The sequence below is a fragment of the Argentina anserina genome, chromosome 3, assembly GCF_933775445.1.
Source record: "Argentina anserina chromosome 3, drPotAnse1.1, whole genome shotgun sequence".
Lineage (NCBI taxonomy): Eukaryota > Viridiplantae > Streptophyta > Magnoliopsida > Rosales > Rosaceae > Argentina > Argentina anserina.
The window spans coordinates 10369446-10512212 of record NC_065874.1 but is presented as its reverse complement, the minus strand read 5'-3'; the positions used below and the strand labels follow the sequence as shown (position 1 = coordinate 10512212).

Here is a 142767-nt window from a genome sequence, read left to right as displayed (position 1 = left end):
TACTATATATTTATATCTAAAAATAATAATTATATAAAACAAAAAATTAATTACTAAAATATTATAAAAAACAATATAATAGAAAATTAGCCCAATAAACATTTTGTAATGGCCTAGAATAAACAACACAAACACTTGAATAACTAACATGATACTAGTAGTGTAGCTAACCACAAATGATGCGCATCACCTTTCAGTTAATCCATCATACACTTGACGAACTCTTTAATCACACTGACCAAGTGTGTGAAATCAAAAATGTATGTATCTACATTTTACAATGAGCGGCGCACCCTAAAGTTGAATGACTTTGCTCTCTCTCTCTCTCTCTGAGCTTCATCTTAGTCTAGCCCAAAAATCTACAACATTGATTTTTCACTCATCTAGTTTCAATCAGTATCTTTCTCCAAATCAAACTCATGTATAATCTTATATGCCATTGTTGTCTCACACAAAACTAAAAGCTCAATTAAATCCTCAAATCTCATTCAACTTGCTTGAACGACGCTTCAACTGTATGTTTTCTGGGTTTTCATTCAATTCTAGATATTGATTTATCTTCATGAATTATCGAGTCCTTAGAATATGGAGATTTGAAGAGAGATTTATATTAGAGCTGGAAAAAAGAGAAGAAAACTATAAAAACTCAACAAATCTCGCGCTTCCACGACGCTTCCAAAATCTTCTTTTTCAGAACCGCGCTTCCAAGCACTTCCGGGCACTTCCGCTTCCGATTCCGAAGCGGGAATCAGACCTCCAGTGAAGTTTCTGTGCATCGTAGCCACCAACTGCTTCTATAGCTTCAACGATATCAAGGCCACTAGTTGCACCACCTAGTTCTCGAGTGACATGAACTGTGCAAGCTTCTACTCCTACTACCTCAAGGCTTCAAGCAATGCCATTGCAACTTCTAAGAGAGCTAAAAAAAGTTCAGCAATTGGAGATGGCAAGTAGAAGTAAAAGATGGAATTAGTGCAGCCATAGAACATCCTTATTGTCCAACCTTATGTTGTATAACTTTGGTTGATGATCTGTTGTTTTTGATAGAATGATTAAAACTATTTTGTTGATGTTGAAGATGTAATGGTGAATGGTTCGTTGTGGAATTATTATTCAATTTTATGATTGAAAAAATGCTCCAATAAATTTGTCCAATTTGATGTATCAAATTTCAATTTCAGCGTATAAATGATGAATAGTTTCACTGACATATTGGCTTAATTAGCACATTTTAGAGCTAATATATAGACCTTTGAGTCATTTTGGCAGGAAAAAAAAAGATGATGAAGGGGGAAACAGAGGCAGGGATATATTCGGCAATTTATGCTGACATGGTAGGTAAGAGCTGAGTTGGAATTGCAGGCTTTGCCATATCAACCACTTAATGGTCAATTTTAACAGTCAACTGACGGAATGGACAAATCTGTCGTCGAAAAAGAGTTAAAAGATATTCCAATTAAAATTGAAAGTTGAAGGACAAAACTGTTCTTCAGAGTAAAGTTTTAGATGTCACAAGTATTTAATCCTTAGATAAACTAGAAGGAATTTGAACAACTCTAGTCCAAGATTCATTCAGCCCATATTCTTACATCACCCGTATCGTAATTGCAATACCTGTTTGAGATCTATGACTCTCATCAATATACCGATAAGAGGAAAATATAGTTGTCAATAGTTTTCCCAATTCGAAGTTGCTTTGGTCCAAATATTGGGAGGTGGCAGCTCTTGAAATTTCTCCTCCGCTAGATCAAAAGAGATTATTTTGAAGCTTGACCGAAGGTCCTCTAGCAAATGTAGAGCTCCATTCACAAAGCATCCTTCCCCTCTAACAAACCTTCCAACTAGGGCCGGCCTTGTATTTATGAAGACTTAAGGCGAAAAATATTTCGAGACCCCAAAATAAATATTTAAAAAAACTGTAAATATAAAAATAAAATAAATTCATTTATCACATGTGAGCTATTAATAAGTCACAAGTTTAAATTTCGACGAATTACGATTATTTTATGATCTCTTGCATGCTATAAGAAAAAAATTGAAAATGAATAAAAAGTTACACTTTCTTTTTATTACAATCTCATGCATCTCACTTGTTTAGTTGATATAATGGTAACTTTTAATTATATTCAATAGCAATTAGTCTTTTTAATTCATTTTTTCCTCATTTGAGGCTCCCTTAAATGTAGGGCTCTAGGCTTGAGCCTACTTGCTCTTGCCCCAGGGCCGACAATGCTTCCAACTAGAGCTGTTAACTCCGACGCGACCCGATAACACGACTTGAAACCCGCAAGAAATAAAACGGGTTAAATTCGCACGATTAAAATGCGGGTCAGCGATGGGTCAACCCGCAATGACCCGTTTAATAAATGGGTCGATGACGGATTAACCCACTAACACGAAATGAACCTGCATGACATGTGACCCGATAACACGACACGAAACCCATACGAAATAAAGCGGGTTAAATTCACACGATTAAAAACCGGGTCAGCGATGGGTAAACCCGCAATGACCCGTTTAATAAACGGGTCGACGACGGGTTAACCCGCTAACACGAAATGAACATGCATGCATGTTTAATAAAAGGGTCGAATTAAATTCTATATAAAATATGTGTATACAAGCTATTTAAAATGGTAACATTATATGTATATAAGAATTAAGTAAGTCTTTTCTTATTTTGAACTAGAACTTTGGGTAATACATTGAATTTTTTGTTTGGTTCTTGCTTTAGTTGGTTATCTTATCTAACATGTCACACCCCGGGACCATTTCAGGTCCCGAAATGCAGCAGTAATGTAACGATCCCAAAATTTCGAGTATAAAAACTCAAAATTTCAAAGTCGTTAAACACCAAACAATCTCAATGAAATCGAAATCATTTAAATGCACAAAGGATCATTACTGAGTTCACAATACAATTCAGACAACCAATTATTACAAACCCAATTTATAATTCATCATTTCATAAGATGGAAATGTATAATACTCACAAGAAAATCGCACAAAAATCCTCACACAAGCTGGAACTAAATATCTTTAAGTCCTCTGAGCGGTCCGTCAATTCCCGCTAATCCACACCTGCGGAGTATCCACTACACCATCGAATTGGTGCACCGGGATTGTAAACACAAACCCGGTAAGCTTTACAGCTTGTATGAGTAAAAACAACAATAAAATTCGCATATCAATATATACGGAAATCTACAAAACATCAAATATAAATACACTCATGAATCGATGGACGGCCCGTCTGGTTGTCCAAAAAATATATGAAATGAAGTGCTCATGAGAAATTGGGCAACCCTTCTAGTTACCCAAATACATTTATAATACGGGTACAATGAACGCTGGTACACATCTGTTACCTCTCATGTAGTACACCGCTGATATTGGGTAACCACCTGCTACCCAACATCAAAACAATATTTGTACTCAAGAGCAGATAACCACCTGTTACCTCTCATGCAGTACTCTGGTAATATTGGGCAACCACCTGCTACCCAACATCATAACAATATGAGTACTCATGAGCAGATAACCACTCGTTACCTCTCATGCAGTACTCCGGCAGACAGACTAGAACTCTAACTGTATCGTAACTTTCGCCCGGCCAAATGCTAGGTTCCGACTTGCCAAACACGTACAATAATCTCACATCATATTGTACCAAAAATCAAGTCCGAAGACAAGTCAACATTCTAACAATCTCCATGTTAAAATCACGTACAATAATCACACATCATATTGTACAATTCAAAATTACATGCTCGATATAATCACGATAAAATCATAACAGTATATTATATAGCAAACTATATATATTTGTACTTATTTACCATTTATACAATATATATATAATCCACTATATCCTATACATGTCATATTTCATAAACACGTCCGAAGACAAAACGTTTTAACAAACTCCATGTTAAAATCACGTACAATAATCTCACATCATATTGTACAAAAATCAAGTCCAAAGACAAATCAACATTTTAACAAACACCATGTTAAAACCACGTACAATAATCACACCTCATATTGTACAATTTAAATCACATGCTCAATAAAATTCTTGTCATCGAAATGACCTATTCACAATGAATTCATAACAGTATATAATATAGCAAACTATATATATAAGTACTTATTTACCATTTATACAAATATATATATATATATATTCCACTATATCATATACATGTCGTATTTCAATATTTAAAACTCTTGCAAAAATCTTGAATTCACCGCAACGGTAGATTCGTAAATATGTGAGATTTTACTCACATTCCTTCCTGCTTGCAACTTCCACGACACTGAAAGTAATTTATTCACTTGTTTCGTCAGTCACCTAATAGCATGATAAATGCTTAGAAAATGATACTTAAAATATCAGGTGACGATTTCAGCACAGCTAAATGTTGTTCATAAAACATTGTTCACAGAACCCTGTTCATGTTAACTAATCACTGTTTTTACTAAACCACTGTTCACATTTACTGTTTTACCAAAACACTGTTCACAGTTACTGTTTTACCATGCACTGTTCACATTTACTGTTATAGATCACTATTCACATTTACTATGCATGCGGCGTCACTGTTCACATTTACTGTTAAAAATCACTATTCGCAGTTACTATTCATGTGGCGTCACTGTTCACCGACCGCCACCAATCATCACTAAATTTCACCTCCACAACCTAAACAATATTTCCAACAACTTTCTAGTTGACACCAAGGTCTAAATCCGAGTCTAAACAGTCCAAACAACGAAGAACATAAAATTCGGCACTATTCACAAACCCTAGAAATTGAAATTTTGATTCGGGTACTTACACTTCGATTTGGCTCGATTCCTTTTGTGGGAATGTTGCTGGGACTGAGACAAGCAAAACTCCTCAAGAATCTCGAGCTATGGTGGCCAGAGGAGGCGGCGCCGACACAGCAATAACTTCCGACGGTTGCTGCACCGTGTGTGGTTGTTGCCGGAGTGCAAGGGGTATCCCAAAAGATGGAGATCGTCGAGCCCGTCAGTTTGATAGGTGGCACGACACGACACGAGGCGACGTCGGATGGTGGAGAAATCGGCTGGAGAAGATTGTTGGGTCGGGTGAACAGTACCCGAGCTCGGGTGAACAGTATCCGAGCTGATTTTTGGAAAAAAAAAGCTGATTTTCTGATTTTTAATCTCTTCTCCTTCCTTTATACTATTTCCAAAATCGGAAACCAAACTTCCGTTACTAATAACTTCCACATACGACATCCGATTAAAGCGTGCTGCGCGTCTACGAATTCGTATTGACGAATTCTACGACTTTCGTGAAGGAAGTTTCTTTAAAAGAGTGACGGATTAAAAGTCAACTCTTGGGTCAAATAAACTTAATCGAATAACACACATTTGGCTCTCGAAACCAATTTCTACTTCGAATGACAAAAGAAAAGGCGTAAATGTGAATTAAATCAAATTACCATTCCCTTAATTTCTGATAAATTAAAAGAAATGGTATTGAAAATTTGTGTTATTACAAGTAATGGCCGTATTTCTAAGTTAGTACCAATCGATACAAGATCATACACATCGACATCGCCAACTTACGACTATAAGGCTATGGGGATAAGTAAATAGTAGTAAATTCAGGATAAAAGTAAATGAAGCTCAATTTCCTGAATAAATACGAATAAGCGGAATGTAGGAAATAAAATGAAACTTCAAGTATGACAAGAGAAAAGCACATCATCACAATAAATGTGGGCCAAAGGGAATAACATCACGACTGATATGCAAAATAACAGAGTACGCGTCGTGCGATTGTTGAAGTAGAAACGAAGATCGGGTAAATAAGAAATCACACCGGAAGCTGGTCCTTGGTATCGAAAGTGAACCACAAGAGCTAATAATGTACTACGGTGCCAGACGTTAGGACAGTTATCACCGTAATAATAAGTCACACGGTGTCGGATATCAGGACAATGAAATCACCGTGGATGGTGCCCGGATATCAGGACGTGAGATTAAGCATATAATAATAATACATGCGGTGCCAGACATCAGTACACGAAATCAACAACTTATAATCATGCATAAAATAAAAAGTCAGTCTCGAGACATAACAACCAAATAAAAGTGCAAATAAATGCAAGCATGCGATAATGACATATAACATATACATTTTATATATAGAAAACCACTAACCCGGAAGGTCCCGGCTCACCTTACTTGATCTAATAATGCCGAAGTTCGTGCCTCAAGTCTCGCTCCGAGTAGACTCACGTCCCTCAAACTTGTCTTGTAGCTAAACAATAACGAAAAAATGGGAAAGTAAGGTCCACGCCGTTTTTAATCAATTTAGTAATTGAACGTCAGTTTGACTAGTTTAACTACTTGAGTCAAGGTCTCGGGATGATTGGTTGACTTTTCTAAAGATGAGTGTGAATTTGTTTTATAGATATTTGTATCTTAGATTTAAGACGCAAATGATTGATAAATAAAAATCTTAAATTTATTATTCTGACACTAAAATCTCTCATGCTTAAGTGTTCCTCGATTTTCAATCCGGGTGGAAATCGAGTTTAAGGTTTAACCATAAAGTTAAAACTATGTTTTAGCGAAATGTTACTAATTTTCCTTAATCCAATTTAAATCGAGAAGCCTAAAAGTAAACATATTGAAATGAAATATAAGTAAAAAGTAAATTAATTACTGTTTGGGTAACACAATAACATTTCAACTTATTTACTGCTAGGGGGCAACATTATAATTATAGAAAGTCAACAGGGGTAGTAAGGTCATTCATAGGGACAGTAAAATAGTAAAAGGATAACTTTAGAAACAGTAAACCAGGGTTTTTACCCATTTTCCTCCGATCAATGTTTTCGGTGAAGATCTTTGCCTAAACTCAACCAAATTCGACATGCAACCAAATCAGACGAATCAAAACAACATTACAATTGCAACAATATTAAAGTGAAAGAGATTGGAGCTCGTTTGATACCTCTATGAAGCACCCGAACGAAACCGGTCGACATTGCACTCCTCAGCTCCCAATCCAGGCTGCAGCTATTTCTCTGTGGCTTCCACCTAACTTCTATGGCTGCTTTGATCATTCTAGAATCACTCCTAGCTCACCTAGGCCGCTAGCTCGATGAAACACGATCACCGGAACTTGAAGCTCCACGGCGGAAAAAACAAAAGAAGATGATGGAGTTTAGAAGTTTGGGTGTGACAGATCGACAATGAAATGGAACAAAAAAGACTAATGGAAGGACTGAGCTTACCAAATAGTGGCTAGGAAACTCGCCGGAGTTTGATAGCTGCGTCGGTGTGCCTCAGAATCTCGATCGGCTTCACAATCAACCTCACCGGAAACTTATTTGCATGCGACGTCTACGGATATGGGCAGGTAGATGAGAATGAGGAGGACATTTTGGTGGTGGTCCGCCGACCCATTTTGGCCGGACGGCGGCAGCGTGACTGGTCAAAGGAAATATCTTTTCTGGGTTTTAGAGAGATGAACATAGAAGGTGCGGGGAGGAAGAAGAAAGAAGGGAGAGAAGAGAGGAAAAAAAAAGAGGGAGAGAGAATTGTGTGTGGGAGAGCTTAGGGTGGGCTCTCTCCATTTAAGGAAATCAATGGCCCAGATTTCACGAAGAAGATTAAGGGCCAAGATTTAAAAATGTAAGAAATGTAATTTTTGAAAGTATAATTTAAAAACTGTTAACTTCGTAAATGCGTAGAAAAATAACTGAACGTCGGAAAAATATTTCGTGAATACTCCCGCGCTCGTGACGACGTGTAGTTCAACACGAAAATATTAATGTACATTTTGACATTTTAGAAAAATGTCGATTAGCGTAACAACTATACCAGAAAGATAAAGAAAATTTTCAATGGCTCGCATAAAACGACAAGATATATTTATTAAATGATTTAACGGGTAACCTGTTTAATAAATAAGTTGGGTTTGAGTTTAAATTTTTGACACAATTATTAAATGGGTTAGGTTTGAGTTTACATTTTATGACACGGAAGACACTTTAACCTGACACAAACCCAACCCGACACGACCTATTCACAGGCATACTTCCAACGTTCTCAAGGCCCACTATAACCTTGTAATCTTCATTTGTAGAATCATAGCCGAAACAATGGTCTAAATAGCGGTTATCGGCATCGTATCGGTTTTGTAAAATAATGATATAACGGGGATATATCGAATTATATCGGATTATATCAGATTTATCGTTTTTGTTAATTTTTAATTTAAATTTAATATAATTATAAACATATACTTCAAAATATACCAAATAATATTAAGTACTAAGTACTAATTGAACAAAAATAGGTGCACAAAAGATAGATTGAGATATTGATTATGCATTCATGCATTATAAACTCTCTCATCATCGGAATCAAAGTCAAACTCATATTCTCCATTATCTTCATCCTCATCTTTTAAGATAAAATCATCTTCATAAAACTCTCTTACCTCTCGGACTTCCCTCAAAGGTGGTACCACACTACTCACTTCGGACACTTGTTTATCTATTGTCAAATCTTCAATGACATTACCTTCAACAAGCCATTTTTGTGCTTCCCTAGCTTCTTTGGCAAGTACATCTTTTCCCTTATCCTTCCTTCGATTTTTGTTGATGATTTTGGCATTGAATTGAACATATACCAACTTGCTCATTCTTGCGGTATCTAGCATATTCCTCTTCTTTGTGTGTATCCCTTGAAATGTGCTCAAATTTCTCTCACGCTCGGATGAGCTTGTGGTTGCGTTGAAAGATCAAAACGACATCGTTTCTTTAAAAAAAAATCATCGAAAAAAACGTAACCGAAAAATAAGTCAACAAACAAAAGTCACCAAAAAAAAGTCAACGAAAAAATTAATTGAAAAAAAGTCCACAAAAAAAAATCCACCGAAATATCGGGTCAAACTCGGTTGGACCCGATATATCGCATGTTGACCCGATATATTGAGGCGATATGACATTTATCCTATCGGTTTCTAAATATCGCTGATATATCCCGACATTTAGAATACTTGAGATATATACCTGCCCTATTTGATTCGAGCCACAAGGACCACTAGTCGTTCCTCTTGAATTATATCGAATTATAAGTATTCGCGCGCTTGTGGTTTATTTTTCTCATGAATTCGAATATTGCTACCTAGACGAGTAGCTTTATCGATGTGACGATGTCCAGTGGTGAATTGGTGATATATATTTGATTTATATTTTTTAATTTTCTAATGGTGAGAAACAGTTATATGATCATCGAGAGAAGCTGTTAAATCTAAAGACACACAGACAACACAATAGGGGTGGACACGGGTCCATTCGGTTCGGTTTCGGACAAAACCCATAACCCAACCCAAATTTTAAATTCGGTTCGGTTCGGTTCGGTTTTTCTATTTTAGAGACTGTAACCCACAACCCAACCCAACCCGTACGGTTCGGTTCGGTTCGGTTTTTTTTCGGTTTTACCCGTATGTAAAATACGTAATATTATATATATTAATTTATCTAATTCAGACCTCATTTGACCGTCAGAATTTTCGGTAAATTGAAAACCACTATTATGCCCTAAGGGAGGATCCATTACAAAGATGCGAACGCCGAAAGCCGTTTGCATATTTGAAGTCAACTAATTTTGTTACCTATCGTGCGCGGTCGCACTGAAGAAATCTATTTGGCAAAACCCCGGTCAATGAGGTTTTATTATGTGAAAACACCTCTTTTTTGGTTGACCGTAAGTCCGAACGGTCAAATCATGTCCAAAACGGACGAAATTTTTACGGGGTCCCTAAATATATATACCGATCACATCTGCTGGTGTCGATCGACCATATTTCGAATTAGAGTTGACGATCACCTAAGTGTCAACTAATGCATCATAACCTTTATATTAGGTTTAAAATAAAACTATCGCATTATGAAACGACTATATGAAGAAAACTTCTAGGGGTCGATCGACACCAGCTGATGTGATCGGTATATATATTTAGTGACCCTATACAAATTTCATCCAATTCAGACCTCATTTAACCGTTGGAATTTTCGGTAAATTGAAAACACCACTATTATGCCCTAAGGGAGGATTCATTACAAAGATGCGAACTCCGTAAGCCATTTACATATCTGAAGTCACCTAATTTTTGTTACATATCGTGTGTGGTCTCACTGAAGAAATCACTTTGGCAAAACCCCAGTCAATGAGGTTTTATTATGTGAAAATGCCTCTTTTTTGGTTGACCGTAGGTATGAACGATCAAACCATGTCCAAAATGGACGAAATTTTTACGGGGTCCCTAAATATATATACCGATCACATCTGCTGGTGTCGATCGACCATATTTCGAATTAGAGTTGACGATCACCTAAGTGTCAACTAATGTATCATAACCTTTATATTAGGTTTAAAATAAAACTATCGCATTATGAAGCGACTATATGAAGAAAACTTCTAGGGATCAATCGACACCAGCTGATGTGATCGGTATATATATTTAGTGACCCTATAAAAATTTCATCAAGTTCAGACCTCATTTGACCGTCGGAATGTTTGGTAAATCGAAAACACCACTATTATGCCCTAAGGGATGACCTATTACAAAAATGCGAACGCCGAAAGCCGTTTGCATATTTGAAGTCAACTCATTTTTGTTACCTATCGTGCGCGGTCGCACTGAAGAAATCTATTTGGCAAAACCCCGGTCAATGAGGTTTTATTATGTGAAAACGCCTCTTTTTTGGTTGACCGTAGGTATGAACGATCAAACCATGTCCAAAATGGATGAAATTTTTACGGGGTCCCTAAATATATATACCGATCACATCTGCTGGTGTCGATCGACCATATTTCGAATTAGAGTTGACGATCACCTAAGTGTCAACTAATGTATCATAACCTTTATATTAGGTTTAAAATAAAACTATCGCATTATGAAGCGACTATATGAAGAAAACTTCTAGGGATCAATCGACACCAGCTGATGTGATCGGTATATATATTTAGTGACCCTATAAAAATTTCATCAAGTTCAGACCTCATTTGACCGTCGGAATTTTCGGTAAATCGAAAACACCACTATTATGCCCTAAGGGATGACCTATTACAAAAATGCGAACGCCGAAAGCCGTTTGCATATTTGAAGTCAACTCATTTTTGTTACCTATCGTGCGCGGTCGCACTGAAGAAATCTATTTGGCAAAACCCCGGTCAATGAGGTTTTATTATGTGAAAACGCATCTTTTTTGGTTGACTGTAAGCCCGAACGGTCAAACCATGTCCAAAACGGACGAAATTTTTACGGGGTCCCTAAATATATATACCGATCATATCTGCTGGTGTCGATCGACCATATTTTGAATTAGAGTTGATGATCACCTAAGTGTCAACTAATGTATCATAACCTTTATATTAGGTTTAAAATAAAACTATCGCATTATGAAGCGACTATATGAAGAAAATTTATAGGGATCGATCGACAATAGCTGATGTGATCGGTATATATATTTAGTGACCCTATAAAAATATCATCCAATTCAGACCTCATTTGACCGTCGGAATTTTCTGTAAATCGAAAACACCACTATTATGCCCTAAGGGAGGACCTATTACAAATATGCGAACGCCGAAAGTTGTTTGCATATCTGAAATCACCTAATTTTTATTACCTATCGTGCGCGGTCGCAGAAAAGAAATCTATTTGGCAAAACCCCGGTCAATGAGGTTTCAATATGTCAAAACGCCTCTTTTTTAGTTAACCGTAGGTACGAATGGTCAAACCATGTCCAAAATGGATGAAATTTTTACGTGGTCCCTAGATATATATAACGATCACATCTGATAGTGTCGATCGACCATATTTCGAATTAGAGTTGGCGATTGCCTAAGTGTCAACTAATATATCATAACCTTTATATTAATTTTAAAATAAAACTATCACATTATGAAGCGACTATATGAAGGAAGCAAGACGGCTAAATAATATGCCTCTTATACATTAGGTCAATTAAGTTAGAAATTAAGTGCGGCTATGAGGCCGACTACACTATTTTTTATTAAAAAAATAATAATAATGTAAAATTATAAATATGACAAAATGATGTCGTTTTGTAACGTTGACCATTGACTTCGGGTTTTTCGGGTCGGTTCGGTTTCTAAGGGACTGAACCCAAAACCCAACCCAAACAGATTCGGTTCGGTTCGGTTTTTTTATTTTCGGTTCGGTTTTATTCGGGTTTCGGTTTTTTCGGGTTCGGTTTGCGTTCGGGTCCGGTTTTTTTTCGGTTTTCGAGTCAGTTTGTCCACCCCTACAACACAATACGTACATCCTCCCACTTCAATCAAACATGACCGTTTTTCGGTTTTTTTTCCTGAACAAGAAATCACATGATCATATATAATCAGACGCTTCAATGCAAAGTATGTATTGAATCAGGCGCTTCATTACAAGTATGTTCATATTATTCTCAGTCAGATCGAGTTTGTAACCTCCTATTATATTGCAAGTTGGAAAGATTATTATATGTACCCGGTAAATAGTATACCTATCTTATCTTTATAAAGTTATTAGTCCATTTTTTACTGTGTTTGTTTCTTCTTGGTTACTTATAATTAAATAATATTTTTCTCTTTCATTGCGTGCATGTTTATATAATAATATAATTAACTGGGTACACCACATAATAATGTCACGTGTTGTTTCGAATACACAGAATAATTAATCTGCAAGTTGGGTTTTAGATGTCTTATCTACTCTAAGTACCGGTTATGACAGCTTTCATATAACATATGTGATTATAGTCCTTTTCCTTTTCATTTTGAGTACTCTTTCCTTTTCATTTTCTTCCCTCTTCATTTCGACGTTCCACCACATAGCTAGTTAAGCCATATAGAAATTTCATGGTTTCATGCATGCTTACGCACAATTTTTAATAAGTTTTTGGTTGATTAAATGAATGAGCTAATGAGATAAGTTTAATTAACAAAAACATTGAGCCAATATGAAGCAGTACGTGCAGCATATTACAGCTAGCCATCCCACATGAATCATAAGCTGCGCTCCACTTTTGTTAAATTATTATAACCACACATGCACATTATTAGAGGACCCATAATCTGGGATCGGATCGATCATCCTCTTCATACCAATCCTCTTTCTTCACTAAAGTAGTAACTTGAAAAAGACTTTCAAATTCAAGGTAGTGGGTTACAACCTACCCAGCCATCCTCTCCAAATAATGAAATGATAAATCAACATTTCAACAGAACGTACGAAACTATATACTGGTCAGTTGTATTTTGATCATCAAGCACATTGATTGAGAATCTTCATTAACGTACTACTTAATCATTTCAGTCCAAGTCTTGCTGCTTGTTTATTGATAAATTACCTTTAAAAAAGAGAGAGAGAGAAGAAGATATAATTAAACAGTGTATAGGTATGAACTATGAAGAGTGAATCAACAGTAAACCCTAGAAACAAATTAATTAAGTACCACTGTACCAGCCAGGTCGCTTTGTAGACCAAGTCATGTTCACAAACTAAATCAACGGTCAAAGTCATTGGTTAATCTTTGATTGTGTCAAAGACTGGAAAGTCTTGCAGATACTGTTTGAAATATTAGCTGAATCATCGATCATGTCAATAATACTTTGGTTTAATAATAATACTCATCACGAGGCTAGGTCCTTATAGATACTCAATGAACATGAACCAGACAAAAAATAAGTGGCGGACAGAGTCTCCCTTCCGGCCATCCTTGTCAAATTTGGACTACCATCTCCCATCGATTTTTAAGCAAATGATACTTGTACATTATTACCAAATCTCCTGCTCTAAAAAATTACCATACACAAACGGCACAAAGTAAAGGACCTAAGGAAATTACCTGCATGCATATATTACTCGTATCCAATGCGAAAAATACTTGACATTTGCTAACCTAAGGTATTATGGGGTTTGGCTGCTGTGCAGCGCTGCATATCATACATACCGAATCAGACGGTGGATAGAGGGTGTCTTGAAATGCACGTGGGGTCTGTGGGGTGTATGGAATGTAAATTAGGGGCGTTGCACGCATACAGCGCTGCACCAAAGAATTTTCCGGTATTATGCACATAATACTCTCTAACGCGATAATAGAAGAAGAGACAAAACGGAATCGCTCATCAACTTGACATATTCTATGGGCCAAAGAGGAATAACGATAACTTAAGAAAGAGATGGGAAATAGAGCGGAATGTAGAGTACGACTTGCATTATTGCGGCACTAGTACAGAAGCCATGCAAAAATTGCATAATCAGAAGTACTTAGCCTACTAGTTCTCGCTCCCCTGATCGGCTTCCCCCTTTATAAATATAACCTATTAGACTTGAACGATCGCCATAGAATCATTATCTGCATCACTTTTCTCTAAGAAAGAAGCCTAGTTTCTTTCTTCTTTCAAACATATCGATCATTCTGCTAATCAATATGGCTCTAGCTATGCGTGGCTTCACTCTTGGCGCTCCAAAACCGAGCAGCATCCAAATTCCCAGTTGCAAGTCCTATCAACAAAAGGCCATGATGACTATGTAAGTGAACATGGTCATCCTTCTGTTTCCTAGATTTACGAGAGCTTTGTGAGTTTTTGTTTATATTGGATCAGCTTAAAAAAGAGTTCCCAGCTGGAAACTGAACTCCAAGTTCTCGTTGCCCAAACACACATACATGTTCGTCTAACTTTTATCTATTCTCTATGTTTTGCAGGCTGCAGACGCAGAACCAAGGTCTTAAACATGCCGGGAAGATTAGTCGGTCCATTATGTAAGTTGCTGAAGACAAAAAATTCTATATATAATTATATATTAGGCTCTTCTTCAGTTATCCAGATGCCTTACATTTTGGAGTTCTAGTCTTTCTGTTTTCATTTCTTGACCGCAATTAGTCGATATACCAGATCAAGATTTCCCTATCGAAGAGGTTCAAATGCATTTACTAAATCTATCATGAACATGAATATTCGTAAAGCATCTTGGAGTCTTATATGTTGGCAGGAAATTAGTTAGTATATTCTTTTTCGTTTTGGTTAATTATTAAGTACATGTTGACCTGAAATTTGGATCATATATACGATTGCAGCACATTTGCTAAGAAACCCATCGGTACAGGGAGTGGTCCAAAAATTAATCAGACAACTTCATCTGAGCAACTTTCGGCTTCGAATGCTGGCAGCTCAAACTCTGAGAGGACCGGCAAGAAAAGTAAAGAAGCCAACGCTACTCCAAAGAAGAGCAAATAATATCAGCAAAAGTATAATAAGCTAGCTAGAATCTGAATATATGTATCTTGTAATGCGATAATATGAATCAAGTCGATCAGTCTTCCATAGAGTTAATGAAGTATTGTAGAGAGTTTGGTTTTAGTAGTACTGTGTTTAGTTGTGATGTACGATTTTCAATAGTTCAGTATGAACTCTGAAATGTTGTCTCTCTGTATTTCTCGAATTATTACTTATTGCATTCGAATGTATAAATTCTTTGCTAATTGTGAAATGGTGTCTCTGTATTGTTCGAGTAATTACTTTGTTTATCGATTGCACATATTTTATGCTTGTCACTCTTGGTTAATCTCTTATAAAAAACAGTTCTCAAATCTAGGTTACACCAACAAGAACAAAACGAATCAAATATAGGTTACACAAAAAAGAACAAAACACGAGAGGTACGTAGCTGACTTGAAAATGAAGTTCTGATAATGATGGTCTGCAGCTGATGGACTAATTAACAAGATACTACTAATCAGCTAGCAGAATATGAAAACCTAGCTTAAAAAATTAATTTGACTTTATAATATATATATATATATATATACAGTTTTTATCCAGAGTGAAGGTTCACTCTGGAATTTCAGAGTGAAGTTCCAATTTTGACACACTTTTCGGTCAAATTTTTTCACCATAAACGATTCAATATTTAGGTATGCTATTCAAGATCATCTTTATAAAGTTTCATCCAATTTGACAATGGTTTGAGCTTTCAAAATTGATATTTACACGAACGGTTCATGTTAAACAGTTTTAATTCATTCATTGATTTAATCTAATTTCAATACCTTAACGATGTCCGAATTAGATGATCTTGAATAACATACCTAAATATTGAATCGCTTATGGTGAAAAAATTTGAACGAAAAGTGTGTCAAAATTAGAACTTTACTCTGAATATGGACTATATATATATATATATATAAGCGTCCGGTACAATTTATAGTTAATACCAGTAGATTATGTAGTTCGTAGTAAGTAACCCTATTCTTTTTTTTCCAGATCGATCATACTGTTCATGGCGCGGATTAACTTAACCTAGCTAGGAGCCTAGGACGTCATAATTAAGGTCCTGCCAAAGTGTCTGGTGTACTAAATTCCTTGTTGCTTGTAGTATGACAAGCTAGTACGTCTTTGCGCTATCAGGTAAAGATGAAAAAGAACACAGTTTGCTAGATTATAGTTTGCTACATTAGTGTTTGATAGATCTCGCGGCTATAGCTATCGAGTTTTGGAGCAATATTGATGCAATGTCAGATTCTGAAAGATGGAATAAGAACACAGTTTGCTAGATAAACTATTGATAATTTCCACATTGGTTTATTTGACTAAATCAGGTAAAGAGGTCGAGGAGACGACGACACGGGTATGGGACGACTATACGATAGAGCTTAATTGGGACACTGACCAATCAAAACGATACTGTATGGGTTTGTACAACATATCTCCGCACCTTTTGATATTGACATTGTGAAATTTTAATAAAAACTCACAAGCGCACCAATTAATTATCGTTAGTATAATGTGAAAGTACAAAGTCGTTCTAATTAGAGATTAAGAATCGATTTAATTTTAACTTAATTGATCTAAATCAAGAACATAAATTTTAGATTTTCAAATAACAAATTATAAAAGAAACAAACAAGATAGAACCTAGGGTATAAGAATCAACCACAAAATAACATATTTATGTATCAATGCAATTAATGGATTTTTTTTGTCTCTCTAGATGACAATTCTCATATCTAAGTCCAGGTACGACACTTAAACCATAGTTTTCCTTAAGTGTATGGTACTCTCCAGGTATGGCTGAGGTCGTATATCTTAGCATGCAGTCTATCTAGGTATTACATAAATTTAACATTAATGACTCATTACATTTTAGTAAACAAGATAATAATGCAAACCATTACTTTATGTATGACAATAATGTAATTCACAACTCTTAATGTAATATCCCGGAAATTTATAATTATTTTATAATTATTGTTTGGAGATAATTAAATCGGTGGTGATCAGATTATATAGTACGAGGTAATATCCCAGAAACGTTATCGTGAGGGGTTAAGAGTTGACTTTTTATCCGTTAGGAATCTCAAAAAATTTCATTCATGAAAGTCGTAGAGTTCATCAATACGAGTTCGTAGATGCGCAATACGCTTTAATCGGATGTCGTATGTGAAAGTTGTTAGCAACAAAAGTTTGGTTTTCGATTTTGGGATGAGTATAATAGGAAAGAGATAAGATTAAAAATCAGAAAATCAGTTTTTTTTTCTTCTCAAAATCAGCTCGGTTAATGTTCACCTGAGCTCGAGTACTGTTCACGCGATTTATCCATATTTGTTGCTGAATCTTTCTCTAGCCATATCTCCGTCGTCCGGTGACGGAATTGAGTTAGACCAGTGGCGTTGGAACCGTCTATTCGTCCCCTACCGATCTGGATTAGTGTTTGGGAGAGATTCAAGCTGTTTGAAGCTTATAAATGAAGAAACAATACAACTATTTCGTTTGAAGAAGTTAGGAGAACTCCCTCCTTCAGCAACTAATCAAGGTGATTCTTCTTGTGTTTTAAAGCTTGTAGTATGTATATCAACCCTCTAAAACAGTTTTATCTATTTCGAAACACAAAATGAGATTGACGATTTCTTTTTCTAGGGTCAGTAAATAGTGCTGATTTTATGTTATTCATTGATTGGACTATTTAGGTTTCGATTTAGACTTTGGTGTCAAGTAGGAAGTTGTTGTTTATATTGTGGTGGTAAATTTTGGTGAACAGTGTTTCATGAACATTGTTTTGTTAACAACGTTCAGCTGTAATGAATCGTCACCTGAAATTTTACGTATCGTTTTCTAAGCACTTTATCATGCTATTAGATGACCGACGAAACGAGTGAGAAAATCGCTCTCGGTGTCATGGAAGTTGCATGCAGGAAATAAGGTGAGTAAACCTCACAATGATCATCATGATCGAAATTAGGGCTGGGCAAAAAGCCCGAAAAAGAAAAAAAACCCGGACCGGACCGCCGGGCCCGTCCGGGCGGGCCGGGTTTTTTGCCGGGCTCATATGTTGTCATGTGATAAACGGGCCGGGCTTTGTTATGTCCGGGCCGGTCCCGGGCCTTCAAATTTTTAAACAAAAAAACCCGGAAACCCGGGACATTAGGTGTTATTATGTAATTGGCTTTTCGTAAGTGATCCTAAACTTATAGAATAGATACAATGACACTTGAACATAACCAAATAACCTTAAACTTAACTAATTCCAATCTCATGATTCCCATTGTCATCGCCTCGCACTGCCGATTCGCCGCAAACTAGCCAAAAACAGAGTTAGGCCCGGAAAACCGGGCGGGCTCGGCCCGGATGTTACCGGTCCGAGTTTTACCCGGGCCCTGATTTTTTTTAAAAAAAACCCGGCCCGTCACACTACAACCGGGCCGAGCCCGGGCCCTGAAAAAAAAATCTCGGGCCGGGCCCGTGCCCAGCCCTAATCGAAATAGTGTTATAATTATTGAATTTAGTTTGAGTTGTTAACATAGTCATTGCATCACTAGCTTATAAAAATTGTTCTAAAAATATGTTTTGGTTTAAATTACATGAACTTGATCATCTACGGTTTATGGGTAAGTGAAACGCTATTTTAATAAATGATTTTAAAAGGTTTTAGTAATTATAAACTATGGTGAATGTGAGTAAATCTCACTATGACAAGTTTACCCTTGGCGGTAACTTATATGTTTGAATTATTAATAATAGTGAACGGTGACATTTATTTAATATAGTGGGTTGTGTATGTGTACGAAAATGATAAATACGATATATATATATATGGGTTACTGTATTATATAATGTTACGGTTTCTATTTAAATTATGAGATGGTAATGTTATTGATTAATTATGGCGGATGAGACCGGAAGGGAGATAACATACCTTCCTGTATAATAGATTATTAGGGTGACTATATAAATATTGTTGTGCAAGAGTCGCTTGGTTGTAGTACAATACCATGTGTGGATTGTTATATTGTACGTGGTTTTAACATTGAGTCTTGTTAAAATGTTTTCTGGTCTTCGGATGTTGTTGGCAGTAATCAAAACCAAGCCATGGTTGGGTGTCGGTTACGATTCAGTTAGAGCTTTAGTCTGTCTGTCTGTGTACTGCATGAGGGGTAACAAATAAGTTACCTGGGTCTCATGGGTACCCATGTTTTGAGTGATATTGGGTAACAGATGAGTTACCAAATGTTTGTCGGTGTACTGCATGAGGGGTAACATATGGGTACCTGGGTCTCATGAGTACCCATGTTTGAAATCATTTTGGGTAAGAGATGATGTAATAACCCAATTTTTCAGAAAATACATATTTGAATTTTTATAATTTAATAAGTTTGTAAAATTTATTAAAACGCATTGGTTTCGCGTCGCAACGTTGTAGAATCAAAAAACGAAACAGTTTTCAGAAATCTGAATCAGAAAAACATTACGTTTTCGTGACGCGGGAGTTGACTTTTACTCCGTCGCTCGTTTCCGAAAACGTCCTTCACAGACGTCGTGCGAGAAAGCTATTAACGACGGAATTTAGCCACCCACGACGAGATTGGAGCTCGATTCGCCCCTCGCCCTCGTCGCTGCTCTATTTCGTCGTCGCGGAGATTCAAGCACCTCTGGCGATCTTTCCGGTAGTTCTCAAGCCCTATCGAGGTAAAGGTTCGTTTGATTGGTTGTATTGTCTGTGGTTTGGGTGGATTTGTGGGTGAATCGGAGGTGACTCGGAGGAGGAGGAGGAGGATAGGGAGTAACGGCTCCTTAGGCGGCGCGTGAGGGGAGGTGAGGTGGCCCATAGGCGGCAGGAGGCTGTGGAAGAAAGGAGGAGGAGGAAAGGAAGGTTTTGGGCGACGGTGGGCTTGCTACGCGCTGGTTTTGGTGTCGGCGTGTGGGCCCCACGCACTGCCACAGTGCGCTGTCGCCGGAGGTGGCGCGTGTACCCCCACACGCCACGTGGCGGCGCATGAACAGTGATGTTGAAATAGTTACTTTTTGTAAAATTATTTTTACGTACGGTGAATGTAAATTATTTTACAAACAGTAAATGTAAAAAGTAAATTACGTACCATAAATGTAAATGTAATTTATTTACCGTAATTGTTAAAGTAATTTCCGAAGGTAAATCGGTAATTATTATTTACTGAGACTGTGTGTACGATTGAATAGTACTTAGATGTACAAGAATACGTAAATAGTATGTACTCGTATAAAAATACGTAAATAGTATATACTCGTACATGAATACATAATTAATATGTATTTGTACAGTAATATGTGAATAGTAATTACCTGAACAGTAATTTCGTAAAAACCATAAATTACTGAACAATAAAACATTATTACTGTTTCGGCATTTAAGGTTTTACGTAACGCTTCTAAATTCAATTCTTATCTATTTTAAGTGATCGACACAACAAGTAACGGATTCGAGATTCGAATCGTGGAAATTACGCTAAGGATATAAGGTGAGTAAAATCTCACAATGACGAATATACCCTTGCAGAGATTCATAATTACGCTTTATTAAAAAGAATGAACTATGATATGTATATAATATAGTAGATTGTGTATGTGTATAATTGGTAAAATAGGTACATATATATGGTTTATTTATTTGAGCATGTCAATTTGATTTGTACAATATCATGTGATGATTGTTTGTACGTGGTTTTAACTTGAGTTATGTTCAAACATTTTTATGGTCTATGGACCTGTCTTCGGACGTGTTGGCATGTCGGAACCTAGCCTTGGCCGGGTGACAGTTACGATTCAGTTAGAGCTCTAATCTGTCTGCCAGGTACTAACATAAGGGGTTACAGAGGTGTGCCAGCGCTCATGAGTACCCATATTTTTGGATATTGGGTGGGCGAGAGGTTGCCTAATGTCGGGTGGCGTACTAACATGAGGGCTAACAGAGGTGTACCAGCGCTCATGAGTACCCATATTATAAATACATTTGGGTAAACATAGGGGTTGCCCGATTTCTCATGAGTATATATATTTTCAGTTAATATTGAACAACCAGATGGGTCGTCCAATGACTCATGAGTGCATTTATGATTGATGGTTTATGTATTTTCGTATATATCTTTATGAGAGTTATATTGTTGTTTTACTCATATGAGTTGCAAAGCTTACCGGGTTTGTGTTTACAATCCCGGTGCACCTATTCAATGGTGTAAGGGATAATTCTGCAAATGTGGATTAGCGGAATTGACGGACAACACTGAAGACTTTGAAGTTGTTTTATTTTATCTTGTGGTGAGGATTGAGAGGATTTTTACATTTCCATTTGATATAATGCATCAATTATAAATTTGGTTGGTAATAATCAATTAAACTGAGTTGTACTATGAACTCAGTTTTGATCCGATATGACTTTAATATGATTTCTATTTATTGAGTTTGTTTTAGAGTTTTTCATGGATTCAAAATTTGAGTTTCATACTTGAAATTTCAGGGTCGTGACAGATAAGTTGCCCAGTGTCTCATGATTACACATATTTTTAAATGATATTGGGTAACAGATGGGTTGCCCAGTGTCACATGAGTACGTTTGTCTTTAAATGTTATTTGTCATATTTCCTTTGTATGCTATGTATGTTATACTGTTGGTTTACTCATACGGGCTAAAAAGCTTACCAGGTTTGTGTTTCCAATCTCGGTGCACCAATTCGATGGTATATGAGATAGTTATGCAGGTGGGGATTAGCAGATTCGGAGGGCTTACTCTGAAGATTTCTATCTTCTGTTTGTGGTGAGGATTGGTGATTTTTACATTTCTATTGGTTATAATATTGAGGTATAAACTGGTTATGTATTATTCAAGTCGACTGAGTCGTGCTGTGGACTCAGTTTTGATACACTGTTATTATAAGATGATTTCAATATATTTGAGATTGTTTTAGTGTTTTCATGGCTTCAAATTCAAATTTTTATCATTCGAAATTTCGAGGCTATGACACTTAATCACAAGAAGCTAAATTGAATTATATTGCAGGTACACCTCAAATTCGTCTTCTAATTAGTAGATGCAAAGCCCTAAGGTGATTAATCAATGAACTTAAACATAAAGCATCAATTCAAATAGTGACTAAAAATTCATCATAAAAAAAACTATAGATCTATCAATTAAACATCAAACTAGATAAACAATCTTGAAATGGCATCATCCTAACTCTAGAAAGAGGTTTAACAACTATAACCAAGGAAAACAAAACAAAAACATAAAAGAATGAAATGAGGAGGATGAATGGATGGTCTATGCTCTTTTAGCGTCTACATTGTGTTATGGAGATCCCCTCTTATATGAAATTCGTGCTCCTTTGTATACGGAAGATTTTTGCTCATCTTTGACTTCAGTTTCCTTGTAAGACTTGGTTTAAGACTCCTAACTTCATATAGAATGAGAAAACCTTGAAATATCTTTTTTAGAAATAGGAATCCATGTACTCTTTGCATCTTCATCTTAACCATTAACCTTGATGTATTAAAATTGATGCATTTGTGCCATGCAACTTGAGTTCTCCATGAATGTTGTGAACTCGGGTAGGTTTCAGCTCTGACCTCTCGTCACTCAAACGATTATAACTTTTTCTCAGAATATCGAAATTAAGATCCGTAAAATCCTACAGAAAATAGACATCCGTATTTTTTCAATGGTATAAGGCTCATGGTCTAATTCAAAGTGGACTCTCACAGTAGCTCGGCAAAGTTGGACGTTCTACACATGCAGATTATGACAATGAAGAACATAATCACCATTTAATCTTTATCAGCTCATTTTAGCATATTTTCTTCTTTTTTTGACACTAACTTTTTTTTTGTCTGAAACACACTAAAATAACATCAATCAATCATAAATTAGAGAACTAAACAAACTAAGAATATGATACATATAAATATAGAATAATACGAGCACATCATATATCAATTGGTCTGACAGACTGACCAAGGTAGCCAATATTTATGTTAATATAAAACCAGTCCAATATATGAAACTTAATTTTTTTTTTCTCCTATGATCTATAGTCAAGCTTTCCTACTAAGTAGAATGTGGACCATGCGGTGTCATCATTTATAAGAGAAAAATAGTAATTCTAGAGTGATTGCTAACAAACACTTGCATAAATGATTGATCGACATGACGACGTCTCATAGTTGATATATATAAATCCATGCAACATTTTTTTGCCTTTGTGGTAGATAAATTTCGGAATCAAATACAATAAAATCTATGAAGCCAGACGTCATTATTGTTTCTAAGACATAGTATATACTTTACTACGCTGTTTGGCAATTGTTATATATATGTTTACTCAGATAATCGAATACATTTTTCATGAGTAACAGAAATGAAGTAATATCTATTAAAAATGATGTAATATATATAAGAAAATATCTCAGTCATAGAAGCAATTAATATTCTAGCTAGTCTTGATATATAAATAGCTACTTCCTTCTGGTTCTAGCGAAAGCGGTTTAGCAGTTCCAAACGGGTTCTGAGTCAGTCCGGAGTTGAAGACCATGTCTAAGCTAGTGATGGTTTAGTTTCATCTGCTTTGGTTTTAATAGTCGGCTAATTAGAATTACTAGAGCCACAGAAGGATCTATTCTGAACCGGACGAGCAGTCGAAGATACTTGAGCGCTCTCAATCCTCTAGTATGCTTTTAAAAAATGTTGCCAATTTTTTTTAAAGGTTTGTGAAGTAGATTATCAGGAACTCGAGCTCACTTTTGTCAGCGTAAGCTCGTGACTTTACAATGACAACATTATTTTCCTTTTTTACTTTGTTTACTTAACAGTCCGAAGGCAAACAGACAGCAGAGAAGAGGAAGAGGAACCAGAATATATTTTTTGTTTGATCTGTGGAACCGATCGTGATCATGAAACTATAGATTGCCCGGACAAAGCAGAGGCATATGTAACCCTTTGTAGGATTTGTGATGATGGTCCGTGTGAAAATGAGGATGATCCAAACCACAAGGAAGAACATTATGAGTTTCTAATGCGTTGTGAGAAATGTGGCGCTATCGCTAAACACTGGGCCGGGTAGATACCTGCTCGTTTGATTCCGATAACGACGATGGATTATTTTGAATTCAGATATTATACAATTTAAGTTCGAACTTTTAATTTGTGGCGCTACGAGTAAACACTAGCCTTGGGAGATATGTATACCTGCCCTATTTGATTCGAGCGACAAGGAGCACTAGTCGTTCCTCCTCTTGAATTATATCGAATTATAAGTATTCGCCCGCTTGTGGTTTATTTTTCTCATGAATTCGAATACTGCTACCTAGACGAGTAGCTGTATCGATGTGACGCTGTCCAGTGGTGAACTGGTGATATATATTTGATTTATATTTTTTACTCTTCAAATGGCGAGAAAGAGTTATATGATCATCGAGAGAAGCTATTAAATCTAAAGACACACACACAATACAGTACGTACACCCTACCACTTCAATCAAACATGACCGTTTTTTCGGTTTTTTTTCCTGAAAAAGAAATCACATGATCATATATAATCAGACGCTTCAATGCAAAGTATGTATTGAATCAGGCGCTTCAATAGAAGTATGTTCATAATATTCTCAGTCAGATCGAGTTTGTAACCTCCTATTATATTGCAAGTTGGAAAGATTATTATATGTACCCGGTAGATAGTCTATATAATGTACATTTTTAAAATTATTGATTCATTTTTTATTGTGTTTGTTTTTTATTAATTACTTATATTTTAATAATATTTTTATCTTTCACCGCGTGCATATTTATTACATCATATAGTAATATAATTGGTTAGATAAATCACATAGTAGTGCCACGTGGTGTTCCTAGTACACATAATAATTACTCAGCAAGTTGGGTTTTAGATGTCTTATCCTACTCTAAGGTACAAGTTATGACAGCTTTCATATAACATATGTGATTATAGTAATTTTCCTTTTCCTTTTCCTTTTGAGTACTCTTTCCTTTTCATTTTCTTCCCTCTTCATTTCGACGTTTCACCACATAGCTAGTTAAGCCATATAGAAATTTCATGGTTTCATGCATGCTTACGCACAATCTTTAACAAGTTTTTGGTTGATTACATGAATGAGCTAATGAGATAGGTTTAATTAACATTGAGCCAATATGAAGCAGTACGTGCAGCAGATTACAGCTAGCCATCCCACATGAATCATAAGCTTCGCTCCACTTTTGTTAAATTATTATAACCACACATGCACATTATTAGAGGGCCCATAATCTGGGATCGGATCGATCATCCTCTTCATACCAATCCTCTTTCTTCACTAAAGTAGTAACTTGAAAAAGACTTCCAAATTCAAGGTAGTGGGTTACAACCTACCCAGCCATCCTCTCCAAATAATGAAATGATAAATCAACATTTCAACAGAACGTACGAAACTATATATTGGTCAGTTGTGTTTTGATCATCAAGCTCATTGATTGAGAATCTTCATTAACGTACTACTTAATCATTTCAGTCCAAGTCTTGCTGCTTGTTAATTGATAAAATTACCTTTAAAAAAACAGAGAGATAAGAAGATATAATTAAACAGTGTATAGGTATGAACTATGAAGAGTGAGTCAACAGTAAACCCTAGAAACAAATTAATTAAGTACCACTGTACCAGCCAGGTCGCTTTGTAGACCAAGTCATGTTCACAAACTAAATCAACGGTCAAAGTCATTGGTTAATCTTTGATTGTGTCAAAGACTGGAAAGTCTTGCACATACTGTTTGAAATATTAGCTGAATGATCGATCATGTCAATAATACTTTGGTTTAATAATAATACTCATGACGAGGCTAGGTCCTTATAGATACTCAATGAACATGAACCAGACAAAAAATAAGTGGTAGACAGAGTCTCCCTTCCGGCCAACCTCGTCAAATTTGGACTACCATCTCCCATCGATTTTTAAGCAAATGATACTTGTACATTATTACCAAATCTCCTGCTCTAAAAAATTACCATACACAAACGGCACAAAGTAAAGGACCTAAGGAAATTACCTGCATGCATATATTACTCGTATCCAATGCGAAAAATACTTGACATTTGCTAACCTAAGGTATCATGCACGTATAATACTCTCTAACTCGATAATAGAAGAAAAGACAAAACGGAATCGCTCATCAACTTGACATATTCTATGGGCCAAAGGGGGAAAACGATAAATTAAGAAAGAGATGGGAAGTAGAGCGGAATGTAGAGTACGACTTGCATTATTGCGGCACTAGTACAGAAGCCATGCAAAAATTGCATAATCAGAAGTACTTAGCCTACTAGTTCTCGCTCCCCTGATCGGCTTCCCCTTTATAAATATAACCTATTAGACTTGAACGATTGCCATAGAATCATTATCTGCATCACTTTTCTCTAACAAAGAAGCCTAGTTTCTTTCTTCTTTCAAACATATCGATCATTCTGCTAATCAATATGGCTCTAGCTATGCGTGGCTTCACTCTTGGCGCTCCAAAACCGAGCAGCATCCAAATTCCCAGTTGCAAGTCCTATCAACAAAAAGCCATGATGACTATGTAAGTGAACATGGTCATCCTTCTGTTTCCTAGATTTACGAGAGCTTTGTGAGTTTTTGTTTATATTGGATCAGCTTAAAAAAGAGTTCCCAGCTGGAAACTGAACTCCAAGTTCTCGTTGCCCAAACACACATACATGTTCGTCTAACTTTTATCTATTCTCTATGTTTTGCAGGCTGCAGACGCAGAACCAAGGTCTTAAACATGCCGGGAAGATTAGTCGGTCCATTATGTAAGTTGCTGAAGACAAAAAATTCTATATATAATTATATATTAGGCTCTTCTTCAGTTATCCAGATGCCTTACATTTTGGAGTTCTAGTCTTTCTGTTTTCATTTCTTGACCGCAATTAGTCGATATACCAGATCAAGATTTCCCTATCGAAGAGGTTCAAATGCATTTACTAAATCTATCATGAACATGAATATTCGTAAAGCATCTTGGAGTCTTATATGTTGGCAGGAAATTAGTTAGTATATTCTTTTTCGTTTTGGTTAATTATTAAGTACATGTTGACCTGAAATTTGGATCATATATACGATTGCAGCACATTTGCTAAGAAACCCATCGGTACAGGGAGTGGTCCAAAAATTAATCAGACAACTTCATCTGAGCAACTTTCGGCTTCGAATGCTGGCAGCTCAAACTCTGAGAGGACCGGCAAGAAAAGTAAAGAAGCCAACGCTACTCCAAAGAAGAGCAAATAATATCAGCAAAAGTATAATAAGCTAGCTAGAATCTGAATATATGTATCTTGTAATGCGATAATATGAATCAAGTCGATCAGTCTTCCATAGAGTTAATGAAGTATTGTAGAGAGTTTGGTTTTAGTAGTACTGTGTTTAGTTGTGATGTACGATTTTCAATAGTTCAGTATGAACTCTGAAATGTTGTCTCTCTGTATTTCTCGAATTATTACTTATTGCATTCGAATGTATAAATTCTTTGCTAATTGTGAAATGGTGTCTCTGTATTGTTCGAGTAATTACTTTGTTTATCGATTGCACATATTTTATGCTTGTCACTCTTGGTTAATCTCTTATAAAAAACAGTTCTCAAATCTAGGTTACACCAACAAGAACAAAACGAATCAAATATAGGTTACACAAAAAAGAACAAAACACGAGAGGTACGTAGCTGACTTGAAAATGAAGTTCTGATAATGATGGTCTGCAGCTGATGGACTAATTAACAAGATACTACTAATCAGCTAGCAGAATATGAAAACCTAGCTTAAAAAATTAATTTGACTTTATAATATATATATATATATCTACGCGTACGGTACAATTTATAGTTAATACAAGTAGATTATCTAGTTGTTCGTAGTATGTAACCCTATTCCTTTTTTTCCCCAGATCGATCATACTGTTCATGGCGCGGATTAACTTAACCTAGCTAGGAGCCTAGGACGTCATAATTAAGGTCCTGCCAAAGTGTCTGGTGTACTAAATTCCTTGTTGCTTGTTAGTGTATGACAAGCTAGTACGTCTTTGCGCTATCAGGTAAAGATGAAAAAGAACACAGTTTGCTAGATCATAGTTTGCTACATTAGTGTTAGATAGATCTCGCGGCTATAGCTATCGAGTTTTGGAGCAATATTGATGCAATGTCAGATTCTGAAAGATGGAATAAGAACACAGTTTGCTAGATAAACTATTGATAATTTCCACATTGGTTTATTTGACTAAATCAGGTAAAGAGGTCGAGGAGACGACGACACGGGTATGGGACGACTATACGATAGAGCTTAATTGGGACACTGACCAATCAAAACGATACTGTATGGCTTTGTACAACATATCTTCCACACCTTTTGATATTCACATTGTTGTGAAATTTTAATTAAAACTCGCAAGCGCACTAATTATCGTTAGTATAATGTGCAAGTATAAAGTCGTTTTAATTAGAGATTAATAATCGATTTAATCCAAACTTAATTGATCTAAATTAAGATCATAAATTTTAGGTTTTTAAATAACAAATAATAAAAGAAACAAACAAGATAGAATCTAGGGTATAACAATCAACGACTAAATAACATATTTATGTATCAATGTAATTAATGAATTTTTTTGTCTCTCTAGATGACAATTTCCGTATCTAAGTCCAGGTACGACACGTAGACCATAGTTTTCCTTAAGTGTATGGTACTCTCCAGGTACGGCTGAGGTCGTATATCCTAGCATGCAGTTTATCTAGGTACAACATAAATTTAACATTAATGACTCATTACGTTTTAATAAACAAGATAATCATGCAAACCATTACTTTATGTATGACAATAAAGTAATTCACAACTCTTAATGTAATATCCCGGAAATTTATAATTATTTTCTAATTATTGTTCGGAGATAATTAAATTGGTGGTGATCCGATTATATAGTACGAGGTAATATCCCAGAAACGTTATCGTGAGGGGTTAAGAGTTGACTTTTTATCCGTTAGGAATCTCAGAAAATTTCATTCATGAAAGTCATAGAGTTCGTAGATGCGCAACACGCTTTAATCGGATGTCGTATGTGAAAGTTGTTAGCAACAAAAGTTTGGTTTTCGATTTTGAGATGAGTATAATAGGAAAGAGATGAAATTAAAAATTAGAAAATCAGTTTTTTGTTTTCTTCTCAAAATCAGCTTGGTTAATGTTCACCCGAGCTCATGTACTGTTCATGCGATTTTTCCATCTTTGTTGCCGAATCTTTCTCTGGCCATATCTCCATCGTCCGACGACGGAATTGAGTCAGACCAGTGACGTTGGAACCGTCTATTCGTCCCCTACCGATCTGAATTAGTGTTTGGGAGAGATTCGAGTTGTTTGAAGCTCACACATGAAGAAACAATACGACTGTTTTGTTTGAAGAAGTTAGGAGAACTCCCTCCCCCGACAACTAATCAAGGTGATTCTTCTTTTGTTTTAAAGCTTGTAGGATGTATATCAACCCTCTAAAAAAGTTTTATCTATTTTGAAACACACAAGGAGAATCGACGATTTCTTTTTCTAGGGTCAGTGAATAGTGCTGATTTTATGTTCTTCGTCGATTGGACTGTTTAGGTTTCGATTTAGACTTTGGTGTCAACTAGGAAGTTGTTGTTTATATTGTGGTGGTAAATTTTGGTGATCATCGGTAGTCACCGGAACGGTGGCGGCGCTTGAACAGTGTTTCATGAATAGTGTTTTGTTAAGAACGTTCAGTTGTAATGAATCATCACCTGAGATTTTACGTATCGTTTTCTAAGCACTTTATCATGCTATTAGATTACTGACAAAATAAGTGAGAGAATCGCTCTCGGTGTCGTGGAAGTTGCACGCAGGAAATAAGGTGAGTAAACCTCACAATGATCATCATGATCGAAATAGTGTTATAATTATTGAATTTAGTTTGAGTTGTTAACATAGTGATTGCATCACTAGCTTATAAAATTATTCTAAAAATATGTTTTGGTTTAAATTACATGAACTTGATCATCTACGGTTCATGGGTAAGTGAAACGCTATTTTAATAAATGATTTTAAAAGGTTTTAGTGATTATGGACTATGGTGAATGTAAGTAAATCTCATTATGACAAGTTTACCCGTGGCAGTAACTTATATGTTTAAATTATTAAAAATAGTGAACTGTGACATTTGTATAATATAATGGGTTGTGTATGTATACGAAAATAGTAAATACAATATATATATGGGTTGTTGTATTATATAATGTTACGGTTTCTATTTAAATTATGAGATGGTAATGTTCTTGATTAATTATGGCGGATAACATGTCTTCCTGTATAATTGATTATTAGGGTGACTATATAAATATTGTTGTGCAAGAGTGCTTGGTTGTAGTACAACAACATGTGTGGATTTTTATATTGTACGTGGTTTTAACATTGTGTCTTGTTAAAACGTTTTCTGGTCTTCGGATATTGTTGGCAGTAATCAGAACCAAGCCATGATTGGGTGTCGGTTACGATTCAATTAGAGCTTTAGTCTGTGTTTCGGTGTACTGCATGAGGGGTAACAAACGAGTTGCCTGGGTCTCATGAGTACCCGTGTTTTGAGTGATATTGGGTAACAGATGAGTTACCCAATGTCTGTCGGTGTACTGCATGAGGGGTAACATATGGGTATCTAGGTCTCATGAGTACCCATTTTTTAAATGATTTTGGGTAAGAGATGAGTTGCCCAGTGTCTCATGATTACACATATTTTTAAATGATATTGGGTAACAGATGGGTTGCTCAGTGTCACATGAGTACGTTTGACTTTCAATGTTATTTGTCATATTTCTTTTGTATGCTATGTATGTTATACTGTTGGTTTACTCATACGGGCTGAAAAGCTTACCGGGTTTGGGTTTACAATCTCGGTGCACCAATTCGATGGTATATGAGATAGTTCTACAAGTGGGGATTAGCAGATTCGGAGGGCTTACTCTGAAGATTTATTTCTTCTGTTTGTGGTGAGGATTGGTAATTTTTACATTTCCATTGGTTATAATACTGAGGTATAAACTGGTTATGTATTATTCAAGTCGACTGAGTCGTGCTGTGGGTTCAGTTTCGATACACTGTTATTATTAGATGATTTCAATAAAATTGAGATTGTTTTAGAGTTTTCATGGCTTCGAATTCGAAATTTTATCATTCGAAATTTCGGGACTGTGACACTTAATCACAAGAAGCTAAATTGAATTATATTGCAGGTACACCTCAAATTCATCTTCTAATTAGTAGATGTAAAGCCCTAAGGTGATTAATCAATGAACTTAAACATAAAACATCAATTCAAATAGTGACTAAGAATTCATCATAAAGAAACTATAGATCCAACAATTAAACATCAAACTAGATAAACAATCTTGAAAGGGCATCATCCTAACTCTAGAAAAAGGTTTAACAAACTATAACCAAGGAAAACAAAACAAAAACACAAAAGAATGGAATGGGGAGGATGAATGGATGGTCTATGCTCTTTTGGCGTCTACTTTGTGTGCTGGAGATCTCCTCTTATATGAAATTCGTGCTCCTTTATATAGGGAATATTCTTGCTCATCTTTAACTTCAGTTTCCTTGTAAGACTTGGTTTAAGACTCCTAATTTGATATAGAATGAGAAAACCTTGAAATATCTTTTTTAGAAGTAGGAATCCATGTACTCTTTGCATCTTCATCTTAATCATTGACCTTGATGTATTAAAATTGATGCATTTGTGCCATGGAACTTGAGTTCCCCATGAATGCTGTGAACTCGGGTAGGTTTCAGCTCTAACATCTCGTCACTCAAACGATTATAACTTCTTCTCAGAGTATCGAAATTAAGATCCGTAAAATTCTACAGAAAATAGACATATGTATCTTTTCAATGGTATACGGCTCATGGTCTGATTCAAAGTGGACTCTCATAGTAGCTCGGCAAAGTTGGACGTTCTACACATGCAGATTATGACAATGAAGAACATACTCGCCATTTAATCTTTATCAGTTCATTTTAGTCTATTTTCTTCTTTTTTTGACACACTTTTTTTTTGTCTGAAACACACTAAAATAACATCCATCAATCTTAAATTAGAGAACTAAACAAACTAAGGATATGATGCATATAAATATAGAATAATACGAGCACACCATACGTCAATTGGTCTGACCGACTGACCAAGGTAGCCAATATTTATGTTAATATAAAACCAGTCCAATATATGAAACATAATTTTTTTTTCTCCTATGATCTATAGTCAAGCTTTCCTACTAAGTAGAATGTGGACCATGCGGTGTCATCATTTATAAGAGAAAAATAGTAATTCTAGAGTGATTGTTAACAAACACTTGCATAGATGATTGATCGACATGACGACGTCTCATAGTTGATATATATAAATCCATGCAACATTTTTTTGCCTTTGTGGTAGATAAATTTCGTAATCAAATACAATAAAATCTATGAAGCCAGACGTCATTATTGTTTCTAAGACATAGTATATACTTTACTACGCTGTTTGGCAATTGTTATATATATGTTTGCTCAGATAATCGAATACATTTTTCATGAGTAACAGAAATGAAGTAATATCTATTAAAAATGATGTAATATATATAAGAAAATTTCTCAGTCATAGAGCAATTAATATTCTAGCTAGTCTTGATATATAAATAGCTACTTCCTTCTGGTTCTAGCAAAAGCGGTTTAGCAGTTCCAAACGGGTTCTGAGTCAGTCCGGAGTTGAAGACCATGTCTAAGCTAGTGATGGTTTAGTTTCATCTGCTTTGGTTTTAATAGTCGGCTAATTAGAAATACTAGAGCGACCATTGTTGCAACTAATAGCCTATAAATCATCTAGTTCTGTCCAGTTGACACAAAGATCAAATCTTAAAGATTTAGACTTCTTACTCTTAAGGAAAAAAAAAGTGAGAGTTTCTTCTAAGCTAGCTGCAATGGCCGTTGTTAGATCCTTCATGTGTAAGCTCATGCCTCGAGTACCCATACTGAAGATCACGCATTGGAGAATTACTTCTCTGTAAGTTTTTCGGTACAGAATTTTTATATTTGGTCGTTGGTTAAGTAAATCTTTTCCCCATACGTACAAGCTAGCTCTCTGGGGTCTTGAGAAACATCATGATCTATTGAAGATTTCCATCTTGCTCTGAAATGTTACCTCATGCAATAATTCATCCAAATAATGTCTCAAATGGTTTCATTCACGTACCTCTGTAGTGTTCTTGCTGCTTGTTCTAATTGGAATACAATTTCTGCTATCTGGAGATATGACATGCATGACTTCCTTTCTGCAAAACTATACAGTAATTACTGATAGTTCTTCGATTCTACTAGTCGATGCATGCACGCATGTTAAATTGAATGTTGGATTTTATTGCTCACGGGTTTGTTTGTTTGTTTGTTTGTTTATAAAGTCGATGTGCTTCTGGACCCGCACGGCCGGGTCTTGGTACAGGAAGTGGTCCGCAGATCAACTTCATCCCTCAAGGTGACACCATTACAGATGAAGACGATCATGAGCTGCAGAATGGCGCCAACATATCAAATAACATAAATATCATCAATGAAGATGACATCGTAAAGGAGCAAGTTCCAGCACAAGTCGATGATTATAATAGCACAGATGAGTCTCCAATCGCGATTGGTAAGACTATCAATTAAAAATACGGGACTACCCATCACGTAATAGGTTTATCAAGATATTTGTTTTTGGGTTGCCATCCCCCTCGCATATTGAATTTATGAATGCTTTAGATTTGGGAATAAAGTTTGTGCTTGATGACCTTCGATGAGGTCTACTGAGGTTGATCGAAATAATTATCGTTACAAACTTACAATTGCATAAACAGGTTCATATCTCCCATTCTGAGACAACAAAATTAGCGATCCCTGAATAGTTGAACTTATGCACACATGCACATATCGTACGAAACGGTAACAGGGCATCAGGTTGTGAGAGTACGTACAGAGTTTCCAGACTTCCCCTACGTACCCTAATATACTCTAGTTTACTATGAGTGGCTTACAATTCTCCAACTACAATTTACAAGGAATCGAAACATATATATGTATCCACCGGCTAAGGAAATGTGTACATATGAGTCATCACCTCGCGTCTGATTTTCCTTTCATTGTCTCAGCTTTACTTTCGAAGAAAGTGTATATAGCTACATATAATTTTATCCTAGTACGCGCAATCAAAACTTCAACGCTGATTAAAACTTCAGCTCTGTCTCTTTACTTACCATTTGTTAGGACACAATATTATTCGGAAGCTTACCGGCCTGTGTGACATTATACTCTTACTGTGATCGATATAACGAAATGGAGGAAGCGAGTCCTTAAATTGAAATCATATACTTTGATCTCTTGAATGTAAACATTCTTAGCCATTCATCAAAATTATAAGAATCTCAACATGTGCTAGGTATCGTTAGCGTGATTTATGGCAGAAATCACGAATGTGATTTGTGGGATTTGTAGAATGTTTATTAGGTTATATATAGATCATGATGTAAATAGCAAGCAATTCAATCAAGTATATATCATTTTCAGTTGGTATCAGAGCCGAGCCTCTGTTTTTTCTGGGTTTTTTGGCCGTGGAAGAACTTCCACCGAGCCCTCCTTTTTTTTCTGCCTCTGTATTGCCGACGCTGAGTTTGCCGTCGACGCCAACACGACGACTCTTTCCAACGCCGAGGTTGCTGCGTCAACGAGATCCACCTGCTACGGCCGTCGACGAGCTCTCCGCTCCGGCGAAGCCCACCGGTGGTTTCTTGGTCTCTGCACAGTCACGCGACGTCGTCCTCTTCTCCACTGTCGTTCCAGCTCCGCAGCAAGCCTTTGAAATCGATAAGCTCCTGCAATGCTCGAAGTGCTAGATAATCAACTCGGCTGACAACTACTCCATCTTTCCGCTGTTTTTCCTGAAAATCCGGCGAATTGTTCGCCCCACGTTCGACCCGGCCTGGCCCGCTTTCAACCCGGCACGGCCCGTGTCCGACCCAACCTGGTCCGACCCGGATTCTGTGATCTTGGTTGTCAGTGTAGGTTCACCGACAGTGGAGGTGCACCCCAGACAGGTTCAAACCTTTTTTTTGTGTTTCCACTGCATCAATCCTGATTTTTTCGATTTTCAATGGGTTCTGAAGACAACACAGAAAGTTCTCAGATCAATAACGTTCCACAATTTGAAGTCTCTGTCAAGAATTCTGAAAGTGGTTCCTTTGGGGGCGCCAAACTCAATGGAACCAATTTCCATAAATGGAAGAGAATTATGGCCGCTCATCTTCGAGGCATGCACAAGATGAGACATGTAACCGGAGTAACTATGGCTCCTAGTAAAGATGATATTGTTGCCTACACTAAGTGGGACGATGATGATGGTCTTGTCATGTTAGTCTTGTGGAAAGCTATGAATGATGAGATCGTTGATCTGGTCGAGGCATGTACCACTGCGCAAGCAATATGGCAAACACTAGAAGGCTTATATACTAATGACTCTGATTTCATACAGGTTCATGAGTTAATGTGCACAACTTTGCCGATGCAACATGATGGGCAACCAGTGGGGCAATATTTCACCAAACTGAAAAAATTTGGGCTGAGATTGATATGAAACATCCTTACATGATCAAGCATCAGGAGGATATTGTTAGGTACCAAAACGAGAAGGAGCTTAAACGCGTTCACCATTTCTTGAGAGGTCTTGATGCCAAGCATAACAATGTGAAAGGAGAATTGCTCAGAAAGATCGAACCTCCGAGTCTAATCACCGCTTTCACATATATCTGTAAGGATGAGTCTCAGCAGGAGAGTCTTCATCAGACACAAGTTATAGTTTACAGCCTTACTGTTCATGCTAGATCTCCAGCACCATCCCTTCCGCTAGCCACTTCGGCTCCACTTCATTAGCAAGGCTCACCACCCGGCTTCGGGAATCAACCCCGCCCTTCTTGCTTTTATTGCCATGATACTAACCATGCTCGTGTGACCTGTTGGAAGTTGTATTCACACCTTCAGCCTAAAAGACCTAATTATCATCCCAAGGCGAAAGCAACTATTCAATTCATCCAAGAACCAGATATCTATGGTGTCATTAGACATGATCATCATACAGCAGGAGGAGCAACACCTACCGCATCCATCGCTCGTCGTGGTAAAATTGGTATGGCTTTACACATTTCTAACTTTGTTGGTTTCGATACATGGATTATTGATTCTGGTGCGTCTGATCATATGACTTGTGACAAATCTTATTTTACCGTATTGTCTCATCCACCAGTACCATATGTTACAAATGCTAATGCTAAGGCATTCCGTGTGTTAGGGACAGGATCCGTTCATATTACTCACACAATAGAGCTTCACAATGTGCTATATGTACATGCTTTATCTCATCATTTGCTCTCTGTCCCACAATTGAACACTGACGCTAAGTGTTCTGTAACATTTTTTCCTATGTATGTGATATTTCAGAATCTTCTCACCATGGAGTTCATTGGTCGGGGGTATCTGAGGGGCAAGTTGTTTCATCTGGATCAGACATATGCGGGGGAGAAACCAGGGCCACAGTCTCGAACCGCTTTAATCTCCATTTCTGACAAGCTAAGTGAAGTTTTGATTATGGCATCGTCCCTTAGGGCATCAATCTTTTAGTGTTATGAAAAAATATATGCCTACTTTGTTTATTAGTGTGGATGAGTCTTCTTTACATTGTGAGACATGTGTTTTGGGCAAGAGTTATCGGTCTACCTATTCCCCTATTACTTCTAATCAAAGTACTCTTCCTTTAGAATTAATTCATTCTGATGTTTGGGGACCCTCCAAATAGTCTACTGTGTACGGAATGCGGTATTATGTGTCCTTTATTAATGATTGCACACGCCTTTCATAGATTGTTCTTCTTAAAACCAAAGATGAGGTTTTTTTCGGCTTTTCAGACCTTCTATACCACTGTCTAAACCCAATATAATGCCACAATTAGAGTTCTTCATTCTGATAATGGGGGGGAAAATGTTAATCATGTCTTTCAAGCGTTCTTTACCACACACGGGATTGTTTATCAAACAACATGTCCTTATACACCTGAGCAGAATGACGTTTCTGAAAGGAAAAATCGTCATTTACTTGATATGGCTCGATGTATTCTTTTTAGTGCCCATATGCCTAAATACCTTTGGGGTGATGCTGTCATAACTTCCGCCCACCTCATTAATCGTCTTCCATCTCGTGTCCTTCAGGGAAAAGTTCCATATGAGGTGCTTGCATCTCATGTCTAATTACCCTCTTTTCTTACTCTTCCTACCTGTGTTTTCGGTTGTGTTGCTTTTGTCCATCTTTCACAACAACAGCGATCCAAGTTGGATGCCCGGGCAGTTAAATATGTGTTTGTTGGATATGGCGGACATCAAAAAAGGGTACCGGTGCTATCATCCACTTACCCGGAAGTACTATGTCACTATGGATGTTGCCTTTTTTGAGGACATAAGCTATTTTACCTCTTCTGATACTGCTATTCAGAGGGAGAATTCATATTTTGAAGAGTTGTATCTTGGAGAGGGGGAGACAAGTGAGCCAATACATATGGTGATAGGTTCCGTTGAGATTACCAATGTGTCAGCTACACAGGCACCACCAGATGATTCCGGTATAATTACTCCAAAGAATCAGGACCCAGAAGATGACAACACAACTGCTCCTCATGTCTCCCGTACTGTTGTTTATCCACCTAACCAATGCTCTCCTGGTGCAGAAGATCACTCATATGAGATTAGTCATTCTATTGGGACTAATACTAGTGAGGCTCATAGTAAACAATATGTCTTGCCAAATAGGTCTATTCGGGGTCAGCCAACAAAAAAATATGAACCTACTCTTCAGTTTAAAGCAAAGTATCCTATGGCAAATTTTGTATCTACCAAAAGATTGTCTAAGTCATATGAGTCATTTGTAAATCAAATATCTACTGTATCAGTACTTAACAAAGTGCATGAGGCATTGGGAGATCCAAAATGGAGGAAAGCAATGGAGGAAGAGATGGAAGCATTATAAAAGAATGATACTTGAGAGCTTGTATCTCCACCACATGGCAAGAAGGTTGTGGGATATCGTTGGGTGTTTACAGTGAAGCATAATCCAGATGGGACAATGAGCTGGTATAAAACACCCAAACATATGGCATAGACTATGATGAGACATTTTTACACCTGTTGCAAAGATAAACACTATTCGGGTATTGCTCTCTTTTACTGCTAACTTAAACTGGCCACTTAGACAGTTTGATGTTAAGAATGCATTCCTTCATGGAGAACTAACAGAGGAAGTGTACATGGATCTTCCGCCTGGATATTTGGCTTCTTTTCCAAATAAATTTGTATGCAGATTGAGAAAGTCTTTGTATGGTCTTAAACAGTCACATCGTGCTTGGTTTGGAAGATTCTCACAGTTCATGAGAAAAATTAGCTACAGACAGAGTAATTCAGACCACACGTTATTTCTCAAACATCAACAAGGGAAGGTAACAACCCTAATTATATATGTTGATGATATGATAGTTACTAGGAATGATGCTATTGAGGTGGATAGATTACAGAAACAGCTAGCCACCGAGTTTGAGATGAAGGACATAGATACACTCAAGTACTTCTTGGGCATTGAGGTAACCCGTGGAAGTGATGGTATCTATCTGTGTTAGAGGAAGTACATCCTTGATCTACTAACAGAGACAAATATGTTGGATTGCACTCCCATTGATACTCTTATTGAGCATAACCATCGATTAGCAGAGTATACAGATCAAGTGCCTACTGAAAAACCTCGTTATTAGAGGCTAGTTAGACGCCTAATTTATTTATCACATACCAGACCAGATGTTGCGTATGTAGTAAGTGTAGTGAGTCAGTTCATGCATAATCCCAGTGTGGACCACATGAATGTTGTTGTAAGAATTTTGAGGTACTTGAAGTCAGCTCCATGGAGAGGAGTAATGTTCTTTAATCACAATAATATCTTTGAGGTTTGTGGCTTCATAGATGCAGACTGAGCTGTAAATATTACAGATCGGAGATCCACATCATGATACTTTACCTTTGTTGGGGGTAATCTTGTTACATGGAAGAGTAAGAAACAAAAAGTGGTAGCTCGATCTAGTGCTGAAGCATAATACAAAGGTATGGCTCAAGGAGTGTGCGAATTGTTATGGCTTAGAAATTTGCTACAAGACTTGGGTATTAAGCCTAAGTGTGCTATGAAGTTGTACTATGACAACAAGGCAGCTATTGATATCTCACAGAATCATGTGCAACATGATCGTACCAAACATGTGGAGGTTGATCGTCACTTTATAAAGAAGAAGCTAGACGCAAAGATCATTAGTTTTCCTTTTATTCCTACAAAAGTGAAACTTGCTTATATGCTCACAAAATGAGTGTCTAAGAATGCCTTTTATGACTCACTTAGCAAGTTAGGCATGGTTGTTGTGTATGCGCCAACTTAAGGGGGAGTGTTAGCGTGATTTAGGGGAGAAATCACTGACGTGATTTGTGAAATATTTATTATGTTATATATGGATCATGATGTAATTAGCAAGCAACTCAATCAAGTATATACCATTTTAAGTTGGTATCAGAGCCGAGCCTCTGTTTTTTCTAGGTTTTTTGGCCGTGGAAGAACTTCCACCGAGCCTTCCTTTTTTTTCTGCTTCTGTCTTGCTGACGCCGAGTTTGCCGCCAACGCGACGACTCTTGCCAACACCGAGGTTGCTGCGTCAACGAGATCCACCTGCTACGGCCGTCGACGAGCTCTTCGCTCCGACGAAGCCCACAGTGGTTTCTTGGTCTTTGCATGGTCACGCAACGTTGTCCTCTTCTCCACTGTCGTTCCAGCTTCGCAGCAAGCGTTTGAAATCGATAAGCTCCTGCTTGAATGCTCGAAGTGCTAGATAATCAACTCGGCTGACAACTACTCCATCTATCCGCTGTTTTTCCAGAAAATCCGGCGAATTTTTCGCCCCTCGTTCGACCTGATCCGGCCGGCTTTCAACCTGGGCCGGCCCGCGTTCGACCCGAATTATGTGATCTTGGTTGTCAGTGTAGGTTCACCGATAGTACAAGTGCACCCAAGATAGGTTCAAACCTTATTTTTTGTGTTTCTGCTGCATCAATCCTGATTTTTTCGATTTTCAATGGGTTCTGGAGACGACACAGAAAGTTCTCATATCAATAACGTTCCACAATTAATAAAGTTCCATATGAGATGTTTGCATATACCACCTCATTGATTGAGATATGAATAGATTTTGAAATGAAAACATTTATCATGGGTGGTGATAACATGTGGCTAATCACACCAAAACAGTAGCATACGGAACTAGCAGTCCAGAGGAAACGAGCCAGTGAAGCTGTGAGAGTTGAGGTTCGAAGAAATGGATGAAGATAATAAAAGTAAAGGATGAGAAATATGGAGATAAGAGAATGCAGGGTAAATATCATGACCTATATATAGGTAAATGAAAGCAAAAGATGAAAAAGTAAAAGAAGTTGACGAGATTGAGGAAGAAGCTGTCACAACTTTACTTTGGGTGAGTTTGACCCCGATGTAAGTTTTTTATAATCAACTTCAGTTGAGCTGATTGAATAATCAGCTGCAGTTGAACAGTGAGAATAATCAGTTGTGAATACTTAAAATTTTTGGTGAATATTAGTATAAAAGTGTGATAAGTTTAGAAAAGTGTGGTAGTAAGGTAATAGACAAATTATAATCTTTCCCCTAGAGTCAGAAACTCCAATTTGTAACTTTTAGAATTTACCTCAGTATGTGAAATTCTAATATAATCACTTATAATTTATATTTGTCAAACACATCAATCAAATTATTTGATAATATAAGCCCATAATTTGGCAAAAAATCGGGGCCAAACTCCCCCTTTGTGTTCAATCAAGTGATTTCGCTTCTTGTAATATGTAAGTAGTGTAATGAATTTAGACCACCAAAGAGATAAAGGAAAACTTGTTCATCGGGTTTCCTATAGTCAACTCCTCCAACTCTTCCTATATAATCCCATGTCATTTCATTCTTAATACCAACCCCTAGTTATACGATCCCATCCTCTCTCCCCACAAATCATTACAACTTAGTTTGTAATCCCACGTACAACTGCAGCCATGTTGAAAATGATGAACCTCTTCTTTACAATACTACTGGCAACAATGGCCATTGTTTCAACTGAATATCGATCTAGACGATTACAACACCGAAGAGATACAAATGCAAGAAGAAGCTACTTCTTTGAGAGGGGTGAGCTGCTTCCTGACCCAGAAGAACCTGTTGACAAGCATGACTTGCGACAAGTGGCCTAGGGTTTGTCATCTGAAGAGCCCGGGATCCGACTGCTGCAAGAATAAGTGTGTGAATGTGAAGACGGATAGATTGAACTGCGACATGTGTGGGTACAAGTGCAAGGACACTGAGATATGCTGCAGGGGCAAGTGCGTGAATGCATCGTTTGACAAAAGGCATTGCCGTGAATGCAACCAGAAGTGCAAGAGAGGGGAATTTTACGTTTATGGGATGTGCAACTATGCATGATTGATCACTCTGTTACGTATGCATATGAGTCAGTTTGATCTCTGTGTCTAAATTATAAATGGAACTATACAGCATCGTATGATCTTATAAGTTAAAACCCTAACAAAGGAAAAAGGGAGTTTAACTATTCTTGTACTGACCAATGTCTTCCATTTTATGTTCGATCTCCCCATCATTTCTTCCACTCTTTGTCTCTTTCAACTAGCCCTTCTTTTCTTTATCTAGATCCTTTCTCCACTTTTTCGCATCTTCTTAACTGTGGCTCCACGTACTTCTTGGAAATACACTAATTTTTCACCTTATAAACTTGTGACATGGTCAGCCGCCGGTGATCGCGAGAAAGATAATTAATGCGTGTGAGAGAGGAAACGATGTAAGATATCATATATTCCCTCATATATATGTTGGAAGAACTGAAGAAAACTTAAAATTTCTTCCATGAGGGAAAGGTACATGAAACCTTTCATTGCCCGTTTTCTCATACCTTTTTACACATAATATCACTGATTACAACTGTTACAAAATCCTTCTTTAACCTTGAAAATCAATGGTTATTAGTAGCATTTTATTCCTCTTGTTTAGTAGGGGGGCCGCACTATGCCTACATGTTTTGATATATTACGTCTGCCAAATTATTCATTGTTCATACTCATGTTCTCTCTCGTTCCCATCTAAACCCAGCCAAATGGGTGAATCCCTTCCCCATTATTTTTGTTTTAGTCCTTGTCTGGGCTGAAATTTGTTGTGGGTTTGTTTGAATTATGAAGTTTGGAGAAGCTCTTTTAAAAGATTGATTAATTTAAAGCGAAAATATTTAAAGGTTCATTGTGGTTAGAGAAGCTCTTCTCTGAGAGAGAATTCGAAGGCGCGCTAGAATGAAACAGATGACGGGATGATGAGAGAGAGAGGGGGGGGGGGGGGGCGGGGTGTTGTTGGTTGTAGAGTATAGTAGATCTGTAGATGGAATGAATCTGCGGCTTGGTGCGCTGGAGAGAGAGTAAAATACCAGATGACCCTTTTCAATGTGTAAGGGTAACAGTGTGATGACGTCAATGTAATAAACTTGCATTGGGTTTCAAATGTCACGTTAAGTTTTGTTTTTTTTTTCATGAATAATTCGATTAAAGGGACAAGCCCCAAGGCCACAAGCAGCCTATACAATAAAGAAATTCATATGATCAAATTCACTAACTCACAGAGAGCTAGAAAACCCCAGATAGCAAAAACAAGTTCTCCAACCAAATGAGCCATCAATTAAACAGAAATTATAAGAGGACAAGGGAGGCTGTCATTGTGCAGAACCACGTTAAGTTTTGTTTATTTTTAAAGATAATGTACAAATCTTTTTAGTCCGTCATTTTTTGTGTCATGTTCTTAAAATTTTTCCATATATATATACAGCCCGTCTTGGCTGCGGAGGTCCGCACCACTGTTTTGGTACGGATTTCCATTTTTGCACCACTCTTCAGTCGAATTTCTTCATCTCCACTGTGGAGATGAAGAAAATCCACACCAAAACCATTGGTGCGAACCTCCGCATTTGAGAAAAAATCATATATATATATATATATATATATATATCGCCTTTCAAAATCATCAATAGAGAAACATAGAATAAAATGCATAGATTGAGATACAATCATGATTTGATATATAATTAATATCTAAAGTCATGCGGATTAATCACTCGCCTTAGACGGAATTGTCTATGAAGAAATGTAACCTATACTAATTTTTAGACTTATACATTGGCATATTGATCGGTATGATTGCTTTCATAAGAGAAACGTCAATGGAGAATACACTCGTGATATTCCTTGATTCTTTACAGGCATAATACATTCACTTTGATTCCTTGATCATCTCCACAAAGCTGGAATACTTACCACATTTTTTTTCTCGTATTAATTAGGATTATTGTCTTAATAGCTGTAGTATAGATTATCTAATCAAGACCGGTATATATCAGTATATAATTAAACGGGATGTTGTTTGGGTCTTTGGGTATATAGAAATCTGTAACATAGGAATAAATAAAGAAGTCCTTACTTGAAAAGTCAAGTGTGTCTATATATATATATATATATATATATATATATATATATACACGCAGTCCCCATCTAGAGTGAAGCTTCACTCTGAAATTACATAGTGAAGTTCCAATTTTGGTACACTTTTCGGTCAATGTTTTTCACCATAAGCGATTCAATATTTAGGTATGATATTCAAGATCATCTCTACAAAATTTCTTCCAATTTGACAATGCTTTGACCTTTCAAAATTGAGATTTACACGAACGGTTCACGTTGAACAGTTTTAATTCATTCATTGATTTAATCTAATTTTAATATCTTAATGATGTTCGAATTAGATGAAATTTTATATAGATGATCTTGAATAACATACCTAAATATTGAATCGCTTATGGTGAAAATATTTGGCCGAAAAATGTGCCAAAATTAGAATTTCACTCTGTAATTTCAGAGTGAAGCTTCAATTTGGATATGGACTGTTTATATACGTGTATATGCATAACATGTTTTTAGGAAACAATTTACCTGAATTTCTAGCTCCGCTGATCGAAGTCTTTTGAAATTGTCAATAGAGAAACATAGACTAAAACTGCGTAAATTGAGATAAAATCATGATTTGATATATAATTAAGGTCTGTAATCATGCGGATTCATCACTCGCCCTTAGGCGGAATTGTCTATGGATAAATGTAACCTATTCTAATTTTTAGACTTATATATTGGCATGGTGATTGGCATGATTGTTTATTTGCTTTCATAAGAGAAACGTCAATCGAGAATTCATTTATGATATTCCTTGATTCCTTACACGCATGGTAAATTCATTTTGATATCTTGATCATCTCCACAAAGCTAGAATACTTGCCTCATTTTTTTCTCCTATTAATTAGCATTATTGTCTTAATAGCTGTAGTATTTTTAGGTAATTTATTTCAGTATATACTAGTATATAAGTAAACGGATTGTTGTTCAGGTCTTCCGGATGCAAATTATTACAATATCATATAATCTCAATTAAGATTCTGAAGAAGCCGGTCGACCAACCAATAACTATGTCATGCACAGTGGAGATGGCATCGACTTGCATGATGTTGTTTGCCATAATTCTTGCTCTAAGTTAAACTCTGTTCCCTTAGTGTACGGAAGGCGACCCCCGTCGGAGACTCAAGCTTTACTTGCATTCAGGGACAGATTAGTTGATCCCCAAAACGCGCTCGAAAACTGGGATGCTACTCTTGTTAAGCCATGTACTTGGCTCCATGTCAGGTGCAACCGTGCAACCATGATGATGAGGTTACTAGTCTCGATTTAAATGATTATAATAACTCTGGAAATCTAGTACCTGCACTAGGATTGCTTCCAGCTCTACAATATTTGAGATTAGCTAAAAATAATATATCTGGAACCATTCCCGTTGAGCTTGGTGACCTAAAGAGTCTCGAGATAATTGAATTGGAAGACAATAAATCAACCGGAAAAGTCCCCTCCGCAATTCCAAAGATTCCAGGGCTTCGAATCGCGGATTTCTCTAATAATAATGATTTATGTTAGGATTTTTGGCCCACGGAAGTGTTTAGATGTAGTTACAATTTATGCCAGGCGTAAAGCTATATAGAATCTGGCAGCTTCCTCCTTGAGTTTTTATATGTTATGCTCTTAACAAAATAAAAAGATCTTGTTTGGTGGGTTTAAGCGTTTGCATCCTTCTATTAATGAAAGTAAAATACTGTTCTTTTCTCTTATATTTCATGTGCTTCTGGGTTCTCGCCATATGTTATGAACAAGAGTTTAGCTATCATATTGTTATTAATTTGGTAACTGGTTCACCTCTTACCCCTTAACTTGATTGTTAATTGACTGTTTACATTAATTTTTTTCTTGAAAAATTACAATTTCAAAAAACTTTTTATTCCATAATCAATAGATCACTAATAGTTAAAATAGATAGGAAAAGCAATAAATATTAATTTATTTTGCTTATCAATATTTAACCATTCACCTATATCTTTCCTTTTACAAAATGGTGCTTCTAAATGTGTGGGAGAAAATCTGTTGTCTCTTTTTTCCTGTTTCCTTCTATGTCTCCCACTTAAATTTTAACACTTGTTATCCACATCATCAATCTTAACGGGCACCAAACGGAGGTAGAGAAAATGTTTTTTTTGTTTCTAGCAAAGTAATTGACACTAAAACATAATTAAATAAAATTCAAAGTCTAGATCTGCAGGCTTTTTTGATCTTCAAACGAAAGACTTGCTGATGAGAATTAGAGGATGAATCATCTATCCTACCACTTGCAGAAAGGAAAAAAAACAACAATCAACGTTTTCTCCTCCCTCAATTCCTTCTAAAGAATTCACACCCAAAACTTGCTCATGACCCAAATCAAACTCCTACACAATAAACCCAGAACAATTTAACTCATGAAGACATGAACCCAAAACTTGGTCAAACTCGAATCAAAGTCTTACACAATAAGATCAAATTACTCAGCTACTCTTAAACATAGACTATATCATAATAAGATCAAACTGATATTACTCATGAACCCGATCACATTTCAGAGATCAAAATGACCCACATTTTCCCAAAATTTGGGAAAACAAAATCAATTACAGAAAAGATAATCAGTACTCTATAGTGACAAAATTAAATCGAAATCACAACCAAAATTGTATTGAACTCGGTGAACCCATTGAATCGAAACCAAACTCTGATGCTCTGTGCATTCGGCAAGGAGGACACAATTCTCAGGCTTGCAATGCAATACCACTTATTTTTATCATCTTTTAATCAAATTAAAAAATAAAATAATTAACAGAGTTAAATGATTGTTAGTTGAATTGGACTTATATGACAGATGTCATTACATTAATGGAGGGACAGAGAAGGAAATAGGGAAAAAGGGAGAGCAGATTTTCTCCCTCTAAATGTACCCAACAAACTTCTAACTAGACCCAGCATAATTTTTATTGACATTTTTACCCCAATTTCAAGGTGAGAAAATAAAAGGGGTAAATTCCTCCTATGGTACTTAAAGTATGGCTACTTGGACAATTTGGTACCTGATGTATGAAAACGGATAATTTGGTGCCTGAAGTTCTCATTTGTAAGCCATTTTGGTACCTCTATCAATTTTGATCATATTTTTAGGGTTATTTTCGTTATTCTAGCCTTAAACTCATTAAATTCACATTTTTCTTCATTTCTTCCTATAACTGCCTCTCTTTGGAGATAATTAAATTGATATATCTACTCCACTTAGCATCTACTTCGCATATATTGAAAATAATTTTTTTTCTTAAGATACTTGTTGTATCCTAATTATTTTATGCAAAGGAAATAAATTGCCTTTATGCAATTGTAATTTTTTATTAATTTTTTTAAATTACTTATAATTGAAATTAATTTAGATTGATAGCTACATTATGAAAACTTATATACGTAAATCATCACAGATACTGAGTGGATGAGTTATCAAATTTTTAGTGATAATTTAGAGACAATTTAGAGGTATTATGAAAAAATGAAGTAAATTAGAGATAGAATGACGGAAATAACCCTGAAAATATGGTCAAAATTGACATAAGTACCAAAATGGCCTAAATTTGAGAACTTTATGTACCAAATTGTCCACTTTCATACATCAGGTACCAAATTGTCTAAGTAGCCAAACATTAAGTACCATAGGAGGAAATCTGCTTATTCAAACATGCAATCGAATCGAAGAGCTCGACATCTATCATCAAATTTCAATTGTCATGTTTTTAAATCAAGGTAATTGTATTTTCATTAAACATAGGATTATTATAAAGAGTATTTGATAGTTCAATCATAGAATAACCATAATTAAAGAGAGACAAAAATTATGCCGAATTGGCGAGCACTGAACATCTGGGGAGATACACAGATGATAGAACTGTAGAGTGCAACTTGAGGTCGCATGGTGGATTGCGTCAGAGGACTCTTAGACCTTGCTCTCTCACACACTTTCTTCCCCGATCATTTTCTCCTTGTCAAATTTCATCTCTAATATCATTATTTTGCTAAATCTTAAAATTTATGATTTTTAATATCTCAACTGCATGCAACCCTTGAAGTTAAGCACAGATCATCAAAGAAACATAATGGTAGATATTGATTTGCCTTGATCTTCATGTTTGTTGTTTAAACAAAATTGCTGGGTTTCATTCGGATTTGGTTATAGTAATAATAACTACATTTTTTCTCTAAATTTACTAATATAGGGGCAAAATGAGAAAATATGTTGAAAAAAATGGATTGTTGGGTCTACTTAGATATTTGTTGGGTACATTTAGCATCACTCTTTACAAAAAAAAATTAAAAAAAACCTTCTATTCAAGGATCACTCACGAATTATGTACACTAATACCAAGTAACTAATTTTACTTAATTAACGATTTGTCAATACATTATTTTATTTTATTTTCTAACAAAAACCTTCTAACATAGGCGCTCAATGAATGAAATTTAATTATTTAGTCTTAATCACAATTTAATTCTACGGTTGGAAGTTTCCTTAACTAAATGAGGTAAGTATTATAATTTTTTGGAGATGATCAAGGAATCGAAGTGAATTTACCATTAATGTAAGGAATCAATTAAGGAATATCATAAGTTCTCCATTGGCGTTTCTCTTATCAAAATAATCATGCCAACCATCATGTCAATATATAAGTCTAATAATTAGTATAGGTCACATTTCTTTATAGACAATTCCGCCAATGGAGAGTGATTAATCTGCATGATGTTAGACCTTAATTATATATAAAATTATGATTTTATATTGAACATCGTTATATATTTTTATTCATATAAATACATGTATAAAAATAAATAAATATTTAATAGTTCAAATATGCTAAGCCGTCTAGACACTACGACGTAGCTGTCGGCCCAAGTCATTTCTAGCACTTTTTCGGACCTTGGTTAAATCCATCGAAACTTGAGGAATGCTATTAGAGTTAATATTTCTTCTTCTGACATAAATTGTAACTACTTTTAAGCACTAGAGTGGGCCAAAAATCCCAACATAAATTATTGTTATTGGAAAAGTCGTCAAGTCAGAGGCGCAAAATGGCTGCAATTTGGGAGGGAATTTTCCCAGTTAATTTGTTTACTCAAGTCGAGTACCTCGAGTCTTTTCAAGTTCCCAAGCTCAAAGGGAATGGTTCATGTGATATGATTTTTACCTAATCTCATATATTGTAGAGCTGGAAGTAGTCCCAGTTCTGATACTAAGGTTCCTGAGATATTTTCGCAAACTAAATCGATTGAAATAACATTATTGTCTTGATTGCACCTGATATGGAACCAAGTGCAGGGTGTGACGAGGGTAACATCTCAACTTTTGAGCACATTTTTTGGATTTGATAAGTTATTCTTGAATGCAAGTAAAGCTCCTGCCTCTGAGCGGGTAGCGCTCCATACACAGTGGGAACAAAGTTCACACTTAGGGCAAATATTAGGATAAACAACATCAAGCAACTCGACGAACTCTCCATTAACACAAGCTTATTTTTTGAGAATTAAAAGAATATGATTGTGTTTATGTCCTAGATGAACCTACAACCAGTTTATATATATGTATAGTTTGTTATCTTTAATGATCATAACCACACATCATTGTTTTCGTAAACTATGCCCTTACAATTAGTTATTCTATTAATAATTAGGTTTGTTACTAATTAATTGTTATCGTCCTAATTTGTTAACTACAATGTGAATAAGTTGATACTTTTTTCTCTTCGAGAATAGGTTGTGAATATGTTAATTAATTCAATAAAAAAATACAAAAAAAAATTAATTTGTTTGTTAGCTAGACATATAAGTTATTTGCAACTCTCTTCGAGTACGTTGAAACCATAATAAGGAGTATGGATGTAGGTGCTTTTACTCTGTATGAGAATGTGAGCCTTAATATCATCTCTTGTTTTTTTTAAGCTTTCAGATATCACACTAATGAAGTGTAGCTATCAATGCTAATAGAATATAGAAAAGGAAAATGAGGTAAAAAAATGAAATAATTAGGAGTAGTTTAATTCACACATAAAAAGCAACCCGATTTCTAAACAAATAAACTAGCTAGTCATTGGGCCTGAAAACCCGACAGTCTCATCTTCATATAGGGCATGGGGAACTGGGATGTCTTCCATACTTCCACTTCACACTCCATAGTTTCATGACACCCATGCAACAGTTCTGGGAGATTTCTCATAGTTCTTATTCTCTAAACTTTTCCCATCCTATTTCAATAACTATTTGTTTTGGTCTGAGATCTGACAGTGCCTTCTCCATCAGACATGAGGCAGAGATATTATACGAGAGAAGAATTCTATATAAATTGTGGCTACGATACAATGTAAACACCAACACCATGTTCAATAGACTCCGGGCACCAAAAGTTCATTGTTAAGAGCATTTCCATTAATGATGGTGAGTTACATAAACTAGAGTTTGTAGCTTCATTTGACAATTTGTCACTATACTACTTTAAACAAATTAAAGAGTGTAATTATTATCCATTTTTTAAATATTCGGTTCCAAAATCAAGTTCAATTCCAATGGTTGCAACACTATTGCGTTTCTCTACAGTTATAATGGGGATCCAACCAAATGCACATTAGTATGTGAAATGGTTAGTGGTATTCTTAATTCTAACGACTCTTGCTATAGTTACGGATACTGCTGGAGTAGTATCCCTAGCATAATTAGTACGTGGATAGTGCAAAATGCTCTAACGAGGATATAACGTTAGTCCAACCACAACTATGTCTTGATTGATAAGCAAGCCAAGTTTAGTGTCTACCTTGCAAGTTTTAAGATGAGTTTCTATACCTAAATGTTGTTTTTGTCTTTATCCTACTTTTTTATTGAATGTGACTATCACATTCTTTAACAACGCCATTAAGAAATTTAATTAACAGAATTATCATGTAGATAATGAAAATAATGTTCAGACATCATGTTGATGGCATTAAGAGTCTAAGTATCGCATTGTCCTACGCACAAGAGTTCAGGCACTGATGGGGAATTTTCCTCTTGTAACAACTTTGCCACAACATTATGAACAGTAGGAATACTTTTTGATGACTCGATACTTGTTAACACAAGAACTTGTTCATGACAAACCCAGTATCACCATTCATTCTTGTATGACATTACAACCCATTCATTTCCTCGAATTTTGAAATTGCTTCATACAACCAAAAGAGAAAAATTGTGAAAGTCCAGTGATGAGTTTCTTTAGGGGGGGGCTCTGTACATCTGACGTTGTAACTATATATATGCATGAGTAACTCACATGATACAAATAATGTGTAATGATTTAGAAGCAAATTCGTCTACATAAAAAGGTGTCACTTAGCATGACCATCGGATTGAAGATTCTTTATTAATGTTTTTTGTGCTTATGCTATTTGAAAGTTGTATATTACAATATTTAAAGCTATTGTTATTCAATTTTAGTTTGGAAAGATAGAGGGGAATATGAAAATCTTTCTCTTGTTATGCGCTTTGTACATGGGGAGCCACGATCTCTTGTGATAAAAGGGCGCAAATGTTTTATTAAGCAAACAACTTTTTATTACTTAGAAGTCAAACTAGATATATTAAATTCAATATTCTAAAAAGCAGCCGCCAAGATGTTAGGCGGCAGTTTACCGTGTCGTTTAATGCAATTCGACTTTAGCAGTCAGGCAATTAAGCAGCCTCATAGGTGGTCAAGATTGTTTGACTTAAAAAAATGCAAATGCATTTAACTTTGAAACAAATAACGATTTGACCATTTGGGCATTAGGAGGAATGAATATTGAGTTTGAGTCCTATTCTAAGGAATTAGATAAGGATTTGAAGAAAAGGAAATTGGAGATTCAGTCTTCATTTTGTTTTACAATTTAACTTTTGTTCTAATATTATTATATAAACTTTGGATTTAAGTTATTGTGAGTTTAGACTGTACACTATTTTGAAAATTAATATACATTATATATATTTTTAATCATAAAATACTTGTATTAAAATAAATAAATATTTAATAATTCGAGTATGATTAGCCGTTTAGGCGCTAAAGATAGTTGTCCGCCCGAATAATGTCTAGCACTCTTTCGAACCTGGCTTAAATCCATAGAAACTTGAGGAAGGATGTTAGAGTTACTTTTTCTTCCCTTGACATAAATTGTAACTACCTTTAAACACTGGTGTAGGCCAAAAATCCCAACATAAATTATTGTTGTTGGAAAAGTCTGCAGATCGGAGGCGTGGAATGGCTGCAATTTGGGAGGGAATTTTCCCATTTAATTTGTTGTTGCTCAAGTCAAGTACCTCAAGACTCTTTAAGTTCCCAAGCTCAGATGGAATGGTTCCTGCGATATGATTTTTACCTAATCTAAAAAATTGTAGAGCTGGAAACAGTCCTAGTTCTGGTACTAAATTTCCTGAGAGATTTTCGTCACCTAAATCAATTGCAATAACCTTATTGTCTTGGTTGCACGTGATATGAAACCAAGTGCATGGTGTGACGAGGGTAGCATCCCAACTTTTGAGCACATTTTTTGGATCTGATAGTTTGTTCTTGAATGCAAGTAAAGCTCCTGTCTCAGAGAGAGGTAGCGCTCCATACACTATGGGAACGAAGTTCACACTTAGGGAAAAGATTAGGGTAAACAACATCAAGCAGGTTGACAAACTCTCCATTGACACCAGCTTGTTTTTTAGAATCTTAATTTGGGAACTGAAAAAATATGATTATGTTCCAGTTGAACTTGTAACCAGTTTATATATCCATAGAGATTGTTACCTTTAATAAACGTAACCACACATCATTAATTTTATAACCTTTTCCACTTGTAGAGATTGTTACATTTAATAATCGTAACCACACATCATTAATTTTGTAACCTATTCCGTTACAATTAGTTTCTCTATTATTAATTTAGTTTGTTACTAATTAGTTGTCATCACCCTAATTAGGTAACTACTCTGTGATTAAGTTAATAGCTTTGGAAATAAATTTGCCGACCATCCAAATTTTGCCCACCTCATCACCCATTCATGCTTATCTCCTAAATCTATGTCATGTGTCATCTTGTTTAACCATGATTTAGCCATAATTATTATACAAAATATGCAAATTATAATTTATTTTCATTTTTATTTTAACAAATTATTATATGTGACTTTAAGTTTAAATCACATTAATTAAATGATCTATCATTTATCTTATGAGCACACGGTGCATACATTAGTTGCTTCACTTCCTTGTGAGGGCCCTTATTTTTGTTTTTTGTCTCTTAAAAATGGTTATGGACGATATTTTAAGCTAACATGCATCTTGCAGCATAGGTAAAAACCCAGGTTTAGATTTAGGTATTATGAGGAGAAGACACTGGTCCTAAAACAAAAGAATTGGTTCCGTTCTAAAAAAAGATTAAAATAATTGATTAATTAATCTAAAAATATAGTGGTAAGTGTTAATTAAATAATTGGTATCCGATCAAAAACTATCAAAAGAAGGTTTCAAATCATATATGTAAGACCAATATAAATTTTTTAATAATTTTACAACAAAACTGAACTTTTAAAATTAGGTCTTGTAGCATACTTATCAATATAATTTATATAAAATCTGAATTTTGTCATTCTTTGATGTTATTTAAAAGTATATGGGTGAACTAATTAAAATAAAAATATAAGGGGTGAACTGATTTTTAGTGTAAAGTTTATGGGGGTAAACAAAAATTACTTGAAAATTAATTTTAATTGTAATATATTATTATTTCTTAACCATGGTCAAACATGAGGACATATGACATATATTTAAGAGGTGTGCATGAGGTGGGCAGAGTTTGGGTGGTCGGAAAATTTGCATCCAATAATTTTCTTTTCTTTTCAATAATAGGTTGTGAATATGTTAATTAATCTGATCGTTCTAACAAAAAAAGTAGAGCAAAAAAAATTGTTAATCTGTATGTTAACAAGACTTGCAAGTGATTTGCAACTCCCTTCTAAATGAAACCATAATAAGGAGTAGATATGTGGCTCCTTTCACTTTGTACTAGCTTTCATGTGGGGTAAGTATGTAACTCCTTCTACTATGTACTATCATTTATGCGCGTGAAGAAGGCTGCGCTTAAACATGTGTATTATCGTTTAGAAATTCCAGAAACATTCACCGGATCATACATTAATCTTGGCACTTAATTAAGTTACGAACTTAAATTTACTCAATTTTTTGGTCACATCTCATTATATATTTGTTTTACGATTGTTCACAAAAAAAGGTAGATTGATGTTATTGTTTTTTTTTTGTCCATGAAGGAAGTAAACATGACAACCCAAATAAAAGTTAAATGAACTAAATAATGTCAAAAGTAATTTATGAAACCATTATGAGTAGTTGTACGTAGTTGAACGTGGGTGAGCCCTAAAGGGTAAACCCATGCTCTCTCACGTGTCCATAATTTCTTTTTCTAAATTTTATTTTATTTTACTTTTTCTGTTTTTAGTTTACCATATTCTCTCTCTCAAATATTAATTTCTCTTTCTTTTTTATATCTAGCACTGCCATTCTGGAGATTTCAAAAATTTGGTGAAGCTGTTTACACCAAAAGAGTATCCAGTTATAATAGTGGAGATCAGAAGGCACGAGCGTTGATATTATGTCTTGTTTATTATTATTTTTATAAGCCTTTAGATATTATACCAATAAGGTTTTTATCTATGCTGCTAAGCACCCTCTCTCTCTCTCTCTCTCTCTCTCTCTCTCTCTCTCTCTCTCTCTCTCTCTCTCTCTCTCTCTCTCTCTCTCTCTCTCTCTCTCTCTCTCTCTCTTATTGACCATATTTGATGGATTTAACGCCCGTTTTGTTGTTGTCTTGGCTATGAGGAGCAAGGAAAGATCATTTTCAACAACGCTACTGGAGATGCAGCCATCTCTAGGCAACCCTTCGATGTTGACCATGAAGAAGAAGTATGTCTCCAAGGTTGTGATTGGTGCCCTAACCTCTATTTGGGGCTACAATAATACGCTATAGATGAGGGCTTATGGTGATTGTGATGGAGTTTTTGAAGGAAGAGGAACATAACAATGTTGTAATGAACGAACCTTGATTTTACGGCAAGGCTTTGTTCATTGCAGCCGCCTTTGATGGGCTTTGAAACCTAGTCTTTGTCTCCATCACTAACTTCCTGGTGACGGTGGAGATTTTTGGTCTCCCACCTGCTCTTATGACACCGGAGGTAGTGGAGTTGGTTAGTCAAACCCTAAGGGTGGTGGAGAAGGTTTTTGAGAAAGAAGTAAAGAAAGGCAGCTATGCTAGGGTTCGCATCTCAGAGCTCCTATAAGATCTGGTTCGCCAGGTTTTTTCACCAATGACATATGAGTTTGGTACCGCTAGGGTTCCGGCGCGATCAGACTACTAGTTTTTGCTGGATTTGTGGAATACTTGAACCTAAAAGGAATGGATGCGGCGGCCGTCTGGATGCTAGTATGGTGCAGTCTGTAGGCATTAATGATGGTGGTCGTCTCCATGTGATCGGCGACAAAGGCAAGGAGGTGGCCTAAAGTATGCAGCTCTTCAAAAACCCTAACTCTAAATTTGGGCCATGGTTTAGTTTCAATGGCGTTCACGGTGGTGAGGTTAGTTCCTCGGCGGGTCCTTCTGCTTTCAAGGTGGCGAAGCTGCTCTTCTCCATCCCTAAGTGGCCGATTTGGCAGACAAATTTGGTCGGGTGGAGCCGTTGTGGAACCAGTGGTGGCTCCATCTCCGGTTATTATAGAGATGCCACATGCGGCAGCCATTACTAGGACTAAACATCCGGCTAATCTTGGCTTTCAATCCCTGAGCAAATGGGGCTGGATTGATGTGGTGCTGCCAATGGTTCTACCATTTCCAGTTCCCCTGAACTTGTCGCATCCGGATGGTCTCCTTATCGTCTCTCCATGGAAGTGTAAGAGATTAGACTGCCCACTGGGCTCGAAGAACAATCCCAAAATGAGTAAAGCCAAGGCAGATGGTGAGGAGAGTGAGCAGGTTGGGCCTAAACGGGCTAAGAAGAGGCATTTCGGGTCCAGACATAAGTTGAAATTGGACGAGGTTGAGCCAACTTCGACTGAGGCAATGCAGGCTAATATGGGTTCTGGTGATGGGCCTCTTTCTGGAGGTGACTCGTCAGTTTAGTTTTAGTGTGTCTTTGTAATAGCTTCTCCCATCTTATGTCAACAACTATTCAACATATGGTTTCTCTATGTCATACTTTTTTTCACACCATTTCTTTGTAAGTCCGCATGGTCTTGAACTTTTTTTTTTAGATTAGGTGTGTTACTAATTAGTTGTCATTGCCCTAATTAACTAACTAATATGTAGGTTTTTATCTATGTTGCTAAGAACCCTCTCTCTCTCTCTCTCTCTCTCTCTTATCGACCAAATCTGATGGATTTAACGCCCGTTTCATTGTTGTCTTGGCTATGAGGAGCAAGGAAATATCATTTTCAATAACGCTACTGGAGATGCAGCCATCTCTAGGCAACCCTTTGTTGTTGACCGTGAAGAAGAAGCATGTCCCTAAGGCTGTGATTGGTGCCTAACCTCTATTTGGGGCTACAAAAATACGCTATAGATGAGGACTTATGGTGATTGTGATGAAGTTCCTGAAGGAAGAGAAACATAACAATGTTGTAATGAATGGACCTTGGTTTTACGGCAAGGCTTTGTTCATTGCAGCCGCCTTTGATGGGCTTTGAAACCTGGTATTTGTCCCCATCACTAACTTCCTGGTGATGGTGTAGATTTTTGGTCTCCCACATGCTCTTATGACGCCGGAGGCAGTGGAGTTGGTTAATTAAACCCTAGGGGCAGTGGAGAAGGTTTTTGAGAAAGAAGTGAAGATAGGCAGCTGTGCTTGGGTTCGCATCTCACATCTCCTATAAGATCTGGTTCGCCAGGCTTTTTAACCAATGACATATGAGTTTGGTACCGCTAGGGTTCCGGCGCGATCAGACTACTAGTTTTGCAGGATTTGTGGAATGCTTGAACCTAAAGGAAATGGATGCGGCAGCCCTCCGGACGTTAGTATGGTGTAGTCTATAGGCATTAATGATGGTGGTCGTCTCCCTTTGATCGGCATTAAAGACAAGGAGGTGGCCCAAAGTCTGCAGCTCTTCAAAAACCCTAACTCTAAATTTGGGTCAGGGTTTGGTTTCAATGGTGTTCACGGTGGTGAGGTTAGTTACTCAGCGGGTCTTTCTGCTTTCACGGTGGCGAAGCTGCTCTTCTCCATCCCTAGGCTATCAATGGCCGATTTGGCGGCCAAGTTTGGTTGGGTGGAGCCATTGTGGAACCAGTGGTGGTTCCATCTCCGGTTATTATAGAGATGCCACATGCGGCGGCCATTACTGGGATTAAACATCCAGCTAATCTAGGCCTTCAATCCCTAAGAAAATGGGGCTGGATTGATGTGGTGTTGCCGGTGGTTATGTCATTTCCGATTGACCTGAGCTTGTCGCATCCAGATGGTCTTCTTACCGTCTCTCTATGCAAGCGTAAGAAATTAGGCTGCCCACCGGGCTCGAAGAACAATCCCAAAATGAGTAAAGCCCAGGCATATGGTGAGGAGAGTTAGCAGGTTGGGCCTAAAAGAGCTAAGAAGTGGCATTTCGGGTCAAGAGACAAGTTGAAATCGAATGAGGTTGGGCCGACTTCAATTGAGGCAATGCAGGCTAATATGGGTTCTGGTGATGGGCCTCCTTTTGGAGGTGACTTTTCAGCTTAGGTTCAGTGTGTCTTTGTAATAAATTAGCATTCGCTAACAGGTTTTGGTTCTTGCTTCGTGCTTATTCTATTGTTTCAGTATATAAATTGCCAAAATTTTAGTTTTCTAAGGTTTAAATAGTTTTGCATATTTCAATTTTAACGTAGCTTGGACGAAAAATGAGGGTTTTATGCCTCTCTCTCTCTCTCTCTCTCTCTCTCTCTAGGCTTAAGGATCTATCAATGGTGTCAATCACCAACAACAAGCATATCACTGGTGTCTGCCTCATGTTGTACCCTTACACACTCCAATGACATCTCTTTTTGACGAGCTCTCTATCAGACTCTCTTTCCATGACAATCCATCAACCTACTTTTGGATCAAAGAGTGACAATGTAAGGGGTGGTCTCTTGGATTTATTTTCTACAACTAATCTAGACGGTATATGGTCGACACGAAAACTCAATTTAGGATTTGAAGATTGGTAGAGGGTCTGGGTCTACCAGCAAGAACTCGATTAGAATGGCGGCATCTTGATGCTAGTGATCTAGTTTGGAGCTCTAGGATTAGGTTTTGTATACGCCGATCTTTTGAAGATGTATAGATCCACGCTCATGCCCTCATATTTAAGGCTACAACGGTGTCCTTCCTTGATACGGCAGTGGGCGGCGACGTTCCTGTAACCAAGGCTGCGACGGTGACTGCAATAATCCAACTGTAGAGGTTCATGGACTGAATTGGGTGCTCAAGTCTTTGGGTTTGCCCAACCATACTTGGAGGCCTAAATTTTTTGGTGTCTCCAATTAGTATATATGGGTGCCCCTATTTTTTTGTAGAAAATTGTGGGGCAAGTTGAGGACCCAATGGTGCATCTCGCAGATAAACTCTAGCTATCTAGGGTTTTGGTTTAGGATCCAGGTGACGTGATCTTGCTACTTATGTTTGGTTTTAATATTTGGAGTATGAGCGAATCTTCTGGAATAGTACTAAAAGAAGATTTGAGCTATTATTTGAGAGCGATGCTGAAATTATTTAATGAATAGACCTATTTCTATGTATCATCGTGGGAACTACCACAACTTCTTGTTATGTATGTATATGGTAGCATAAGGGTATGTAACGGTCGTCCTGGTTTGAGGTTAGGACAATTTTATCTTCTGTTGATGACACCCCAGAAAGTGATATGGTTGTGTTACGATATAATTGTAATTGACTAAATTGAGTAATTAAAATTTGAACAAAATATTAGTCACTCCTTAAACTTTTACAAACTCAACAATTTACTCTTTCAAGTTTCAATTTTCGACTGATCACTCTTTATACTTTTCAAATTCGAGCAATCTGGTCATTCCGTCATTTTTCCATCCAATTTGAGTGTTAAGTTGTTTATTGGGTAAACAGAAATTAGATGAACTTAACACCCAAATTGGATGGAAAGATGATGGAATGACCAGATAGCTCGAATTTGAAAAGTATAAAGAGTGATCAGTCGAAAATTGAAACTTGAAAGAGTAAACTGTCGAGTTTGTAAAAATGTGAGGAGTGACCAGTAATTTATCCTTCAAATTTCTATAAAATTATATCCTTTCAATTTTTTTTTAATTTAGCCTAGATTGCGAGTATAATGTGTTCATGCTGCAACATATTCATCAATATTAATCAAAAGAATAAGACTTATGGAACTGCCTTATACCTTGACTATTAAATTGCCCCTCCATGATGTTAATCTTACATAAATAATTAAATAAAAGTAGGTGAAAATGGTATTTAAGAGGATTAAAACAATTAAAACTTCTCTTGTGTGTTGAAAACCCTATCTCATAGTCATAGGCAGTTATTACATATCCTCCCACATTCTCCTATGTTTCAGGTTCCTTCTCTATCACAAATTCCCACAACAAGAGTTTGAGAACAATCACTGAAATTGACAATGAGAGGGCCGGGCAATGAGTTTGATTCACTGATGCCCAGATTGTTTAATTTAATCAAGCTATGTGATTTCTATTTTCTCATTTCTTCCATTGACAATGGGGAGCAAAACGCACAACTACTTTAGATTTTTTCAGGTATGTGGTATAGTTTGATTAATTTAGACTCCTGAGCGTGCAACAACTAAAACATATCATAAAAGAAGAGGGAAAACTATATATATATATATATATATATATATATATATATTATATGTATATATTTCTTAAAAGAAAAGTCAGTCTAACTGCAAGGTTATTTACTATCTCTAATTCACTTTATTTATTTTTTCAATGTAAAAGTGAAGAACTGATATTATATGATTGCTAAACAATTTTACCCAGCGAGCGATGGAGAAAATAAATTGAACGACGCACGTGCGAGTGTTCTCACACGAGCATTATTTGGCTAAAAAAACTAACTAATATATGAATAAGTTTTATTTTTTCAGAATGCGCTATGAATAAACAAAACAAAAATAGTCCGTTGATCTGCTTGGTTATACTCCGTGGTCTATGGCTATGTATAGATCACATGTAAGTGATGCGTAACCCATCCTTCCTCTCTTTAGTATGAAACTATAATTGTGAGTAGGTACATAGCTTCTCTTGCATTGTATATAGTATGTATCTAAACTACAAGGCGCGAGCCTGAATATCATATAAAAGTTTACATGTGTATTGCTTATTTACTTATTTTCTTTTGTCTTTCAGAGATTATACTATATTAGTTAGTGTAGCTATCGACACAATAATGCATAATGCTAAATTGCTAATAGGAGGCGAGCTTTCCGTCTATGCTCTTGGAATTATGCTCATGAAAATTAAAGTAATCAAATACTTAAAAAAAAATCTCAGCCCGATACCTAAACTAAAGGTGAAAAGGACTAGTCCTTGGGCCCGAAAACCCGACAGAGCCGCCTTTAAATAGGGTTTGGGGAACATTGCAGTGAAGTTATGGGAGTGTTCTCATGGTTTCTACTGTCTTACTTCTGATATTTCAACAGCTATTCGATTCAGGGTTTTTTTGGGTCATCTCGTGCGTCCCAGGTACTAAGTTCCTCACAACTTCCCCAGATCCCCATCTGCTTTGGAAACTGTAAATTTAATCAAAAGAAAATTTAAGTCTTGCCCTTTGTTGATTTTAGTAGAAATGTGTAATCTTTGCCGTTGTTGTGGATGAAGTAATTGTTTCTGAGAATAAGTGTGCCCCACTGATTGTCTTTATTATTCAGTTTGGTTGAATTTCCATAATCCGAGCTCGGAGAAGGAAGAGATAAGAGGGATTGAATTCAAAGAAGTGAAGTTGGGATTGAAATTTTCAAGCATAGCTAAATGAAGTTGGGATTGAAATGTAGACATAGGCCTAAACATCTATACAACCCTATTTCCGTGTCTAAAACTGAATGTTTTGATGTCTCAGTGAAACTTAAATGATGAGACTTTGCTTTACTTTGCGTAGATTACAACCTTGTTTACTGTTAGTACCAAAGATACAGGCTTGATTGGATTTCGACTGAAACAGATAGTTCAGGGTTCAAATGGATTCCCAGTCAAAGGTTCAAGTAAGCAGAAACAGAGATAGGACAAGTGAATTACCAGATAAGGTTCTGTCTCATGTGCTCTCCTTCCTTCTAACTAAGTACGCTGTGAGGACCAGCGTTCTCGCAACAAGATGGAAGAACATATGAGCTATGGGCTCTTGTTCCTTCTCTAGACGTCGAATTCAATGGTCGGGCTTCTGATCTCACAAACTTCTCTTCATTTGTGGATCATGTACTTCTGTGTCCTGGCTCATCCGACATTCAAAGATTTCGTCTTTATTGTATTTATCTCCGTCCTGAGGGAGTATCTCGTATTGAAGGTTGGATTCGTAATGCCGTCCATCGTAATGTTGCTGAACTTGACCTTAATGTTTAGTCAAATACAGGAGGACCAACGGTTGAGTTTCCTGAAAGTGTCTTCTTGTGCAAGACACTAGTGACTAGTGTCTTTGAAGCTGAGTTCAGATTGTCTTAATTATGATCCTCCTGAGTCGGGCTGTTTCCCTAATCTAAAGTTTCTTCATGTCCAAGTTCACGATCCTGATTATGACTCAATGGAAAGGCTTCTCTTCTCTCATGCTGCCCTCTGGTTGAAGATTTAAGTATAATAACAGAAGTTATATTCTGTGAAAATCATTGTGATTTCAAGATCTCTGCCCCTAGACTGAAGAGATTAACAATAAGGATACACCATTCTATCGGTGGGGGATATGGAGATCCTTTCAATCACGCTTTTTTTTATTGATGCCCCAAAGCTTGAAAGCTTTAAGGTGAAGATGAACTTAATACCGAGCTTTTCATTTGAGAACTCAACGTCCCTGGATAAAGCATTCATCACTATTGAAGATCATGGAGTATATAAACAAGACGACTTTTGTGACCTTGCAACTGCACTTTTTGCAGCTATTTCCAGCGTGAAGTATCTCTCTCTTTCAGCTCATGTGTTGTATGTGAGTTTCCTCAACCTGTTCTTTTTACACTTATTTTGTAGATAGGACTATATGAAGGAAATAATTGGTGGGCGAAATAGGGGATACGATCATAACTAGACATATTTTATGGTTCTTGTTAATGATTTTCATAACTGTACATAATTTGTGGTTCTTGCAATATTGTACTGTATCTTAGTTTCTACGGATGGGACTTGGCAATAATGAGTTAAGAATATTTGTATGGATAAACTAATGTTAAGTTAATAATCCCTTTCTTGAAGGCTCGTTGTCTACCTGCTTTTTGTTTGACCCAGTTGAGGCTGGTTCTTCATAAATGCTGTGGTTGGATATTGCTCGCGGAGCTGCTAAAGAGATCACCTATTCTGAAATGTCTCATCTTAAAATATAATGGGAACTGTGATGTAAGATTTCTTACCCACATGTTATGTTTTACCAGCACGTAGCACTTAATCTCCTCATGTAATCAATCTAATGGTCACCAGGATGAGTACTATTCAAGCCTAAGTTCAGAGGATGAAGAAAACTCGGAGTGGGAAGAAAATTCAGAAAATGGATCAAACCTATGTTGCACGGACACGCGAAAATAGTCGCGTATCGCGTGTCAGACACGGACACGCGTATTGGACACGCGGACACGCGCAAATACGCTAGGACACGCGTGTCTGATTTTGGACACGCGGTGGACACGTGCGTGTCTGGACTAGACACGAAAATAACAAGGACACGCAGGGGTATAATTGAGATTTAACATAAAAACCCAAAAAAAAGAAACATCCAGCCTGAAGCCGCATTCGTTTTCCACGATCTTCATCAAAGACGCAGAGGAAAGGGGGCGGGGTCGCCATCGCCGAGGTGCTCACCTCTTTTCTGAGCCGAGTTGCTTCCCCATTTTCCACGATCTTCATAACATCCAGCCTTCACAGCCGCATTCTTCTTCTGTTGGGTATGTTCCTTTTCTCTTCTTGCTTCCTTTCTTCTTTTTCCGCCTAGATTCCTTCACACTCCTTTTCTTATCTTTCTCAATCTTCTGTTTATCATCCACTGATTTCTTCCATCCAGATTCCCTATCCAAAAACGAATGCTCTTTTCTCTCATAATGCCTACTATCATCATTCCACGATTTTCCTTTTGGGTGTTTGTTAACTTGGGTACTTATCTGATTACTTGCTTGATGAAACATTTCTGAAGTTATCTTTGTTAAATATGTGTTGGTATTGCAAGGGGTCTTGCGTTCCTGCACGATGGAACCTTTAAAATCCATTGCAAGGGGTCTGTACATACTTTATCAAAATTGAAGTCTGTTAGATTGCCCACCAAGTGTTTGATATAATGCCTCTGTCAACTTACTCATATTGGCTTCTAGTTCACTGTAGAAACCAATGGGGAAACAAAAGTGCCTGATTGTGATCAATTTCCAATAGTGAAACTGTATTACCAGACGCAGGTCATTAGTATGACTACTGAATCTTGCATTCCATATAGCTGTTAATTAACTGCTAGCTTTCACATGGTCTGCATTATATATATCTGCACTTTCACATGGTCTCAAGTGTTCCAAGTCAGATTTTGTAAGTAACACTTAATTCCTACTCTGCTGGTATTATGAAAATTTTGAATATGTTGGTTTATTTGACTGGTGATAAATACTATTTTTAGCTCTTACAGTACCTGTTAGAAAATTCATAGAATGTTTTTTTCGGAGTTGGATGCTTCTTTTCTTCTTTGTGAAAAAGTTATTATATGCTAGCAGTTCGAAGCTGTTTTGTTTTGGATTACATGCTTCTTATTCTTAATTTTCTTTTGTTATACTCCTTTCCGGTAGTTTGCAAAGTGAGAATAAATTGTTGGTGGCTTCGTATTTTGTATTATGTAAACATCTCTTTATCTTCTTGGTTTGACTCAGTCCCTGCCTTTCTCTAATCTTAGAACTTATTTCTTTCATGTTAAATTTTCTTTGGCATGATATTTAATTTTTCCAACAGTTTGTAAGCCTTCCCTTTTTTACATTCTGAATGGTGTACTTTACGTGTTTTTGATGCACCATTGATAACTATTCTCTTCCCTGCCAAATTTTCATGGAATGTTATACAAGTTGTTCCAGAACTCTGCAGTCTATCACATTTTCTAAATATTTATATTTAGAAATTTTGGGTATTATCTGTCTTGAACCATGCATATTGAGTTTATACAAATAGAAGTTACATTCATAAGGCAAAGCCAGAACTACAATCAAGGTAGCACTAAAATGTGGGATGTTGGAGGTGATGAGTTTGATTCATTGGAGGACACTAATGTTGGAAGACTTGAGATTGCCGAACTTTCACTTGATGAACCACAATTGGAGGCGGTTTTGTTTGGTGATGATGATGATATTGAAGTGGGAGTCATTGAAGAAGATGGTATTGGTGGAGATGAGTGAAATCTAGTTCTTTTTTTTTTATTTATCATGTGTTTTGATTATGAAACTTTGTTTGAATGTGGATTGACTAAGTTTTAATTTTAGAGACTATATTTTTAATATAAAAATTAATTAACGTGTCTACCACGTGTCCAAGTCGGACACTTGAGATTTTGACGTGTCCGCGTATCGTATCGTGTCGAATACGGACACACGTGTCCGTATCCGTGCAACATAGGATCAAACTCAGAGGATGACTGGGAGGATGAAGAAACCTTCAGTGACATAGAGTTTAAGAAAGAAGAGTACTCAAAGCGCCGATGGAAAACAAAGCATCACTGGTGGAATAAGAATGAGCCTGCGCCTACTTGTTTGCGATCACATCTCATAACTGTCTCCATAAGTGGTTTCAAAGGACGCGAGGATGAGAGGGAAGTGATAGTATTTATTGAAGAATGGGAAAGTTTTGGAGAAGATGACCATTAATATGGATGGTTTTATGTACTCAAAGGAGGAATTTTACAAGGAATTTGCTCTGTTTCAAAAGGCTTCAAGGAACTGTCAGGTTAAATTTATCTAAGAATCCCTAAGATGCAATATCTAGCGTTTGCATAAATTTCGTCGGGAAAAAGCCCTTCTGTTCAGACTAGACTAATTGTAATGTCAAGCTGGCTCTTTTGTGTACTCAGATACACTTTTTTGAACACCTTAACTCTTGGTATGGTCAGCCAGTGCAATTGTTTGGAATTATAATTCTGTAATAGAAGGTTAGCTATTGATGCTGGCATGCTCAATCCTTTTTCACTAGTTGACTAGGTGATTGAAACAAGGAATTAATGAGATCTTATTCCTCGTCTCCCTGATAAGTTGCAGGAAATATAAGGACAATCTTCGGCAGATTTCCTTCCGTGAGGGTTAGGCTGCAAGCCTGCAATGATGTTTGCCCCTATTCACATAGACTCGTACAAGAACTTTTTGATTTATTAAGTTTTTAATTTCATATTTATATCTTTACCGTTTAGTTTGTAGATATATATGAATAGATTATTGACAATCGTTAAGACATTCATACATGTGATTTACTCATTATATACTTGAACGGTTCATGTTTAATAGTTTTAATTCGTTCATTAATTTGATATACTTTGATATTTTAATAATCACTAAATTGGTTGAAAATTTGAAAATCTAATATACTCACATATACCTAATTTCTAAACGGTACGAGGGTGTATGGTGTACCAAAATTGTGATAAAATGTTGACAAATTAACCATCTTACATACTGTAAACCAAAAGTTTAACCAAGATCGTTTCGTTTTATATAAGTTACCACGATATCAAGTAAAAATAAAAAACAACCACATTGAAACTCAAACTCAAACTCAAACTCAAACTCAAGAGACAAACCCATCTTACATTCGCAGTTTGCTAAAATCCTTAAAACCCATCACCATGTCTCTCTTCAGAACTCTCCTTAAACCCCAAAACCCTCACCAACCTCTCTCATTCTCCTCCATCTTCCTCAGACCCCTCACCTCACTCGAACCCACAATCTCAACCAAACCCACAAAGCCTCTATCCCTCGTATTCAAAGAGGCCGTCGGACTATCCCCGAAACCCGAATCCTCCTCCGACACCGAAACCAACGACGACCCACTCAAACAGAGCCTGAGGGAGCTCAAACAAGAGTTCAAGACCCACCCAAATGCCGCCCAAATCAATTCCAAGGCTGGCAGAAACAAACCCGAGAATCCAAAGAGTCGGATCAGCTTGTACGCCGTGTATACGAATAAGACGGCTGAGGGTGAGACGGGGAAGAAGGTGATCAGAGAGAGTTCGGAGGTGTGTAAAGAGTTGTCGCCGGAAATGAAGATGGTGGTGAGCTATTTGTACAAAGAAGGCTACTTTTCCAATGCTACATTCTCATCTTTGTTTAAAGATAAGTTGGACTTTGATTGCTTTAATAATAGATATAGCCGTGGGTATATTAAGTATGCTGCGGAGAAGTTTGGCAAAGACAAGCAGGAAATTGTAAAGTAAGTGTTTTTACCACTGGATTTACTGCTTGTTTGCTGTTATTTGCTACTGTTAGTTGAGTTTTATGCTTGTTTTCTTGAAAAATAGAGGTGATAAGATATTAAGATTAGGGTGGTTTAAATGTTGTAGTTCTTGATTGTTTACGTTTCCATTTCATGGAAATGGGTTTCATTCTTTCTATAGTCATGTTAGATGTGTTTCAACTGCTTATTGCTTTTGAAATCTTTAATATCATATGATTTTGACCAACCAATGGAGAACTGTTATTTGAGTTTCAAACTGATAATGTGCTTGTGGAATGCCGGCCTTGATACATATCTTGGTGCATAAATGATAGAGGCCTCCCGGCATTGATATATTAAAAATTGATGCTGATGATGGGAGGGTCTATTATGTTTGTTAGTTCATCAAGGACTCTTATTTGGCACATAATCGGAAGAGGAAAATGAATTGGGGGTTTAAGTTGGATACAGTCTGTGAATATCATTCTCTTATAGCTTTAGCCGCCTAAGATATATTCTAGCTAGTATTTCCATCATTTCGCTCTAACATTACTTTTAAACTTGACTGTTCCAACTGATAAACTGTTATTTAGTTAATTGGAAAATGCTCGTGGTTAATTGAGGTGGCAACTGCTTCACTAGCAGAGGAGTTGTTTTGTTTGGGAGGAAATTTTGCATGACTGGAACATGGACCTATCTAATATTAACATTATCATTTTCTTATATATGATCAACTTGGCAATGGTTTTGTTTGTATGGAAATGTCATACAGTTTCATCAATCAATCCACAGGGTCTTGAACTCTTGATTGGCATACTCCATGCAGATTGTGGGATCAATGTGGAGCTAAAATTCTCCTATTCTGAATAGAGTGATTCTGAAAAACTATAAGTTTTCTATTAGTATCTATTACTTTTCTTTCACTAGATATTTAGGACACAGTTTCCGACCATGCCTAGTATTTACCAGACCTTTTTTTTTACTGAGACTGATTTGTGGACGTTTAATATTGAGTAGAGAAGCCATAAATAGGAATACAGAAGATGAAAAATTCAAAGTTTGAACTACCCTTTTGTTGCCTACTTGCACCATTCTTTCAACCCTAAGAATTGAAACAGCAATTTACAGCAATCTGATTGAGTCATGAGCAGCAATTGGGTCTTCCCCGTTTTTTTATTTCTGAGTTGTAGACCATTATGCCCCTTCAACTACATTCAAGAAATGCATTTCAGTTCTTGGGACTTTAGTTTCTGCTTTCATCAATGTCCTCCAGTTTGTTTGTGTCTATTTTTTTTTTTGCTGGTAACTTAATTTGATAATCCTAGCCGTGTGACCGTGTCTGTGATCTTAACATTTGGTTCTCCAGATGGTTATCAGGGAGCGACTTGAAAAAGGTGGCTCTCCTTGGTTGTCCTTCACTTGTAAAAAATAGTGTTTTTGCTGCTAAAAGATTGCGCAAATTCTTTGAAATACCAGAAGAAACTGTGAGCCAGTTCTCCTGTCTTATTATTTCTCATCCTCTCACTTTTTTTTATTTGTAAGATTATTGATGCCGTGTTTCTACTACCTTCCAGGTTTGTTCAAATTGTGTCTTGCGAGAATCTTGCAAGTTTGTGAACAGAAGTGTGTGGGCTCCAACCAAAACCACGAATGTGGGGAGAGGGAATCCCAAGAATTTATACCTGGCTGATGTTATGCTTACTATAATGTCATATGCTTTGGAATCTGTGCCTCCGCAGCTGGTTGTGACGGAGGATATAAAGACTTCTGTTGGTCGATTGCTAAAGGAGATTTTGAAGATGAGTCAGACTACTACAGGAGGCACACTAGATTGTTCAGAGTAGGTTGCTTATTCTCTTTGGTATTTTACTTCTTCTGGTTTCATATTGTTTACTTATTCTTCTGAACCTTCTTCGGTTTAAATGAGGGTGCAGGACTGCAGGTCTACAGGATTGAAGAAAATGAACCAATTTCGGTAAAGTTTTCGACAACTGGATTGAGCATGCACAAGTCCGTGAATTTGATTTATAGATGTCATGTTTGATGTTCTATATGCTTGTCTTGATCTATGCTCTACCTAAGGCCAAAGACTTGAAGCTAATCTATGACTAATGCAATTTCCGGAGGTAACTTGTCCTCTGTAGAAACCATAATCCAGTATCCCCGTGTTAATGTGAAACTGTTATGTTGGATCAGTTGGATGGATCACATATTCTTTCCTTACTCTTACGTCTTCGAATCTCTATAGTGGATTTTACACTAGTTTCTTAATGTTCATCATTATTTGCTTGTTTTTATGTTGGGGGTATCCAGGATCTTCTGGTATGCCGGCATCTGACCGCCCATATATTCAGTTCTACTCAAGCAGTACATGTATGCAATCTTCTGAGTTCTAAACTGTCTTGAGCATTATATTTTATATTGTTTTTAAGATCACAGACCAACTTCAGTTGTTCCCTTCTGAGGTACATGAATGGTGATTAAATTAGTTCAGGCCGTCTAGCTTTTAGAGTAGAAGCTTAAAACTAATCTGATTACGTGAATCTTTGTGATTTTGGATTATAATTTAAGCACTCTTTCGTCATTGATCAGCATTACCTATTGGACTGTGGTTGACTAGTCCTTTGATTTGGAAACATGCAAGTCAAAATGCTGGAATTATTAAGAAGTCTAAATAGGGAGGTCGGCTGTTATCATTTTCTAATGTTATCTTGAACGATTTGGATTTCTCGAGGGATTTGGAGAACATGAGGCTTGTGTCTGTTGTTACTTGTAAATGACCATGTTAGCTCAACTAACGAACATATGTGACGAGTTTATATGTGTTGGAGAATTGTATCTTTTTGGATATGATCCCGGTTCCCTACTTCGATATGATTCCGATTACTAATTGCAATTGAACTTTCATTATAGTACGTAACATGAGATTTCTAGGGTTCATCTGCAGTACATTGTTGTATGTTATACAACAATTTTTTGCAGGCAAAAGAAATGAGAATGTGAGATGCAGAGGGGCCGTGTGTGAAGTTTAGGCAGGGATTTGCTGTATGCATGGCATACAGCCGCGCACAGCAGATTTTTCCAGATTTCTATGCCATTTTGGGAGTGATGTCGTGACAGTACGAGTTTGAATCAATTAGCCATGTCAAGATGAAATCCAACATGCCAGAATCTACACTTCTCTTGCATCACCAAATGCGGTGCAATTTGTGTATAAACCATAATCTAAACGTGATTTTTTATTGTTCGAACATTTTTATGCGATAATTAGCGATGCTGCATTATATTACACTATAAACTAATGCAAAAAACTTATAATTCAAAGAATGCAAATATCATAAGGCTGTCCAAGCCAGAACAACAAGAAACAAATTGAATCTGTTGAGAAACACCAGAGGGTGCGTTGACTGGTCTTCACTCGTTTTTGCACGCGTGCTTATGTTCTTTCTTCTTTTTCAATCTATATATTCACATCGTTTTCTATTAATAAAGTAAGAATGAAATTCTAATGGTTAAGTTTTTAAACTACTAAAAAAACTTAAAATTTATTAATTTTTACAAAAAATAATAGTATCGTAATTTAGACATGAAACTAAAATCCACACCACCCCATATGATTGTATGGGAGAGTAGAGAAAAAATTGAGAGATTTTACATGCGCGTAAGCGCTGGTATGAAGGCTAGTAAAATGATAAAATAATACCCTTTGCAGCACCCAAGGTCCCAGTTCCTCCACAACTCCATCCTCTTTGCGAGTAAACACCACGATTTGTTCCAGCAAGTCGTGAACCTGCGTCATGGGTGGCCTTGTGGCATCCATGACCCTAACACGTGCGAAAGATTACCGCGTGGTAAAAAATAAAATACACTAAGGACCAGTTTGACACCAATGTGAGATTTTAAAAATATGTGTTTGCAGATTTAATTAGCAACAACTTTTAAAAATTTCATTTTGTAGCTTTCATAATCTACCTAAAAATATGTGTTTGCAGATTTAATTAGCAACAACTTTTAAAAATTTCATTTTGTAGCTTTCATAATCTACCTAAAAGTTGCATTGGAGTTCGTTAATCTAAGAAATAAGTTAATTTATCAAACACTTTAATCAAATTATTTGAGAATTTAAACTCATAATTTTTGTCAAAATGTCACATTGGGCTTAAGTAGGACAAAAGACTGTTATAGGACCGGAGCACAGATGGTGGACATGTGTGAAATGGGTTTTGTCAGAGTGACGGTTGCGAGGAGAGAGAGAGAGAGAGAGAGAGAGAGAGAGAGAGAGAGAGAGAGAGAGAGAGAGAGAGAGAGGAATGAGTATAACCTCCGTGGGTCAACTTCCAGAAGTCGCCATGTGCATTCAGGTGCCCAATTTGAAAGGTTTTCCTTCCACGATTTGGATATGTGGATCTATCATCTATATGAATTTCGAATTTTCACACCTCATGATTGTTGCAACTATGGTTCATTGTTTTTACGATTGCAAATTAGTCTGAATTTTGAAATACATAATTATTCATAGAGCATGAAATCAATGATTTGATTATCGTCTAAAATATGTGACACTAAAATATCTAAATGTTACGTGAATATTGTATTACATGCATAATTAAAACATCATCTCTTTGTCAAATGGTATGAGATTCGACCATTGTTAACAAGAAGATTGTTTATTTAGATTGTACAATTTTTTTAAGTTAAAAGATGACTTCAACACAATCACGTTTTGAACAAATGTTTCAAGCAAGCATGGAAATTGGTACCACATTACATGAATTGATATACAAATAGCGGAGGAAGTACGTAGGGATCTTGTTGATCTCAGTTTTCTCTTTACTTCATGACATTACATGAATTGCGAGTATTAAGATCCCTTATGTTTTTATTACAAAAAGTTATACAATCCCTATAGAGATCTCTTCAATTTTGATGTTACTTTACTCCTGCACAATCTGGAAATCAATGATATTGTTGGGATGAAAGAATTTCAAGTAGCAATTTGAAAGATTTCCCTCACAATCAACATGTGATCTTAGATTGCTCTTAATTTGCACAATTGCGCCAATAGCCTTTAACAGTTCTATCAAGCGAAACAACATTATGGCATCTCAGTTTAGAAATTTTCATAGGGGACCTTTTCATATCATCTAATAATGGCAGCCTCGTAAAATACAAGTAAAACAGGAGCGAATACAAACCCGTCGTCGCCTCCCTATGGAGCAAACCTCTCTCATTTCATACAAACCACCTCTTTCACTTGCCATCTTTTCCCGGGTTTCATCAAAAGTAAAAAACAGCCACATCCCCCATTTCCGATTTCATCATCTCAACCCGACCTGATCCGATCCGATTTCCCAATCCTTCACAAACTGCAGCAGCCTCCGATCACTCCAATTCACTCGGAAATACGCCTGTGTTCCGTCTACTTCCAAAATCGCTTATTAGAATCTGAGCTCGATCAGCTAGCTTCTTCTGTTAAAGCGCAGTCGTTTTGCTACGAGATGACGTCAGGCACGCGGCTGCCGAGCTGGAAGGAGAGAGAGAACAACAAGAGGAGAGAGAGAAGGCGAAGGGCTATCGCGGCGAAGATCTTCGCCGGACTCAGAATGTACGGCAACTATAAGCTCCCCAAGCACTGCGACAACAACGAGGTCCTCAAAGCTCTCTGCAACGAGGCCGGTTGGACCGTCGAGCTCGACGGCACCACTTACCGCAAGGTAAATCAAATTGTTTATCTTCGTTCTCCATCAATCCTCATTTCTTACCCTTATCGAAGTATTAACCTTATGCTAATAGCTCTTGAGCTCTTTAGACCTATCATTCTAGAATAACGCAATTTTCAGTAATTTTTTTCCCATAGTTTTGGAGAGTTCTAGTTTCAACTATGGAACACACCGCAAAAACCGTGACTAGGTTTCGTCGTAAATTTTTCCTTAGCTCCGGGAAGTTTATATGTTTGTTTTTCCGGCGATTAGAGCTAACGTGCCTAATGGAAACGGCGTATGTTAGTTAATTGGGTGGAAGGGAAACCTAACGTGCACTGCCGGCAGCGTGCCGTGAGCCAGGGTGCGCTGTCGGGAGGGGTCAGTTGCTAACTTGCACTGCCGTTAGGAGGCGCATTTTAGCGGCGGCGCTGTGGGGTTAGATTCTTTTGCTTTTGCTGCGGTTTTTTACTACTTTTTCGGCTGACTCCGGCTTACGTTTTAGATCTAGTCAGCTCTGTTTTTATGTTTGATGGCTTTTTATTTTCACTTTCCCTTTTGTGTGTGATCACTTTTGCGCGTGAAGCACAAGCTTCTTTTTTTTTTTTTTCTCTCTCTCTCTCTCTCTCTCTCTCTATGCTATGCTCTGTTTGGCCGCTCCCCTGTGATTATTATTCTGAAACACCTGAAGCTATGCGGATCTCGAGGCGTGTGGGAAGATGTCCTTTTTCTTTCTGAGCTTGTTTTCAACATTTGCGGCTCAGATTTGCAGATGCTTTTAACTGGAATTCTCAACGTTCTGTGATAAGGATATTTCAGGCATTTTCAGTGATTTTCTGTATGTTACTGGAGTGAGTAAAGTAGACATGGTCAGTGCTTTTACCTTGAGATCAGATGATGGTAAATTTGACTGCTGTACCTCTGCAACAATTAGGACAATGTTTTGCATTGGATTCCCTATTGTTCATGGTTGCTACTAACTGGGAATTTAATCTCAGTCAGTGAGGGGAGAAGTTCATGCTCTTAATTTCCTTTTTCTTTTCTTTTTTTTACTTGCTTTCTTTATGAATCTTGACATGGTGCCATTACATTCATATCACACCATTGTTCCCTTAGATAAAAACCAGAGAAGAAAGCTAGAAGGTTATGTGTAGAGTACTAGAGTTACAAGTTCAGTTCATGTATCACAGCCAATGATCGGTACTTGAGTTGGAAATTCGTTATAGCACAACATTCGTCATGATTATCCTTCAGAGGACATGTAGCAAGTTTAATTTGTTGCTGATGCTTCATTTTCAAAATATTGCCCTGATGCAGTTCTAGAAATATGGCAGTCTTGAATTATAGTTCATCAGTGAAATTTAGCATTGCCCTTGAGGTTGAGTGATTGCTTTTCAATACTTGACAGGATGTATAACCAAATAGATTATAGGCGCGCTTCATATTTTGTGACTTAGAATTAAGCAAACTGCTGATACTTATTCCAACCAATGGGTGGTTTAACTGTTTAAGTGTCATGAAACATGCATGGATATGAAACATATTGATGAAACATGCATGGATATAATGACTTGGGACTTCAGATGAAGAGCAGCGTCATTTCCCTTTACATTAGGTGAAACCAATATATATAGGTGATCTGTTATGCTTTCCTTTGGGCAAGCATTGCTTTGTTATTAACCTAATCAATATGCTATTCCTGGAACTTACATCTCGCTTTCTGCAATTTTCTGTCCAAATATGTGGTTATTCATACTTAAAACCTATTCAATATGCTAGTTTTTTTTTGTTATGTGCCACTAATCTTCTTAAAGACTTGCAGGGATGCAAGCCTGTAGAGCGTATGGACATTGTGGACGGATCAACAGCTGCTAGTCCATGCTCATCTTACCACCCAAGTAACTATGCTTCCTACGATCCAAGCCCTGGCTCATCATCCTTCCCTAGTCCAGCATCATCCTCCTATGCTGCTATGCAGAATGTTGATGGCAGTTCCCTTATCCCATGGCTAAAACATCTCTCATCTGGATCCTCTTCTGCCTCCTCTTCCAAGCTACCAAATATTTACATCCATGGGGGCTCTATCAGTGCTCCTGTCACTCCTCCATTGAGCTCTCCAACTGCCGGAACACCCCGAATGAACACCGACTGGGACGAACAGTCTGCACGACCAGGATGGGGTGGGCAGCAGTACCCCTTCCTGCCATCTTCTACTCCACCAAGCCCTGGCCGGCAGATTATTCCTGATCCCGAATGGTTTTCAGGGATTCGGATTCCCCTTGGACCAACTTCTCCAACATTTAGCCTTGTCTCTTCAAATCCATTTGGGTTCAAGGAAGAGGCTGTAGCTGGTGAAGGCTCTCGAATGTGGACTCCTGGACAGAGTGGGACATGCTCTCCTGCCATTGCAGCAGGTTCTGATCACACTGCAGACATTCCAATGTCTGAAGTGATTTCTGATGAGTTTGCATTTGGATCGTGCAACACAGCAGGCCTGGTTAAGGCATGGGAAGGAGAGAGGATTCATGAAGAATCATCAGACCATGATTTAGAGCTCACTCTTGGGTGCTCAAAAACCAGGTATGGTGAAATGCTCTTTAAGTTCAGTTTGGTGGATCAGATGTTCAAGTTGCTAACTTTTCTAAACTCGCACCATTTAATTACAGGTAAACGATTGGACAAAGTGAACTTGAACCATGTAGCCATGGTGCTCTAAAAGAGGGGCTCAAAGTAAGATATCACTAGTTACTGTATGAAACTATGATACAGAGTTCTTGTTGTGCTAATCCAGTTGAGCAGTAGTCGTTGCTTTGTTTCAATTTTATTTATTTATTTATTATTTTTTTAGATCGTATTTTCTTCCAAAATTAGTTAGTTATTTCTAGGTTTGGGGTGTGTTACAACCCATAAGTGATGTCTTGTAACCCAATATCATTGGAGAAGGACTGGTAACATGTATGAATTTGGCTTCTGCCTTTAAAAGAAATTGGGGGTGTAACTCAGTATGAACAGAGCATTTCCTTCTTGGCCTTTGTATATTGTTTGACATTAGTATCTGTTTAGTAGCAATTGGCATGGCAATTTAGTTATCTGGTTGACCGCTTCCCTCTCTCTTTTGGTTGTGCATTCCTTTTATTACTACTATACTTTGGTATTATATATAGAAAGAAATCACTTTATATAGACAAAGACAGCTGCTGGTTTGGACTAAACCACTACTGCTGGTTTGAATTTTTCTTTTAGAGTTCACCATTGACCACGTATCGTGTCTTGAGTCTTGACTAAAGAAAGAAACTAGTGTTTAATGATTGTGATTGTGATGATCTCTGCTGAGCCTCACAGTCCTTGTATTTATATGAGTGTGTTTACATAAGTCATACGCTAGGTTTACACATGATAGACACTGCGTAACAACTATACAGCTAGTAACAAATCAAGAGATAACTGATAGAGATTATAGATAACTATACAATTAGAGTTTCCTTTGTATACCAGGAGAAGGGAGAGAGATATCTTCTCACGCATCCTTATCATCAGTTAGTTGTGGCTTATCACTCCCCTGCAAGTTGAGTGGCCGAGGAAGGACAGGAAGCTTGTTGACAAGGAAATGAAACCGTGTGGATGACAAGCCTTTGGTGAAGATATCTGCAATCTGATCAACTGTGGAGACAAATTTGACTTGTAACTCTTTTCGGACAACCTTCTCCCGAACATAATGATAATCAACCTCAACATGCTTAGTACGAGCATGGAACACCGGATTCGAAGCAATAGCAATGGTGGACAGGTTGTCACACCAAATAGTAGGGGACTGGAGAAAAAGACTAAGATCACGAAACATAGAACGCAACCAGGACAACTCTGCAGCCGTAAACGCGAGTTGTCTATACTCAGCCTCGGCACTGCTCCGAGACACAGTTCGATGTGTTTTTGAACTCCAGGAAATCAAATTAGGGCCAAGATAGACACAGTAGCCGCCAGTAGATTGTCTATTGTCCGGATCACCAGCGTAGTCCGCATCAGAGTAAGTGCTAATGTAAAGTGAGCCAGGCTGATACTTGAGACCATAATCAATCGAAAACTTGAGATAGCGTAGGATACGCTTGACGGCAATCCAATGCGTAGTGGTAGGGGAATGCATGAACTTACACACCTGATTAACAGAATAAGAAAGGTCGGGTCGTGTAAGAGTGAGATATTGAAGTGCACCAACCACACTTCGATACTCAGTGGGATCAACCAGCTTTTCTCCAGAATGAAGACTCAATTTCTGACCAGAAGCAGAAGGCGTGGCACATGGATTAGCGTCAAGCATTTTGGTTCGAGTGAGAAGATCATGCGTGTATTTCTTCTGTGTGAGATACAGGGATGAACCATCATACGTTGCTTCAATACCAAGAAAGTAATGAATTTTGCCGAGGTCCTTCATAGAGAATTGCTTGCTCAACTCAGAGATAAGATGTTGAAGATAAGAAGGATTGTTGCCTGTAATCAGGATGTCATCAACATAGATTAGAAGAATGAGAAACACACCACCCTCTGCATATGTGAACATGGAATAATCAGAGAGAGATTCAGTGAAACCCAAGTTTTCCAAATAATCTGCAAAACACTGAAACCACGCCCGAGGAGCTTGTTTGAGGCCGTAGAGGGAGCGTTTAAGTTTGCAGACATGATGAGGATACTCTGGATTGACAAAACCAGCAGGTTGTCGCATGTATACATCCTCAGACAAGTGACCATGAAGAAAAGCATTGTGCACATCAAGTTGACGCACTGGCCAGTTGTTTGAAACAGCTAGGGCAAGGACCAGTCGGATGGTGGAGTGCTTGACAACTGGACTAAAGGTCTCAGCAAAATCCAGTCCCTCTTGCTGATGAAATCCATTTGCCACAAGTCGAGCTTTGTAACGCTCAATGCTACCATCTGCCTTCTTCTTGATCTTGAAGATCCATTTACATGGAAGCACATTCAGAGTAGGAGAATAGGGAACCAAATCCCAAGTGTCATTGTGATCAAGAGCTCGAATTTCTTCTTGCATAGCTTGACACCATGATGGACTCTTAGCAGCCTTAGAGTAACAAGATGGTTCTGTGACATCATGAGTTAGTGTAGCAAGCATAGCATATTTAGGGTTTGGTTTAACAATGCCATCTTTCAATCGAGTTTGCATAGAATGAGCATTGTCGCGAGAACATACCTGACTAGTATCTCGTGCAACCTCCGAGGTAGATCGAGGCAAAGTCACAGACTCTAAAACCACATTAGGTGAAGATTGTGTGGGTGTGTGTGTTTGTGAAGAAGACTCAGTAGGAGGAAGTACAAAAGATGGGACACAGTAGAAGACATAGGAATAGAAGGTGAATTGTGTATATGTGGTACACGTGAGGGAACATCATGCAGAGATACAAAGTAAAGAGAGGAAGAGGACATACCAGCAGCAGTGGGGGATGTGAGAACAGCCTTGCTGAAGGGGAAAGAAGATTCATCAAATATGACATGACGAGAAAGATAGACCTTATGTGTATCAAGGTCAAGACAACGATAACCCTGATGATTAAGAGAGTAGCATAAGAACACACACCTTGTAGATCTAGGTTGAAGCTTAGACATAGTGTAAGGGCGAAGATAGGGATAACATGCACAACCAAATGAGCGGAGGAAAGAATAATCGGGTAACTTGTTGAACAAGTAGAAGTCTGGAGTTTGATTCTTGAGAAGAGGAGAAGGCAACCTATTTATCACATATAGGGCTGCGTTGCAGGCTTCCACCCAATATGTTGGTGGCATGTGAGCATGCACTAAGAGAGTTAGAGCAGTGTCAACAATGTGACGATGCTTGCGTTCGGCAAGACCATTTTGCTCAGGGTGTTTGGGACAAGCAAAGCGTTGATGAATACCGTATGATGCAAGATACAACTTGAAGGCATTAGAAGTGTACTCTCCACCTTCATCACATTGAAATTGTTTGATAGAGTAAGAAAATTGTTTTTCTGCATACACATGGAACTTTTGAAAGATAGAGAGGGTTTCACTTTTGTGTTTCATTGGAAACAACCAGGAATAGCGTGAGTAATCATCAACAAACAAGACATAATAACGATAACCCTGCACGGAATAAGTTGAACACGACCATACGTCGGAATGAATTAATTCTAAAGGTTTACTTGCATGAGACTTGGACAGTACAAATGGAAATTTTGTGATCTTCCCCTGAGGGCATGATTGACAAAAAGAAAGAGTCCTACTGCCGGCAAGAGGCACGGCCTTATTTGACAAAACTTGAAATAAAGTCCTAGGAGAAGTATGCCCTAATCTGGAATGCCAAATTTGAGCAGAAACTTGTGCACCTACGAAAGCAAAATGTTGATGTCCTAAATCGTTATTTGGAAGAAGCCGCAAGGGATAAAGGCCATTCTCACTAGGTCCTCTAAAGAGGATCTTCCCCGTCCGGATGTCCTTGACAAGAAAAGAATCAGGATAGATTAGTAAGAAACAATTATTATCAGAAGTAAAACGATGAATGGAAAGAAGATTCGATGAGGCATTAGGACAATGCAAAATTTCAGAGAGTTTAAATTTGTGACTAGAAGACAGAAGTGTATTAGAACCAGTATGAGCAATGGACAACTCGTTACCTATACCACCGACACGATCATTGCCTGGATACTCCCTCGGATTATGCAGATTTCCCAAGTCAGGAGTAATGTGGGAGTTAGCTCCACTATCAAGCAACCAAGTTGAATCAGCTGCAGTAGAGGTAGAAGCAGACATAGCACTCAGCCTACGAGTGGGGACACGCCCTTCATAAGACATGTTGAGCCTGTTGAAGCAATCAAGGGCAGAATGACCAACTCGATCACAAATTTGGCATGTAGGCCGGATGAAAGGGGTGTTGTGATGACTATGTGGAGCTGGTCCAAGAATAGAACCACCTCTGCCCCTGTTGGTGGAGAAACCTCGACCAGTACCGCGGGTAGCCGTTGTGTTGTTGTGGTTTCTTGGAGCATAAGGAACAAAGGACCCACGACCACGACCTCTGCCGCCTCGAGTACCACCGCCAATGTGCATGGCCTGGAAAGCAGTGGGGAGAGAATTCACAGCAAGAGCAGCTTGTTGATGATCTCAAAGGCGTTGTTCAGCAGAGAGAAGGAGAGCTTCAAGGGAATCGTATGTGATCGGAGTATCACGGGCCTGTGCGGAACTCACTGTTGTCTCATACACGGGTCCAACATTGTTCATAATTATGGCAACAAGATCCTGGTCTGTCATTGGGCTGCCTGCAAGGGCTAGATTATCTGCAATAGAGTTAATCCGATCAAGAAAGTCGGAGATAGACATGTTACCCCGTGTTGTACGTAAGAGCTCTCCACGGAGTTGGAGAATACGATTCTGGGATTGTGAGGCAAGACGACGAGCCAGAGTTTTCCAGGTGAGTGCAGAGGAGGTCGAGCGTGACACCGTAGCTAGAATCGCAGGAGTAAGCGAATTATTAATCCAGCCAAGGACCATCTGATCAGTGGCAATCCATTGCTCAAACTCTGGATGTACCTCAGAGGTGAGCTGTCCGGCAGCATCTTGTTTGAAACAAGGAGGACATGGAATGGTGCCTTCAACAAAACCCATAAGGTTTCGACTCTTGAGCAAAGGCTGAATCTGGGCCAGCCATAGAGGATAGTTATTCCTGTCAAGTTTAATGGACAGAAAAGTAGAGATGGAAGGAGGTGGATTGTCTGGAGTGGTGCGTGAGGAAGAACCGATGGTGGAGCCAGGGTTGGTGGGGACTAGATTGGTATGGGGAGGAGGAGGTGGTGGAGGAAGATCATCAGCCATTGTTGGAGGATCGAAAAAAAAAAAAAACTCAGTCGTTAGACTTAAGCTCCTGATACCATAAAGAAACTAGTGTTTAATGATTGTGATTGTGATGATCTCTGCTGAGCCTCACAGTCCTTGTATTTATATGAGTGTGTTTACATAAGTCATACGCTAGGTTTACACATGATAGACACTGCGTAACAACTATACAGCTAGTAACAAATCAAGAGATAACTGATAGAGATTATAGATAACTATACAATTAGAGTTTCCTTTGTATACCAGGAGAAGGGAGAGAGATATCTTCTCACGCATCCTTATCATCAGTTAGTTGTGGCTTATCATTGACTCCCTTAATTATTTTCAGATCTGAAAGGTTCAAGCAGTTTTGTTCTTCTTTCAGAATTCAAAATATGTAAACTTGAGTATAACATATAATCATCATAATGTTTGGTGTATAAAAGCGAGTGCTAAGATCGACTTCTGATTCCAACCTAGCTGTTCACCCATGCACATGTGCGCAGTGCATTTTCTTTGCTGTTATAAACCAACGTAAGAGATCTGGATCTTAACAACCTGTACTATCTAGGAGAGTCTCTTATGTTGTTTAACTTGTTTTAAGACCAAGAGCAGGAGGTACCACATCCAAGAGTGCAGTATCTCCTATATGATAGACCTTAGTAGTTAGTAGCATGAAGGTAACAAGAGCCGTTTAATTAGGATTCTTTGCAATGAGAATTCCATCAGAAGTTATAAATCCACATCTAAATATTGTGACTTTGACGGTTGAAGTTGTTTTGTCTCAAATGAATACTCATGTTGAAGAGATTAAGTTCATTCTTTAGCACTCATCCTATTTCCAGTTATCTTGTTAGCTGCTTTGCTTTAAGCTCCATAAATTACACCGCCACTTTGAAGCACTACTGGTTCATCAAAACTCTACAACATAATCGCCTCGTCCCACGACCGCGAGTGACGTTAATGATTCAATGCATATATCCTTCTGCTAAACCGTACGACTACTCTTACATCATATATAAATCAAGTTTTCATTACTAACTCCTACTCAACAAGCTAAGCATGTCCAGCGTGTTTCTTTTCTACTGTATTTGGATCGGTGATTTGCACTTGGTCTGTGACGCCATAAACATCACCCCCCCGGTGAGACCAACATCCCTCTCCCAATACAAATCCACCTATCCTCAACGCCACACATCCCCACATCCTCTTTACGTGGCATTAGCTGAATCAATGTGCGCATTCAAAATCACCAATTTTTTTTTTAAAACCCTAAAACACCCATACTACTGATACGTCGTCGTTTTCCCATCACCTCATTTCCTCTCAACCCCAGAAAAGCTCAGACCCTTATGAACAAGCTCCGACTGATCCAGAGATAAAAGCTCCAATCTTTGACCCTTATGTCGGTCGAGAGATCCTTCGAGGCATGGGAGGAGGTCCAGCGCCACGGCCAGGACCTCGCCGATCGCCTCGCGCAGGGCTTCACGGGCCTCATTCAGACCCGGATCAATACGCCGTCGTTTCCCTGGCCGGGCCCGCAAAACTCCAAGCTTTTCGACCTCGAGTTCCCGACGCATGACTTCGTCGGGAAGAGGGAGTTCGTCGGTCTGGTGGCGGGGAGTCCCGGGATGAATGGGGTCTCGGCGATTATGGACATCGGGAATAGGATAGGGCAGGCCGGAGCCGAGTTCGGGGCGTGTTTGGATGGGATGGTGCAGCAGTTCTTTCGGAGCTTGCCGGTGCCGTTTAGGGCTGAGGAGAGTGGCGGCGGCGGCGTGGCGGTGAGGGTGGAGAAGGAGATGGTTAGGGCTGTAAAGAGTGGGAAGGAGGAGGTGGGGCCGGTGGTGAGGGATGGTAGGGGTGTGGAGAGTGAGTGTGGGTCGGATGGGCTGGTGGATGAGGAGCTTGCTGGTTTGAATTTGAGGTCTGCTGGGCTTCTAGGTAGACCGCAGGTAGTCTTTTTCGATCAGTTTCATTGTATGTTGTTGTTATGTAGTTTCTCGTGTTTAATTAGGTGGAATTCATGTGTTGTTTTTGTTTTGGAGCATGATTTAATGTCATTAATTAAGCCACGTGGTGCCGCGCAAGTGAATTTGCTTATGTTATGTTGTTTTGAGTATTTCTTTTCGAGGGCGCTGTTGTTTGTTGTTATAAACTTGAGGGAGTGCCTGGAAATTTGTGTTAGGTGATTATTAGTTGGAGGGTTTATAAGTTCATTATTCTTGGAAAGCTAATGATGGAGGCAAGGTTTAGTGGATAGTGAAAGCTATTATGGTGGCTGATTTTTTTAAAATGATGGTTTATTTGAGTGCAGGGTATTCTAAATACTTCAACAACTTACGATAGTAGAACACGTGAGCTAGAAAGCTCTTTGATTGCAAGGGGAGACTTGTGGAGAGTAGAGGCTTCTCAAGGGAGTTCAACGTCTAGGAATGGCAATTCATCACTGTTTCTCGTTCAGCTTGGACCGGTTCTCTTTGTTCGTGATGCAACTCTTCTTTTGCCGGTGCATTTGTCAAAGCAACACTTGCTTTGGTATGGTTATGACAGGAAGGTATGACCAATTTTGGTTGGCTATAGGGTCTTTTGTTATTTGCAGCTGAAAACCAAACCTATTCAGACACTTGAACATGAACCCTAGCTGTCCATAGACATTACAAGCTTGGCATTACATCTTATAGTTTTTTGGTTGTTGCTCATACTTTTCTTATTTCTATGGCGGCTGCTCTCTACTTATGGTGATGGTAGTACGTTACATTTCACTAGATGGTTCTCCAGATTTTCCTTTTTCCTGTTCTGTTCTCATGTGCGCACGCACTTTAATTATCAGAATGGGCTGCATTCTCTCTGTCCGGCAGTGTGGTCAAAACACAGAAGATGGCTCTTAATGTCAATGCTCTGTTTGAACCCCTTAGCCTGTGTAAGTTAATTACTCAGGAATATGTCTTTTGTGTTTATCTCTTCATATGCTTGTTTTCTTTGTACTTGCCAGCTCTGTATTTCAGTGTGAGGTTATAAGTTCTCATATGCTCTCTCTCTCTCTCTCTCTGCGCAGTCTTTTGTTGATTTACAGTTTCCAAATGGGCAATTCACATATGTGTCCGGGGAAGGGCTTACTACAAGTGCTTTCTTACCTCTCTGTGGTGGTCTTTTACAAGCTCAAGGTCAATATCCTGGAGAAATGAGATTCAGTTATTCTCGCAAGGTTAGGTTACATACTAGTCGAATGATTTTGACAATAATAATCAATTATTGTAGATTTGTATAGTACTTTTATTGCTGTCATTGTATAATCACAATATAATGTGCACTATACATCGTGCAATGCTTCAGTCAGTTCATTGGATCTAAAATGGAAAATTCACAATATTTTCTTAGGAGATGGCCATTGGGGTTTATTCTAATGATGATAATTTGAATTTTTTCTCCAGAATAAATTTGGAACACGTATCACACCAATGGTACAATGGCCAGACAAGTCTTTTACCCTGGGTCTTTCTCAAGCCTTGGCTTGGCAGACATCGGGTCTCATGGTGCGGCCTACACTTCAGTGCAGGTTAGGTTTATGCCATCTCTATTAATCTACATGTACTTAATTGTCTTTCACCGTATAAAATTATTTTGTTGCATTCAAGTTCTATGTTGAGGTTTTACTAGAGGTTTTTATGTTGATACTCATATTCATCTCCCACTGATATGCAAGCTCTTTCACATTTATTTATATATTTGTGTGTGATTCCTTATGTTTTCAACTCTTGATGCACATTATGTACATTCCTTCTAAATCCAGCAAGTAGCAAGCACATCTGTATCACATTTTTGTTTGCTTTCACATTGTTCGCATTTGGTGTTAACATGTGTCATGTTTCAAATTCGCTATTGTCAGTTTATTTCCTACATTGGGGGGAAGCAATCCTGGTTTGCAGGCTGAACTCATTCATTCGGTGAAGGAGCAGCTGAGTCTGATATGTGGATGTTCATTTGCAACTCATCCTTCTGCTTTTGCTTCAGTAGCTGTAAGTTATTGCTGGCACCTTCTGTATCATGTAATCATCTCTAGATATTTCTTCTTTTCTTGTTTCTTCGTAATAAATGCCGAACAAAAACCAGTTTATCTTTAGGGAGTAAAACCTGCACTTATAATCATCATCTTATGATTTTCTGGAACTGTAAATCTTGGAATGGCGGTGGGAACATTTATACCAACTTGTGAATGGGCTTAGAAATGTGGTTGAAATTCTCTTTGGCTTGGTATCCAGGTTTTTGGGAAATACTACGGAACTAATCCGATAGGAATTGTTTTTGCTTAACATGGTATTATGGAAATATTTTAAGAGAAAATGGCGTGGCTACATATTTTAAGAGGTTGAATAACAACTAAAAGCATGGACGAGTAGGGGCAGATAGGGATGAGGGAGACTTGGACAGAAAAGTAGGTTGAGACTAGACATTGAATTGGAAAGAAGCAGACTCTTAAGACGGGGTATTCAAAAATGAAAGTAACAGAAGAAAAGGGGGTGGGATTTGATGTGAGTTATAGGTAATTATGTACCATGCAAAAAGTAGTGTTATTGTTGTATGAATTATATACCATTGTCAACTTCATTATCTGTGTTGAGCTGAAGCATGATTCATGTTCTTTGGCATATTTCGCTGACACTGAAGCTTTTCCATCTACCTGCAGTCTTTAGTCCTTGTGTCATGCACAGCTATGAAACATTAGTTTAGACTATGCCCTGGAACCTTTCCACTTCTACCTGCATTATTTATGATATTAGGCCAGATACATATACTAAATATCATATGGCTCATCAGCGTTTTGTGTATAAATTTCTCAGGAATTTAAATTTAAATGCTCAATGTAGTTGATATGCTGTTTGTGTGTTTTTTTAATATATATTTCTCTATCTATTAACTTGTTTATTCTGACTTTGTTTTTCTTTGTTTGATCTTGCTGATGCAGGTTGGCAGATCCAAGTGGAATGGTAATGTTGGGGGCCCTGGTGTTGTCTTAAGAGTGGATACTCCACTTTCAGATGTTGGTCGACCTTACTTCTCTGTTCAGATAAACAGTGGTATTGAGTTTTGATTGTTTGTTTAAACCCCATGGTTTGCAAATGTAAGTGTATATAATCTCAAGCTCTGTAAGACAATACCACATGTGAATATATAAATCATCTTCTGCTAATCATACCAGTGTTCCCTGTTTTCCTGTATTGGGAGCTCAATTCTTTTTTCTAACTAATATAGATTTTTTTTTGGTTAAAAATCTTTTATGTATGCTTGTTTGATTCTTGATATTAAAAGTTATGGCCTTTAAAAGATGGTAATCTGTCCTTGTACTCGCTTCCATAGAATTCTAGAAGGATGAAGTGCTTAATAGTAGCAGTAAACTTGCAGTGTCCAATGATGAGTTAGATAACTATGAAGTATAACTGGGCTTTAGTGTTTTTTTTTTGTACAGTTTACTTGGTACAGTATTATGTAATTAGCTTTGGAGAAGAAAAAAAAATTCATAGATGTATAGATGTTCCATTCATACAAGTACAATTTCTAACATGAGTTGTTGACTTGAGGTATAGTCTCCATTCTGCATGAAAGGTTAGAGGAAAATATCCATGTCTTGAACTGGATAAGGACAAGATCAGCACACTTTATTCACGTTTTCTATGAAAATGCAGCACCAACTGGGACTAGCTCTGCTGGTATTCTTCTATGAAAATGCAGCACCAACAGGGACTGGCTCTGCTGGCAGACTTGGATCTTATTCGATTAAGATGCAGGAGCCATCTCCTCATGGTCCTTCAACGCCATTATCTTCTTTTATGTCTGAATATGATATTTGGGCGTTTAGTGTTTCTACTGATCACTTCTGGTCTCCCACCTGGGAGAAGCATAGGTCTAAAAAAGGCTAGGATGAACATCAGCTCTGCCAAAAATGATACAATACTTGTCCACACAAATATTGTTCTCCTCCAGTACCACACAAGTCTTTTCAATTGGGAAGTTCAGATTGGAGGAGTAATGATCCGGCATAAACTTGAGGTATTCCTCCACCATGGTGGAATTCGGCTCTTTGCTCCAGTTTACCTTCAAGTAAGCAGTTGGCTCAAGTCCTTCAGTGTGTTCATCAATTTTGATGTTTAGCACTTGTGTTTCTGATTGTATACCAGCAATAAGAGGAGCACTTCTCAGAAAGGTTTGTACGTAGTAAATTGGTCGGCTTTTGAATTGCAGCATGCATGGATGGCTCGAACTATCAGTGACATTGTTGCTGACAAGAACTCTACCTTCACCTTGAAGCAGAAACAGATGGGTAAGTCACATATTTTCAAGCTTGGGGGTAATTTTTCATGTCCCATGTCTGGTATGTTGCATTGTTTGATTGCAAATCTGGACTGGATACTTCAACGACATTCCATTTGCGCCATAATCCAGATTGACAATCAGAAAATGCAACATTATATGGCAAGAGGTTCAAATAGACAATAAGGCATATTAGTTAGAAATAAGCATGCATTGTAGCATTTAGCACAAGCCAGGTCAAGGTTTAGAGTCTAGAACTTACTTGAAAGACACCAAGCCTGTGATTGTATTCCGAGTCGGGCACTGTCAAGGAAACAGTCATCTGCAATTTGTGACCATAGGGTATAAATCCAACACTAGAAGACATGAGTGGGACAAAAGCTGCCGGACTTGGCTTGGTGTAATCGAAGTTGAGGGTCTCTATAGTTTTAATAGGCTTCTCAACCAGATGCTTCATCATATACCCACTAACCACAAATCCAGATACCAGCATCCCCAACAGTATGAAACACAGATCGACCTGAACAATGCGAAACTTACATTCACTGCCAGTGACTCTTGGGTTCTTAATCCTCCACACAGCTGAAGCAACATTAGCATGCCACATTCTCAACAGTATTGTCATCACGTATCCTCTAATATGCCCCAAAGTTTGGAATGGACTTAGCAAGAGCATGAAGAAAAAATAGGATAACCAAAGTGGGAAAGTGAAAATTTTGATCACTAGGCTAATTTGAAAACCTATAGTTTTTATCAGCAGTACCTTAATGAAGGCCAATATATTCAGTGGAAATGGATCATAGGCACTTGAGGAAGAATATACCGTTCATGTTACATTACTGCAATCTTTGCTCGAGTAATGTAGCAAAGAGGTTGCCGCTTTTCTGCATACCCTTTCGTTTTCTTCCAACGGTGCACTAACGGCTCCATCTCTCTTCAATAGCAGTTTCCTCAAGTATTGGGGTGGAAGCTAAATTAGACCTCCTTCCATAAACAGCAAACTCAGCTTGATATTCAAGCACAGACATGTTCCTATTCAGCGTTTTATGATCGTTTAATACCTTGCCAGCCCCCTCTAGAGCCAATTTGAGCATAGAACATTTCAGCATATGGAACACCCTTTGTGATTCAGCATCACACCCCGCGAGAACCCTTCACGGCCATTATCAGAAAGATCATGAGCTTCAAGAATACTCGAATCCTCCATGATGATGAATTTGTAAAAGGGATGGAAGACTAGTGAATGAAGGTCTACTACAACTCAACTGTAAGTTCAGTTTATAAGCGGGATATGATAATGTGTCACCAACAGTTTCTTTCTTTCTTTCTTGGAATGCTAAACAAGGAAAAGTGGTTGAGATTGGATAGTGCAACTAGCCAACAATCGGAAGATTATTGAAGGCGTAGTTCTGCCGGATAAGTTGTAGTATGACACCTCAATACTGCACCACTTGCTTGCCAATTTGTATCAATCTGAAAGGATGGGCACATAGTCGCGCAGGAGTAACGAGTAACGACATGGAATATGGGATGGGATAAACCCTTGTTAATCTTTTGTTATTTTGCTGTGATGATAAATGATCCTCCATACGTGATAAAACATTTACACAATTATGCAGGCTGATTTCTTGTGATATAGAGTGAAAATTAGTTTCGGCATTCTGTACATAAAGAGAAGAAAAAACCAAAGCCAAGCTAGCTATTCAGAAAAAAAAAGGTATGAAATAGGTAAACAGCGGATTCGCTCTGCTAAGACAACACTAATTAAGGTCATGAGAAATCAGAATTCAAATTCTCCTGTGAACTTATTGAAGAGGACATCCCTATTGTTCATGTGGATAATGCCATCCTTGAGAGTGCACTTCCACTTGCTCTTAGTGCGTGTCACCTACTCAAACTGAGCCAACACCAAGTTTTGGGTGTTCAGCTCCTCCTCTCCCTCCTCCACATCATCCAAATCTTCGTCGCCGTCGTCTTCGTTCAATGATGGATCAATGTCTTCATAATTCAATAATGGCTCAACGTCTATATTCCATGGTGGCTTAACACCCCCTTCTACCTTCACACCTTCTACCTTCACAGAGGTATTACTACTGCTCCCTCCACTAAGCCCGGGTATCAACCCCCCACCAGCCGTCTGCCGTGTTTGAGAGGTCGTACCAAGATAAGGAGGTTGCATGTGTGACATTCCGGTAGGGTTGCCTGTTCCCGGCAAAGGCTGTTGCCGTTGTGGTTGAACCGGAGGTTGTGGTGGTGATCGGGGGAACACTAGTACATTGAGATCAACAGCAGGTGCACCAACAACACCGGCTTGCATCACCTTGGTCTCCCAATTTGCTTGAAGCTGCATGAGTATGTTTTCTCCAGGGCCATTGACGAACTGTGGCCTGACCTTGTTGATCACATCCTTGATAACACTGAGGTAGACACCCCTAGTCCTTGTCGTCGTCATTGTTATAAGCAAATCGAATAGTTAGCAGACCAATTAGGGCTTGGAATAACCAACCCTGGGAGGTTCATAGAGGTATCAGTGTGTCTTGAGTAACAAGGAAAGCAAATCCGTATCCACTAGGAAAGCAAATCCGTATCCACTAGGAAAGCATATCCCAACAATCTTACATGAGTACTATCAGGCTTGAAAAGCCAACACTAAAAAATACTTCCAAGGAAATTTTGCGTTTCAATTGTACAAATAATTGATACCGAACAAGAAACTCAGCAATCCATTACTAATTGGCAGGAACCTATCTATCCCAGGTTCATTCATTCAACAAATCTTAAATAATCTAGTTAACCCTACCCATTTACAGGATAATTTGGACCAAATCCAATTGATAAAGAAATTCAGAACCTTAACCTCTAACCAAACATGTCTTCACTGTAAGTTTACATCATGCACATCCTTGATCACCGTGCTTGTTGAAGAATGTACATGGGACTCATCCTTACCGGTGAGAGAAACTGAAGAATCAATCCATGGACCTTCCATTGATGCTCCTCTAACATGACTATCTTGCGAGAAGCTTGATACATATGTTTGGCTGTCTTGTGATAGTCTCTCAAAGGCTTTGAATCTTGCATCCTGCTCCATCGAGCCACGCTTGATTAATGGTGCTCGAATGGGACTTTTACCTTCAAGCATGCTTACGACGGATGACATGGGTGGCCTGAGAGTCGGAGATGGATTGGTGCATAAGAGGGCCAAGTTAAGCATTGTCAATGCCTCTTCTTTGTTGTAGTTTGAACTGAGATCTGGATCTACAAGTTCTAGCATATTTCCTTGCTCTTGCAGGACATAGGCCTACAAAACAAAAACTTTGGTCATCTTCTGAATATAACCAAGTGAAAATTTACCATGAACTCAATGGTATGTGGATGTAAAAGATGAAAAACTATTGTACGGGATGTGTTGTTTGAGTGTTTAACCACTTAAAACCATTTTTAAAGTACACTTAATTTCACAAAATTTCTGCTTACTTTAAGTGCAACAAGTATAACTACTTGCATGAAGAGTGGACAAACAAAACCTCTGAAAATTACAGAATGTAAAAGAAGCTTACCCCATCAAGTAGATACACATACTCCTCCTTTGGTCTGTAACCTGTGTTGCTCTTTCCGCTGACTATTTCCAAGGTAACGATACCAAAACTGTACACATCTGCTTTGTCAGTCAAGTACCCCCTCATTGCATATTCAGGTGCCATATAGCCTCTGTAGAAATAGTAAATACCTCCAACCAGTGAGCATAGTGAAGTTAACCATCAACAGATGAAGGCTAAGAGAAGTATAAGAACTCTCTAAATGAAAGTATAAAGGTACTTAGCAATACTAGGGAGTGCAATTTTAATTACCCAGCAGCAACTCATTACAGTCGTGTTGCTTGTTTAAATTTTAAACCTAGAACAACATAAATGATACAAAGCCATACTAAGACTACATCTTAGGGAAGAAGAAGGATATGAGAGAGTGCTCACATTGTTCCAGCTATTCGAGTGCTGATGTGTGTGTTCTCTTCTTCGTCCAGCTTCGCTAAACCAAAGTCAGATATTTTGGCATTCAGATCCTTATCAAGCAGGACATTGGTTGCTTTTATATCCCTGTGAACAATTTTCAACCTTGATTCTTCATGAAGATAAGCCAGTCCTCTCGCTATCCCGATGCATATCATCTTTCTAGTTTTCCAGTCCAAATGTAACCGTTGCTCCTCACGGCCTACAGTTATGGATACATAACATCAAGTACAAAACTTTGATTTAATATTCTGCTAATAATGTTGCAGCCTTTACCAAAAAGTGCGCGGGCAAGACTGTTGTTTTCCATGTATTCATATATAAGCAACAACTGGTTTCCTTCGATACAGCAACCAAAAAGCCTCACGAGATTTGGGTGTTGCAAAGCAGATATCATGCCTATCTCATTAACAAATTCACGGTTCCCTTGCTTTGATTTAGATGAGAGCTGCTTAACTGCAATTACAGCACCATCTGATAGTACCCCCTAAGATCAAGCAAAGCTTAATTCAGAATATGTCTACTCTTTCTATAAATTTGATATTCAGACGTAAACCTTACCTTGTAAACAGGCCCAAAACCTCCTTCACCTATCTTATTTGAAGGATCGAAGTTACCAGTGGCAGCTTTGATTTGTCTTAAAGTGAAATAACCAGTTTGTAAATCTAGCCCACGCAGTTCTGCAAAAAGAAAGATTTTAGCTAACCATTGCATGGAAAACAGACAGAAGACAATAAAGCAATTTTTTTTTCTTTTTTGCCTATGGTGATGTGTAGGCCAATGCTGACCAGACCGATTCTTTATGAGAATTTTTTTTCACTCTAAATTCATGTCTTTCCACAGGCAGTGCATGAGCAAAACATAGTCGAAATTAGCAGACATACTGCTAGTTTAATACACATCATGACTCATATCTAACCAGCCTAAGCTTTTTGGTCTTATAATTGCCCATGGCATCACAATTTTAGTTTGAGTCCTCAGCTCAACACTTTCAATGCTCAAGCCTACTTATTTCTAGTTTACAGGGTTTAATATGTATACTTGAAGTTGGAGAATGAATGTACATTTTGAGCAAAACTTAAAATTAGAGACCTAAATCAATAGAACTAATTTGTTAATTTAGTAGTCCTTTCTCCATTTCCATAGTTTACAAACAAAGCATGATATTTTCTTACCTGGAACTTTTGTTTAGTGTCAACCTTTTTAGCGTGAATTGAGTTAACATGCCGAGAAGAATTCCTACTTGCAGGAATTGATCCAATACAGAAGATTTTTGAATTAGAAGATTATTGTTACCTTTATCTTCAAGGTCCTTTCCCCCCAAGCAACCCATATATCGAAGGAATGCCAAAATCAATATGACAACCACAAATGATGATGCTACTACAATGCCAGCTATAGCTCCAGCAGATAGCCCCCCTCCACCAATATCAACCTTAAAATCTGCACAGGAAAGAGTAAGTCTTATAATACATAAACAGATAGAAGATAACAATCTATGGCTTGAGTGAAACTTACTTGGTGTCACTGTAATTGCAGATATAAGAGGTCCATAGACACCTCTATCAGGTATTGCAGTAGTTCCTTTTCCTTTCCAGTATAAGTGGATTTCTAGAGTGCTACCATAAACAAGGACATCAAATTCTTTGACAATGCCTATACCAGCACCACCCGCTTCCTTCATAATATTGAAATCCTCCAAAACCAAATTCCCCTGCACATAATTTCAAATTAAAATTTGTGTAGTTTCAAACAAATAAACTCTATCAAATCCATACTAAATCTTGTAAGAACAGCCGAGAATATAAAAAACAATGGTAATAAACCGGATTCAACTATACTCACTTGAATTGACACATCAAATATGCGCTTCCCAATCCCAGTGAAGGTCTCATTATTTGTATACATTATTTCAGCAAAGTGGAGCTGCACTTTGTAAGGACCCTTAAGCATGCAAAGGCCATAATACTTAAGAGAGACTGGGGCTAGGCGAGCAGTTTGATAAAAATCTGAATCATTTACATTAAGAGACGATGTGTTTGTTGCTTTAAAATATGCATTAGTATTCCCCAGGTAAATCCCTGTACTGCTATAACCCCATCTCTCGGATGAGGAAAAGAAGTCTGACGGCCCCCCAGGGCTCGAGTCATCTTCATACTGCTTACCATCATAGTCCATCTTACTCCCCCCACAATTAATAAACATAGAATAGTCTGCACATGTAATGGAAGTTGTATTAGAGATGACACCAATCAGGGCCAAATACAATTGGATTCTCAAGCTGTTCCAACTTGAAGAACCATGAAGCAAAATCATAATGAATCCACAGTAAACTCACGTTTGGGTTTTGTGGAACAAGGGAGGTCCTTCTGCAAGCACCACCTATTTTTTGAAAAAAAAAAAGTCAACCATATGTTCACGTAAATTTCGATGAGAAAAAGAAACACTGAGAAAAGAACCTTACAAGCTTTCTGGAGATGAAAAGCTAGATATTAAATTCCTGTTTGATAGTGAAGGGAGTTAGTAGATGATCTATGACATTATGAGTAGCATATAATACTTACAGATAGAACTTAGCATTAGGAGAGGCTTTAGATATGAGCTTACACTGGTAACTGTTGACAACTAACTGCGGGTGATCCGCTAAAATTGTTGTAAGACAAATCACTGGAACAGTGAATGACAATGTTAGCACTTACCTTCAAAATAGACTAGAAAAGAAAATGCCGCATCTCGAAAATAAATGTGTACAGAAGAATATATGAAAGCTACATATGAATCCAGAAAAAAAAACAATGAAGAAAAAGTAGATTAGTATATTAGAGAAGAGGACTTACAACTTATTTTTGTTGTTCAATATCCAGCTTGATACATCTCCAGTCAGTAAATTGTTGGTCAAAAACCTGCCCCATAAATCTTAGAGTCAATCAAACAAGCGATACAGCTAACTGAAAAAATATATAAATAACAATAATCGTACAAAACTAACTCATGCTCCCTTTATATACTTACATGTAATCTAAACTGTCAAGATTCTCAACAGTCGTTGGTACTTCACCTGTCAACTTGTTAAAGCTCAGGTCCCTGTAAGAAGAAAAGGTGAAATATATGAGCCTAGAAAAGAGTAGATTAGTATATTAGAGAAGAATAAACAGTTGCTTTCTTGAGATTACAAAGTTAGATTCATCGTTAAGCTACTCGATTAGTGTGCAAAAAAACAACTTTCAATTGAATGATCGATAGCCTTGCAAAAAAGAAAGTAAAAGGAATAAACAGTTGGTTTGTTATGAAACGTGGAACATACTGCAGCCGTTCAGTCCTGGATTCTGAAAATGGTTGTCATCAAGGAACAAGATATACAAAAAAATGGTTTCACAAAATTATACAGATTGTTCAAAGATCAAGCATTGATGTAGTTACAAGTGAGATCACTGTTGACCAGAATATATATCATAAAATTAACCACTTGTTAAAACCAAGACCAAGTATTTCACCAATATAGGCTGATTGTAAGCACTTACAATTCCTTTAATTTTGTCAGCTCCCCAATGTAGGCAGGGATAGAACCAGTAATTGAGCAATTTCTCAGAATCCTAAGGCAGGTAGATGAAACCAGATATTCAGTATGTTACAATGCTTGTGAGGATTACAATACATATAATCAATTATTGTAGTAAACTTCTGTGATATCAATTCATCTACTCACACTCTTTCCAAAATTTTCAGATCTTCCAAATTAGGAAACGGCATACTTGATTCATTCAAGTCAGATATCCTCCTGAGAGAAGAAAAAAAACACACAAATATTCATATTTAGATTTTCCATTAGTAATCATGCACCACGGCATCAGATAACTACCCTGAAAATGTAGTTACTAGATAGAGAAGGTGTTAGTCTCACAATTCAGTTAAATTTGTCAGCAAAGATATGGTGGAAGGAATGGGGCCCTCCATGGATGTGCCTTGCATATCCCTGCGAATATTAATTTGTTCAGAGGACAGCAATATAAAATAACCGACAGTTAAAATTTAATTTATACTAAGCATGAAGATGGAAGATGCATAGTAATGAGAATACTGACAGCCTGTCAAGTTTGGTCCAGTTTCCAATAAAAGTAGGCATTTTCCCTGAGATTCGGCTGCCATCTATCCTACTGCAGCAGCATATCACAATGAGAATTCCACATTCCAAAATCAAAGATATGCACCTATTGGCTAAAAGTATCACTTACATATCTGTTAAGTTCTTTAGATTTCCAAATGATTCTGGAATTTTTCCTGTAAAGTTGTTCGCAGAAAGAAGGCTGTATAGAATACAAAGAGGAGGTAGGCATAAACATTAGGCTGATAGAGAAAACATATCAGTTACCAAATCCAAAGGGTGGTGATGTTAATCGTAAATAAGGTAATATTCTCCATATATATATATACAATGTGCAGTTTTTTTTTCACCATAGTACTGAATTCTTCAAACACGGATATACATTCCTCTTAGAATTTTTGTTATAATTATCTTTGTAAATATTTAATTTTTCCGGATTTTTTTTCAGAATCTAAAAAAAAAAGAAAAAAAGATTGCATGTAACATAGCATGAGGAGAAATCTTACAGTCGACTCAAGGAACTCAAGCTCCCAAGGTTTTCAGGAAGAGGCCCTTCAAGTTGATTATCTTCCAACACACTAAAAGTTGCAGTTTCAGTAAGTACATATTCTTGAGCTTCAAATTTTAGGTAAATGAGTCCGTTTCAATAAAAATTGGGGAAATAAGTTGGTAACATTCTTACTTACAGATCAGTGAGAGTAGCAATGTCACCAATTTCCTTTGGAATAGAACCACTTAGTCGATTTCCTAAAAGAGACCTGCAGCATACCATTAGTTATATGTTAAAAGCTATCAACTTATGAACACCTCCGGCTAAAGAAAAGAAAAAAAGAAGAATGTAATCACTAACAGAATCCGAAGAGGGGCACGAGATATGCCTGTAGGAATTGATCCATTGATGTAGTTACGAGTGAGATCACTGTTTTCAACAACAACAAAAAAAGGCATAGTCTGTCATTTCTAAATGGACAGTAGATTAACAGGTGCTATTCTTGACGGTGAGAGTTTACTCTAAAAGTAGTTTGAGAACAGGGAAATATTCTAACATTGACGGCTATTTATCTTCATCAAAGTGAGTAATTCACATTAAACAAATGAGGGGTGAAGTATTTGAAAGAATTAAGCTTTACATGATCCATCAATATAAACATCAAAAACTCACTTACAGTTCCTGTAAATGTGTAAGATTTCCAAATTCCTCTGGTAGAATTCCAGTTAAATTTAGACCCTTCATCTCTCTGTCAAACATACATTCAAATAAAATCAGTAAATGGAAAAGATTAATTAAGAATAAACCAAATTTGATTAGTCTGATAATTTTCAGCAGTGAAGCAACATCAAGGGAACGATATCCTACATGATTGTGACATGACAAGTGTTGTTTGCAAAAGTACAGTCGCAGGTGACATTGCTTCGAAAGTCATCCGTGATATTCTTATTAAAGCTTGAACCAACATTTTGGCAAGAACTTTGGCTGATGTTGTTCCAAAAAGAATTCTGGAGTTTCTGGGATATCGTTTCAAGAGCTTTCACTGTCATGTGCCAATCAATTAGTAGATAAATTAATAATTTATAAATTAATTTAGGTAGTAGTAAACTGCTCATCATACCCAAGTTAAACATTACATATTATACTTACGAGTTAACTGGACACACCTAACCTACTAAACTGCTCATCAGACCCCAATTTCTCTTTTGGTCAAAACATGCCAAGTCGAACCCAAGTTTTCCTATTTTTAAATCCAAATTATACCTTAAAGAAACATAAATATATATACATTGTCAAGGACTCAAGATTGAAACCAGCACCTACTCAACTGTGAAATTCATATCTACTACAAAATTAGATATATATCTAGTCAACAATAAAATAAAATAAAATAAAAGAAGATAATATCTTTCTTTTCTTTAGGTCTTACCATTCATTATACTTGATTCTTGATTATAAGCCAGAAAATACAGTCAATGCTAGGCAGTTACAGCTTTATAGCAAAGGAAAACCAGCCATGTAAACGCATTTAATATTTTCTGCCAGTCAACATATTCCACACCCATAAGAATTCATCATCAACCTAACCCTGTGTTTTCTATAAAAGTTATGCTAATAAATCAATAATTACCTTATTCTAAACTCAGACTCATCATCCCTTTCAAAAAAAAAACTCAGACTTATCCATCTGGATGTAGACATCTACTATACTATATTTGCTGGCTAACAACCAGATAACTCTCTCTAATATAACACTAATTATTACACCTATATAAGATTAAAAATCCTGATTATCATAGGAAAATCCAAAAAAAAAAAAACAAATGTTCTTATTTTGTTATTCATGGCATGTGTACCAACCATAGCAACAAAGATATAGCCTTTACTGCTCATTCTGGCATTCTGCAACTTGTAATAACATAAATGGACAACTATGGCCCTCATGACATGGTTTTATTGAAATACTTAATTCATAGAACCCCAACTGGGAGAAGCTTCAAAGAACAATTAAATATCCCGCCTGTCATGCCCAGCAAATTACATAATTCAACACGGTACAGAGGACAGAAGAGAACAACATCACTAATCACACAACAAGATTTTGTTTTCACCAAGAGGAAAACGCGACATTTGACACTGCTCAGTTAAAAACTGGAACTGAGATTCTGGCTACATATGATATTCATCTTCATCAACAAGATCAAGAATTGTATGTGGGTTAAAAATATCAACACGAAAAATTTACCATCTCCGTAGAGATCCTTCTTGGTCCCAATGTTGAAAAGATCTTGTAGAAATGCTCAAGGGCTATCATTTATCAAATATTCAAATTCACAGCGGTGTCAATTTCTCTGTTCTGTTTTTTTTTTTTTGTAATAATTTTGCTATAAAGCTTTTAATGTAATTAGGTAGCGGTTTTGAATGAGTAGAATAACAAAGAGAATAGCAAATTCAGAGTTGTTGAATGATGTTAGAATGGAACCCAGAAGAGAAAAGGTCTAAATTTTCAAAAACCCAACACAGCTTGGCTACATATATAGAAAACAAAACAGAGCAGTCACAGATGAGATGGATAGATAGATAACAATAGAGAAAGAGGGTACAAAATTCAGCCACTAAACAGAGCAGTTACCACAACCAACTGGTAAAGCAATGCAATATGTCCACTACAGTTACAATGTTGAATCTAACCCATTATCTTCACAAACCCAGAAGAAAGTTCCCAGTTTAAAGCGAGAAAGATGGAATTATAGCACTTTACCTTCTTGTAGAGGAAGCAGTTGAGCATGAGTCTCAAACCCAGTGAAGCAAATCAACAACAGGAACCCAACAGCAGTTACCAAACCAGTTCTCGTGTTCGAGATCACGAACCCCATTTTCGCTTTACAATCAACTCAAAAGTCTCAAACCTCAAACAACAACTCTCGCATGCATAAAGAAACCCGACAATTATTTGATCAAAGAGAGAGCGAGTTAGAGAAACACAAGCAAAAGGAGGGCAGTGGTTGGGTACTTGGTGAAAAGGACAAACAGATAGAGAGCAATTCAAAAAGGGAGGCTTTCGGGGTTTAAGATAATGACACGGAGAAGAAGCATTTCTTATGGGTTTCTGAAACACAGAACTGACAGAAGAGGAGGAAGACACGAAAGGGTGTCAGGAAATCTTCTATAATTTTACAATGGAAAATAGAAGAAACAGAGTGAATGACGAACCCGGTAGTCGGTAAGAATGAGCATTTACTTTATTTGTTGTTGATTTCGTTGGAAAAGTCAACTGTAGTCTGCTGGTCAAACCTCACCTGCTTCTGGCGGCAACTCCGGCCAGTCTGAACCAGTGACTAGTCTGACTATAGAACCCGAGGGCTGAAGGTCTGAACCGGTGACTAATATACTAATATATTTTCTTATAATGAAATTTCTTATATTCCGCCATTCCATGCGTTTTACAGATTTGTAATATTTATCACAGTAATCTTCTCTTCGAATATGAATGTGATTGTGGTAGGTTTTTTACCATCGCTAGTGTACAATTTATCTTTGCTTTCTTCATCTAGTTGATTAACTCGTTCAACCACCATGCGAGCCATAAATTTCCACCCTCTTAAATATGGATTTGAATGTGGGACAAGGGTCGATGCTAATTCTTATGTCTAGTCCCTTTTTTGCCAGAAGCATATTGGTTCTAATTGTTGAGAGTTCTATGCTAGCATTTGAATTTCTAGTAGGTACCCATCATACTATCATATGCATGTACGTCGATAACAGTTTTCAATTGATTTACAATGTTCGTATGTAGTTCATGTGACTCTATTAGTTACTTTACTTGTCATTTTAAGTATATATGCTTGCACATCTTCTTTTACTTTTAATGTTTTTGCATCATGCTATCTTTTATTTAGGTACATATGGTTGTCCATATGACAAGAATTTAGGTACACATGGTTGTCTGTAACTCTCTATATGACAAAAATTGTGGTTACAGCTAAGACGAAGATGAACGACCTTGTATGAACATTTAGAAGATACATTATTTCAACTTAAAGGTCCCAGAATGTAAACGAATCATCATAAATGTTGGATGCCCCGTGGCCATGTGGATGGATGTGCGTGGTCAAGTAAACACCATATTTTGAGTTTTTGACTGTCTTGTTTCTTGCGTTAAGATGAATTCTTGGCAAATACTGTATCAATATGCAATTTGATACTGATTTCTCACCAATCGTTAAACAAGTGAGAACTAGACACACCGTCATTATCATGTATTACAATATCGATAGGATGGTAGCAAACTAGATGCATATATGTGAGGCTATTAGTTACTTCTAATTTCTTTATTTGGTGATTGGCGGTGTCACAGAGCTAGTGACTTGTGCAAAAACTGAAGGAGAGCTTTCATAGTGTCATTTCTACTCGTCGGGAAACTGCCAAACTGGGACTTGACAGCTGAGAAAGAGGTACGTAGAACACTAGAACGTACCTAGGTTTTAACCAGCCAGTTGAAGATTGTTCTCAGTTCGGATCATAATAATCGAATAATTCATGGGAAGTTCACGGTCAAATACATCAAACTCAGATAGGCAGATCTGCATGCATGACTGGTTGGTTTGGTAGCTATCCGAAACATTTAGAATCTCATTTTTAGACAACTGGGCACTAAGATTTAAATAAGATTTTGCCTAGCTAGGATATCTATCAAAACCACCTATAGAAGCTTTAATGCACCCCACCCAAGTTAACTCAGTATCTTTGCTCCGGTTTCTATTCCAGACGTACGTATAATTGAAGGAATACCAATACCCAAATGGTGTCTAGAATTGAATGCTAGAGGATGGTCACAAGTCACAATCGATCAGTGTCAATAATTGTAAACGGTGCGCAAAAGTGTACAGTTTATTTCTTGTTATGTGACTGTACAAAAATAATTGTTACTGATTATAAATTTGTAAGTTGCATGCATCCAGCTCATATTTCCCACCTCAATCAATCAGATCGATCATTAGTAACATTTCCAGAAACTGTACTATATATATGGGGCCTATACGTGGCCTCTGTGCTTTTAGGAGAATCATTCATATGTGGTAGACAAATAATAGAACGATCTATGTGCTTTCCTGCGTCATTTGGTGTATGCTTTTTGAGAAACAAAATTTTTAGTCTCAGGCAACGAAACTTCTACTTACGTCTCTGCATGCAAAAGCGGAAATTAATCAATTAGAAATTAATGAAGTAATTCCTTGTGAAAAAAGTTCAGGCTTTTGAATGACTAGGGTCTTGGGATTTAATTAATTAACTTTACTTGTTCCAAATATGCATGCACGTACGTAGCTTAGATAGTTCTTTTCAAAAAGTATTCTGTGTGGTTTTGATAAGGTATAGACTTTTCTTCTTAGTCGATATAGGTACCGCAGAATAAATTATTGAATTAAACATGTGCGAAAAAAATAATTAAAAGAATCTGGTCGTTGATGAGTTTGTAAATTATAATTCCAACGTTTCACAAGTTATGAGTTCGATTTTTATTGAGATAGATGTATAAAGGTGGAGTGAGAGAATCTCGAAATAATGAAGATTAACAATTTCTGTAACAAGGTCATTGGAAAAAGTCCTTAAGTCATAATCAAAACATAGAACGATCGAAAAGACTATAACGATTATTATCTTGTTTTCAAACTATTATAACTATACGATTGGTAGTTTGGTACGCTGGCTAGCTCATTTTCATGGCATGGACTATGCAGTACCAGCAATTGACTAGTTCTAAGTTTCTAACTGCCATCTCTATCAAAAGTTCAAAGATTGAGTAACATGATCGAAACTCAGCCGAAAGAAAATAACGTGCGTCCGTACTGTATATATAATATCGAATGACCCCTTCATTCATAAGTATCGATCGAAGCCAGTTGTAATATTGTTACCACACTGTATATACGTCCGTACTCTTTCCGAGTTGGAATTTAAGAGTGGAGTAGTTTTATTACGGAAATAAATTTGTCGCTCACTCTTATTATATCAACTATATGCCTATTATCTTAAGTAAATGTCAAGTGGAGTTATAAATTTGTTAAGAAAATGAGCACTTAACATTTACTTATGGTGGTGGGCATAAGGTGGGCATGGGGTGGGCGGTGGGCGACAAATTTGCTTCATTTCATTATGAAGTGTTCATATCAGAAAACAAATTTACTAACCACCATTTATGTGCCCAACCTTCTAACCTCATGACATGTGTCTAATTATTATCTAACCTTAGAATGGTGGACACAAAACGGGCAAATGAAGAGTGGTTGGCACATATCGAAACACTATTAAATCTATGAACCAACAGAATCTGTTAAACTAGAACCGTTCTTGTAAATCATAATTGTGAAAAAGCTCAAACTGTCACCAAATAGAATGAAATTTTGTATGGATAATCTATATATACATATCTAACTACTGAATGGTGAAAATGTAAAAAAATAACCAAAAAACTAGTCAAATAAAGACATCCGTACTTTAATTCTAAAACGGCGCTCCGCTCTAAAAGAAACTATATATATATTTTTTACTTATTAAAGAAGAACACTTAATAAATCACGACATGTTAACTATTATTCTCCCAACTTAATTATATTTAAATAAGCAAGTTGAGAGAATAATAGTCGAACATGTTGTGATTTAATAATAGTTCTTCTTTAAAGGACAAGTAAGATATATACGCAGTATATTGTCCGCGGACTTTTCTTTTAATTGATTGCGTCATTCGATCGAGGTCAAGTTTACTCCTCTCCCTTTCCCTCTCATTAGTTTCCTCTTTCTAAAGAGAAGCTCAGTAGCTGTTAATTCCAACTCGTTCTACATTTCCAATTAGCTCTCAACATTTTTCCCTTTCTTTCTCTGATCAACTCACCGAGATCGATCAAGCCCTTCAAATGTGAAATTTTTTCACCATAATCATGAAAATGAGTTGCACTTTCTTCTTCACCAATATTCTTCTTGTTCTGCCTCTCCTGCTAGTTTGCTCTGCAACTCTTGCTTTCGGAGCCACTCAATTACCAGACGATGAAGGTAGCTGACTAACCAATTTATTTACGTTTATGAAATAATTACATACAGGTGGAGTATACATATATAGTCATAGCATGTAAAAGGTTGCGTGGATTTTGTTTATGCGTAGTTCAAGCCTTAAAGGACATAGCAAAGACTCTGGGGAAGACGAACTGGAATTTCAGTGCTGATCCCTGTGGCCAAGTTTACGGGTGGGCTAATCTGAACCCGAATGAAGGATCTGAAGATGCCGTAACCTGCAATTGTACCTTAGTTCCCAATTCCACTGTCTGCCACGTCACTAGCATGTATGTATCACTTACCTTGAGCAACTACATATACATCTTACATACTTTTCTTTTGAGGTGAATCCAATGATATTTTCTTAGATATCAATATCTACAAAGTCTTAGAAAGTAGGGGTGGCCATTTTTTCACCAATTCGGAGAAGTTGCGTTATGCATTGATTATAAATTCGTAAAAGAAGAGACTACGTATTCTTTAGACGATACGCTTATGACAAATAATACTTCCATGTATCATGACTTTGTGTGTCAAATACTAAACTTGCTGCAATTTCCCTCTTACTGTGTTATTTGTGAGGTTGGAGTTGTTGATTTTTTTTTCTTTGGTTTTGTATGTATACCTGTATGTTGTTTTCTGTCATTTTATCTTACACATCTGCTGATTACCCACACAGCCACACTACGAGTTTTTGTAATAAATTTGTTTTCTTATTTCTTGATCCTTTTACGGAAATGATTTAAGACCAACGTTTAGTGAAACCATTTCATGACGAATTAGGTTAAAGATAAAATCAAAAGTGGTCGATGTGAAAGGGTTAGAAGGATCCCTGCCTAATAAGATAAGATCTTCGAGGTCTTGTTCATGTACTTGTAGGATGTTGAAAACAGAAACGTTGACTCTGTACTGTAACATTGACCGGAACAGACAAAGATGCATGAGCTGTATGGAGACTCTTGAATTTGTACATTAGATAAGTTGATCTAATGCGAATTGGGTTTTGGCTTTTGAGAATCACACGTCTATTGGTTCTTTTGATTATGTCTTACACAATGTCCTTCTCATCCAAATCGTCGAAAGATCTTTAACTCCTCAAGTTTACTAGGCTATATGTGGTCCAAGCTAATTGTCATGTCTTTTTCACTATCTCACTCTTTGAACCTTTGTGATATGTGGGTACTTGTGTTTTTTGTTGTTGGTACTTGTGTTAAAAGAAACAAGATAAAAATAAGAAAGAATGTCTTTGCTTCAACTACAAAATGATGCAAGACTACAAGGATGCTGAACTTAGAGACTAGTTGTGTGTTTGGATGAGGAAATTTTAAATTCTATGGAGTTTATAAATGATAGCATCTTAAAATTCATTAATCTGAAATCCGTCAAATGCAAATTCAAGTGAGATTTGAAATGTGTACTAGATTAAGAAAGTTTGAAACTAATTAAAGAGCTGAAATATTAAAAGAGTATCGTTTTGGAAATGTAATTGATCACTAAAAAGGAATTTGCAAATAACACTTATTTTGTGAGGAATTCAAATGGAGAATTTGAATAGCGAATTCCTTTTTTTATTTTCCACAAAATTCTAAAATTTCCAATTTATAGTTGTCAAATGAAAGAATTATCTTTTGGAATTATAAAACCCTCCTTTTCAATTAAATTCTCTCTTTCTTTCCCTCATCCAAACACACCATAGATGTTTTCGTAACGGATTATGTGATTTATTATTTGAATAAATAGCTAGTGAGGCTACCTCAAGCCTTTTTTAGTGAAATTGTCGGATAAGAAGGTAACGTGAAATAGTTGTATTTAATAGACTTAGTTAATATTGATAAATACAGTTGAACCTCGATAAATAAATGTTCGATAAATTAATAATCTTGATTAAATAATAATTTTCTCCGGTCCCGACTCGGGATCATTGTATAAAATAATATATATATTTTAAATCTCTTTAAGTCCTATAGAATATATAAAGTAATAATTAATTTTAAAAAAATTAAAAAAATAAGTTAAAAGGATTTTTTTTTAAAGATGATGAATACTTTCATTCAGATCGCAAACATAGCCAAGGGAAGACCTCTACACGCCACCCACTACGACATTTTCTGGGTAAACAAGGATTCATGGCAAAAAAAAACAAATGACACATATCCCGCCCACCTATCTAAGCAATAAGCACCATGAATTAGGAAACTCCATGATCAACATGGGAAAAACAAGGATCATACCAAGCAAAAAGAAAAAAACAAAAAACTAGAGTTCAAAGAAAACAAAACAAAACAAAACAAAATGGGAAAACAAGAGCAACAAATGGAGGCCCGAGCCTCAGATCTGCTTCTTTTCCTTGGAGCTAGGGGCTGGAGGTACACCTACATAGATATAGGCGAGGACTTGATCCCAAAAGAAGAGGTGATCCATTGGGATGGAAAGAATATCGGTGACTTCATTATACTCCTGGAAGACAACTGACACTATGGCATAATACCATGCTCTTCCAGTAATGACTCTGATGGTGTCTTTGTTATGGTTGACGGCAAAAAGAAAATGACCAAGAGGGTGGGCTTGAACTTGAAATGAAATTTTTAAAGTCCAAATCCTCTTAAAGTGAGATTGGAGGTCCATGGGACAAAATTTCTTTAGGGCAAGAGGCCGTGTCAGAAGGAAGACTTGGCCAAAATCCAAGGCGCCATCATCATCGTCTTGGATATTTCAGATGCAAACACCTCTTGACTCGCGATAACAAGTTGTTGGGTAAATTTTTGAGTGACAACATCAAGATTAGCCACGAAGAAAGAGAAAAAAAGAGAAGAATCAAGGATAGCAAGCAAGATTGTCACCTGAATGGAGCCTAGATGAAGCTAGGGTTTGCTCAATTAAAATGATTAATAATTGATCAAATATTTAAAACAAATAGTAAATAAATTTCATCATATAAATTAAGGCAAGTAATTATTTAAACTAACTATTTTAAAATTACTTTTAGGCATGAAATTATATCAAATTTATAATATGAATAAATATAGAATTCTAGTTAAAAATAAACATAGTAGTCAAACTAAACGATTATTATCGATTACAATAAAATTCTATATAAAATAATAATTTTATTTATTTATGATATATAATCTTGTTAAAATAATAATTTATTCTAGTTCTGACATTATTCAAAGGTTTCAAAGTACCTATTAACGATGCATATTATATAAATAAAAACTCATTTATATGCCATCTAGGAGGAGCCAAGTGTCGTGAGAATTCTACAATGTGTTAATGCACAAATGTAGTACGACTGTTCTAAACTGAGTCGTCGATGTAGTAACGATTTAATATAAAGGCCTCCTATTGGTAAGTGGTATAATGATTTACTTAGAACATTGTGATGGTTTAGCTCTAGTGGGGGCGTGGTAGAGAAATTTGCTCACCACGATCAGGTTAGTTCGTACTGATTTCCCTCCGGTGGCTATAGTATTTACAGACATTGATGTCTATGTTTTTGGTTCTTAGTCCTAATTACTTGTGTTGGTTGCCCTCCTAACGCATTGTCTCTAGTTTTCTCAATTGCATGCAAGCTGTTCGATGAAATTCCCCAGAGAAAAAAAGAAAAAAACACCAGGAAAACGACACATTTGCTCTGCAGAGAATGAATGGACTGGTGCATTTACAAAGATGCCTCAATAATACAACAGTATACTAAGGTTTATGCTGGATTGTCTTTGTTGCTATGTTCGTACTGGATTGGTGACTCATGAGTGTTTTATTTGTTTTGGTCTTAGTTCAGTGGTTGTGTTTCCTTGTAGACACACAGTTTAACTGTGTCGGTAATCTTTGTTATAAAGGGATTGAGATATATAATATCACACTGTTTTTTTTTATCAACTGCAGAGTTTTGAAAGCTCAGAACTTGCCTGGAAAACTCCCGCCAGAGTTTAGCAGGCTACCCTATCTACAAGAAATGTATGCATACGCACTGTCACCAGTGCAAGTTTAAGTCAGATTGATTTAATGAACTCATTTATTTCTGGATTTAAGTTTGGAATGAGGCAATGACTCATTATTTCTTTCTTTCGCCTTCAGTGACCTCACCCGCAACTACCTGAATGGTACGATCCCTCCAGACTGGGGTGTCCTGCCACTGGTTAACATGTACTTCTTTTCTCCCTCTGTATACAACTGTGCATATGAATTACTCATCATTTCATTTCATGCTCATATATATTGTTCTAAATCTTAATGGTTAGTTGGCCTCTTCAGTGTTCAATTTCTTTCTTAACCAAAGAATCTATGACATGTTTGTACATCTTGATGTTCCATGACACACCATTCAGATGATATATATTTGAATCTTATATATAGAGTTTTTTGCCTTCTATGTTTAGATGTTATTTATCTAGTTTACTATTATGCTTCTAACATTTAAGAATTGCTGCAGTTCCCTTCTCGGAAACCGTTTGACAGGTTCTCTACCTGTTGAGCTTGCAAACATCACAACCCTCAAAAGTTTGTGAGTCTTGATAACAACATCTGTGTCATTTTCTTCTTACTTGATGTGTGAACTTTCTTGTGAATAAATTAACATATGTTTATGCAGGGACCTTGAAATCAATAGCTTATCTGGAGTTCTTCCCGTGAAGCTCGGGAATTTGCCCAACATAGAAAGAATGTAAGACTCCATCCCATAAGAACTTTCAGCCATCGTAAATGACTTTTGTTTGTTCTGGTAGGGTTGTTCCCTAGGCACATGCTCATTTACGGGTGCATGCTTGATATTCATTTGGAATTAATATTTATTTTAACGTGTATTGGTAGGTTTCTTTCCTCAAACAACTTTACTGGGGAGTTGCCGGAAACATTTGCAGGACTTAGTATGCTACAGGACTTGTAAGCTTTTCTTTTGTTCTTTAATCTATGGTGTCGTAAGCACCCAGTGTAGTAATTATGTATCTCATATTCTCTTCACAGGGAATAGTTGAATTATTTTTATTTTTCCCTTTGTTATGCAGTCGGATCAGTGACAATTCCTTTTCAGGAAAGATACCTAATTTTATTCAGAACTGGACAGATCTCAACAAACTGTGAGTACGTCTTATGTTAATCATGGTTTACTTTTGCTTGAATGTCATATTTCATATAATCACTAATTTTCACTGTCTTGTGAAACAGCGCAATTCAGGCTAGTGGCTTGACAGGGCCAATTCCTTCCGGCATTTCTCTTTTGACAAAATTAACTGACATGTTAGTACTTTAGTTAAAACTTGCTGTTTTGTAGAATGGAATAGACTAGGATTATGTAAATAATTTACTTCCATGGACAAATGTTACTGCAGGAGAATTACTGACTTGAATGGACCTGAGTCATCATTTCCTTCACTTAAGAATTTGGTTAAACTGAAGACACTGTGAGTTACATACTTTCATATGGCACACATATCTGGCTAAACTATATGGCTTTGAAGCTCAAGTTTTAAGTATTTCTGTTACAGGATGTTGCGGAATTGCAATATTACCGGACAGCTACCAGAATATCTTGGGACTATAAAGACTTTAAAATTTTTGTTAGTACAATGTCTTTTTTTTTTCATGTTCTTTTCATTCTTCTTTAAATTGTCTTATTATACATGCTACTATACTGAAAACAAGGATCATGTTTACATTTTCTTTAAATGGAATCTTTACAGAGACCTCAGCTTTAACAAGCTAACCGGAGAAATTCCAAGCAGCTTTTCTGGTCTAGCAAATGCAGATTACATGTAAGCAATGAATACCAGATCCTGGTTGTCTTACTGATTACTAGGGATTTACAATTAAGGAGTCTAGTGAGGTCTCCATCATTAATATTATTTTTCCTGCTCTCCACATGCTCACAAACGTTAGCTTTAGGTTTTGGGGTGTAATAGTTGTCAGATAGTAGGATCTGATGGAGTGTGTCTGAGTAAAATGAGAGATAATTTGTGGGTAATATGTTTGATGAAGCAAGAATTTGATAATAAATGTGCATAAGTGGAACCTAGTTCCTATATCAATGCAAGCATTACAGGATATGAGACTCCTACACAAAACATATTTTTTCGGACATTCCTCTTATTAATTAATCACATAACCTATGCTAACAAAAAAGATAAAATAATTTCTCATGCACGATGCTGCAAGTTGTATTTCATTGGATATTTGAATTCCAAATTTTATGGTGAATCGTCAAGGCATTTGGAAAAGTTCATAAACTTTATGGAGGCACATTTTACTTGACATAATATTTGTTGTGATTGTTGGTGCAATTATACATCTTGGATCTGAAATGAAATTATTGATCTAAGGCAATCAGAATTTGTCAAATATTTTAGAACATCTTATTCGTGAAATTCTTCATTATGATTAACACTACATTATATACTTCTTTTTGCATTTATTATGCTCAGGTTCTTTACTGGAAATATGCTCACTGGATCCGCGCCTGAATGGCTGAGAGGAGACTACATGTAAATTCACTTCATGAAAAGCTATAATAGCAAATGCTCATCATACTCTTCCTTAATTTAGTTTGAAAACAGAAATTTACATGAGCGTTTTTCTGCAGTGATCTTTCATATAACAACTTTACTACTAAGTCCGGGGCTAGTTGTGAACCACGAGGAGGCTTGTAAGAATATCAATCTATGCTAAGCATTATATATTCTTTATGTTTTGTAAAGCAAGCTTATGAATATATGTTTTACTACAGGAACTTATTTGCCAGCTCTTCAGGGGGCAATACATCGTAAGTTTGCAGTATTCTGAAAGCTTGCACAAAAGTTTTACGTGGACTTTAAAGGATCTATTGGTTGGCTATTCATGTTCTCTTGCTGATATTTTTGTATCATTCATTACTCTGTTTGCAGATCTGTTTCATGTTTGAACATCACAAAATGTCCAAAAAGTAAGTTGGGTTCCATCCGTCCTGACCTGTAACTCTATTTTCAATTCTCAATGGCTCCTAACCTTCTTTTGTTTTCCTTTCCCAGCTTCGTACTCTCTCCACATCAATTGTGGCGCAAAAGAAGTAACTCTTAGTGAAAACTTCACAAGGCCTACGGTGGCAAAGTATGAAGATGATACAGATACATCTGGGCCTTCATCATTTTACAGAAGCAGTACGAATTGGGCGTCAAGCAACACTGGTTACTTCCCTGACGATAACAATCCTACAGATACCTATATCTGGACTAATTCATCTAGACTCTCCATAAAAACCAATCCTCAGCTTTATTTGAATGCACGGCTTTCTCCTATTTCGTTAACTTATTATGGGTTTTGTCTGGGAAATGGAATTTACACAGTGAACCTCCATTTTGCCGAGATAATGTTTACCAACGACAAAACATATAGCAGCTTGGGAAGGCGTATATTTGATATTTATATACAGGTATTGCATATTTCCACATATACCATCTAAAGTGCATGATGTTTAACAGATGTTGTCAAAACAAACATTACTTTGATTTTAATTGATAAATCATTGTCTGGACTTTGTTATGTAGAAATTCTATGTTAACATACAATTAAGTACAGTAAAGACTTTAGGAGCCTTAGTAAAATGAATTGTCAGCTAATAGCACTACGTATTATATTGCAGGGGTCACTAGTGCTGAAGGATTTTAACATTGCTAGTGACGCAGGAGGGTTTGGTATCGCCGTTGTGAAATTATTTTCTGCTAACGTAACTAGTAATACCTTGGAGATCCGTCTACTTTGGGCTGGGAAAGGAACCACTGGCATCCCTCATAGAGGAAACTATGGTCCGCTTATCTCTGCTATTTCTGTTGATCCTAGTAAGTTCAATATTTCATCAACTCTGATGTTGTCCTTGCAACTAGCTGTAGATTACTGAGAGTTTCATGATAAAAATAATCCATGCATCCTGTTCCATTAATCACTATTCCACAGGTTCGCCTTGTGTTCTTTTCTTTTGCCAATTAAAGAACTGTATCTAATTTACTTTACCGTTATGTAAACCACTTGAACTCTGAAAATTGAGGGAATGAGGAATTATTTCAATTCCTATCAATAACATTTACGATATACTAAAGCTTCTTCTTATGGCAGAATTTGAACCCCCGCCAGAGGCCTCAACAGGAGGTGAAGGTGGAAGTGGAATATCTGTCGTTGTGGTGATTGGAATTGTGGCTAGTGGAATCTTCATTATACTACTTATTTTTGGTACTCTTTGGTGGAAAGGCTTTTTAAGACGAGAAAGGACTCTTGAACAAGGTATTTGTAGTTAGATCGTGATACTAAAATAGTCTTAAGTGTCGATTAATTTCATATTCTTGAGGCTGCGCAAGATGTTAGTAATAATTTTCCTCAGTATTACCCAACAAATGAGCATGCTTCTAAATTGGTACATGTTTAGATTTCCGACTTTAGTATAATGTTCTACATGAACATTGTCAAAAGTATTAGTTTGGTTACACTTTGTTATGTTTAGGCCTGGAATCAGTCTGAATTCATAGTGCTATGTCATTCTAAAAATTTGGCAACTATTTCTAATATAAATTCGCTTTCTACATAGATTTAGATGGTGTGGACTTGCAAACCAGTAAATTTACCTTGAGGCAAATCAAAGCCGCCACAAACGAATTTGACCCAGCTAATAAGATTGGAGAAGGTGGTTTTGGTCCTGTCCACAAGGTAATTTTCAGAAAGGAGAACCAATCATTTCTATTCATTTTCAGCCCCTGAGCTCACTTGTATGAGAGATTTTCACTATGTTTGATGAATGCAGGGTGTTTTATCAGATGGCACCATAATAGCTGTTAAACAGCTTTCTGCCAAATCAAAGCAAGGGAATCGCGAATTTTTGAATGAGATTGGCATGATTTCTGCTTTACAACACCCTCATCTTGTCAAGCTATATGGATGCTGCATTGAAGGAAATCATTTGTTGCTTGTCTATGAGTACATGGAAAATAATAGTCTTGCACGTGCTTTGTTTGGTAAATATTTCTAGCAAAAGTGTTCATCTTTAAACCTTCTATTGGTTCTTGCAAGTGGATATAAGAAACTTTCTGATAACTAGCTATTATTTTTCACTTTTTATTTTTTGACATATTGAAGGTCCGGAAAAAAGTCAGTTGAAGTTAGATTGGCCAACAAGGCACAATATCTGTGTTGGCATTGCAAGAGGCTTGGCCTTCCTTCATGAGGAGTCAAGGTTGAAGATTGTTCATCGAGACATCAAAGCTAGTAATGTGCTACTTGATAAGAATCTATTCCCGAAGATATCTGACTTTGGATTGGCCAAACTTGATGAAGAGGATAATACCCACATAAGCACCCGAATCGCTGGAACTTAGTAAGTCCTGTTGTATTAACTTGTTAGGTTCTTAGGTCACTCTTTTCACTGCAAGCCATCTATAGAAATAGGAAGAGGAAGATGGAATAAAATGAAGGTTTTTCCCATATAGCTTTGTTATCACGTACTAATCGCTGCTGCATTTTTCCCCATTTAGTAATAGATGTATAATATTTAGTTGTATTGTACTGGTTTTGGTATAGCTTTTTTTTTCCTTCTTTCTCATATATGTGTTAATTTATATATTTATCTGTCTTTGCAGTGGATATATGGCACCTGAATATGCGATGCACGGTTATCTAACTGATAAAGCCGATGTTTATAGTTTTGGAATTGTTGTATTGGAAATCGTTAGTGGGCGGAGCAATACAACTTACCGCACAAAGGGAGAATGCTTTATTCTTCTTGATTGGGTAGGTTGATGTGATGATTCTATTTTCTTCCTTGTTCACTTTAGTTTTAAATATTTAGTTTTTGAATCAAAGTAGCGGTATACCTACAGTTCTATATAATGATTGAAATCCTGGTCTTGTTTTTAGGCACTTGTTCTAAAAGAGAAAGGGAACATACTGGAACTAGTTGATCCAAGGTTGGGCTCAGACTTTAACAAAGAAGAAATGATGAACACAATCAATGTAGCTTTTCTTTGCACTAATGTCATTTCAGCAGATAGGCCTACTATGTCTTCTGTGGTGAGCATGCTTGAAGGCAAGGCTTCTGTCCAAGAGTTGGTCTTGGATTCAAATGCGTCGAAGGATGAGATCAATGAAATGAGGAAACATTTTGAGTCCAATTTTGCAGAAAACAAGAGTGAGAATAGTCAGAGGCAAACTATGTCAACCGAAGGGCCTTGGACTGCGTCATCTTCATCTGTTAATGATCTTTATCCGGTCAATCCTGATTCAAGTTATTTGGAGAACAGAAATTAGAGAAACTTAGCAAACTGTCTTCAGTTTATTACCAGCATATATGTGTTCATGAAACCATTTTAAAATATTTCTTTTTGAAATATAGGGATGGAATGTTCACAGAAGAACATGTAGTTCTTTTATAGCATAGTAATTTTAGATTGTGAAGTTTTTTTTTTTGAATGGAATTCTGGATTGTGAAGATGTTCACAGACATGCATTATATCGTTTCAGCTTAATTATTGAATTGAATTTATGTTGTCTACGGTTTGGATGTATTACATAGCTTCACTTTTTATTATTTTTTATTTTAATAAGTTAATATAGTGGAAACTTGTTGAATTAATTAATAGGTTACCCAATCAAAAATTGTCATGTGTATATAAAATTTATCATGTTAACAACACGTGGATTGTTGATCTGAAAATTTGTTCAGAACCATGTAATTTGTATTGTCAAATAATAAGTTACACTAACTAGAATTTAAATTACAATTTAGGATCACACTTATTGTGATTATTTTAATTTAGTGGTAAAGATGTAAATATCATAATTAGAAAACTTTTATCAAATTGAGAACTTGTTTTTCAAATTGAAAACATATTTACAATATTAGTACATGCATGCATATCTTTTAGTCTAATATTAGTTTTATCATTTTTATAACACAAACATCTTCAAATTGTAAAATAGTTGATAATCTTGTAAATAATGTAGTTCCCGATGTAATTACTACAACTTGAACAAATGTTTATGTTTTGACATCATCAGTTGTGTGTTGTGGCAAATCAGACAGTCGTTTTAGTAATTTAACATTACAGATGAAACATAAAATTATTTACCACCTCGAAAACAAATTTGTTGTCACAGTTTTAATATTGTCCACAAACTAGTACCTTAGTTCAATTGAAGTAATTAATAAAATCAGAATAAAATTACACTTTCAACATCAATTGTTGTGTTTGTTGAAAGATGCTTAGTCAGTAAAGTAATCATTTCATTAATGATAAAAATATATATAAAATTTCCTTTCTGACAACAATTTGGTCGCCACACTTGTAAAATTGTCCTAAAAGTAGTAAATTTGTTAAAGGTGGAGTATATACCACAATTTCAACAATATTTACCACTTTAATATTAATTGTTGTGGTTTTGGTAAATTGTGTAGTTACTAAAATAATCTTTTCATTAATGATAAAAACATATAAATTTACAACTCTCACAACAATATTATTGTCACACTTGAAAAGTTGTTCTTAAACTAGTGAATTAATTATATTTTGAGTATGTACAACATTTTCAACAAAAATTTCAGGTTTGACATCAATTGTTATGGTTGCGGTAAAGTGCATAGTCACTAAAATAATCATTTTACAAATGATAAACATGAAAAGAAAAATAATCTACACATAACAAATTTATTGTCTCACTTGTTACATCGTTCAAAAGCTAGTAAATTGATCATAGGTACAGACGTATAGTAGATAACAAAAGTTTTGTTTCAGAGTAAATATTCTTCCTTGTTACTATGCATGGACTGTGCTATATGATTGTGGTCGATACGAGGCATCATTCCATCTGAAGTAAGTTCTCATCTTTATCATTTCACAGATGAGCATACGAGTCTGCTGTTATTTTTATGGATGCTTTGGTCTGCACATTTATTGGATCATTTTGTAATCTCATTTCCACATGCAAGACCTTGACATCTGCATCTATCAACATGCAATGTGTATACCATCCATCATTTTTTGGTTAAGGCTGGAGGAATATTTCTTTTTATGCTTGATCGCTTTCTAAGGTTATGCCAGTCACGAAGGACGGTCAACATAGTTTCAACAACATGCTTCCCATGTGGAACTGTCAAGTTGGTGCTTCCAAAACCTGCAAGTATGATAATCTCTTTCATAACTTCACTATTTCCTTTTGTTTTATGTATGATTGGCCATATATAAATTTTCCTCATGATGATGCAGACTTGCACTACAATCAGTACAATGCGCTTGGTTTCATTTCTTCAGGTGAAGAATATAACTTCAGCTGGTAGCCTCTCCTCGCTTCTCAACCCGGATCAGTACCGCCATGAATGCTTCACTCAATACCGTGACATGAAGGTCATGGATCCTGCAGAGCTCCTTGGAATTTTGCCCACGTGTGCCTTTGGCAAGTTCTGCTCAAATAAGTACTTGGCAATAGTTCATCCCAAGATGGAAGAGTCATTATCCGGAGATTTGGATCAGTGACACCAGGTTTTAGATGGAAACCACCCCAGGAGTGAGTTTTATAGCCAGTTCTTGGGAATGGCTAAGTCAGTTCTGGCCTTCTCTCTTGACCCAACACCTAGTCAGTTTAAGGCTACCAGAGGTGCTGAGTTTCATCCACACTACATGGAAAAGTGTTGTCAAGTTTTCAAGTGTGCGGGTTCCTTTGGATCAGGTCGTTGGGTTTCCTATATCCTGGGTTCAGACTTTGGGAATGGGTCTATTATCAAAGCCAGAGTTTACCTGGTTTCCAAGGATTAGAAGATACAAGTCATATAACAGATGAGGAAACTTAATGCAGCTCTAATGTTGCTAGAATTTAGTCATACTCCAATAAATGTTCACCGATGTTACATAAAATGGAAAATGGAAAATGACCAATCTTCTTACAAATAAATTTTGTTACCGTTGTCAGATTATATATAACATGGATTTATGGTAGAAGTAGAGAAATTATCTATTTATGAGATGATTCATTGTACATATTCATATTTAAATAGATGTATTAAATCAATATCATTAATTATTTATTGTCATTTTTTTTCTTGACTAGAAATAATTAGCAGCTATTTGTACTTGCTGGTCCAATATGTATATGTTTATTTTTCAAAGGTTGCATACTAATCATATTGCCCTTTAAGTTTTAAGAGCTGAGAAAAAATGGTAAGGAAATACACTTGAGTACATTATATTATCAAACAATTCATGCAAAATTATCTAAGATGTCTAAATTAGGTATTTGATAAATTAAAAGGAATAAGCCAGTTTGAGTTTACCAAACGCTATATAACTGCTTCTGCCACTAACATCCATTTATAAAAGTCAGTTTAACAAACACTCAATTATTTTACTTATTATACAGTTATTTTCAAAAATTAACATAAGCTAACTTTTTAAATAAGCTCAGTTGTATTAAACACAGCACACTAGAACGTACCTAGTTTTAACCAGCCAGTTGTAGATTGTTCTCAGTTCGGATCATAATAATCGAATAATTCATCGGAAGTCCACGGTCAAATACATCAAGCTCAGATTGTCAGATCTGTGCATGCAGGTTGGTTTGGTAGCTATCCGAAACATTCAGAATCTCATTCTCAGAGAACTGGGCACTAAGATTTAAATAAGATTTTGGCCTATCTAGGATATCTATCAAAGCCACCTATAGAAGCTTTAATGCACCCCACCCAAGTTAACTCAGTCATCTTTGCTCCGGTTTCTATTCCAGATTTGTACGTAGAATTGAATACCAAAACCACTACCCAAATGGTGTCTAGATTTGAATGCTACAGGATGGTCAAAATCGATCAGTGTCAATAATAAATGATACTGATTATTAAATTTGTAAGTTGCATGCATCTAGCTCAAATTTCCCACCTCAATCAATCAGATCGATCATTAGTTGCATGCATGCATTTTGGGAATTTTCTAGGATGTAGCTAGGTGCGTCATCTTATCTCGTAAAACAGAAAGTGACATGCGATGGTGCGAATCAAGAACGGATGGCAAGCCAACCGCGAAACCCCCTAGTTAGGAATATTTGAAGTTTCTTTCCAAGTTAGATTACAAACTGTTAACCAAAAAAATAATTAGATTACAAAATGTTAACTGTATCGAATTAAATCGATGAGTGACATGCATTATGGGATATTTGCGTGTCCAAATTTTGATCAAATTGATATTTATTTTAAAAATATTGGAAAATTTTAGTATACATCAATATATGATATATATCTCATATTCGACGGTCGATATTGTTTTGTGAATGAGGTCGGAAAAATAATATCAGTTATCAACCGTTAAATGTATGATATATAACATACATTGATGTATAATATATTAACCCGAAAAAATTTAGTCCAAATTCAATTATTGAGTGCCATTTTCAGAAACTGTACTATATATATATATATATGTGGGGCCTGTACTTGGCCTCTGTGCTTTTAGAGAATCATTCATACATGGTAGACAAATAATAGAACGATCTATATGCTTCCCTACGTCATTTGGTGTATGCTTTTTGAGAAACAAAATTTTTAGTCTCAGGCAACGAAACTTCTACTTACGTCTCTGCATGCAAAAGCGGAAATTAATCAATTAGAAATTAATGAAAGTAATTCCTTGTGAAAAAAGTTCAGGCTTTTGAATGACTAGGGTCTTGGGATTTAATTAATTAACTTTACTTGTTCCAAATATGCATGCACGTACGTAGCTTAGATAGTTCTTTTCAAAAAGTATTCTGTGTGGTTTTGATAAGGTATAGACTTTTCTTCTTAATCGATATAGGTACCGCAGAATAAATTATTGAATTAAAGATGTGTGAAAAAAATAATTAAAAGAATCTGGTCGTCGATGAGTTTGAAAAAGTTATGAGTTCGATTTTTACTGAGATAGATATATAAAGGTAGTGAGAGAATCTCGAAAAATAATGAAGATTAACAATTTATGTAACAAGGTCATTGGAATTTCAGCTCTTGGCAGCGGCGAAACTATGTAGCGGGCTAGTCTGGCTATAGCCTCACCGAAAAACAAGGTATTTCAAAAATTATATGTACTTATCACACATTAAATGAAGTTAGTTTTAATTGGCTGAGTGTCTCAATTAGTAGGGCTATGTTCGTGGGTTTCAATCCCGTGTTACCCCACTTTTTCAACCTATTACTCTACTTATTATGTTTCCATTTTTTTTTCCTTTTTTCTATTTCTCTTTTCAATTATTCTTTAAAGTTTTTATTCATATCTCAAAAAATGGTATTCACATCTCTCTACTCAATAGACCTCTAACTTACTTTTATAATAAACTAAAATGATACTTACACCTCTCTAATTTTCTCAAAAAATGCCCACTATTTAGACCTTCAAAATCAGTTGTGAAACCTATTTCAATTTTTGAACATTTCAATAATTATATTTTCTAACTATTGAAAGCCACAATCCTCTCTTGTAATATATATGGATGTAGGAATGCCACATTCTTGGAGTGATAGTAGATTGAATTTTTCTACCAAGGATGCATGAGTCTTCTAAATTTATTGAATATCAACTATATTGTAGATGGCCAGTGAAGCTACAGATTCTTAAGGAGGTGGAGGAAGAACCATATTCAATTATGATCAAGAGACCAAAGTATTTGAACAGAGTCAATAAAAAATGAAAACAATGAGTAGTATATATAAACTTGGAATCGATCTTTGAAATGCTTTATTCTCTCCTCCATCATCATTCATTTAATCCCCTCATCAACTATTCATATATTTCAGGTAAAATCTTTTGGAAATTGTCATCTTCAAAGTTCCAATTCCCTTCAAAATTGACGGCTTCAATGAATGTATCGTCCAAGGGAACGCCTCATGTTCTCTATATTAGAGAACTTTGATATCAAACTTCTTATAGATCGACATCGATTAAATTGCTTGATGATTATGTCCTTCCAAAATTTGGGTTATATACTATAGTGGAGGTGCAAGTGGAGATGTGAATTTTGTTTACATCGTATTAATAATTTGTGTATTTCTTAGTAATTTCCCATGAGTTGATAAAGTCAACTATAATCTATAAATAGAGAAGTTTAATTGTCAATTTAGGAAGTATGAATAGAAAACTCTCTTCTTTTTAATTTTCTCCACTCATTCTTTTCTTTGCTCACTCTTCTTTTATATCACAATAGTTTCTCAGTATTTAAAAAAATCTTACAATATTTTTTATTAGTAAGAAATATGTCTATTCTCTCTCCATTTTCTCCATCTTTTTCTTTAGTCATAAATTTTTTAATATAACTTCTTTAGCTATTAAGTTTTCTATTACAAAAAAATTGTATGTCTAAAAACCAGTCCTATCCATTTTGAATTCCTGGTTCCACCCCTGATTGTTGGGAAAATCTATTCTGGCCAAAAGTAGTTTTTGAAAACTTTAACAAACACCATTTATTTTTCCTAAAAGCTAAAGTAGCCTAAAAAACAGTTACAAAATCTGTCTCAAAATGGGCTATAGCGATTATTATCTTGTTTTCAAACGATTATATTTATACGATTGGTAGTACGCTGGCTAGCTCACTTTCATGGCATGGACTATGCAGTACCAGCAATTACTAGTTCTAAGTTTCTGACTGCCGTCTCCATCAAAAGTTCAAAGATTGACCAACATGATCGATACTCAGCCGAAAGAAAATTGCGTACGTCCGTACTGTATATACAATATCGAATGACCCCTTCATTCATAAGTATCGATCGAAGCCAGTTGTAATGTTGACTTGTACAAAGTCCCGAGTTGAAATTTAAGAGTGCGATAGTTTCATTACAATGCCGCCACACTTTTTATACATCATTTCTTACATTTCAAAATAAGAGGTTGTAAAAGGTTTCATATCCCCCGACTTGTTTTATGAAAACAGAACAATTTTCAAGTAAATTAATATAGTTCTGGCAAGCTATATTGTGTGAATATATTATGAAGTCTAAGTCAACTTGAGCAATATGATTGAGAAATGACACTTATGTTAGAGCTGTACTTGCATGATAGTTAACACTTAATATACCACTATATATCAAATCCAAGAAACTTATGTCCTGCAATCAGTCCAATGCTAGGCTTTGTTTGTTGGATTACCGGAATATGAAGTCGCTGTAGATAACATGAGTTTTGAAGAGAATCAAGTGCAGTAGTTAGAAATTCACAAGTGGTTGTTCGAAATAATGCACCTAAACTAAACTATACGAAAAATAATTAATAATAATGTTTACAGATACAAATAATACTGCACTGACATGAATGATTAAGGATGCGCGCGTCTCTTCTAGTACTGTCAAATTCACATTGACGTATAAATATTCTCTTGATTTAGTTGACTCTAAGCCGCTAATTGAATACATATTGAAATGCACGCACTATATATAAGAAAACCTCGATCATTAGCTATTGTTCAAGTTGGTGTTCTTAATCTAGATGCAGTTTAAGTATGTATTTCATTGTTAGTTTGTTACGATAACTCCAATTTTTGCCAGCAAATTAAGGATAGTAGTTTGATATGTGCGCGCTTAGTCCCAAACTTGACTTTGGCATATGGACAAATTTTATGCTTGACTTTAGCACAACGTATTTTTCTGAGTAAAGTTGATCATCTTGCATGTTATATATAGATCGAAATCATCTAATACATATTGATCGTACTTAAATGTGTATTTCACTCTTTATACATGCATATTGAGTCGGGCGTAGAACTTGCAAATGGATTATGTGTTCCATAAGGATAGTACTCCTACGGTCCAAAATTACTAGCAAAGTACTAGAAGAAACGTACGATGTTGATCGAGTCTAAAGATCTATATCCCAGAAGTACAGAATAGCTAACTTTGTAAGTGTTAAATCACTAGCTAATTAATTAAATTGAATGAATGCTTCTATATATATGAAGATCCAAAATACGTACAGCGGGAAACACCATTTGAGACTTGTAGTCTAAGTTATGAGCCAGCTCCTCTCTTCTTGTACCAGGACATCAAACGACACAATATGAGATGCGAAAGTCCATTTAACGACTACAATGGCGTTAGTAATTTCATATGTGATTATGTGATGACATGTTAATGTTTATTTTCTAATTAAATTAAAAACTTCATATTTGTGGCGTTTCTTAGATAAGTGTTACCGTCGAAGGAATAATTTATACTTCGAAGAAGATTGAGCTAACGACCGAATAATACGCGGACATTTGCCTACATACTATCTGAAATATACATATCGTCATGCATATGTATGTAACCCTGGCAAGAGAAAATTAAAACTTCAGACTTTCAGGGAGTGGTAGACATCCATCCACGCGTTCCAACTATTCAACTGTGTCTAGCATAACCCTGACCAGCCATGGTCCGGTAAGTTTCTTCCTATATATAATTAAGCAAGTTGGGATAATAATACTCATCATGTTGTGTTTAATTAAGTGTTCTTCTTTTAAGGACAAGTAAGATATATAATAATATACGCAGTATATTATCCGCGGACTGTTCTTTTAATTGATTGTGTCATTCGATCGAGGTCAAGTCTACTCCTCTCCCTTCCCTCTCATTTAGTTTCCTCTTTCTAAAGAGAAGTTCAGTAGCTGTTAATTCCAACTCGTTCTACATTTCCAATTAGCTCTCAACATTTTCCCTTTCTTTCTCTGATCAACTCACCGAGATCGATCAAGCCCTTCAAATGTGAAATTTTTTCACCATAATCATGAAAATGAGTTGCACTTTCTTCTTCACCAATCTTCCTCTTGTTCTGCCTCTCCTGCTAGTTTGCTCTGCAACTCTTGCTTTCGGAGCCACTCAATTACCAGACGATGAAGGTAGCTGACCAACCAATTTCTTTACGTTTATGAAATAATTACATACAGGTCGACTATACATATATAGTCATAGCATGTAAATGGTTGCGTGGATTTTGTTTATGCGTAGTTCAAGCCTTAAAGGACATAGCAAAGACTCTGGGGAAGACGAACTGGAATTTCAGTGCTGATCCCTGTGGCCAAGATTACGGGTGGGCTAATCTGAACCCGGTTGAAGGATTTGAAGATGCCGTAACCTGCAATTGTACCTTAGTTCCCAATTCCACTGTCTGCCACGTCACTAGCATGTATGTATCACTTACCTTGAGCAACTACATATACATCTTACATGTTTATCTTGGACTCCCAGATATGAAATAAACAGAAAAATCTTATCATGTCAGACCTTGAGTTTAAATCCGGTTTAAAAGGTGTTATATATAATTTTTTCCACCACGATATCATCATTGTGCCTGATCTTCGAGCTCAATGAAAACAAACAAACAAAACAAAACAAAATTTCTTCTCACACCATCAACCGAGCTAATCGGAGTCACAGCGGAGCTCAAAAAGTCGCGGCGGAGCCACGGCAGAGATGAGGCAGCGTCAACCCAGCAAAGGGAAACTTGAATAGGGAGTGAGAGGTGGAGGTCAAACTTATCAAGAGAGGTCGGAAGGGCTCGCTGGAGCTCAAGGATGAAGCTGGAATCCGTGGAAGATCGAGATACTACATCTAATTCCGATTTGAGGATCTACATGCAGGGACTGGTTTTATAGACAGAAAATCAACAAATCTTTTGCGGTGGTGCTCCAATCCGGTTTGGCCGGATGGCGGCGCGACGGGAAGAGGAAGGCAAACGGCGCTGTTGCGTCGAAGAGAATGAGAGGAAGAGTCAGGGAGAGAAAAAGATAGAGAGAAAGGACGAGTGAAGCTTTTCTTTATGAATCTTATCAAATTCTTAATATGATTACCCAAACGCAAGATTGATTAGTATTTCAATCTAGTCAAATCCAATTTGAAATCTTAGTCTAATCTTATCAGCCTTACCAAACATGGCTTTAGGGTAAATCCCGTGATATTTTTCTTTGATACTAAAGTCTACAAAGAGTCAAAGACTCACAAAGTAAAAGTAGTTTGACAAAAAAAATCTCACAAAGTAGGGGTGGCCATTTTTTCACCAATTCGGAGAAATTGTGTTATGCGTTGATTATAAATTCATAAAAGAAGAAACTTCGTACTCTTTAGAGGATACAAATAATACTTCCATATGTCATGATTTTGTGAAAAATACTAAACTTGTGCAATTTCCTCATACTGTATTTCTTGTGAGGTTGGAGTTGTTTGATTTTTTTTTTTTGGATTTTTATGTATACCTGTATGTTGTTTTCTGTCTCTTTATCTTACACATCTACTAATTACCCACACTATGAGTTTTTGTCATAAATTTGTTTTCTTATTTCTTATTGCTTTTGCGAAAATGATATAAGACCAACGTTAGTGAAACTATTTCATGATGAATTAGGTTAAAGATAAAAAATCAAAAGTCGTCGATGTGAAAGATTTATAAGGATGCATAATAAGATAAGATCTTCGAGGTCTTGTTCATGTACTTGAAGGGTGTTGAAAAAAAAAACGTTGACTTTTGTACTGTAGCATTGACAGAAACGGACAAAGAGGCATGAGCTGTATGGAGATTCTTGAATGTGTACATAGATAAGTTGATCTAATGCAAATTGGGTTTGGACTTTTGAGAATCACACTTCTATTGGTTCTACCAAAAAAAAAACACCAGGAAAACGACACATTTGCTCTGCAGAGGATGAATGGACTGGTGCATTTACAAATATACTAAGGTTAAACTGGATGATTGAAGCTACGCTGATATGATAGCATAACTTTATGGTGGATTGTCTTTGTTACTATGTTCGTACTGGTTTGGTGACTCATGAGTGTTTTATTTGTTTTGGTCTTAGTTCAGTGGTTGTGTTTCCTTTAGTGGTTGGTAATCTTTGTTATAAAGTGATTGAGATATATAATATCACACTGTATTTTGATCAACTGCAGAGTTTTGAAAGCTCAGAACTTGCCGGGAAAACTCCCGCCAGAGTTTAGCAGGCTACCCTATCTCCAAGAAATGTATGCATACGCACTGTCACCAGTGCAAGTTTAAGTCAGATTGATTTAATGAACTCATTTATTTCTGGATTTAAGTTTGGAATGAGGCAATGACTCATTTATTTCTTTCTTTCGCCCTCAGTGACCTCACCCGCAACTACCTGAATGGTACCATTCCTCCAGACTGGGGTGTCCTGCCACTGGTTGACATGTACTTCTTTTCTCCCTCTGTATACAACTGTGCATATGAATTACTCATTATTTCATTTCATGCTCATATATATTGTTCTAAATCTAAATGGTTAGTTGGCCCCTTCAGTGTTCTATTTCTTTCTTAACCAAAGAATCTATGACATGTTTGTACATCTTGATGTCCCATTCAGATGATATATATTTGAATCTTATATATGGAGTTTTTTTGCCTTCTATATTTAGATGTTATTTAGCTTGTTTACTATTATGCTTCTAACATTTAAGAATTGCTGCAGTTCCCTTCTTGGAAACCGTTTGACAGGTTCTATACCTGTTGAGCTTGCAAACATTACAACCCTCAAAAGTTTGTGAGTCTTGATAAGAACATCTGTGTCATTTTCTCCTTACTTGATGTGTGAACATTCTCGTGGATAAATTTACATATGTTAATGCAGGGTCCTTGAAATCAATAGCTTATCTGGAGTTCTTCCCGCAAAGCTCGGGAATTTGCCCAACATAGAAAGAATGTAAGACTCCATCCCATTAGAACTTTTAGCCATCGTAAATGACTTTTGTTTGTTCTGGTAGAGTTGCTGTTGTTCCCTTGGATCATTTATGGGTGCATGTTTGATGTTCATTTGGAATTAATATTTCTTTTAACTTTTATTGGTAGGCTTCTTACCTCAAACAACTTTACTGGCGAGTTGCCGGAAACATTTGCAGGACTTAGTACGCTACAGGACTTGTAAGATTTTCTTGTTCTTTCTTTCTTACCTTCTTTTTTCTTTCTTTAATCTATGGTGTCGTAACCACCCACCTCAGTCAGTATGTATCTCATATTCTGATCACGTGAGTAGTTGAATCATTTTTATTATTTCTTTTGTTATGCAGTCGGATCAGTGACAATTCCTTTTCCGGAAAGATACCTAATTTTATTCAGAACTGGACAAATCTTAATAAAGTGTGAGTAACATTTATGCTTCTCATGGTTTACTTTTGCTTGATTGTCAGATTTCATATAATCACTAATTTTCACTATGTCTTGTGAAACAGCGCAATTCAGGCTAGTGGCTTGACAGGGCCAATTCCTTCCGGCATTTCTCTTTTGACAAAATTAACTGACATGTTAGTACTTTAGTTAAAACTTGCTGTTTTGTAGAATGGAATAGACTAGGATTATGTAAATAATTTACTTCCATGGACAAATGTTACTGCAGGAGAATTACTGACTTGAATGGACCTGAATCATCATTGCCTTCACTTAAGAATTTGGTTAAACTGAAGACACTGTGAGTTACATACTTTCATATGGCACACGTATCTGGCTAAACTATATGTCTTTGCCAACTCAAGCTTTAAGTGTTTCTGTGACAGGATGTTGCGGAATTGCAATATTACCGGACAGCTTCCAGAATATCTTGGGACTATAAAGACTTTGAAAACATTGTTAGTAAAATGTCTTTTTTTCTTTTCCTTTTCTTTTTAGTCTTCTTTAAATTGTCTTTTTATACATGCTATTATACTGAAAACAAGGATCATGTTTACATTTTCTTTGAATGGAATCTTTGCAGAGACCTCAGCTTTAACAAGCTAACTGGAGAAATTCCAAGCAGCTTTTCTGGTCTAGCGAAGGCGGATTACATGTAAGCAATGAATACCAGATCTTGGTTGTCTTACTGATTACTAGGGATTTACAATTCAGGAGTAGAGTGAGGTCTCCATCATAATATTATTTTTCCTGCTCTCCACATGCTCACAAACGTTAACTTTAGGTTTTGGAGTGTAACATTTGTTTAACAGTAGGATCTGAGTAAAATGAGAGATAATTTGTGGGTAATATGTTTGTTGAAGCAAGAACTTGATAATAAATATGCATAAATGGAACCGAGTTTCCATATCAAGCATCACAGGATATGAGATTCGTACACAAAACATATAATTTTCGGACATTCCTCTTATCAATCACGTAGCCTATGCTAATAAAAAAGAAAAACTATGTTCTCAATCTTATTCAGGAAATTTATCATTATGATTAACACTACACTCCTTACTTCCTTTTTCTGTTATTTTTCTTAGGTTCTTGACTGGAAATATGCTCACTGGATCCGTGCCTGATTGGCTGAATGGAGAAAGCATGTAAATTCACTTCTTGAAAAGCTATAATAGCAAATGCTCATCCTACTCCCTTAATTTAGTTTTGAAACAGAAATTTACATGAGCTTTTTTTCTGCAGTGATCTTTCATATAACAACTTTACTACTAACTCAGAGGTTAAATGTGAAGCACAACCAGGCTTGTAAGCATATCAATCTCTACTAAGTTATATATATTCTTCATGTTTTGTAAAGCAAGCTTATGAATGTATGTTAACTACTGCAGGAACTTGTTTGCCAGCTCTTCAGGGGGCAATACTTCGTAAGTTTACAGTATTCTGAAAGCATGCACAAAAGTTTTACGTGGACTTTAAAGGATCTATTGGTTGGCTATTCATGTTCTCTTGCTGATCTTTTTGTATCCTTCATTACTCTGTTTGCAGATCTGTTTCATGTCTGAAAATTACAAAATGTTCAAAAAGTAAGTTGTGATCCATGGTCTTTTCTTTTCAATTCTCAACGGCTCTTAACCACCTTTTGCTTTCCTTTCCCAGCTTGGTACTCTCTCCACATAAATTGTGGCGGAGAAGAAGTAAAACTTAGTGAAAACTTCACAAGGCCTACGGTGGCAACGTATGAAGAAGATACAGATAGATCTGGGCCTTCATCATTTTACCAAAGCAGTACGAATTGGGCAATAAGCAACACTGGTTACTTCCCTGACGATGACAGTTCTACAGATACCTATTTCTTGACTAATTCATCTAGACTCTCCATAAAAACCAATCCTCAGCTGTATTTGAATGCACGGCTTTCTTCTATTTCGTTAACTTATTATGGGTTTTGTCTGGGAAATGGAATTTACACAGTGAACCTCCATTTTGCCGAGATAAAGTTTACCAATAACAAAACATATAGCAGCTTGGGAAGGCGTATATTTGATATTTATATCCAGGTATGGCATAAATCCACATATATCAGCTAAAGTGCATGATATTTAAGTATTTAACAGATGTTGTCAAAACAAACATTACTTTAATTTTAATTTATACAAATTGTATGTTAACATGAAATTAAGTACAGTAAAGACTGTGGAAGCCTTAGTAAACATGAAAATGAATTGTCATCTAATAGCACTACGTACTATATTGCAGGGTTCACTGGTGCTGAAGGATTTTAACATTGCTAGTGACGCAGGAGGGTTTGGTATCGCCGTTGTGAAAAACTTCACTGCTAATGTAACTCATAATACCTTGGAGATCCGTCTACTTTGGGCTGGGAAAGGAACCACTAGCATCCCTCAAAGAGGAACCTATGGTCCGCTTATCTCCGCTATTTCTGTTGATCCTAGTAAGTTTAATATTTTATCAACTCGGATGTTCTCCTTGCAACTAGCTGTAGATTACTGAGAGTTTCATGATAAGAATAATCCATGCATCCTATTTCATTAATCACTACTCTACAGGTCGGTCTTGTGTTCTTTTCTGTTGCCAATTAAAGAAATGTATCCACTTTACTTTACCGTTCTGTTTTACCTTGTTCAACTCTGAAAATTGAGGAAATGAGGATTCATCTCAATTTATATCAATAACATTTATGATATACTAAAGATTCTTCTTATGGCAGACTTTGAACCCCCGCCAGAGGCCCCAACAGGAGGTGAAGGTGGAAGTGGAATATCTGTCGGTGTAGTGATTGGAATTGTGGCTGGTGGAATCTTCATTATTCTACTTATTTTTGGTACTCTTTGGTGGAAAGGCTTTTTAAGACGAGAAAGGACTCTTGAACAAGGTATATGCAGTTAGATCGTGATACTAAAATCGTCCAAGTGTCGATAAATTTCATATTCTTGAGGCTGCCTAAGATGATCATAATGGAAACAAATTTGCCGAGCATTCTTTATTTGTTCACCTTGTGCCCACCCTTTTAAATTCATGTCATGTATCCAATTGCTCAATTATTATCTAAATTTGAGTTGAGAAAAGACACATGACATGAGTTTAGAAGGGTGTGCACAAGGTGGGCAAATAAAAAGTGGTTGGCAAATTTGCTTCCTGATCATAATAATTTTCCTCAGTGTTACCCAACAAATGAGCATTATCATGCTTCTAAATTGGTATATGTTTAGATTTCCGACTTTAGTATAATGTTCTACATGGACATTGTCAAAAGTATTAGTTTGGTTACACTTTGTTAAGTTTTAGGCCTGGAATCAGTCTGAATTCATAGTGCTATGTCATTCTAAAAATTTGGCAACTATTTCTAATATCAATTCGCTTTCTACATAGATTTAGATGGTGTGGACTTGCAAACCAGTAAATTTACCTTGAGGCAAATCAAAGCCGCCACAAACGAATTTGGCCCAGCTAATAAGATTGGAGAAGGTGGTTTTGGTCCTGTCCACAAGGTAATTTTCAGAAAGGAGAACCAATCATTTCTATTTATTTTCAGCACCTGAGCTCATTTTTCTTAGAGATTTTCACTATGTTTGATGAATGCAGGGTGTTTTATCAGATGGCACCATAATAGCTGTTAAACAGCTTTCTGCCAAATCAAAGCAAGGGAATCGCGAATTTGTGAATGAGATTGGCATGATTTCTGCTTTACAACACCCTCATCTTGTCAAGCTATATGGATGCTGCATTGAAGGAAATCATTTGTTGCTTGTCTATGAGTACATGGAAAATAATAGTCTTGCACGTGCTTTGTTTGGTAAATATTTCTAGCAAAAGTGTTCATCTTTAAACCTTCTATTGGTTCTTGCAAGTGGATAAAAGAAACTTTCTGATAACTAGCTATTATTTTTCACTTTTTATTTTTTGACATATTGAAGGTCCGGAAAAAAGTCAGTTGAAGTTAGATTGGCCAACAAGGCACAATATCTGTGTTGGTATTGCAAGAGGCTTGGCCTTCCTTCATGAGGAGTCAAGGTTGAAGATTGTTCATCGAGACATCAAAGCTACTAATGTGCTTCTTGATAAGAATCTATTCCCGAAGATATCTGACTTTGGATTGGCCAAACTTGATGAAGAGGATAATACCCACATAAGCACCCGAATTGCTGGAACTTAGTAAGTCCTGTTGTATTAACTTGTTAGGTTCTTAGGTCACTGTTTTCACTGCAAGCCATCTATAGAAATAGGAAGAGGAAGATGGAATAAATGAAGGTTTTCCCCATATAGCTTTGTTATCACGTACTAATCGCTGCTGCATTTTTCCCCATTTAGTAATAGATGTATAATATTTAGTTGTATTGTACTGGTTTTGTTATAGCTTTTTTTCCTTCTTTCTCATATGTGTTAATTTATATATTTATCTGTCTTTGCAGTGGATACATGGCACCTGAATATGCGATGCGCGGTTATCTAACTGATAAAGCCGATGTCTATAGTTTTGGAATTGTTGTATTGGAAATAGTTAGTGGGCGGAGCAATACAACTTACCGCGCAAAGGGAGAATGCTTTATTCTTCTTGATTGGGTAGGTTGATGTGATGATTCTATTTTCTTCCTTGTTCACTTTAGTTTTAAATATTTAGTTTTTGAATCAAAGTAGCGGTATACCTACAGTTCTATGTAATGATTGAAATCCTTGGTCTTGTTTTTAGGCACTTGTTCTAAAAGAGAAAGGGAACATACTGGAACTAGTTGATCCAAGGTTGGGCTCAGACTTTAACAAAGAAGAAATGATGAACACAATCAATGTAGCTTTTCTTTGCACTAATGTCATTTCAGCAGATAGGCCTACTATGTCTTCTGTGGTGAGCATGCTTGAAGGCAAGGCTTCTGTCCAAGAGTTGGTCTTGGATTCAAATGCGTCGAAGGATGAGATCAATGAAATGAGGAAACATTTTGAGTCCAGTTTTTCAGAAAACAAGAGTGAGAATAGTCAGAGGCAAACTATGTCAACCGAAGGGCCTTGGACTGGATCATCTTCATCTGTTAATGATCTTTATCCGGTCAATCCTGATTCAAGTTATTGGGAGAACAGAAATTAGAGAAACTGAGCAAACTGTCTTCAGTTTGTTACCAGTATATATATATGTGTGTTCAAAAAACCATTTAAAATATTTTTTTTTTCGAAATATAAGGCAGGAATGTTCACTGAATAACATATAGTTCTTTTATAGCATAGTAATTTTAGATTGTGAAGATTTTTGAAAGGAATTCTGGATTGTGAAGATGTTCACAGGCATGGATTATATCTTTTCAACTTAATTATTGTATTGAATTTTCTCTTCTCATTATCTATGGAATAAATCATTTTCGAGGAAGTTGAATATAGAGAAACTAGCTTGAATATCTTGTCATTTGATTCAATTCCGTGAATGCTTTTTCAATGAAAGTAAACAAATTACAGATTCAAACCACGAATACAACCAGTTGACAAGGAGTAAAAAAGAACTTTTTTTTTTTTTTTGCATCATGAGGCACTGTATGATTTAGTAAATGTTGTTAATACCATGTTGTGATTTATGTTGGATTAGCTCATTGAGCAAAGTGTGCCGCAAACAATTGTTGCATTCATGGCACCGGAATTCTAATACTATCCAGCATTAGCAATATAGAACTTTTACATTACAATCTCTTGTATAACTGTATTTTGTAAGGATAAGAGACAACTTCATTGAAGTGCCTAGTATGAGGCAAAGTACCATTTGTACTTTGATTAAAGCAGGAAAGATAAAATGTGTTTAAGGTTACGGTGCCCCGAGTGTTTAGGCTGCTAATATCTTAGCTTGGGTGCCGTTTTCCTATTTGGGCCATCTCTTTCCTATTCCTGGTAACAATATTTGTTTCTTGGTCTCTTTGGAGATCCTGTATGAGCATTTGTTGAATTGTTTGGCAATTTGGCCTAATTGTATGTTCGGTGTATCAAGTCTGGTAGACGAATTAGATTGCACACGAGACTAAGCATAGACTACCGTGAGCTAATCTTGCTGATCATATTATTCGCATAATTTCATAGGTAGGTATCACTAATCCGATACTTAATACTTTAATATCTAATGTTTAGAAAATGACACTTCGGTACCTCAAGTTATTGATCGTTCGACATTGACAATTTAGTACTTCAGTTCCGTCAACTTTTTGGTTAAAATGTAAGGGCAAAACAGACACTTAAACACTACTGGATCAATCAATGAATCATATGTAACCCTATGTATAATAAATCTTAGAAGATAGAACGATGGAGCTGGATCCCAATCAAGATGTGTAAATGGCCAAATATATAAAACAATTTCTCTGACTTTATTTCTTTGGTTTGATTTTCCCGACAGAAGGGTCAAATCGTTCGACCCTTCTCTCCCAGCCTGTGCCTTCGCCCATGCCCACTTGTTCGAGTATCTTACTGGTTCCATTCTCCAACATAATAGTAGGTGTCTACTGAGTGACCACCTTATGGCTTGATCTGCCTCTCAAGTCTGAAATGATCAAACCCAATGTAAACCATGGTCCTCTCTATACCACTCTCTAGTCCCCTCCCCTCCATTTCTACTACTGAAAACGAGTCAAAGGTTTTCCAGCCCCTCTGAAAACATGATCCATCGTCTTCTTCTCCTTCATTCTCTCCTGCTGCTTCTCTGCTTTGCAACCTTAGCTCTCGGGGCTAACCGGTTAGCACCCGACGAAGGTATAACTCTACAAGAGTACATCAAACATGTACGTATATATATACGTACATGTTTTCTGTGAATATCTTATTGATCGAGTTGGCCTGGGCTTATAAATGAGTGTGTTTGGCTGTATATATGTGGAACGTAGTACAAGCTTTGAAGGACATCGCCAAGACACTGGGGAAGACCGACTGGAATTTCAGCGCTGATCCATGCAGCGGCGAATATGGCTGGATAACTCAGGCGGACAGATATTCGGCCAACAACGTCACCTGCGGCAACTGTACCATTTCCGATTCGGCCAACGCCACCAGTAGTACTGATCGGATCTGCCATGTTGTTAGCATGTATGTTATCTCTCTCTCTCTCTCTCTCTCTCTCTCTCTCTCATACTATAGAAGTATATAACAAGGTGATATATTGTTAGTATTATGCCTATTCGATCGACGTTTCAAAATTAGTTTGATATCAGCAAAATGATCGAACATGATGAGTTGTCCCGTAATAATTAGACGGGTTGTTGCTGATTATTTCTCCATGGGTTCCTTCATCCATAACCCGAGCTCGGAGAAGTGGAGAACTGGAGAAGGAAGAGATAAGAGGGGCCCTATGGAAAATGTGGTCAGAAGTCCATATACAAGATAATTTAAACTTTTAAAGATATCAAAATCAATCAATCATTTTGTAGATATCTCGAAATGAATCTTTAATGCTTCAATCCGACAAACAAGTAGTCTAGTCTGTAAAATTTAGATAACACTCATAACAGTACCCAACGTCTCTAGCTAAGATGACCAAATATTTTACATATATGATACAGGAGCTCCTATGATACATGCATGAAAAAAAAAACCCATAACATTAATAATAATTTTTTTGAATGAATGATTTCATCTTAGTAATCGATCAATAGACACAAGCACATGATATCTATCTAGCAGAAATGGACTGGCGAATACAAGTTATAAGTTGCATTAGTTCACATTAATTGGTGTGATCGATATCATTCGATAAGTCTTCGAGCAAAGTTGTCTTTTCTTAGGAGCAGGAGCAGGTCCAGGTCGATCAAACTCATCAAAGTCTTCCACTTGGTTTTAGTCTTGAGGCAATAATGCAAATGTGTTCAAATTAGAACCATCTTTCCCTATATATATATATATATAAACTATGGGTCAATCAAGGCTGCCTCTACAGAATAATATTGACAATTACATCGATCAATAACGATTACGGTCCCATTGCCATTAATAATAGTAGTGTTCTATAACGCCGATCTTATTCATCGGCTTCCATTTTTACTCTCATCTTTGTCGGTTAGCTCAGCCCATCTTACAGACGTTGATGGAGGGTCCGTTCTGAGACCCAGCCCAAAAGAGTCGACCCGTCCGTGAACTGTAAATTTTGAACTTTTACATTGCCAGCCTTATTTTGTTTCACACTTTGACATCCCCAGACCCCAGTCCTCCATAAAATTTGGAAGAAAAATATAATGCAGAAATTCATGAGGAATGGAAGGAGATTAGGATCATCGTGACATTGTACAACAATGTTCTGAATGAGTTGGTCGCACAATTGAAGCTAAACTAGAGCAATGTGATTTTGAAATGAAATTCTTGGAGTGCAATTGTAGGTAAGTTTTGGCTCTGAGAATTTTAAGCTTTATTCTTGCCAAGGTCATCATCGCCCGAGTTTGATAGAAGCCTGCAGTGGCAGGAGTGCAGGACTAAGGAAAGTCCAGCCATATATTCACTTAGTTACGCTATTTTAAACTGTTTTGGTGTGCGATTGTGAGACCTGTTAGGTACATTAGTATATGTAAATGTGTAACAAGCTAGTGTTTCTTGTATTGCGTTTAAGATCTTTTTGATGATGATGCGCAGACTCCTGAGAGCTCAGAATTTGCCTGGAACACTTCCGGCAGAGTTGGCCAGGCTTCCCTATCTCCAACAAATGTAAGCATGCACCAGGGGACTTCAGTTTGGTCATTTTGGAGTTTCTTTCTTTTTTTCTTTCTAACTTAATTTCTCTTTATATTGACTATTCTTTCTCTTGTATTTAGTGACCTCGCTCGGAACTATCTTAATGGAACTATCCCTCCAGAATGGGGCTCCCTACCAGTACTAGTTAACATGTACTCTCTTTGTTCTGTTTGATATCCAGCTCATGTTCTTCAGCTATGTTATATGTCCATCTTACGCCGTTTCTTTTAAGTAAGATTATTCTAGGCTTTAGTTATTCATTTAACGGCCCCTGAGGATTCTCCAGCGATTCAAATAGTAGCATTTAATGTAATTATTTTTGCAAATAGTATATGATCATCTCCACTTTATGTTACATAGCCTTGTCTTCACATATATAGGTGTTTCTAACATTTGGTAATGGTGCAGTTCTCTTGTTGGAAACCGATTGACAGGTTCTATCCCCATTGAGCTTGCAAATATCACCACCCTAAAAAGTTTGTGAGTTTTGGTTAACAATATTTGTTTCTTTTCCTCCTTGATTTATAGAGATTTTGAATACGTGTATTTTTTAAAAAAAATTTAGTTATTGATATTGATTTTGTTTGGGGTAGGACCATGGATTTCAATAATTTCTCTGGAGGTCTTCCTTGGGAACTTGGACTTTTGCCAAGCATTGAAACACTGTAAGATGTCCCTTGAGAAATTTCAACCCTGATAACATACAACTGTTATATAAGCATTACATTTTTTTATTATTGCTTCCCAATACTTTGTAGCATTCTTACCTCGAACAATTTTACTGGGGAATTGCCGGATACATTTGCAAAGCTTACCAAATTAAAGGACTTGTAAGCTCTTATTCCTACATTTCAGACAAGGTTTGGTAACACTTTATTTGGTCATTAATTCCCCCAGTATGAGAATAACCGGTATGTATTTCCTTTTTCCCATAATTATGCAGTCGGATTACTGACAATTCTTTTTCTGGGAAGATACCAAGTTACATTCAAAAATGGACAAACCTTAAGAAACTGTGAGTGCTACATATCATCATACATGTCATATGTTGAATTCGTTCTGAATATTGCACTGTCACTGATTTGTTTGTGATTTTTTACAGAGGGATTCAAGCTACTGGTTTGACGGGACCAATTCCTTCTGGAATATCTCTATTGACAAGTTTAACTGACCTGTTAGTTCACCTCTTAATTCTTGTGCTGGATATTCAAACAGATTAGGAATTAGAAAGCATTTGTTTTTACTTGAAAACATGTGTTCATGCATTAATTTTATATGCAGGAGAATTACTGACTTGAATGGACCTGAATCATCTTTTCCTCAACTTGAGAATATGAAAAACTTGAAAACACTGTGAGTTAATGCGTACTTGACTACCATTACTGGTTTTACAAGAACTCCTTGCAAATTCAAATTTCTGTGTTACAGGATGTTGAGGAGTTGCAGTATTAATGGACAGCTACCGGAATATTTTTCCAGCTTGACAGAGTTGACAGCTTTGTAAGTGCAGATTGCAGAACAACCAGTTATCCCTGTTTCTTTTTCGTTCCTTTTCTTTCTCTGCCTTATAAACATGCTTTTTCATACATCATTATTCTACTGAGTACTGACAGGATGATCTTGGCAGAATTGCATGATTTGAACAATAACTGTACTGACTTCACAAAGAGTGTAATTGACGGGTAGGAAAAAGGCCTTGGGCATAAATGTGAAAGAGAACAATAAATCTCTTTTTGCTGGAGGGAATGTAAAAATGAAATATGAAGAGGGAATAGTGGCAAATGAAAAAAAAATGGAGGAAGAACACAGAAATTAAAGGAGTTGAAGGAATTTTACCCCTCTGAAATTGGCATGTTCCACTTGACTATCATATATTTCATTGCTTGTACTTCCATTTCTACCATTACCCTTTGTCTGTAACAATGATACACAAGATAATTGTGCCTGGAATCTACCTGAGTCTTTCACATCCTTATATACCTTGAGAATTTGTCTGGTGTAAAAGAGATTTCATTAACTGTAGAAACTTAACATCATCTCTGACTGCTTGCATTGCATGTTCATTAACCAACCAGATATGCTAATCATTTTCCAATAGATTACCTTGGGTTGAACATATCTATATTTTTTTTTGATAAGTTAAATAATATCTAATACTACTTTGATGTTTAAATGACCATCTAAATTTTTGAGATTATATCGTTCTAAAGGATTATCAGTTATCAAAATTTAATGCTTTGCTTCTGCTGTTAATTGATGTGGTGCTGTGTGCCTGCGTCTGATTTATTTAAGGCCTTTCCATTATGCTGTTCTTCTTCTGCGTTGTATTTCCTCGACAGATATCAACTTTATAAGTAATTTGTTCTCTGGAGTGCTAGCAGATTTTAAAATGCATTTGACAATTGATTTGTTTGCAGGGACCTCAGCTTCAACAAGCTAACTGGAACAGTTCCAAAAGGCTTTGTTGCTCCAACAAATAATTTGGATTACATGTAAGAAATTTGTATCAGATCTAGACGACCTTTTGATGTGGGGCAGGCAATTCAAATAAAAATACAGATCTATTGCAACATACGAAGCATTAAAGCAAAGCTACTAAGCATAAGTTTCTTAATAATTAACACTTCATTCTTTACTGAATTGTTGTGGTGCTAATCATTTAGATTTTTAACTGGAAATTTGCTGAACGGAACCGAGCCTCTGTGGATGGTAGGAGAAAATGTGTAAGATTCTCTTCCCAATGCTGATTTATTGTTGCTTAACAAGGAAACTCATTTCTATGTAGGACATAGAAAAACAGATGCATATTATGGTGTGACTTAGAATTTGGATCCTGATTTTCTGTTATATACTCGAGAGAGACATTAACAGTGCATTATGTATATTCTCTGTGTATAGGGATCTTTCATATAACAATTTTACAATCACCCCAGGGACTGTAAATTGTCAGCCACAAGCTGGCTGGTAAGTGCTTCGTTACCCTCATATCAGGCCGGTCTTTTTATTTTTATTTTTTTTATTACATGCTTAACTTTTCAATTTGTATTAATCTCTACAGGAACTTGTTTGCAGGCTCTTCAAAAAGCAACAGTTCGTAAGTTTAAAATTAATCTTCTGTAAGCATGTATAATATATTTAAGGGGAAATTCCTTCTGTGATTGACTATTGCTAGTTGTACAATTTGCTACGTACCTATTCAATAAAGAAGTTATCCTCGGTTAGAATTTGGTACCAAATAAGCGGCAGTAGTGAAGTCACAGATGGTAACTGAGGTTAACTTCGAGTACCAAGTGGTCCACTTTTATTGACTAGGTAATAAGTTGTCAAAGTAGCAATACCTCAGTTACAAAGCAATTAACCCTATACTTAAATTGGTGTCTCCATTGTATATATCTTAATTCTTGCACTTGAATTTTTCATTGAAATTTTATTTTACTAAATACTAATATTTTGGACCATTTTTATTTAACCTGCAGAGCTGTTTCGTGTTTGATCAATAAAACTACTACATGTTCAAAGAGTAAGTGATATTATGTTCAAAGATCTTTTCCCTACTAATTAGTTCTACGAAATCTATGTACATACATCCTTCAGACATACATATGAGTGCTTTTTGATTAGTAGTTTTCTTTTTGACTCATTTTATTTCATGTTAATCAAGCTTAAATCACACTTAATGTGATTGGCATGTGTATGTAGATTTCTGATCATCTCCTTTCAGTGTTATTTATACTTAAATAATTACGACTGACCTATTTTTATCAACCTGAATTAGCAATTGGCAGTTTCTTAGTACTTCCTTTAACAATGCCATACCAAAAAGGAATTGGCTTTACAGTTACAAACCATCAAATACCTCCTTAAAGAGTTGAGTATTTTACCGAATGTATTTTCCATGGATTTTTAGATTTTTTTTATATTTATTTTCTGCATAATCTAATCTGTGCATGTGCACCCTCACTTCTACACCATTAGATGGGTGCTTTGGTATTGTCGTTAGCTTTCAAACATTAATGTATCTTCTTTGAACTCTTTGGGATTCTAAAGATAAAGGAATTAATTAGTATGGTTCAGAGCGTTTGAGAGTTATGATTTTGGATTTTGGATTTTGTTAGGGATAGATTAGTGTCTCTATTACTCAATGACGACAGTTTTATGGATCATACTGCCACTGTCAATGTTGAGTAATAGGGGGAGTGTGTGTGTGCCACTTCTTGTAAGTTGTAGTTTCTGGGGACTTGGTAAAAGAAATAATAGCTAAATGGTAGCTTGCGGGTGTGAATTTCTAATGAATGTGGAACTATCAACTGTATTACTGTTGTTTGGGGTCTAAATATTATTTGTTCCACAGGTTGGTATTCTCTCAATATAAATTGTGGAGGAAGTGCAGTAACAGTTAATGGAACAGAATACGATGAAGATACAGTTGCAAATGGACCTTCATCATTTTACACGAGCAGCACGAATTGGGCGTCAAGCAGCACTGGTTACTTCCCTGATGATGACAGTTCTACTGACCACTTTACCTGGTCTACTAAATCATCTAGACTCTCCATGGCCGATGCTCAACTATACATGAATGCACGCCTTTCTCCCATCTCTCTAACTTATTATGGGTTTTGTCTGCTAAATGGAAACTACACTGTAAACCTCCACTTTGCAGAGATAGTGTTTACAAATGGTCCAGCATATAGCAGCTTGGGAAGGCGGATATTTGATGTTTACATTCAGGTAGCTGAAGACGTACATTTTCAGATGTCTTAATAATAATATATTTATAATTTTTAATTTCTAAACCAACTGTATAAGTGTCTGAAATGTTAAGCTAGTAACTGTAATATGGCAGGGCATACGAGTTCTGCAGGATTTTAATATTGCAGATGAGGCGGGCGGGGCTGGTAAGGCAATCATTAAAAACTATACTGCTGCTGTAACTACTAATACGCTGGAGATCCGTTTCTTTTGGGCTGGGAAAGGAACCACAGGCATCCCTGTCAGAGGAGTTTATGGTCCTCTTGTCTCTGCCATATCTGTAGTTCCAGCAGGTGATTTTGCACTTTAGTCAAGCTCTGTAAACTATCGAAAATTTCTCATATATGTTATATATAAAGTTGCATGTTAGGCGCGCGTTCAGTAACTCAAGTTTTGAAAGTTCAAACTGAATGCTGCATATTCCTTCTTCTTTCAAACAACTGATAATGTGCTCTTCTATCTCTCTGTGTATTACTTTGAAACACCAAATCATTGCATGAACTGCATAACTATATCCCTTTTCACTTAAGGATACTACAAAATGCAAAGCATCAAGATAACAATTGACTGCAAATTCATTTAAGAGAAAATTTATTTTTACTCGTATTAAGGTTCCACCAAAGGGTACCCATCACTCAAGCTCTTTTCTCTTTCTTTTAGACTTCAAACCCCCGGCAGAAACCCCATCAGGAGCCGAATCAAAGAGTTTATCTACAGGTGCAGTGGTTGGAATTATGGCTGCAGGGGGGATATTAGTTCTATTGCTGATTTTCGGTTATCTTTGGTGGAAAGGATATTTAATTCAGGAAAGGACTTTGGAGCAAGGTATTTGCAGTTAATTTTATTATAATGATTTTGTTACTTTTTCATTATGAAGATGATTATAAACACTGCTCCTTATGACTTTACATCACAGACAATATGTACCTGTAATTATGTTGATAATGATTTACTCAACTGTAAGACTAAAACTTTTACATACTTGATGCACATGTAATGCTACGAATCTAGTTCGTATGAACTTTAGGCCATAAATAAGCTCAAATTGTCAAAAACTAGGAATGCCATCTTCCCAACATTTTAGGACAATTTCTAAGAATTTGCTTCTTGCACGCACAGAGTTGAAAGGTATTGACCTGCAAACGGGTAAATTTAGCTTGAGACAAATTGAAGATGCCACAAAAAAGTTTGACATAGCCAACAAGATTGGAGAAGGCGGTTTTGGTCCTGTTTACAAGGTACTTTTCTAAGTCATAATATGTTGCATTTAAGCTTCTTTGATGATTGATTTTTTTTTTGTTAGGAAATTTTTTTATTGACTATATATTATGCTTGCAGGGCCTATTGTCAGATGGCACCTTAATTGCTATTAAGCAGCTTTCTGCCAAATCAAAGCAAGGAAATCGCGAATTTTTGAATGAGATTGGCATGATATCTGCTCTGCAACACCCTCGTCTCGTCAAGCTCCATGGATGCTGCATTGAGGGAAATCAGTTATTACTTGTCTACGAGTACATGGAAAATAACAGTCTTGGACGTGCTCTGTTGGGTTAGTATTTCTCTATTATAATTATTACCAAACTTAAATTTCTTTTCTTCATGCAAAACGTTGTCTGGAATTTTTATAGTAAGATAGATAAATGTAGTTTCTTATAACGTACTAACTCGATCTTATGAACTTTTTAAATTGAAGGTGCAAAAGAAACTCAGTTGAAGCTAGATTGGCCAACAAGGCACAAAATTTGTGTTGGTATAGCAAAAGGTTTGGCTTATCTCCATGAAGAATCACGGTTGAAGATTGTTCATAGAGACATCAAAGCTACCAATGTGCTGCTCGATAAAAATCTTGACCCAAAGATATCTGACTTTGGCCTAGCCAAGCTTAATGAAGATGATAATACCCATATAAGCACTAGGATTGCTGGAACTCGGTAAAGCCCTTTTCTTTCTACTTATCTTATTCAGACCAAAATGAATCGCTGTTGTTTAATCTGAATTTACCCCTACAAGGAAGAAAGAGGTCGTTCAAAACACAAAATTAGAGCAAAGTTAGAGGTCAGGATTATCTAACTGTGCATTTAATTTGTGTGTGATTTCACGATTTGACAGTGGATATATGGCGCCTGAATATGCAATGCGGGGATATCTAACTGATAAAGCAGACGTGTATAGTTTTGGAATTCTCGTATTGGAAATAGTCAGTGGAAGGGGCAATACATTTTGCCGTTCCAAGGAAGAGTGCTTTTACATTCTTGATTGGGTAACATACACCACTCTTCTGCCTACCTTTCTATTTAACTTGAATTTTGTTCGTGCGCTATTTACTTCCAATTTAATCATATTTTCCATTCATAGGAAAAAGATTAGTCATGTGGACATTGCATTTTTCTTCATCATGAACTAAAATCCAGTATAACTCCAGCTTCATCTGCTACTTATTAGCTTAAACACCCCTTCAGCTTTCCATGGATCTCTTATTATATCAAATCTTAGTGGCCATTATCACTTTTAGAGATGTTTGAATACATCCTTCAACAGAGCCAAAAGCTTTCTCTCTGTCTACCACACTTAAATCAGAGAACCCAATATAATTATAAACACTTAAAAAAGCTTATCTATATATCGTTGTTTCTGCTTCCCTGTTTCTAGGCAATTCATCTACAAGAGAAATCAAGTTTGCTAGACCTGGTCGATCCAAGGTTGGAGTCAGATTATAACAAAAAAGACATGATGACTACCATCAATGTGGCTCTCCTATGCTGTAATAACACTGCATCACTTAGGCCAGCCATGTCTTCGGTGGTGAAAATGCTTAAAGGCAAGGCTCGTGTTGAGGACTATGTCTTGGAATCAAGTGCCTCATCTCATGAGATCAATGAAATGAAGAAACATTTTGAATCCAGTTACTCATTGGAGGCCATGGCCCGTGAGAGTACTCAAAATGACATCAGTACAAGATCTCTATCCAATCAATCCTCATTCAGGTTGCTGGATGAACACAGTAATTTAAGACCTTAGAAAATTCTCCTTGTGTAGCTAAGCCCTTGTCTCAAACAAACATAGATACAAACCATTTCTACATCCTATTGTACCTTAATGAAAACATTGGAGTTTCTCCAGCTTAATTATACTAATTGGAATTTGTAAAATCAATTGTTCATATGCTCATAGCTTCTTGGCAATCCCATTGTTATTAAATCAAGTTCATTCTTGTAAGAGATAATCAACAATGATATTTGCATTGGACAAATCCTTTCGATTAACATTGTTCAAACTTCAAAGACGATGGCATAGATCACAAATTTACAATGACATGTCATTGTTCGTATTTGAATGTACATGAAGTATCCCAGCTATTTTCGAGGGGACAATTTGTAATATACCAGAAATTTATAATTATTTTCTAATTATTCTTCGGAGATATTTAAATTGGTGGTGATCCAATTATATAGTACGAGGGAAAAAACGAAAGTATTCGAGTGATTCATACTCAGAAACGATACTGTGAGGGGTCAAGAGTTGACTTTTTATCAGTTAAGAATATCAAAAAACTTAATCCATGAAAGTCGTAGAGTTCATCAATATGAATTCATGGACATGTGGCACGCCTAAATCGGAGTTCGTATGAAGAAGTTACGAATCAAAAAGTATTTGGACATTTTTGAAAAATGGTATAAATAAGGGATTTAAGGAGAAAAAGATAGAGAAAAATCAGAAATTCTTGTTCCATTTTGAAGGTTTCCTTCCATACTACAAACCCTTCAAAAGATTTTGTAACGACTCTAAAATTTCAAGCTTAAAAACTCAAAATTTCAAAGTCGAGAAACACCAAAACAAATCTCAAATAATCGAAATCGTTTTAAATGCACAGCGGATCATTACTGAGTTCTCAATACAACTCAGAAAACCAATTATTACAAACCAAATTTATAATTCAACATTACATAAGATGGAAATGTAATAATCTTCACAATCTCTCACAAAACTCGCAAATAAATCCACACCAAATCTCACACACAAATCCACGCTAGAAACCTCACCACAAGCAGGATACGAACGACTTCAAGTCTCCGGAGTTGTCACTCAATCTCCACTAATCAACATCTGCGGAATTATCCCCTACAACATCGAATTGGTGCACCGGGATTGTAAACACAAACCCGGTAAGCTTATAGCTCGTATGAGTAAAATGAAAATATAACTCGCATATCAAAATATACGAAATTCCACAAATCAACAAATATAAATGCACTCATGAGTTAATGGACGGCCCATCTGGTTGTCCAAAAAACATATGAAAAGAAAGTGCTCATGAGAAATCGGGAACCCTTCTGGTTACCCAAATATATTTATAATACGGGTACTAATGAACGCTGGTACACATCTGTTATCCCTCACGTAGTACACCGCCGATATTGGGCAACCACCCGCTACCCAACATCAAAACAATATGAGTACTCATGAGCAAATAACCACCCGTTACCTCACATGCAGTACTCCGGCAGACAGACTAGAGCTCTAACTGTATCGTAACTTTCGCCCGGCCAAAGGCTAGGTTCCGACTTGCCAAACACGTACAATAATCTCACATCATATTGTACAAAAATCAAGTCCGAAGACAAATCAACATTTGAACAATCTCCATGTTAAAGTCACGTGCAATAATCTCACATCATATTGTACAAATCAAAATCACATGCTCGATAAATTCTTGTCATCAAAATGACATCATCACGATAAAATCATAACAGTATATTATATAGCAAACTATATATATATGTACTTATTTACCATTTATACAATATATATAGTTCACTATATCATATACATGTCATAATTCATAAACACGTCCGAAGACAAAACGTTTAACAAACACCATATTAAAATCACGTACAATAATCACACCTCATATTGTACAAATTAAATCACATGCTCGTCATATAATTCTCGTCATCGAAATGACCAATTCCAATTAATTCATAACAGTATATAATATAGAAAACTATATATATATGTACTTATTACCATT

General features: G+C 36.7%; 12 protein-coding genes across 17 annotated transcripts; 10 read left to right on the top strand and 2 right to left on the bottom strand.

Annotated features, from left to right (window-relative positions):
* Nucleotides 1-14278: 14278 nt before the first annotated feature.
* LOC126789089 (uncharacterized) lies at nt 14279-27881 on the top strand. Of its 4 annotated transcripts, XM_050515147.1 has the most exons (4): nt 14279-14596; nt 14772-14828; nt 15144-15274; nt 27605-27881. In XM_050515147.1, the coding sequence occupies exons 1-4, from the start codon at nt 14496-14498 to the stop codon at nt 27634-27636; spliced, it is 321 nt and encodes a 106-aa protein (XP_050371104.1). In that variant the 5' UTR covers nt 14279-14495; the 3' UTR covers nt 27637-27881. The 4 variants fall into 4 exon arrangements, with proteins under 4 accessions (XP_050371104.1, XP_050371106.1, XP_050371107.1 ...); XM_050515149.1 differs by lacking the exon at nt 27605-27881 and having other exon boundaries at nt 14285-14596; nt 15144-15581; XM_050515150.1 differs by lacking the exons at nt 14772-14828; nt 15144-15274 and adding an exon at nt 27105-27161 and having other exon boundaries at nt 14287-14596; nt 27477-27881.
* A 5290-nt stretch (nt 27882-33171) lies between these two features.
* LOC126789087 (uncharacterized) lies at nt 33172-34218 on the top strand. The gene is made up of 2 exons (XM_050515146.1): nt 33172-33429; nt 33824-34218. The coding sequence occupies exons 1-2, from the start codon at nt 33347-33349 to the stop codon at nt 34068-34070; spliced, it is 330 nt and encodes a 109-aa protein (XP_050371103.1). The 5' UTR covers nt 33172-33346; the 3' UTR covers nt 34071-34218.
* A 26540-nt stretch (nt 34219-60758) lies between these two features.
* LOC126787032 (putative FBD-associated F-box protein At5g56820) lies at nt 60759-65422 on the top strand. The gene is given in 6 exon segments (XM_050512970.1): nt 60759-61455; nt 61776-61888; nt 61891-61912; nt 64459-64662; nt 64900-65101; nt 65103-65422. Coding segments are annotated over 6 exon segments (828 nt in total). The 5' UTR covers nt 60759-61307; the 3' UTR covers nt 65242-65422.
* A 640-nt stretch (nt 65423-66062) lies between these two features.
* LOC126789078 (uncharacterized) lies at nt 66063-68925 on the top strand. 2 transcript variants are annotated; one of them, XM_050515137.1, is made up of 4 exons: nt 66063-66699; nt 68069-68186; nt 68277-68542; nt 68637-68925. In XM_050515137.1, the coding sequence occupies exons 1-4, from the start codon at nt 66116-66118 to the stop codon at nt 68656-68658; spliced, it is 990 nt and encodes a 329-aa protein (XP_050371094.1). In that variant the 5' UTR covers nt 66063-66115; the 3' UTR covers nt 68659-68925. The 2 variants fall into 2 exon arrangements, with proteins under 2 accessions (XP_050371094.1, XP_050371095.1); XM_050515138.1 differs by having other exon boundaries at nt 68277-68546.
* A 3032-nt stretch (nt 68926-71957) lies between these two features.
* Nucleotides 71958-75416, top strand: LOC126789080 (BES1/BZR1 homolog protein 4). The gene is made up of 3 exons (XM_050515140.1): nt 71958-72416; nt 74224-74981; nt 75068-75416. The coding sequence occupies exons 1-3, from the start codon at nt 72201-72203 to the stop codon at nt 75069-75071; spliced, it is 978 nt and encodes a 325-aa protein (XP_050371097.1). The 5' UTR covers nt 71958-72200; the 3' UTR covers nt 75072-75416.
* A 6123-nt stretch (nt 75417-81539) lies between these two features.
* Nucleotides 81540-85465, top strand: LOC126789075 (uncharacterized). Its single transcript, XM_050515135.1, has 7 exons — nt 81540-82189; nt 82552-82791; nt 83068-83157; nt 83293-83442; nt 83669-83793; nt 84124-84253; nt 85201-85465. Exons 1-7 carry the CDS (start codon nt 81638-81640, stop codon nt 85324-85326), a joined length of 1413 nt encoding a protein of 470 aa, XP_050371092.1. The 5' UTR covers nt 81540-81637; the 3' UTR covers nt 85327-85465.
* A 705-nt stretch (nt 85466-86170) lies between these two features.
* On the top strand, nt 86171-86882 carry LOC126789085 (uncharacterized). 2 transcript variants are annotated; one of them, XM_050515144.1, is made up of 2 exons: nt 86171-86333; nt 86475-86882. In XM_050515144.1, the coding sequence occupies exons 1-2, from the start codon at nt 86262-86264 to the stop codon at nt 86727-86729; spliced, it is 327 nt and encodes a 108-aa protein (XP_050371101.1). In that variant the 5' UTR covers nt 86171-86261; the 3' UTR covers nt 86730-86882. The 2 variants fall into 2 exon arrangements, with proteins under 2 accessions (XP_050371101.1, XP_050371100.1); XM_050515143.1 differs by having other exon boundaries at nt 86411-86882.
* Nucleotides 86883-88230: 1348 nt separating this feature from the next.
* LOC126789083 (uncharacterized) lies at nt 88231-89059 on the bottom strand. The gene has a single exon (XM_050515142.1). It carries the CDS (start codon nt 88993-88995, stop codon nt 88432-88434), a length of 564 nt encoding a protein of 187 aa, XP_050371099.1. The 5' UTR covers nt 88996-89059; the 3' UTR covers nt 88231-88431.
* A 138-nt stretch (nt 89060-89197) lies between these two features.
* Nucleotides 89198-98297, bottom strand: LOC126789068 (probable LRR receptor-like serine/threonine-protein kinase At1g53430). Its single transcript, XM_050515127.1, has 24 exons — nt 97907-98297; nt 96013-96187; nt 95822-95893; nt 95506-95574; nt 95342-95413; nt 95162-95233; nt 94786-94857; nt 94636-94707; nt 94455-94526; nt 94260-94331; nt 94075-94146; nt 93566-93637; nt 93391-93456; nt 93161-93220; nt 93018-93053; nt 92892-92935; nt 92399-92766; nt 92072-92267; nt 91850-91996; nt 91115-91233; nt 90830-91040; nt 90518-90755; nt 90104-90254; nt 89198-89844 (listed from the first exon to the last, which is right to left on the bottom strand). Exons 1-24 carry the CDS (start codon nt 98019-98021, stop codon nt 89419-89421), a joined length of 3069 nt encoding a protein of 1022 aa, XP_050371084.1. The 5' UTR covers nt 98022-98297; the 3' UTR covers nt 89198-89418.
* A 3600-nt stretch (nt 98298-101897) lies between these two features.
* LOC126789067 (probable leucine-rich repeat receptor-like serine/threonine-protein kinase At3g14840) lies at nt 101898-112693 on the top strand. The gene is made up of 24 exons (XM_050515126.1): nt 101898-102192; nt 102302-102479; nt 106078-106149; nt 106270-106338; nt 106625-106696; nt 106784-106855; nt 107002-107073; nt 107196-107267; nt 107356-107427; nt 107520-107591; nt 107676-107747; nt 107871-107942; nt 108609-108668; nt 108767-108829; nt 108911-108946; nt 109068-109105; nt 109191-109591; nt 109802-109997; nt 110272-110436; nt 110738-110856; nt 110951-111161; nt 111283-111520; nt 111783-111933; nt 112060-112693. Exons 1-24 carry the CDS (start codon nt 102081-102083, stop codon nt 112447-112449), a joined length of 3075 nt encoding a protein of 1024 aa, XP_050371083.1. The 5' UTR covers nt 101898-102080; the 3' UTR covers nt 112450-112693.
* A 7938-nt stretch (nt 112694-120631) lies between these two features.
* Nucleotides 120632-129663, top strand: LOC126789066 (probable leucine-rich repeat receptor-like serine/threonine-protein kinase At3g14840). Its single transcript, XM_050515125.1, has 24 exons — nt 120632-121011; nt 121121-121298; nt 123056-123127; nt 123249-123317; nt 123595-123666; nt 123754-123825; nt 123972-124043; nt 124190-124261; nt 124352-124423; nt 124516-124587; nt 124673-124744; nt 124870-124941; nt 125375-125434; nt 125532-125594; nt 125678-125713; nt 125835-125872; nt 125946-126346; nt 126546-126741; nt 127018-127182; nt 127680-127798; nt 127893-128103; nt 128225-128462; nt 128720-128870; nt 128998-129663. Exons 1-24 carry the CDS (start codon nt 120900-120902, stop codon nt 129385-129387), a joined length of 3075 nt encoding a protein of 1024 aa, XP_050371082.1. The 5' UTR covers nt 120632-120899; the 3' UTR covers nt 129388-129663.
* A 961-nt stretch (nt 129664-130624) lies between these two features.
* LOC126789070 (probable LRR receptor-like serine/threonine-protein kinase At1g53420) lies at nt 130625-140898 on the top strand. The gene is made up of 24 exons (XM_050515129.1): nt 130625-131024; nt 131156-131354; nt 132888-132959; nt 133067-133138; nt 133395-133466; nt 133580-133651; nt 133745-133816; nt 133930-134001; nt 134089-134160; nt 134268-134339; nt 134415-134486; nt 135404-135478; nt 135650-135709; nt 135885-135950; nt 136045-136080; nt 136463-136506; nt 137338-137717; nt 137833-138031; nt 138399-138563; nt 138858-138976; nt 139077-139287; nt 139432-139669; nt 139848-139998; nt 140388-140898. The coding sequence occupies exons 1-24, from the start codon at nt 130931-130933 to the stop codon at nt 140754-140756; spliced, it is 3054 nt and encodes a 1017-aa protein (XP_050371086.1). The 5' UTR covers nt 130625-130930; the 3' UTR covers nt 140757-140898.
* Nucleotides 140899-142767: the final 1869 nt, after the last annotated feature.

What these genes read in the sequence shown, in the direction of transcription:
- LOC126789089 (XM_050515147.1), top strand. Translation starts at nt 14,496, where the DNA reads ATGGCTCTAGCTATGCGTGGCTTCACTCTTGGCGCTCCAAAACCGAGC. An exon ending in CAAAAGGCCATGATGACTAT is followed by an intron (nt 14,597 to 14,771) that starts GTAAGTGAACAT and finishes TATGTTTTGCAG; the next exon opens with GCTGCAGACGCAGAACCAAG. An exon ending in AAGATTAGTCGGTCCATTAT is followed by an intron (nt 14,829 to 15,143) that starts GTAAGTTGCTGA and finishes ATACGATTGCAG; the next exon opens with CACATTTGCTAAGAAACCCA.
- LOC126789087 (XM_050515146.1), top strand. Translation starts at nt 33,347, where the DNA reads ATGGCCGTTGTTAGATCCTTCATGTGTAAGCTCATGCCTCGAGTACCC. An exon ending in CATTGGAGAATTACTTCTCT is followed by an intron (nt 33,430 to 33,823) that starts GTAAGTTTTTCG and finishes TTGTTTATAAAG; the next exon opens with TCGATGTGCTTCTGGACCCG.
- LOC126789078 (XM_050515137.1), top strand. Translation starts at nt 66,116, where the DNA reads ATGTCTCTCTTCAGAACTCTCCTTAAACCCCAAAACCCTCACCAACCT. An exon ending in GACAAGCAGGAAATTGTAAA is followed by an intron (nt 66,700 to 68,068) that starts GTAAGTGTTTTT and finishes TTGGTTCTCCAG; the next exon opens with ATGGTTATCAGGGAGCGACT. An exon ending in GGCACACTAGATTGTTCAGA is followed by an intron (nt 68,543 to 68,636) that starts GTAGGTTGCTTA and finishes ATGAGGGTGCAG; the next exon opens with GACTGCAGGTCTACAGGATT.
- LOC126789080 (XM_050515140.1), top strand. Translation starts at nt 72,201, where the DNA reads ATGACGTCAGGCACGCGGCTGCCGAGCTGGAAGGAGAGAGAGAACAAC. An exon ending in ACGGCACCACTTACCGCAAG is followed by an intron (nt 72,417 to 74,223) that starts GTAAATCAAATT and finishes AAAGACTTGCAG; the next exon opens with GGATGCAAGCCTGTAGAGCG.
- LOC126789075 (XM_050515135.1), top strand. Translation starts at nt 81,638, where the DNA reads ATGTCGGTCGAGAGATCCTTCGAGGCATGGGAGGAGGTCCAGCGCCAC. An exon ending in GGCTTCTAGGTAGACCGCAG is followed by an intron (nt 82,190 to 82,551) that starts GTAGTCTTTTTC and finishes ATTTGAGTGCAG; the next exon opens with GGTATTCTAAATACTTCAAC. An exon ending in GGTATGGTTATGACAGGAAG is followed by an intron (nt 82,792 to 83,067) that starts GTATGACCAATT and finishes TTTAATTATCAG; the next exon opens with AATGGGCTGCATTCTCTCTG.
- LOC126789085 (XM_050515143.1), top strand. Translation starts at nt 86,296, where the DNA reads ATGGTGGAATTCGGCTCTTTGCTCCAGTTTACCTTCAA. An exon ending in TTGCTCCAGTTTACCTTCAA is followed by an intron (nt 86,334 to 86,410) that starts GTAAGCAGTTGG and finishes ATTGTATACCAG; the next exon opens with CAATAAGAGGAGCACTTCTC.
- LOC126789083 (XM_050515142.1), bottom strand. Translation starts at nt 88,995, where the DNA reads ATGACGACGACAAGGACTAGGGGTGTCTACCTCAGTGTTATCAAGGAT.
- LOC126789068 (XM_050515127.1), bottom strand. Translation starts at nt 98,021, where the DNA reads ATGGGGTTCGTGATCTCGAACACGAGAACTGGTTTGGTAACTGCTGTT. An exon ending in CTTACACATTTACAGGAACT is followed by an intron (nt 95,575 to 95,821) that starts GTAAGTGAGTTT and finishes TGTTGAAAACAG; the next exon opens with TGATCTCACTCGTAACTACA. An exon ending in TTTTCATCTCCAGAAAGCTT is followed by an intron (nt 92,936 to 93,017) that starts GTAAGGTTCTTT and finishes TTCAAAAAATAG; the next exon opens with GTGGTGCTTGCAGAAGGACC.
- LOC126789067 (XM_050515126.1), top strand. Translation starts at nt 102,081, where the DNA reads ATGAAAATGAGTTGCACTTTCTTCTTCACCAATATTCTTCTTGTTCTG. An exon ending in GTCTGCCACGTCACTAGCAT is followed by an intron (nt 102,480 to 106,077) that starts GTATGTATCACT and finishes TATCAACTGCAG; the next exon opens with AGTTTTGAAAGCTCAGAACT. An exon ending in CTAGCAAATGCAGATTACAT is followed by an intron (nt 107,943 to 108,608) that starts GTAAGCAATGAA and finishes TATTATGCTCAG; the next exon opens with GTTCTTTACTGGAAATATGC.
- LOC126789066 (XM_050515125.1), top strand. Translation starts at nt 120,900, where the DNA reads ATGAAAATGAGTTGCACTTTCTTCTTCACCAATCTTCCTCTTGTTCTG. An exon ending in TTGACAAAATTAACTGACAT is followed by an intron (nt 124,424 to 124,515) that starts GTTAGTACTTTA and finishes ATGTTACTGCAG; the next exon opens with GAGAATTACTGACTTGAATG. An exon ending in TGGCTGAATGGAGAAAGCAT is followed by an intron (nt 125,435 to 125,531) that starts GTAAATTCACTT and finishes TTTTTTCTGCAG; the next exon opens with TGATCTTTCATATAACAACT.
- LOC126789070 (XM_050515129.1), top strand. Translation starts at nt 130,931, where the DNA reads ATGATCCATCGTCTTCTTCTCCTTCATTCTCTCCTGCTGCTTCTCTGC. An exon ending in CTACCAGTACTAGTTAACAT is followed by an intron (nt 133,139 to 133,394) that starts GTACTCTCTTTG and finishes GTAATGGTGCAG; the next exon opens with TTCTCTTGTTGGAAACCGAT. An exon ending in GGAAAGGACTTTGGAGCAAG is followed by an intron (nt 138,564 to 138,857) that starts GTATTTGCAGTT and finishes TTGCACGCACAG; the next exon opens with AGTTGAAAGGTATTGACCTG.